Source organism: Trichoplax adhaerens, genomic scaffold (genome assembly GCF_000150275.1).
Source record: "Trichoplax adhaerens TRIADscaffold_23 genomic scaffold, whole genome shotgun sequence".
Lineage (NCBI taxonomy): Eukaryota > Metazoa > Placozoa > Uniplacotomia > Trichoplacea > Trichoplacidae > Trichoplax > Trichoplax adhaerens.
Window position 1 is genome coordinate 15,588 of NW_002060964.1, and position 144,179 is coordinate 159,766.

The 144,179-nt window shown below is 33.8% G+C and overlaps 23 protein-coding genes across 23 annotated transcripts; 11 read left to right on the forward strand and 12 right to left on the reverse strand.

Moving 5' to 3' along the window:
- Positions 1–1,142: 1,142 nt before the first annotated feature.
- Positions 1,143–5,625, forward strand: TRIADDRAFT_32472 (uncharacterized protein; the record flags this gene model as incomplete). The annotated part of the gene is made up of 13 exons (XM_002117251.1): positions 1,143–1,179; positions 2,694–2,756; positions 3,146–3,256; positions 3,398–3,482; positions 3,792–3,877; positions 3,960–4,055; positions 4,341–4,423; positions 4,519–4,596; positions 4,784–4,942; positions 5,029–5,094; positions 5,191–5,241; positions 5,352–5,422; positions 5,499–5,625. The coding sequence occupies 13 exons, from the start codon at positions 1,143–1,145 to the stop codon at positions 5,623–5,625; spliced, it is 1,113 nt and encodes a 370-aa protein (XP_002117287.1).
- A 5,630-nt stretch (positions 5,626–11,255) lies between these two features.
- TRIADDRAFT_32385 (uncharacterized protein) lies at positions 11,256–12,593 on the forward strand (the record flags this gene model as incomplete). The annotated part of the gene is made up of 1 exon (XM_002117252.1): positions 11,256–12,593. One exon carries the CDS (start codon positions 11,256–11,258, stop codon positions 12,591–12,593), a length of 1,338 nt encoding a protein of 445 aa, XP_002117288.1.
- Positions 12,594–20,477: 7,884 nt separating this feature from the next.
- On the forward strand, positions 20,478–21,916 carry TRIADDRAFT_36680 (expressed hypothetical protein). The gene has a single exon (XM_002117253.1). It carries the CDS (start codon positions 20,499–20,501, stop codon positions 21,747–21,749), a length of 1,251 nt encoding a protein of 416 aa, XP_002117289.1. The 5' UTR covers positions 20,478–20,498; the 3' UTR covers positions 21,750–21,916.
- A 7,420-nt stretch (positions 21,917–29,336) lies between these two features.
- TRIADDRAFT_61310 (uncharacterized protein) lies at positions 29,337–32,934 on the reverse strand (the record flags this gene model as incomplete). Its single annotated transcript, XM_002117304.1, has 11 exons — positions 29,337–29,571; positions 29,687–29,772; positions 30,041–30,289; positions 30,655–30,733; positions 30,831–30,946; positions 31,097–31,252; positions 31,450–31,593; positions 31,702–31,809; positions 31,927–32,099; positions 32,426–32,543; positions 32,845–32,934. The coding sequence occupies 11 exons, from the start codon at positions 32,932–32,934 to the stop codon at positions 29,337–29,339; spliced, it is 1,554 nt and encodes a 517-aa protein (XP_002117340.1).
- A 699-nt stretch (positions 32,935–33,633) lies between these two features.
- TRIADDRAFT_61311 (uncharacterized protein) lies at positions 33,634–36,413 on the reverse strand (the record flags this gene model as incomplete). Its single annotated transcript, XM_002117305.1, has 12 exons — positions 33,634–33,740; positions 34,135–34,184; positions 34,276–34,370; positions 34,450–34,561; positions 34,667–34,731; positions 34,864–34,970; positions 35,066–35,172; positions 35,287–35,386; positions 35,478–35,589; positions 35,702–35,842; positions 35,933–36,003; positions 36,356–36,413. 12 exons carry the CDS (start codon positions 36,411–36,413, stop codon positions 33,634–33,636), a joined length of 1,125 nt encoding a protein of 374 aa, XP_002117341.1.
- A 1,182-nt stretch (positions 36,414–37,595) lies between these two features.
- On the forward strand, positions 37,596–39,292 carry TRIADDRAFT_61312 (uncharacterized protein; the record flags this gene model as incomplete). The annotated part of the gene is made up of 4 exons (XM_002117254.1): positions 37,596–37,693; positions 38,270–38,399; positions 38,994–39,068; positions 39,227–39,292. The coding sequence occupies 4 exons, from the start codon at positions 37,596–37,598 to the stop codon at positions 39,290–39,292; spliced, it is 369 nt and encodes a 122-aa protein (XP_002117290.1).
- A 228-nt stretch (positions 39,293–39,520) lies between these two features.
- Positions 39,521–40,540, reverse strand: TRIADDRAFT_61313 (uncharacterized protein; the record flags this gene model as incomplete). The annotated part of the gene is made up of 1 exon (XM_002117306.1): positions 39,521–40,540. The coding sequence occupies one exon, from the start codon at positions 40,538–40,540 to the stop codon at positions 39,521–39,523; it is 1,020 nt and encodes a 339-aa protein (XP_002117342.1).
- A 725-nt stretch (positions 40,541–41,265) lies between these two features.
- TRIADDRAFT_61314 (uncharacterized protein) lies at positions 41,266–42,692 on the forward strand (the record flags this gene model as incomplete). The annotated part of the gene is made up of 3 exons (XM_002117255.1): positions 41,266–41,407; positions 42,299–42,380; positions 42,593–42,692. The coding sequence occupies 3 exons, from the start codon at positions 41,266–41,268 to the stop codon at positions 42,690–42,692; spliced, it is 324 nt and encodes a 107-aa protein (XP_002117291.1).
- Positions 42,693–43,264: 572 nt separating this feature from the next.
- TRIADDRAFT_61315 (uncharacterized protein) lies at positions 43,265–44,149 on the reverse strand (the record flags this gene model as incomplete). Its single annotated transcript, XM_002117307.1, has 2 exons — positions 43,265–43,427; positions 43,944–44,149. 2 exons carry the CDS (start codon positions 44,147–44,149, stop codon positions 43,265–43,267), a joined length of 369 nt encoding a protein of 122 aa, XP_002117343.1.
- An 850-nt stretch (positions 44,150–44,999) lies between these two features.
- Positions 45,000–49,019, forward strand: TRIADDRAFT_61316 (uncharacterized protein; the record flags this gene model as incomplete). The annotated part of the gene is made up of 21 exons (XM_002117256.1): positions 45,000–45,070; positions 45,284–45,393; positions 45,549–45,607; positions 45,725–45,807; positions 45,923–45,989; positions 46,208–46,305; positions 46,393–46,524; positions 46,608–46,650; positions 46,721–46,808; positions 46,888–46,970; positions 47,113–47,172; positions 47,270–47,312; positions 47,395–47,457; positions 47,553–47,620; positions 47,734–47,803; positions 47,906–48,013; positions 48,262–48,395; positions 48,489–48,571; positions 48,664–48,723; positions 48,840–48,877; positions 48,955–49,019. The coding sequence occupies 21 exons, from the start codon at positions 45,000–45,002 to the stop codon at positions 49,017–49,019; spliced, it is 1,626 nt and encodes a 541-aa protein (XP_002117292.1).
- A 1,016-nt stretch (positions 49,020–50,035) lies between these two features.
- Positions 50,036–51,829, reverse strand: TRIADDRAFT_61317 (uncharacterized protein; the record flags this gene model as incomplete). Its single annotated transcript, XM_002117308.1, has 5 exons — positions 50,036–50,260; positions 50,380–50,532; positions 50,653–50,843; positions 51,089–51,140; positions 51,698–51,829. 5 exons carry the CDS (start codon positions 51,827–51,829, stop codon positions 50,036–50,038), a joined length of 753 nt encoding a protein of 250 aa, XP_002117344.1.
- Positions 51,830–53,261: 1,432 nt separating this feature from the next.
- On the reverse strand, positions 53,262–59,748 carry TRIADDRAFT_61318 (uncharacterized protein; the record flags this gene model as incomplete). Its single annotated transcript, XM_002117309.1, has 22 exons — positions 53,262–54,689; positions 54,774–54,916; positions 55,001–55,045; positions 55,158–55,204; positions 55,282–55,385; positions 55,612–55,707; positions 55,822–55,876; positions 55,954–56,041; positions 56,126–56,216; positions 56,289–56,382; positions 56,472–56,558; positions 56,625–56,710; positions 56,812–56,881; positions 56,955–57,067; positions 57,172–57,282; positions 57,576–57,736; positions 57,858–57,912; positions 58,009–58,156; positions 58,403–58,483; positions 58,737–58,819; positions 59,447–59,543; positions 59,726–59,748. The coding sequence occupies 22 exons, from the start codon at positions 59,746–59,748 to the stop codon at positions 53,262–53,264; spliced, it is 3,306 nt and encodes a 1,101-aa protein (XP_002117345.1).
- Positions 59,749–61,150: 1,402 nt separating this feature from the next.
- TRIADDRAFT_64341 (expressed hypothetical protein) lies at positions 61,151–66,458 on the forward strand (the record flags this gene model as incomplete). The annotated part of the gene is made up of 14 exons (XM_002117257.1): positions 61,151–61,183; positions 62,303–62,329; positions 63,086–63,118; positions 63,567–63,629; positions 63,934–64,038; positions 64,164–64,206; positions 64,313–64,395; positions 64,499–64,588; positions 64,671–64,904; positions 65,004–65,114; positions 65,195–65,266; positions 65,357–65,473; positions 65,567–65,689; positions 65,805–66,458. The coding sequence occupies 14 exons, from the start codon at positions 61,151–61,153 to the stop codon at positions 65,880–65,882; spliced, it is 1,212 nt and encodes a 403-aa protein (XP_002117293.1). The 3' UTR covers positions 65,883–66,458.
- A 1,048-nt stretch (positions 66,459–67,506) lies between these two features.
- Positions 67,507–70,401, reverse strand: TRIADDRAFT_61320 (uncharacterized protein; the record flags this gene model as incomplete). Its single annotated transcript, XM_002117310.1, has 12 exons — positions 67,507–67,626; positions 67,740–67,808; positions 68,097–68,190; positions 68,309–68,353; positions 68,437–68,519; positions 68,614–68,677; positions 68,884–68,985; positions 69,162–69,207; positions 69,288–69,352; positions 69,664–69,736; positions 70,002–70,077; positions 70,273–70,401. The coding sequence occupies 12 exons, from the start codon at positions 70,399–70,401 to the stop codon at positions 67,507–67,509; spliced, it is 966 nt and encodes a 321-aa protein (XP_002117346.1).
- Positions 70,402–71,572: 1,171 nt separating this feature from the next.
- Positions 71,573–73,724, forward strand: TRIADDRAFT_32398 (uncharacterized protein; the record flags this gene model as incomplete). The annotated part of the gene is made up of 4 exons (XM_002117258.1): positions 71,573–71,679; positions 72,735–72,933; positions 73,072–73,167; positions 73,290–73,724. 4 exons carry the CDS (start codon positions 71,573–71,575, stop codon positions 73,722–73,724), a joined length of 837 nt encoding a protein of 278 aa, XP_002117294.1.
- A 59-nt stretch (positions 73,725–73,783) lies between these two features.
- On the reverse strand, positions 73,784–76,387 carry TRIADDRAFT_4592 (uncharacterized protein; the record flags this gene model as incomplete). The annotated part of the gene is made up of 4 exons (XM_002117311.2): positions 73,784–74,025; positions 74,104–74,161; positions 74,283–74,462; positions 76,121–76,387. Coding segments are annotated over 4 exons (747 nt in total), but the record flags the coding sequence as incomplete, so codon positions are not given.
- A 1,222-nt stretch (positions 76,388–77,609) lies between these two features.
- Positions 77,610–82,143, forward strand: TRIADDRAFT_38421 (uncharacterized protein; the record flags this gene model as incomplete). Its single annotated transcript, XM_002117259.1, has 18 exons — positions 77,610–77,746; positions 79,035–79,098; positions 79,190–79,240; positions 79,360–79,422; positions 79,497–79,691; positions 79,880–79,983; positions 80,094–80,204; positions 80,270–80,384; positions 80,465–80,509; positions 80,645–80,727; positions 80,816–80,912; positions 80,998–81,064; positions 81,165–81,245; positions 81,362–81,462; positions 81,545–81,631; positions 81,709–81,757; positions 81,837–81,909; positions 82,010–82,143. 18 exons carry the CDS (start codon positions 77,610–77,612, stop codon positions 82,080–82,082), a joined length of 1,596 nt encoding a protein of 531 aa, XP_002117295.1. The 3' UTR covers positions 82,083–82,143.
- A 21,108-nt stretch (positions 82,144–103,251) lies between these two features.
- On the reverse strand, positions 103,252–105,390 carry TRIADDRAFT_61323 (uncharacterized protein; the record flags this gene model as incomplete). The annotated part of the gene is made up of 6 exons (XM_002117312.1): positions 103,252–103,358; positions 103,474–103,549; positions 104,177–104,277; positions 104,537–104,641; positions 105,138–105,225; positions 105,349–105,390. 6 exons carry the CDS (start codon positions 105,388–105,390, stop codon positions 103,252–103,254), a joined length of 519 nt encoding a protein of 172 aa, XP_002117348.1.
- A 688-nt stretch (positions 105,391–106,078) lies between these two features.
- On the forward strand, positions 106,079–108,190 carry TRIADDRAFT_32318 (uncharacterized protein; the record flags this gene model as incomplete). The annotated part of the gene is made up of 8 exons (XM_002117260.1): positions 106,079–106,109; positions 106,428–106,521; positions 106,707–106,764; positions 107,004–107,076; positions 107,277–107,374; positions 107,500–107,564; positions 107,740–107,799; positions 108,103–108,190. 8 exons carry the CDS (start codon positions 106,079–106,081, stop codon positions 108,188–108,190), a joined length of 567 nt encoding a protein of 188 aa, XP_002117296.1.
- A 1,271-nt stretch (positions 108,191–109,461) lies between these two features.
- Positions 109,462–117,675, reverse strand: TRIADDRAFT_51044 (uncharacterized protein; the record flags this gene model as incomplete). The annotated part of the gene is made up of 21 exons (XM_002117313.1): positions 109,462–109,592; positions 109,629–109,658; positions 109,749–109,827; positions 109,915–110,136; positions 110,230–112,038; positions 112,130–112,507; positions 112,594–112,719; positions 112,826–112,918; positions 113,029–113,099; positions 113,195–113,678; positions 113,745–113,927; positions 114,045–114,137; positions 114,216–114,416; positions 114,560–114,757; positions 114,875–115,048; positions 115,235–115,348; positions 115,493–115,660; positions 115,745–115,863; positions 116,231–116,380; positions 117,106–117,313; positions 117,634–117,675. 21 exons carry the CDS (start codon positions 117,673–117,675, stop codon positions 109,462–109,464), a joined length of 5,073 nt encoding a protein of 1,690 aa, XP_002117349.1.
- Positions 117,676–127,500: 9,825 nt separating this feature from the next.
- On the forward strand, positions 127,501–128,448 carry TRIADDRAFT_32357 (uncharacterized protein; the record flags this gene model as incomplete). Its single annotated transcript, XM_002117261.1, has 4 exons — positions 127,501–127,608; positions 127,716–127,829; positions 127,925–128,182; positions 128,275–128,448. Coding segments are annotated over 4 exons (654 nt in total), but the record flags the coding sequence as incomplete, so codon positions are not given.
- Positions 128,449–129,124: 676 nt separating this feature from the next.
- TRIADDRAFT_32405 (uncharacterized protein) lies at positions 129,125–135,040 on the reverse strand (the record flags this gene model as incomplete). The annotated part of the gene is made up of 15 exons (XM_002117314.1): positions 129,125–129,212; positions 129,399–129,565; positions 129,740–129,790; positions 129,902–129,994; positions 130,145–130,204; positions 130,304–130,373; positions 130,481–130,551; positions 130,661–130,738; positions 130,975–131,097; positions 131,221–131,295; positions 131,397–131,535; positions 131,795–131,929; positions 132,099–132,219; positions 134,135–134,216; positions 134,894–135,040. The coding sequence occupies 15 exons, from the start codon at positions 135,038–135,040 to the stop codon at positions 129,125–129,127; spliced, it is 1,500 nt and encodes a 499-aa protein (XP_002117350.1).
- A 4,215-nt stretch (positions 135,041–139,255) lies between these two features.
- Positions 139,256–140,386, reverse strand: TRIADDRAFT_61329 (uncharacterized protein; the record flags this gene model as incomplete). The annotated part of the gene is made up of 1 exon (XM_002117315.1): positions 139,256–140,386. One exon carries the CDS (start codon positions 140,384–140,386, stop codon positions 139,256–139,258), a length of 1,131 nt encoding a protein of 376 aa, XP_002117351.1.
- Positions 140,387–144,179: the final 3,793 nt, after the last annotated feature.

The window sequence follows — 144,179 nt, forward strand, 5'->3', positions numbered from 1 at the left end:
GCATTTCATTCTCATCCTACTGAAGGTACAGCGACTGTCTTCGTCAGTATCTACCTTTGCCTTCGTATCCATTGCATGAATATCGGTCATGATTACTCATGATAGTATACTATTTGTTTCTGCACTCTGCTCGATTCGTAAACTACTGTACACTACTGTACTCCACTATATGCGGATATATTTCCACCTCAAACCAACCAATCCATTGGTGCATCGCTATTGCACTTTCCATCGAGAGACTGCTAAGCAAGTCCTGGTCTCTGCCCACTATCCATTCTTGATTCGGTCATTCGAGTTTGAGATAGTATCAAGGAGCTCGTTGCGCTCATGCTATGCGAGTAGTAGTCTGCTAAAAGCAAATTACTATACGGTCTACACGAATGGCTCGTTGATCGATTACTTACTTTATCGCTTTTCTTATATTCTAATTATATATGACCGTCAAAATGGCTCTGTTGCCAGTAGTGATTGCACCGGCTAACAAAAGGTTTACCCGAAATGGAATCCCTCCTTGCGAGTAATGTCTTTTCACTCGCACATCCAAATTGGACAACAGACTGTAGAATCGACAATGCTCATGACCAATGTGAAAGAAAAGCCTGGGATCAACTTGGAAAAATAGTGAGAATCTACTCGGTCTCTGTCCTAGTAGAAATTATTACTTCAACTTTCTTTTACCTCTATGCTCCCTCCATTGCGCTCGAGCTCGGACTGAGTCCACTCAGTATCACCGTCGATTCAAGTGGTATTGTAGGATCAACGCGCGCCAAGTTGACTATTTTCCAGCTTACTGTACAATACATGCGATAGTGTCCTATACGATGGTATGACAACATCAACATCGCTGCAAGTCAATAACCGAATAATATGACAACATCAGCGGACGCCGTATGTCTCCACGATGTCAAGTGCTACCGTGTTATGACTGTCCAACCGTCCGTCTGCACACTCATCTTACTGAAGCGTACCTTCAATACGCGTAAAAGGTACAGTACGCCGTCGTCCATGTCTTTGTGCTGACGTTGAGTGGATCCATTTCCTTGACCAGCTTATTCTGTAGTGGAAGTTCTCTCCTTCTCTTTACCTTGGCTAATGTTAACATCATTTGCCAGAGCAATTATCCACACGTCCATACACTTGAAATGAAGCTAGTCAAGCCAGATTGGATCGAACATGAAGGTAGCTATGGTGTATTCAATCATGACCGGTAGAGATGAATGTTTTCCATCGACAGGCATTTTTGCATGTTGACCTTGATATTAATTATAATTATTGGCCAAGAAATGGCATCATTTTGAATCATCATCTTTATGCATTCACCAACCTCAAAGAGGGTTCCGTTATCCTATCGGACTAACGGATAGGGAAGAGATAGCGATCATGTCCACAGTGTTAGCAGGAGTGGACAGTTTAATAATTGTAATCATCATGGACGGTGTCCAAACAACAAATTGAATTACATGTCCTACTGCCATACTGTATTTGGCACGCTATCCGCTACAGGACCACATACTCTCCTTGACAGTGGAGTCAATCCAAACAAGTCTAGTGTTAGCTGTTGCAGCAAGCCTTTAGTTCTGATGCTACATCATTTTTTCCATAGGGAATAGGAGTAATCCATAACCCTTGCTTGCTCGATTTCTTATTATCGGCCATTTTTACCTTTAGCTTATACAAGTCCTCAATTGGTATTGTTTGCAGTTTCCATTCTTGTTACGATGCAAATGATGACAAGATTATTCTTGTGTATATGTATTATACATGATTATACTCTGCCGATACAACATTTCTTATCCTAATTACTCTATGATAATACTAGTACACACACATAGTGATTAGTGGAAATAATCATCATATTGACAAGTTTTCTTACCTTTCTACTACATAGTCAATGCAACGGACACACTTATTTGCACATCATGTATCTCACTCACAACGACTGGAATATGAACAATGCAGCGTACGCATTCAAGTTAGAATGCTTTATTTCTACTGTTACAATTGCGCTTTAGTTATTTTTTTTTCTTAGTACTTCATCTTTGCCTACATAAAAGACAAGCTTTAAAATAATGTTAGCATGCACGCGTACAATTGTACACTTGTACATGCAAATTACAAACGCTAACATAACATAAGCAGCCACTCTCCTTTTCCGACTTATGGTTATGACGAATTATCTGCATTAGATGAGTATTGCATCAGCAGCTTGTCTCAAATTAATTACCATAAGCAGAACGGGTAGAAATAAGAGTATCAATGCTACTCCGCTATTCAGTTGAATTTCTTGACGGCACAATTTGGTATACTTTATGCTCCAACATAAACAAACGCCAATCGTTTTGAAGTGACGCTATGGCTGGCTGCAGTGAATTTGGCGTACAGCATCTCATCGACTATAATCAGCTAACCCTTGAGCAAAAGGAATGAAATGAAACATAGTTCTGTATTATCATCTCATTGAAATCGTCTCAGTCAATTGTAATCATTGTTATTACTTTGTTGAGCAAGTCGTATAGAAGCAAAATTATACTATTGCTACGCAAGTGGTAAAGTTTCAAATATTGAAAGCACTGAAATGCTCTGTTGATGCTGAAATTGTTGATTTATTCCAAAGTGGAGCGTAGTAGATGCAGTAGTTTACCTCGTATAACGACATTGCTTTCACCTAAACTGTTGAATTAAATGATTACTAGGCGGTGCTATCTACTCACTTGATATTCATCCAGATGGTTCGCGCCTTGCTACTGGAGGTGCAGGTTGGTGGATTATTAATATAATAATCATATCATAATCATAATATATGTGCTGTAGTCCTTGTATTAACTGCAAACGGAACCATTATTCTATGAAGCTTATCTATTCAACATAAGGTGTAGTGAATGATCGCAATTTAGTAATCGAACTTCATATTTTACCCTCACACCCTATACAACAGTAATTGCCTTAACTACGGCATAAACTCTGCAATTGGCAATAGCTAAAAGCTTTTATTATGTCTATTAGAGGCTATCTGTATTAAGAAGTCTATGAGAACTTTATTTGCTTGCGAATATTGTACTAATAATTATGGAAATACAATGAAAATAACGGATTGATTAGAAATAGTTAGCTTGAACTTTGGATAATTTTTTTAAAATATGACTAGGTAAAGGCTGCGGAGAGATTTGCATTTGGAATATGACCCCACTAAGAATGGAAGAGGAGGAGAAGAATGAAGCGTGCGATAGATTGTTGTGTAAGATGACAAATCACTCAGGTATTGGCGGTAATTGTGGAATTAATGGATGAGCTTGAGTTCACAAGTTTTTATCGAAATTAGAATGTCTTTGTACTCAATAATCCTATTATTGTAAGGCTATACCTATAATAATGATCGTTAATTGATTCTTTGTAATAGATAGTGTAAATTGCGTTCGATGGTCAGCTAGTGGTAACTATCTAGCGTCCTGTAGCCTTGGTATTGTGATAATTTGGCATAAAAGGTAATCAAGACTGAATAGTGCTCGTCAAGCAACTCGTATTTAGTTGATAATTAATCAGTAGCTGACGTGGCTAAAATGGGACATTCGTTCAATTATAGCAGAGTTAAAGGATTCTTTAAGAAATATTTTCTATTAAATGTTATAATGTCATACATGCGATATAGAACATGGGTTTTATTGAAGATATACGTTTTAAATATATGCCACCTTCTTAATTTTACTGTAACTAAGATAAATACCTTGCATAATTGCTCTTTGTAAAATTGACTACTGATAGCACTATCTCGATATTTGCTGATTTACTTCAAGCAGTGTTGAATCTAGTACTATATTTGGTGGAGGCAGGAATATTGAGAATTGGACGTGCTCTCATATGTTGCATTCACATAAAGAAGGTGAAGGGGTTTATAAAAATTGTTGAAAGTTTCAATCTGATGTAATTTAATCGAGGCTTACGTCTTCAATACCGAAGTATAGATGTTCTTGACTTAGCTTGGAATACAGACGATTCTATGCTTGCAACTGCAGGAATTGATGGGGTGATTCTTGTTTGGAATGCTAAGTGCTTCCCAGGTATAGTATTTATTGGATGCTATCTGTTAGCCGTACAGAACATCAGGCTTAACTATTTTAAAATTGGCCTATGAAAAATATACTATATTAGACCGTAGAAATGAAATCTGTCAACACAAAAGCAATAATTTTAGACAAACTGCGTATATACCTCGATACTATAATGTTTAAATAAAAACCTGAATTAGATACATATTACAAAAGATTTCTATCGCTCTTTTGAATCTATTCTTCAACACAAAAAAATAAATTACAGTTAATCTTAAATTTTAATGTTATATTTAGAAATTATATCAACTATTACGGATCATCAAGGCAGTGTAAAAGGCCTTACTTGGGATCCTATAGGAAAATATTTAGCATCTCAGGTTGTGTAGTAATCTCTGTCATTTATGTTATTTGATCCAATAATAGCTCGCTACAAAATGTAACAGATGGAATATTTTCTAATTAATAAATGTAGTCGATTGATAAATCCTTACGTGTATGGAGGACAATAGACTGGAAACAGGAGGTCGCTATTACTAAACCATACTTGAAGGTGCTGTAGATTTTACTCAAATGAACATAAGTACATGCTGTCGAATTTATCTCACTGAATCTAAATGACTATTTGATGATTTTATCAACAGACTGGTGAAACATCTTTTTTCCTCAGAATAAGGTACTTGCCGTTCATTAATGTCTGCAGCTTAAGATACAATATAATGAGACTATGCCATAACCAGTGTAACTTTGTTCTACGTTGTAGCTGGTCACCAGACGGCCAATGCTTGGTATCGTCTCATGCCGATAATAACGCTGCTCCGGTAGCTAAGATTATCGAGCGACGCGGTTGGAAAGTTGATAAAGATTTTGTGGGTCATGAAAAAGCAGTTTGTGCTGTGGTAAATTCAAGTAGCTATATTTCAGATAGCATTTTATATAATAGTAACAGCCATCACTAATATTAATACCGTTAAATACCGTTCAGAAATTTAATCCGACCTTATTTCATGAAAATGTTCCTACAGCAAGTAAATTTGATGTAAGCTTTGCTGTTAAGTATAGTTACGGTTATTCTACTTTTCATTATAAATCTATTGATGTGAACATTACAAATGGTTAAAAAATTTTTCATAAAAATCTTTTATAGATTTGTTGTTACTGCGCTCTTGGAAGCCGTGATTGCTCGATTTCTGTTTGGGTAAAATCTTGATATCATAGCAGGAATTAATTAACCAATATCATAGACCCTAAAGTTGTATGTTCATTATTTAAATAATGAGATGCGTTTGTTACAATTTTTCAATTTAGTCGACTGCTCTACAGCGACCGGTGGTTGTAGTTAATAATCTCTTCGATAGTACCGTAGCGGATTTAACCTGGTATAAAGTGCTTGATTATACAGATGTAACGTGCAATTGTACCTATCGTGACTTAAATTGTTTAATACTTGACTAGGAATTCATCCGGTAACGAGTTATTAGCCTGTTCTTTGGATGGCTCAGTAGCTTACTTTAGTTTCTCTGAAACGGAATTGGGAAAATCTCTAACAGAAAATGAAAGGGTGATAAAATTAATTGATTGATAAATTTTTTTTGTCATTTTTAGTTATAACCTGTTAATACTGTGTTTCATATTAATTTGTTATTAGCTAATCTATTTTTTCCTGGTTCTTACAATGTAATAATAACTCTTCTATCACTCTTCCTAATACAGGCAAAATTCTTTCATAAACATTACGGAATTAATCCTAAAGTTGATGAGAATGGAATGAATGTCGGAAATGCCTTTGTTGTTGAAAATCCTGACGTATTTCGAAATCAAGTAGAACAGAAAAAATTACAACAAGCGTTGTCGCATAGAACAGAGTCAGATACTACTTCCAACAGTAAGTCACTGCAGCTTTATCTACCTTCCTTCTTATTTGAAATTATACTATATTTTAAATCATGAAATATTATGAAATAGTAACGAAAAGGTTTTACTAACAATCAATAGCTGCAATTGATCTCATTGATAATTTATTTGATAGCTTTCTCTCCGCCAATTCTTAATAAGCCTACTGTAGCCAGAAGTATTCCTGTATGTACTTGCAATATGTATCCGCATCAATATTGGATACACTTCATGTTATAGTCATTTTATCAAATATTAATCTAATTATAGAGCAATGTAAAAGATCGTCAAATCGAAAGAAAAACTGGTGATGGCCGACGGAGGATAACACCTTTTACGATTGCTACATCAAATACAAGTGGGTTAGTCCAATAAATATTTATTCGGAGATTACATATACGAATGATGTCGCTATATACAATACGATATCTGTAAATCTTTAAACCTTGCTCCTTCTAGTATCGTAGATAATGAATACTCCGCCAATATACTGGATAAACCAAATTCCGTAAGATAATATATCCGATAGATATCATTTAACCTGGCAAGTTTTAGTTACCATACATTTACGTATTTTAATAGATTGAAAACATGGAACCTGATCGGTCGATTGTACCGTTAATAATGCTGTAAGCATAGCATCAGATAATACTATATTAACGAAAGAATCTGATTTCTTGCTAGAAATTTACCGTCTATTACTTACCGAAAATAACATCTTATCGTATTCCTACTTTATAGTAAAAGAAATGCTGATACTAGCATAGACCGTGACGCTCGGAAAAAGTTAAAGTTTAAAGGTCTGGATTATAGTATACTTTTTAACTTATTTTGATATATTCTAATGGAAATATTACTTTTTGTAACTATTTACCTACATACTCGTATACACATAAAATTAAGGTGTGCATGAGTTGATGTCGAGCACATCCAAAAGCGATGCTCACAAAGAGATGTACTGTCATTGCGATAGTCATAGTAGAAAAGTAGTAGCTACACGCTTTGAACCATCAACTGCAGGATCCTATTTTTAATGTTAGATATTCTATATCTAGATATGGATGGAGTAGGATCAGAAAGTGGAGACGCCGCTAATAAGGTAGTTAGGAAGTGGTATAATTCATCGACATGATGTTTAATTTAGCGTTTCCTGTTAAGCCTATAATTATATATCACATGGAATACTGGTAACTGCTCATATGATTGACCTTTAATGTTGATATATATCGGGATTGGATTTTCTAGATGTCAGAATCTGAAACTGAATGGATAAAGTCTGTTGCACTCAAGGGAATACATTCAAAAGCTGTGCTACCTATACCCGAAATAATACAAAAATTAACTCTACAGGTTGATACTTTTGTATTAATTTACTGTTGAAGAACTATTTGTTAATATTGCCACCTCATATGCTTATTTTTAGATTAATTGTGCAAGATTAAGCGGAAGTATAAATTCTGTGACTGTTGAAGTGATAAATGGCGAATCGTCAGGTATTAACCATGACTACATTATCATCTGATAAGAATGAATATTACTATGAATGGGTTAATAATGAATATCGGTAAGTTTTAATTTACATTACTTTAATTATCTCTATGTTCATTATAATCGTAGACCCGCGAAGCAAAATAAAGTGTACATCCAATGGCAAAATTTTGTGGGATGGTGCTTTAAATGGCAAGGTCTTATCTATTGCTGGTAAAAGGTTAGTGTTTTGACTTGCATTTCAATACGAATTTTAGTTCGCATTTAAGGAGAAAATAACTTTTTTATTAATACTAATGTGATTTTGGAAATCTAGCAACTTTATCTGTGTAGCCTGCAGCAATAGAACTATAGTTGTCTTTACAATAAATGGTCGGCGGTAAGAGGATAAAGAATATAAATTTATTATTTATTCTTTTCTATAATTAATAATCTAGGATCGTTCAATGAAGATTATAACCGCTCTAGTATTACAGTATTTTAGTATCAACTTTCGTACATTATTATTTTTTTAACTTTTTTAAAAGTATTTAAAATTATGTAGTCCTTAGTCTTAACTGCTCAATTACGAAATTTTTGATGTTCATTCCAGGCTTTTTCCAGTTTTACAACTTGACGAAGCTGTCGCTTTATTACATTGCAATGATCACCATGTCCTCGCTATAACCAGAACTGGCGATTTATATATCTGGTACGATGCTAGAAAATACTATACTTAATAATGGTAATTGTAGCACGTAATTATTACATGCAGTAGCATTTAACTCTAACTATCTTTTCTTAGGAACTGTATTCTAAAGACAAACGTTGTAAGTAGACAAACTATTTGTCCGGTTTTGGGAGGTAAATACGTGCTGACAATGATAATTAAAATTAAAATAATTCTGTAACTGATTTTTCATCGGACTATATTTTTGTAGATTCAAACCTAAAAATTATAGAAATTGAGGTTTCTCTGGAAGGTTTGCCAATATTATGCATGTCTGATGGCAGCGCATACTTATTCAGCAAGGATTTACGAACATGGTGATTATACCATTTATACCGGGTCAGCAAATTTGCAAAAATTTTCAAAATTCATTTTACATCAATCTTTAGGGTATTACTTTTCGACGGATCGGATGTGTCTGTCCGTAATATCTTCTCAGCTAGTTCGACCACATGTCATGGACGAAGTTTACCACCTAGAGGCCAATTATGGTCTTTGCAGGAGCGTTCGCGCTCACAAACGAAGTCCATCAGGTAAGTTGTTTAAATCTGTTGATTACAATTATTCGTAAGATACGTTGAAAACAAAATAGCGGTTAATTTTATGGAGCTATCCATATTAGTTAATCACTACACTATACGAGTATTTTTAAATATTTGTCCGCAGTAGTGTTAAAAACTCGAAGGCTAGAAGTTTTGATAGTAAATCCGATGATTTATTGTACATGCGGTACTTGGAGGTTAGTGCTGTTGTAGAATTTTTGTGACTTACTTATCGTTTATGTAGTATGGAATTCTTACACTAGATCTCTACATTTTCAGAATCAAATAAATGCAACTTTAGCTATAAATTCAGCTGAGGAATATGAATATTGGCTGTTATTATATGTTCAGTTGTTGACGAAGCGAGGTAGGAATTATAAGACTCAAAATCTATTTCATCAATTCGATACCTCTGCAATAATTTCAGCGACTGATATAGACCGATTTCGATTGGTCGATTCCATTTTTATAGAATATGAAAACAAAATTGAAGAGATTTTTCAAACGGTTACGTCTGAATATCAAAGGTTTTATTCTAAAAATTTGCCTTAAATTATTTTTGTTGACATTTGTTAGAGTTCTCATAATAGTTCTATAATTTTAACTAGATTATTCCGAAGTGATCTTAATCCTAAAAAAAGCAAAGATGTAAGTAGCCAAGCAATTTATTAAAAATCGTTGAAATTTATCGGCCTTTCATATAATTAAGAAAACAGTTCTAATCTCCGGAAATTTTGTGTTTTGCAACGATATGTAGGGGCCTCGAAAGCTACGGGAAGAAATTGTAAAAATAGTCGGTAAGCGAAATGCAAATCTTACACGCTTCCTAATGTGCAAACGTGTTACGAAAGTATCTGCTATTCGGTAGTTTTGATTAGTACAAAAGTGTAAATACACATTGTTCTATCTCTGTAATTATATCAATCTTGATTGCACTCAAATCAAATAACGTTTAATTTAAATGTTACTATATGAACTTCGTGTCAAATCAAATTGAGTTGTTTATTCAATTCGTATTAGGTAACTGTCCTCGACTAGAAAGACTCTTTTCTCGACTAAATGATCAACTTAATGATATAGTGGATTAACTAAACTGGCTACAGTAATGAAACTTCAGTGAAATCTTTTTTTGTAACGGAACTAAAACCAAATTATCATTAGATGATCTTTGAGATATACAAGTATTTTGTATGAATTTAATTATTATTGTAACATTTAGACTCCACTGAGGAGTGAGTTACGATTCATCTGTGCATACTACATTACTGTACTTACCATTAAATAGATACGATAAACTACCCATATTATGTTATAGTTCTCTTGTCGGTACTCAAATCGTAACTGGAAACTGTTGCATACCATTGTTGTAAAGCTCTTAGTCGCAAAATTATTTCATGCTATAATATCTTTTGTGACAGATGCGTCAGGTTATTAACTCAATCTAGTAATCCTATGATAAGGATTATAAAGATTGTACATGATATTGCTGAAACTAAATTTTGCCTAACTCTGATACTGTAATATACAACGTTAGAATATCACTTTGCTGTTGATCTAATCTATAGTGCCTGACACATCTAATATCGGTTACCATAAAGGTTATATGAGAGTGCAGGTAATTGCCGTTTTGTATTTTAATTATATTGTACTGTTAAAATATTTCTTTTATATAATATTTCGAGCTTCTACTGTCCTATATTATTATCCTATATGACGACAACATTGTTTATCTGCGTGTCATTTCACCAATCTAAAGTCAATAAAATTTTGTGGTACCTTAATGCCTAGTATCAAAATACATTCTCCTAGTATATTTGAACTTGCAGTTCGATGTGAATAGTATTTTTTACTAGTCTACGCTATATTTGTTACTTAACCCAATGGTTCATGAACTTCTATATTCTGTAATATGCCAGCAGATGCTGGAATCCCGCCTAAAATTAATCAATACGTGTAACTCCAAGACTTACAGCGTACATTATAATACTAGCTTTAGATGACACTGTGATGGATTATATGTCACTTGTAAGAGTTTATACAATTCGGATTTTAACGTGTCATTTCGACGCAGTCATGATGTTGTTGCTGCAATTTACGTTGTTAAATAAAGTACTTTTATTGTTGTTTCCTTTCGTAATTACTTTAATTGTTGCACGTGTAAATGGCCCTAAATTTATAATAAATAGAGACCACTATGCGAATTGAAAGATTCATTTGCATTGGCTATGGGCAATTATCCAATAAAAGAAAAATCTTTTTATTGAGTAGGCGCAGTATGTAGCCTAAACAGTTCTTAGCGCCGAGTCCAAATCATTTAATTTATGCATACCTACTATTAATAGATTAATAGATATCATCATATGTACTGTACCTGAGATTAGATTATTTATTGTTTTGTTTTAGTAGTCAAGTACAATAGTACGTACACGGCAGTAGCGGATGCATAGTGTAAGTCCTATAACTCTGATAGTATTCAGGAACCCGCGCAAAATCAAGCTGAAAATAGATCACAGTTAATAACTGGCAGTATTGTATCGATATTTGATAACTGCAAGCTTAATTACTTGGTAACAACTCAAAATGGCTCGCGCTGTCGTTTTACTCATTGCTGCTTTGTGCATCACCAACAGCTTTGCTGCTGTTAATTTTACCTATCATCATTATCCTGAAATGATAGCATTTATGCGGCAAACTCAAGCAAAGTATCCCAGTATTACGTATTTATACAATTTAGGCAAAAGCGTACAAAATCGCGATTTGCTAGTAATTGCTATTGGCGAGCAACCGAATGTACACACGCCTGGACGACCAGAATTCAAATATGTTGGAAATATGCATGGGAATGAAGTTGTTGGACGTGAAATGCTCATCCATCTAATCGACCTTCTAGTAGAAGGATACACCAATAACGACGCAGAAATACGAAATCTGCTTAAAACGACAAGAATTCATATTTTACCTTCGATGAATCCTGATGGTTTTGAAGCATCCTATGAAGGTAATTGTACTGGTGTTATTGGTCGCCGAAATGCCAATAACGTCGATTTAAATCGAAATTTTCCTGATCGTTTCGTTGCAATAAATACACCAATTCAACCTGAAACACAAGCAATCATCACTTGGTTGAAACAGGAACATTTTGTTTTGTCGGCTAATTTACATGGAGGTACTGTCGTTGCCAATTATCCCTACGATAGTTTGGCACCTTCCGTTACACCCAGAAATACATACAGTATGGCACCTGATGATGATATTCTTATCCAAATTTCTAAAGCTTATTCGGATAATCATGGCTATATGCATATCGGCCGACCAAATTGTTCTAGCAGTCCTAATGAATACTTCGCTGATGGAATCACTAACGGTGCAGCCTGGTATTCTATTGATGGTGGAATGCAAGACTATAACTATGTTGATTCGGAATGTTTCGAAGTGACTCTTGAAATTAGTTGCTGTAAATATCCAACAGCAGATCAACTACCCTTTTTTTGGCAAGCTAATAAAAATGCTTTAATGGCGTATATGAAATCAGTTCATATGGGCGTTAAAGGATTTATCTTCGATCAAAATCGAGTTGGCATTTCCAACGCTACGATCAATGTCGTTGGTCGAAACTATAGCGTCTCTTCTAGTGTTGCTGGAGACTATTGGCGTCTACTAATCCAAGGTACCTATTCGCTAACTGTTTCTGCTCCGGGTTACAGAACAGCAACCAAAACTATTACTATTCCAACCAATACTCAAGCAGTTCAAGTGAATTTTACGTTACAGAGTGCCGCAACAAGCACCATGAATACTATGGGAACGGCTACAACAAAGGCTTCTACCGTGGGAACAATTAACTCTGCTCTTAATTTACAAGCAAATTCAGTTTTATCGATGTTCATTATAGCAATAACCGTTTTGATGGCATGGTAAAATATCATATTGTAGTGAGTCCATTTTTTAGTGTAGAAAATTGTATCGTATCTGAGATAGATTTGTTATGTATGTAAGAATACAGTAACTTGTTGTACTGCACCTAACGTGTTAGCATAAGATAAGGTAATAAATTACTAAGATATAGGTATAATACGCCATTACGACTATACTATTTAAATGCAGTAAATCCTAAATAAAGGAGACTTTTAGTAAGCTTACTAGGAGGAGTGTATCAAGTCACTCGTGCTAACGTTAACGACTAAGAGTGGAAACACAACGGATTATTTCTCATGTAATGGACCATCAGTACTTCCAAAACCATGCTACAATTGAAGTTTTTTTAGGGTTTAAAAGTAAAAGTTATTTACAGCACCGGGTGAAATAGATGACGGGATACTCCCAAGAGTGATTTGTACTCTATCGTGATATCTCTAATAGTATTTGTATGAGTATTAGTTCAATTCTGTACCCGATCATCCAGCACAAGTTGATTGTTATTGATCTTGTATGTCATTAGCCTAGTTATTACCCGCATCAAGTACAATAAAATCTGCAAAATAATTGACTTGCTTTATTGTTGAATTTCTGGTCTGGAATGATACAATTTAAAATTCACTTATTCTATTTGGGGCTCTCATCGGTATCCTATGCTAATTTATTTGTGAAAAATCCTTCTTAATAGACTCTATAATCAAAGCAATATGAGACTAGTATCATGTTATTATTTCAGAAAAATTGTAAAACTTTACTGATCACACGAATTTATACGTTAGAAAGGTGATGTTATTGCCTTTTAACTGTCTATTCTACTTTCGCCTAAATTAATAGAAAGGTTGTGAGTAGTCGATTCGTTAATGTATCCGATTCAGTAGACTCGGAGCATCATCCGATCGAATCAATCCACACGATTAAATGGATCGAATTTCATCTACCCTAAAATTGGCTTGTTTGGCTGACCGCATTTTTTAGTTGATAACAGTTGGTACAGGATATCAGTCACATCATGCTTACCCGCCACCAAGTTCTTTGATGTTGTCAAAACAATAATAGATAAACATTGTGCGCTACAATATAGCTATTAATGAACGGGTACTATATTAAAAAGATGAGTTAATTATAGTTCTGTTGTAATTATTCTGCGGCGATAGTATACTGTAGCTCTATTGTCGCTATTGTAATCTATTGTAATGCCAGCCACAGAAAATTGCGTCATAAAGGTGGGCAATACACCCATGAAAGAAGGAACAATAAAGGTTATTAGCCTATCGCCAAAATGCTTGTCAAGTTTATCATAGCTCATACCAACATTTTTTTTCGATTAACATTAACCCAAGATTAACTCATGTGTTGATAGTGATTAAATTACTTTGAATCCGACAACATTGCTATTTTGTCGAATTAACATTACTTTATCGTCATCCTACCCGCTCTTGCTTTTGTGACTTTACCTTATCTAGTTAAAGCTCCGGTATCTTTGGAAATTGAAGGAATCCAAAGAAAACTCTTTGTACATGTATTATTGATTGATAGTTTTATCGTTTGTAGAAATTAAACATTAAACTACTTCCATTTTTATATTGATGCTATTTTGTTACATCCTAATACTAATACCTTATATGTTATTAGTAACCCAAGTCGCAATGAAATTCCTACCTTAACAAGCCCAGTTCTCGTACCCTTAGAAATTAGGTGACCTTGTAGTAAGCACTTAAATATCGCTGATACGTATGTGCTCTATCGAAATGTATAGTTTTGCTTGATAACGTTCTTATTTCTGCTAGATAAGCACATTTCTAGAGGAACAGCTCAATACTTTGAGAGTTTCTTATTCTATCAAGTAGTTTTTGGTAATTTAACTATATTTAGTAGTTTGTAATCTGGCTATTTTTCCACTCTAAATGTTCTATGATAATTAATTATGTACATTAAACACTAGTTCGAAGGCTTCTAATATGCATCCATACTATTCATACTATATGTTCAAAATGTTTAGAGCAGATATTAACTCGTAACTCTTAGCATTCAATATGTCCAGAAGGGCTATTTGGTTCATATAATTTCTTGAAACATCTATGGTCTCACCGCCAGAAAGTGAGAGCTGTATTTCTGCACTGACATTAGAAAATAACTACTATGACGAGACCATCTTCTATCAACTTTGTAATACACTATAATAGTAGCAATAGCGAAGCAAATTATGAATTAAAAACATCCATTAATATTCATTTAGCAGTGATAGATACGGATAGCCAACAAAATAAAATTTACATCATATTCCGTGTTTTAACAATACCTACTACCACATCTTCCATTAACGTTATCGTGGGTTGTAATAGAAAAAAAATTATAATTATGGCGATGATAAAAATAACATTCGAGTATAACCGTAGCCACCACTGCTTAATCAACACTAATACATGTTGGAATTATGATCAATAACATCTATTAGTGTTAGTTAAGTAGTGGTGGCTACAATAATACTCGAATATCATTTTTCTCATCACCATAACATCTGTGCTATTCTATTTGTTCAAACTTAGTGTTTTAAAATACTACCATATAGCTATCGGTAAATAAAATCAACGTAATGCATGAAATTTGTATCTGATTGGTTGTAGATATCTAGAAATTTTTCGGAAGAATGTAGAAATACCATCGAGATATTGCATAGAATTTTAGAGTTGAACTCGCTAGTTTGTAACTTACAACTAGCCACAACGTCTCTCTTGCAGTATACTTCACATGGATAATAAATATTTACGCCTATCACTAAGATATTGAGATAATTTTATGGCCAAAAGATTTTGTTTTTAGTAGCAATGCATTACGATACATTGATGCAACGCAGATATAGTTACTCCTTTATGTCATCGCATTCGGTTGCCGTTTATTAGAACGGGTAAAATATGATAAAATCGAAACTAAATATAGACTTGAAAATTACTCATGAATCAATGCTCTAATATTGATGATATTGTCATTTGTTTGAAAGGATAAAATACGAAGTAATCAAAAATAAAGATAGGCTTGAAAATCACTCATTAATTAGTGTCCTTGTATGCAATCAAGTATCTATTCGACAGCACAATATATTATATTTTATCCGAACGTGAATAATGCCATGGATTTAACTATGATTGAGATGGAAATAATCTTTAAAACCGCTCATCAATTAATATTTTTTATACGTAAAAGGAATCTATGTCATCGTATTTGGTTGCTCAAAAAGGTAAAATACGATTGCAACCGAGAAGATAGACTTGAAAATCACTCTTTAATCCACGTCCTTTCAAGTAAAATTTTATACGTACGAGTTTTAATACCATCATATTCGGCTGTCGCCTATCGAAAAGGGTAAAATGCAATGCAATTAAAAATAGAGATTGCCTTGATATTACTCTTTAATGAGTCTTTTTCCATTTTTACGCATATCTATAAATTGATTAACATCATACATATATATATGAAGCCGTGCTGCAGGTGAAGATGCAATCAATTCTAGCCTCATTATTCTATAGTATGATATCCAAAGCCTCTGTTCTTCTACTCGGGTAGAGAATTCAAGTAGGATATCCTACTTGAATGCACAAGATTAAACCTGTTACTCGCTTTTATCATTTCTTCAATACTTCCATGGAGATCGATAGGCTCATAATCACATGGATTGGTCCAAACGAAAGAAACAAAAGCTACTAATCCTAAAAAGTTCCATTGCCGGCAGCAAATGTTAACATCATCCAACAAGAGTGTTACCTTATTCAATCCTCACGACGAGATAAAACCTATTTAAGTGATCAAAATTGTGCGAATCTCACGCCCATAAGCGGTTAAATCATTGTTCTAATGCATTACTACACTTTGGAGTAGTTACTAGCTGAAGCTGGAGATGATATCGTAGATGGATTAATCTTTCCGTTAAGGAAAGATTGATAATATTCTCGAGTTTATTGTGAGCTGCAGGCACCGGTACGGAGTAATCCAATCGAAATATTGATAAGAATGATGCAAATAGATTTGGACCATGTACATCATTGAGTCGGAATAGAGATAAAATAATCGATGTAAAAATGACAAGACTTTACAAACGGCAATGATATCAATTCTCTTCGATTCTAATGGTCTTAGCATGATTGAATCTGCACAAGTAGAACAGAGCTTGTACAATTTAACTGATGCATTTTGCTAACATCGTACCGTCGGAATGTTGCCAATAAATTGCGACTATCTTATAACCCAGTTGGATTAAAGCCAAAATAGTCGGTGCAAAAGTAAGCCAAATTTTACAAAAAACAATACTGTCAATTCCTTTCGATTCCAGCCTATGTGTTTGCTGATTGTATTAGTAAGAATGATGCAAATAGACTGTGATCATGTTATAACCAAGTTGGAATAGAGGTAAACTCATAAATTAAATTTGAACCTGGCAAAAAGGAAGAAGCTTTGACGCAAATTTCTATCGATTTTGATTTGGCTGATGCACGTTGTAACTTACGGTGGTCAGTATGTGCATAACTAAGATGAAATAGCGCTTAAAGCAGTAGACGTAAAAGTGGCAATATTATAAAGTAAGCAGTAATGTCAATTCCCCTCGATTCTAATTTAGCTTACGCATAGAACTTGATTGAAACTGCAAAGATTAGAGTAGATTATAATTTAGCGGATGCATTTTTTGACTAATTAAGACCGTGAGAATGTTGTAAAGAAACTGCGACCAGATTATAGCCAAGTTGAATTACCCGCAGCTTTTAAAATAGTGAATGGAAAGTAGAAAAACTTTATAGTAAACGATGATGTTAATTCCTTCGATTCTAATTTAGTGGATGTATACTGTAGAATATGATTAAAATTGAATGTTACAGTTAATCATAATTGAACTGATGCATTTTCTGACGTAGTACCGTGAGACTATGATAAAAAGATTGCGACGAAGTTATAACTGAGTTGGTATAGCTGTTAAAGTAATCGATGCAAAATAGTAAAATTTTACTGAAAACAATGACCTTAATTCCTTTGATTCTAACTTAATTGATACATAGAATAGAGTATGATTAAAACTGTATGGTTAGAGTAAACTATTGTAATTAAACTGCTGGATTATCGAATTACTGTAAGAAGCGAATTGGAATACCTGTTAAAATAGTAGATGTAAAAATAGCAAAATCTCACTGAAAACAATAACATCGATTTTCCTCAATGCTGTATTGATTTAATTGATATTTAGAACATGATTGAAACTGCACGACTAGAGTAGAATATAATTGAACTACTGATTTATCGACTTACTGTAATAAGCGAACTGGAATAGTTGTTAAAGTAGTAAATGTCAAAATAGCAAAATTTTACTTAAAACAATAATATTGATTTTCCTCTACACTGATTTATTTGATATATAGAACATGATTAAAATTGCTCGATTAGAGTAGATTATAATCAAACTGCTATTTATAATTATAATTTACCGACTAAATGCAACAACCGAGTAGGAATAGCTGTTAAAGTATGCTTAGAAGATGTAAAAAAAGCGAAACATTATAGTAAACAATCATGTCAAATTCCATCGATTCGAATTTAATTGATGTAGAGATATAATTAATTGAAAGTGTACTATTACAGTTTATTACAATTGAATTGATGACTTGCCGACTTACTATAATAACCGAATTGGAATATCTGTTAAAGTGGTAGATGTCAATATTGCAAAATTTCACTGAAAACAATGATGTCAATTTCCCTCGATACAGATTTAGTTGATATATATAGAACGTATTTAAAACCTCGCGATTATAGTAGATTGTAATAGAAATGATACATTTTACCCACGTAGTACCGTGAGAAGATTGCAAATAGATTGCGACCTGGTTATAACCGAGTTGGAATAGAGATAAAATAATCGATGTAAAATATCGTGATAACAATTGCCTTCGATTCTAGTTTAATCGACGCATTTGTCGACTTTGTCAAACGATTGTAAGTAGATTGCTACCATATGTATCACCGAGTTGGAATAGGGGCAACATGGCTGATGTAAAATAGCAAAACTTTACTCCGTAAACAATAATTTCAATTTCTTTCCATTCTAATTTAACGGATACATTTTGCCGACTTGTTAAATTCGTATCGGTCGATGATGGCCTGATTAAAAGTTATAACCCAGTTAGGATAGACTAGTTAAGTAGCACTTGTGGTATTATATGGCCATGAATAAGATTGAAGCTTAATTGATAATCATTCCGACTCCGATTACCACTCTTGTTGTTATACGTATGTAAATAAACAATTTAAGACATGTAGAAAAAGGTCTCCTCTTCATGACATCATTCTTGCCAAGTCGAAAGTACTGGTTTCCTTCCATCGCTAGTTAAAGCATGGATTGTATCGACATGATCAGCAGCTGTCAAGAAATACATTTTTCCGAACCAAGTCTATTTTGCATGATAATAATGAGAATGAAAGATCAAAATTTAAGGCGCAACAAAAGCATTCATATCAATGGGCCCGTTATTGCATTTCTTATTTCCTATTGATTCCTTCCTACTTTTCAAATGGTTATTGTCCATGATTGAAAAAAGATTTGTCTACATTAGGACGCATCTGTTGGTTGGGTGTGATTTTAGCCGAATGGGTGACTGATGGAAGGCATCCTTTGCTTCGAAGATAAATCAATTTATACTATGGGTATTTCAATAAGACAAGAAAGCGGTTGGATTCAATCGCCACCAAATTCAATTATCTTTGTAGGTGTAATTAGATAGATTGTTGCTTGTTTAGGACAACCAGACAAAGAAATGAATTACTGATGTGAGGAAAGCATAACTACTGATACCCCTAGAGTGAAAAATTGCTTTTTGAGAATAGAATTGTATTGATCCTTGATTGTCAATTAAATTGGACCAAAAGTGAACAAAAAAGTGTTGAAATGGAAGAAGAATAGCCGATAGTCTATCAACAGAAAATCAGCGTATGGAGCGTATATAGGATAATCCATTAACGCCAAAATTGATCGCAATCATCATGATTCATTTTCTAAACATGACGACAGCTAATAGCGTTGAACATCGGCCATCATATCGCCTTGAAATTCAACGATAATCAACCTGTCCAATCGGTCATAATCAATTGCATTAGGGTGGCTCTAAACATAATATGTTATCCATTAAAAAAGGCAATCACTCCGATTAGGCATCATCAGATTTATTCTCAAAGAATCGATCAATCATGTCTATGACGTCAGTTCGCAATCAATACAAAAGCTTTCATTTTAAAGTAAAACCGGCAACCAATGGATAATGATGAAAGGGGATGTAAATAAAACAGATAGATAATTAGTTTGCGTTCAAGTTATTCGCAATCTTGGATAGATTATCGAGTGAGAAAACTTCCTGGTTATTGTTTCAAGCAATCAAATCGATTGTTGATTAAATAGACAAGAACAAATACTCCTTCATTATCATCTGATCATATTAGAACAGTTCAAAGTTGAAAGAAAGAAAGAGCATTGGAAAAGAGACAAAAAAAGAAAACAAAACCCGTGTGCGCGTTGCGGCATTGGCCTGGGGTTACGTAATTTCATTGAAGGAATGGAGATACTAGTTATTATCACTAAGTGAAAAGAGAGATTTTTAATTTATTTCGTCATATTGCAAGTACTCAAAAGGTTAGAATAAATAATTTATACCATCATATTGTTCAGCATCATTTGAAAAGGTGAGAGAAAGAGACGGTAAGTGAACAAAAAAAAATTTTCAATTCCGTCCAAATTACAATTCTGCGTATTTTTCACTCATTTATCCTTCTTTGCCAAAGTAGGACGACATCATGGCTCAATCAGTTCATTTCTGCTTGATGGTAGCAATAGGCTTATTGATGGCAACATCTAGTAGCGCTATTAACTCCACTTATTTCATGTATCATAATTATACAAGTATGACAGCTTTGCTGCAAGATCTCAACCAGAAATATTCTCATTTAACCAAATTGTACAGCATTGGTAAATCGGTCGATGGACGCGATCTTAACGTCTTGGCCATTAGTGCTAATCCTGATCGACATGTACCGGGCCAGCCTGAATTTAAATATGTCGGCAATATGCATGGCAATGAAGTGATTGGTCGTGAACTGTTATTATATTTGTCTGTCCATTTATTGGAAAGTTATGGTACCGATAATGAAATTACTTGGTTGTTAGATAATACTCGAATTCACATTTTGCCTTCTATGAATCCTGACGGTTTCGAAATGTCCTATGAAGGCAATTGTACTGGTGTTCTTGGACGATATAATCGCAATGGTGTAGATCTCAATCGTAATTTCCCCGATCAGTATATTCCAGTGAAAAATCTATCCCATCCATTACAGCCAGAAACAATTGCTGTCATGCAATGGATACAAAGTTTACCATTTGTTTTATCAGCTAATCTTCACGGTGGAACGGTTGTTACTGTCTATCCTTATGATAATCTACCATCCAATTATACCGATCGAACCACGTATAATCGATGTCCTGATGATGAACTCTATCGTACCATTAGCAAAATTTATTCCTATGCGCATCCTACCATGCATATCGGCATGCCCAACTGCACTGTGAATGATACCGAGTATTTCAAAGACGGCATTATTAATGGCGCCGCATGGTATGCTATTCAAGGAAGCATGCAAGATTATAATTACTTGCAATCCAATTGCTTTGAAACCACGATCGAAGTATCGTGTTGCAAATATCCAACTAGTGACCAATTACCTCAATTTTGGCAGCGTAATCAAAAATCATTGATTCAATATATTAAAGCAGTTCATATGGGAGTCAAAGGCTTTGTCCTTGATTCTCAAGGCAAGCCAATTTCCAATGCTACCATTACCGTCCGTGGCAACTCTCATACAGTCATCTCGGCTAAAGATGGCGATTATTGGAGGCTGTTAGTGCAAGGAAAGCATACTATCGATGTGACTGCTTCTGGCTATGTTAAAACTACTCAATTAATTGAACTTTCCAGTAATAGCGAGGTGACAGTCGTCAATTTTACTCTACAAGCCGTCACAGCAACACAAGCAACTGTTCCAGTGACTGCTTCAACTGGACAGGGTTTTACCATCCAGTCCAATCTCTATCTTATAGCTTTACTTTTGACCTCTTTAGTCGGTTTTATTTTCTAGTTTAGTGCCATTGCTTCCGAGTAGCCTGCTAGTAGAATGACTCACTTTGCATTGTAGTTAATCTCTTGCTATTTTCCTTCTCTTGATTTTCAGTCATTGGTTAAGTAAAAATGGAATGTATAAATTGCGTTGAAAAAATGTTTGTCTTAATTGTACTGTAGTTGGATTCAATTCCGTGCTAATTTCTCATCTCTATGAGTTTTCTTAGTGTATCCTTCTACACAGGTTCATTTTATTTAATTAAGTTGTTATTCTTGCTGGTGTCAAGAACTACTGATGACTGTTGATCTTCTACTTAAATATAATGAAATTGATCCCATTTCTTCTTATTGCCTTCGCTTTTAATTTATCATGTTAAACTTCTTGACCTAATGGCGTCAATCATCTGACGGCAATGAGTCAGCTCTACTCAGGCACTTTAGGTGATGCACTTTTTCATCGATTGTTCGTTATCCTTATGGTTTTAAGCGTAGTTTAACTCTTTATGTAGGAAATTCTACTTCTCTACTTGATAAGCGTAGATAGATTAGTTATGTCGTATTTAATTGAACTACAAAACCTCCTTTAGTGATAGCTTTAGGCATTTTCTTGCTTCTGGCGATTACACTGTCATGATGTCCTTCTGCGAGTATCATAGTGCTGTTTCTGCTCATTTGTCATCATCCATGATCGGTTGTATACTTCTACCAGACGATTTTTTAAGCTAATAAAATTCGATAGCTATGACTTTATGCAAGTGGGAAATGTTTGTGAGAATTTTTGTGATTGATGGGGTAGTTTTCAAGCCTAGATAAACGACGCTGTCAGGGCTAGTAACGCAACTTATGAAGTAATCATTTATAGATAGATACTTCCGTATATTGGAGAATTTTTGAACTGAAAAAAAAATCGCTAGCTACGACGCAATGGATAGGGAAGTATCGAAGGAAAGTTTATCGGACGGCTAGTTTGAAAGACTAATTAAACTACTCGTAAGCTATCGCGATTAGCCAGTAATTAATTAAGGAGATGTGTAAAGAAATCTTTGATACTGGAGGATTTTTGAAGCTATGGTAACAAGAAACGATGGCAATAAACTCACTAGGAAAGAAAGGAAAAACCTGCCCAAAATCAGTATATGAGACGGCCAGTTTTGAAGCCTAAGAAAACTATTGCTATCATGATTGGCCAGTAGAGTGATCAGCTGAAGAAGATGGATTGATTATGACATACCAAGACTGCCATTTATGAAGAAGATTACTAGAACGGCAGACTAAATTGCTATCGGGTTTTTCTTTGCCTAGGTAGACTGACTTTAACAGATTTTGCTGAAATTTGATTTATTAATTATTTATACTTAAATTTTACCTTATACTGTCAATGAATAATCGAGGAGAATCGTTTATTTTAAATACTTTACGGAAATGAGCCACCCTAAGTATGTAAACTAGGATTAATCCAAGTTGAAAGCCATCCTTGAGAGAAAATATTTGTATTCATGCTTTTCTGTAGTAAAGGAAGTTTCTGCTTTAACTGCAAGTAGATTAAATATCCCAGTCTGGAAAGTCGTGCAAGAGATCAGCACAAGTAATGGATCCCCTCCCCTCCACTCGTGATACTTGCTTACTTGTGATATGTACTGTAGACTATTTCACTATGTTGTGCTACATTAATTACCTTCATTCGAAAAGAAGAGGAACGATTTTGGCAGACTAAAGGATTGATCAAAATTTTGAATGCCTTCATAGGAAGAACATTCTGAACACATGACCTACAGTAAAGCAAGTTACATTATGAACTAGACTAAATAGCCAGCTTTAAAAAGCTAATAAGACGTCCATACAATTTACAAATCCTGTATTGCCATTTGAAAAGAAAGAGAAATTAACTATTTAAGCAGTCGAACAAATTGATTAATTAATTGGGCCGCTTTCAACAGAAAAACATTTTATACTTTTGACGAACATCGGGTTTTCTTTTGCGTATGTAGAGTGCGATTGATTATAAACTAACTACTAAAAAAAATACCATGGATTAATCCAAACTTAAATTAAATGTAATCATTGGAAGAACATTTTGTATTTATGACCTCTTACTGTGAAGTATGTTATTTCTAGGGATTAACATTTTTAATAGCTACATTGCAGTTGACTAGATAGTCAGTCTGTAAAATCCATGCAAGGCAACTTCTTGAGTTACATTGCAATCACGATCAATACTACCCTTCAAAATGAAAACAAATCGCAACGGCAAATAAATAGATTATGGCTATCGAGTGCTTCCACTACGATCAAGCGCGCCTTTGATGCTATCATTGCAAGAATATCTTCATGAAATTAGTATTCATGACCCTGTACAGTTCAACACGTTTATTCTTTTATTTACAAGACAATAGTCTTTCGCTTTGCCCTTCCTTCCAGAAGTGCTATGATTAATGTTAATATTTGATCTGTGTATTTTTCTATCTAATTAATAACGAGATCATCATTCAATTGCTTTATGAAAATGATGGCGCTACCATCCCTGCTGCGCTCAATGAATAACTCATTGATGGTTAGCAATCACTTAAGTTACAATGAGAGGAGTGATTGAATTAAGTGAAAATAAATGCCAATTGAATACTCTACTTTTTCTTGACAGCCAAATCACTATTGTCTCTAGCTGAAAAAAATAAAAACTGCAACAAGACTGGTTTTGATTAAGATCTTCTCTACGAGTAGACGCAATCCTATGGCGCTCAAAAGGAACGATTTTATGGCCATTTCCCAAGCAAACGATTGATATACAGCTCTACATAAAATTATATACAAATAATGCATGATAATCATGAATTGTTCATCACTTTTTAAATATCTCCACTCCTTCATCAAGACATCAACATTAGGTAAACAGCTGATAATTTGGACTTTATTCGAACGGACTATCCATCGAGCTAATAAGCTACACATGATGAAAACGTTTTCTCCTTCAATAACGCATGATTAGCTCATTAGTGAACACAATCAGTAAAATTGATCTTATTATGAAAATTATTCCATGCGTTATTCTACTCAAGTATTTGGCTAGGCATGATGATGACTCAATGTGATAATTGGTATCCAAAATAAACAATTTCAATTGCTAGAGTAGGGTAAATAACAACAGAAAGAAAACATCGGCGAGATGGATTACTTTCAGCGATGACTCGTGGCCATGTTGATTCAATATGAAATAAGTCCATTTTTTTCCCTACTATTCGTTAAATTAATTGTAGAATAGCGCCTTGGTTTGCATTAATAATGAGTCGGTAGACTAGGCCAATGTCTTTCAGATCATGTTTATATTGCCTATGGATGAATACCGCTAATTAGGCTTAGTATTTTTTAATATTTGGATTGATCCCACTATTAAAATAAAAGAGGACTGAGAAAAAAACGTACAAAAATTGCTGCATTAAGGAAACTATAATGATATGATATGTTCAGTATTGTAGAAGTAAGTAATCATAATTTAACAATTGTAGGTACACGTAAATTAGATGACTTTATAATATTTAATATTAATATATAGTGGTCTGTAACACGTAATATTTCAAGCTAAGAAGGTTTCGTCATTCGCTCTGGCCTTGACTAGAAGCTGTAAATGAATGAGTAAAGTCGAACATAGTGATTATGAAATCAATGCGGTTTTTAAAAGCAGCGATATATCATTAAATTACTACGACAGGGATTAAGAAATTCAAAAACTGCTTACATATACTCGTATAAAGAAAAAGAGAATGCAAGCAAATAAGTTTTGGCACAGATACTAGCCCTCTTTTTCAAGTTTAATAGGGGTTCGCCAACTGCTATAGCTAGGATTAGAAACTGTGAATTGAGGAGCAGTTGAGAATAATAATTAGGAAATCAACATGAGTTACTAAATGTGACATTAGATCAGTAAATTTAAAACAGGAATTGAGTGTTGCAATAATTGCTCAGACGGAGGAAATAATAATTAATAAGAGAATGCTAGTAAATCAGTTTGCGTGAATATAAACCACAAGGTGTTTGTTTCAAATTTAAATTTTCATAACCTGCTATGACTCGGGTTAGAAAATGTAGCGATATGAGCAAAATAGGGGATAATAATTGAGAAATCATCACAGTTTTTGAAAGTTGCACCAGATCAGTAAAATCGCTACATCAGCGACTAATTAATATAAAAATTACTTAGATGAAGAAGATGACAATCAACGAATAGAAGGGCATAAATTTTGGCATGGATACCAGCTCTCTATAGCAGGTTTAAATCAAAAAGGCTTCGCTATCTACCATAGCTAGGATTAGAAACTATGAATAAATAAGCAAAGTTAAGGGTAACTCTTAGAAAAATCAGTGCGGCTTTTTTATATTTCACTAGACCAGAAAAATTACTGCCATAGAAAGGAGTGACGCAAAAATTAATTAGATGAAGGAATTAGTGATCAGAGGATGGAATCAAACAGATTTTAGTATAAACGTTAACTCTCTATTTCAAGTTTTATATGGGTTTCGTCGTCATCTGCAGTCGGTTTGGATTAGAAATGAGAAATCAGTGAGCTACGTCGAGGGTAATAATGACGAAATTAGTGTGGCTTGAGTGTAGAAAAGGCTAACTTTTCAATTTCATTCATAGTGTAGTAATTGGTAATTTAATATCGTCTAATAATGATGCTAAATATTTTAAATCTATTTAACTAGCTTAATCTATTAGCATTATGCTATAACATAATTTGTAGACAAAACAGTCATTTTTCCAATCACATAAGAAATGGCAATTTTTTTGACTCCATTTAGCACTAAATCCGCAAATTTACTGCAGTTGATGAGAGTACAAACGGAGCCTATTTTGACTAATGTTTGAAATATTGCCACTAGTAATAGACTCCGAAAAAGACCAAATTGGAAGTTTTTCCCGTCATGGTTCACTAAATGTGAACAATAAAAATAGTTTAAAATATACATACATTAGGTATTGAAAGGTTTATAACAGAATTTCGCCCTGTAGCAATATTCCATCAATTATAATAGATTACTGATCGTTTAAAAAATCAAGTAAAATTGGCAGTGGTAGCTCTGAATTTTATTCAGTATAATATATTGTGCAGTATATGTTCTCGTTCATTTGAACGAGAACTCAACTAGTAATAATAATGCACCTTTAGTATAAATTATCACTTTTAATAATCTTACTCTATATTCCAAATATTACATGATGAAAAGTAGCCATTGCAATAAGCTTATTATTATCGATATCAAGAGTGATCAATATCATCTTAATAATGCTAGCTGACTATCCATCTTAAACGTTTCTTGAGGAAAGATAACTATTGCATTGCTTTGGTTGATATTGATAAAAGAAATGGCCAGCATTACTTATATCTTAATCACGTAGATTTACCATAAAATTTCAACGTGACTTAATAAAGGTAGCCATTGCATAAAATACTTCTACACTAGATGGGACTTGAAATTGATTCTAATTAGTTTTAAAGAAAACTATCTAGCATCTAATATAGGTGCAGAGTGCTTCTCTAATAATTTTTCCTAACATGCTGAGATTTTTTACTTTTACTACCGTGGTATCACATTCTCTCCATTGATTTAGTTATTCTTTCGGTAATTTTCACTTTTGACATACAACAGTTTAGATACAATTTTGAAATAAACCCGGCATTACGATCAAAAGTTACGAAACGAGAAGTTATACAATATTTAACAAGTAAGAGAAGTATTTGGATCGCTTGATTTTGGATCCATTTTGTCTTTATAGAATATACGTATGCTGTAGCATAACGTATAAAATGAGTTATTAATCAATCTCACTTTAACGTGTGCGTATTTTACAACTAAATCTCATCGAAAATAAATAAATAGGCTTAAAGTTATCCAATATTTTAATAAAGTACGAAAAACATTGCGACCGATTTGATTTCAGATATGTTTTATCTTATTGCAATATATGAAACATAAGGTGTAAGTTGCTTGGGATTCGGATGATTCTAGACTTAACCGTCCAGTTACTAGATGTAGATTACTAAATAGACTGGTATTGAAAACAAATGGATGCTCGAAATTATCCAATATTTTAACAAAGTACGAACAGTATTACTACCGATCTGATTTTGGATATGCTTTGTCTTGTTATAACGTAGGTAACTAATATAAGGCGCATTGAGTTAGAATAATTCTAGACTTAATAGTCCGGTCACTAGAGGTAGATCATTGAAATATACTGGTATTAAAACAAAAAGTTGTTGTACGGCACTACATGAAATAGAAGTAATTTCTCAATTTTGACTTCAATTACTATCATTTAAAGATTCCACTGTATAATGCTCTCAGATGAAATCATAAATGACCATCTGGCAATGGTAGTTAGCTGGAAGAGAAACCACCTCGAAAATACCGCGGTATCTTTAAAACTGTCATACTGCTTTTAAGTTAGTATCTTGTCTACGCTGCATAAGATTGCAAGTACGATCTATGAACTAGCAAATCTCTTGAGAGGGTTGAGCAAATGAGTAACTTCTAATCCTATTAGCTAATATGTATACATGACAGACAATAATCATTATTTTAATTAATCTGTATTGATCTGCAATAGGTTCCAATACGACACCATATACGAATATCTTGGAACTAGTTAAGATTGCGTAAAAATATCTAATATTGAAGCGTTTCCAGGATTTAGGTTAGCATTAAATTATCGCGTCTGATCGTTGTAAATTATCTTCAGGTTAAGTGAAGGCTTAGTGTATTTTTTCCTTCCTACTGCTCAAAATAAACTCTATATGCTATAACAGAATTAACATTACGAAAATCTATATTTCACTTATTATTTAAATTAATCAAGCTTCTCAATCCACATATACCACGAAAGAATTCGTGATAATTAGACTGCCTTACTCATTGAAAAACTGCAAGTATCTAACAAATTGTACAAGTCTATTCGTCGACTTTATAGGAGATTGATCTTTAAATTAATGCGTGACTGAGTTGAATAGTTACAATAACCTAATTAAGAATATGACGTTAATAAATCTATTATACGTTCGTAAGATGGTTATGAATGACAGAACTTATAATAGAATTGAAATCCTAATTAAAATTAATAAAAGTTCTCTTATCATCTATGGGCGGCTATGATTAAATTATACAAAAATATATAAGAAACGAAGGCAATAAAATTTGTCGTATACATTATAAGATACAATAATCCTTTATTGATCTAGAAGAGCCACTCTACGCGTATATCTATCGCAGAAACTGATTTCCGATTCAATTTAGAATAGATAGGAAATAAGATCACGTCTCGTATTATTTAAGTTGATAATATTGTACATTATTAAAAATATTTTTAATTATTAATAAATATCATTCAATTTCTTTATTATAATTCTTTTATAGATTATCCTATTACAGGTTAATTTTTACTTTATAGGATTGACAGAACTCGATAATAAACGCGTTTTGACAATCAAGCATTTAGTAGGATGATGGAGGATCATTGAAGATTGAACGCAATGATACAATATTAATGGATATTAAATAGAATATTAATCATTCTAGATGGTTACTAAATTTTGTAGATATTCGCAGTAGAAATTTAAGAATTGGATGTAGGCGAAGGCGATCGTATGGCTGGTGAACGAGAACGAGAGCGAGAACGAGAATGCGATGATAATCGTTTAGAAACTGAACCTGACCTATCACTACGACCTCGATCTGGAGGCGATAGGATATTTCTAATTTTATCTTCTTGTACCTTTTGCTTTAAATTTTCTGCCTTTTGTTGAAAGCGATCTCCTTCCTTTGCAGTATTTGCTCCCAGTACTAATTCACTGTAATATACATTCATTGGTGCAAAGTGAATCAATATTAAAATTTTATCTGAATCAAATTTTATGATATAAATCCATATCAATTTTAAAGTATTCTATAGTGTTTCCTTCGTACCTAAAGTTAATTTCTCCATCACCATCCTTATCCAATTCATCTAATAATTGCTCAAGTTCTTCTTCTCGTAATGGCACATTTGTTCTCTATTAATAATATTTTAATATTATTTCATTATATTATGCTATTTGACAAAGTGAAGAAAAAGGAATGACTACCAAGCTTGAACAAGTCCATGTATGGCACAAGTATTTCAGCTAATGTTAAAATTTTACTGCCATAAATTAGCAACTATTCCGTTATACTGTACATATACAATTGTGAAGAGTGCTAAACTATATCAGCAGTATAAGGTACATGATCCTATATCATAACTAGTGAATAAAGAATGCACATGTTGGATTACAGCCTTACCCTAATTCCAGTTCTAAATTCGTCTCTTGTAATACTCATACTTTTATCTTTATCGAGTGCAAAAAAGAAATCGATTAATCTCATCTTCTGATCTGTAATATATTCACGAAGTATTTGCATAGGGCGTCGTTTAGGTTGGCCTTTTCTTCCTAACTGCGCACCACCACCGCCATAGATAAATTTAAGATCTGGATGAGTTTCTTTCATGCTTTTCATTACTTCTTCGCAGTGCTCATCGACTTGAACATTCTATGGGATAACAAAATACATATGCTAAGAATAGACGTAAAAGATATATCGATAAATTCTATAAATAATTAATTTGTCTATTTAGGGTCAAAGTTGAAGCAATGCTATTCTATAGGTTATACTAACAAATAATTGGATTTCTCGCAGAGCTGAGCCGAGGTTCATCTTTATAAAAGTTAATACTGGAAAACATTCAATTGGATTGTAACTGATCTGTAGATAGAGCATAAAATGAAATTTATCGAGTGAGCAATTCAGTAATTTTTCGTGTCATTCTATCTTACGATGACCGTAGAGATGCTATTGCATATTCACATTTAATTTACGGATCGTTTACTATCATTAGAAAAATATCAAGGACTAACTTTTAGTATTTCTAAAGTCTCATTTACGGCTAATCCTTCTGCAAGTCCTACTATACCCGGTGTGAAGATTCGATTATTGCTATAATTATGATAATAAAAGAAATTTTCAACCCATTTATGACATTCTAAAGAATAGACAGTATACTATAGAATAGAACATAAAATTGTATCTTTACCTTAGATCGAGTTCTAGCAACACGTTATTGTGTTTCAAGGCATCACCCATAGCAATTGCACCTTCGTCTGCAAATCCATTCCACGATAAATCCAACTTCTTCAGTGATACATTATTCTAAAAATAACGAAACCGTCGAACAAAATAAGCGAAATCAATTTTCGTACACTAAAGTATTAATTAAAGCATACTACGAAAAAATATTAATAAAATTAGAGTTATCTAGTTTTCAAAATTAATGAAATTGCAAAGAACCTTTAAACTGACTGCAATAGCAATAGCGCCCGTTCTACGAAATGCGTTCCAACTTAGATCAAGATTTTCAATTGAAGAATTAAAACCAATAGCAGGCCCTAAAGTTGTTCCAGCCTTTTCATCAAATTTGTTTTTACTTAGATTGAATGTGATTAATCTTGTATTCGCCTTAAAAGTTCACAAAGATGATAGCTATTAAAATGCTGTTAAATTTAGTATCCAACATACACTATATTCACTCTAATATTCGTAATCGATATTACTGGCAATGTATTATTGATACTACTAAGTAGCAGTAAAGCTTTAAGAATAATAAGGTAATAAGTCAATGACGTGAAATAATAAAATCTAAAAGTATAAATTACCCTGAATGCATCAGCAAACTCTGAAGCAAGTTGCAGATCGAATTCGTTGTTGCTTATGTTAAGGTCTAATAAAGTCGCATTTTGTTGTAACATTTCTGCTATAGCTAATCCACTTTTATAACTTAAACGGTTACCAGCCATATTCTAGTTAAGCAAAAATAATTACTCCGTTAAGCCTATCACGATGCTATTAGTGAAGCAGTATGAAAATTGCATGTGAATTAGCTAAAGGCTTACTTATTCTATACTTACTAAATGTGTTAAGTAGCAGTTTTCTTTCATCATCTCAGCAATTGCACAACCACCTTCATCTCCAATCCAATTGTCGGCGAGATTAACTTTAAGTATACTAGTGTTAGACTATAGAATAGGGATCAAAGTAGTAATTTATTAGCTCGAATAAAAAAAGTAATCGAAACTTCATTTATAACTCTTGATTTATGATTCTATATTAATTGCGTATATCTGATGACAAACCACTAGAGTTATGGCTATCGCCTTTGCTCCTGCAGCACCTAAGCCATGATGCTTTAGATCAACTTCTGTCAAGTGTAAATTTCTACTAAAGAAGGAGACTGGCGTCACTTTCATTAGACGGCATGCTTCAATATAAGTTTTTCTCCCTGTATCATCATAATTGCCTTTCGATTCTAGGTTTAAGGAAATAAAAAACTTATTGGTGACTTAGCCAGTCAATATGATGGTAAACAAAATGTTAAGTAATTTTATCCTTGGACAGGAAATCCCCAAATTTAGATACTGTATTGATCGTATTCATAGTGAAAAAAGGATCAGTGGCCGTGTTAATAAAGTTTTAGATTAATTGTTATGATTATGCTTCGACTTTTAAGCCCATAAAGACATACATTCGATTAAACCCGACATGTTACTAAAATTTGCTTCCTTACATAGGGCAAGTCTCATATTAATAATACCTTATACGAATATGCGCGATCATCTTTATCAATAGACGTACCTTCTACTTCTAAATCAGTTTCCCATCCAGAATCATCGATATCAAGTGAATCGTCATCATCTTCTACAGCAAGATGGGCTTCAACATCGTGTTCGTCATCCGTGGATTCATTAAAATTCTGTTTCATTGAAAATACATCAAATACGTCAATAACACCACTTGTGTTTAATTACATTGAATGCCAATGACAATTTATATTTTGAAGTACAGTACTAGTATCTTGAAAATATTCACTAACAACACTAATCATCGCTTTTTGCAGCATATTATAATAAGCGCAGTCAAAGTTACCAGCTAATTCAATAGCCTTTCGTTTTTCATGACTGAAAATGAGTTCAACGAATAATATTCCGAAAGACACGATAGGAAAATAATCAAACTATATCGTCAAGTTTCACTTTTTAAAAGTACACGCTCACTTTTGATTGCCGACCAGACGGGCTATCTTCTTCATTTGATATTTGTAAATGTGTAGTGCGAAAGCTATGTAGTGAAGATTTCGCCGACATCTTGACACCAAGTAATTAATTATAACTGCTGTTGTTGTCATGGCAACAAAGGTCATTCGCATATGCACTGTTTATCAGGTTATTGGATTTATATGAAAGCGCAAGACTGGTTTAAATTAATTATCTTTTAATTCAACTTAAGTACGGAGGCGGTATGACTTATTATATTCCTGTCGATGCTAAAAACATGATAACGAAGACAGTTTTCACAAGAATACACGTACTGTATAATGCAACCATTATATCGTGTTGAGTAATTCAAGAAAGATATAATTAAATATTATTTTTATTGATTTAACAATGGTACCGCTACATAAATGGTCGATAGAACTGAAGACATCTTGTCTTGTACTAGTTTATTTGATCATTTGATCGTGTAATATTATAATACAATAATACGATTATAGCAATTATTAATATCATTACTACGCCATAACAACTTTATACAAATGCAATATATCTCATGTAAAAAATGAAATAGATAAATAAAAGTCTTACATTCATATTTCTATAGCTACTAGTAGTATTCACATATTAGATAAGATTATCTAGCGTGGACAAAACAAGAGTAGCAAATTTCGTACTCGCTATGACTTTATCTCTTCGATAGAGAAATGTGGTATAACTCTGCATAGTAGAACTATAAGAATCCTAAGAATAAAACTAAATAAAAATCAGTTCTATACATTTTATTCAACGTTATCCTCGACGATCATGAAGATACTGGGATCCACAAAAAATCCACGAAAGAAAGTCTATTACACGTCTTCCTCGGAATCTGTATCCATTACTAAAATATCGCCGACCTATAAAATTCATTATAAAGTGGCTTTATTATCAATCATTTGACAGTAACTACTTTAAGAATTCAGAACGCGTAAACATATCATGCCTTATCGGTAGGATTCGGAATAGAGGTAACTGATCCAGCGTAGAATACAGATTTTATCTACAAAGTTAAAGACGATATGCAATATAGCAATACAATTATATTGTTATCAATTTACAACATTTTGCAATAAATGAGGTTCAGGCAATGTTCAGTTTACAACCTTTTTATGAGGTGGTGTTCCAGGGATAAATGCATCACCATCGGAATCTACATCTTTTCATGGTCATAAGCACATTGCAAAAAATGTAAACGTAAAGATGTGGTAATAGTTTTGTCAGTTATAGATTACATCATTAAGACTGGCTCACCTTCTTCTTCATTGCTTTTCTGAGTTATCTGAGCTAAGTGTGCAGATGAACTGATAAAGAATTAAGACATGAGTATTTTTCTAGTTTTTGAATTGTAAGGGTCTAGTGGAAAATTTAGTAGCCGGGTACGTCTCTTTTTACCGTTTATCCTGCGTCGCTGAATCATCTTCAAGATTTGATTTTTCTAAGATAGAGTCTTCGATAATGTGACAATGGGAATCGTCTAGGTTGGTTGTCTATGATTTAAGATTAATAGTCCAAGCAATATAAATAATGTGTCGTTCATTGCCGTACAAAATCTGTACTGCTACCTACATTTTGATGAAAAGCATTGCTCCTTTGCGATGGGGTATCGGTATCAACTAAGCTAGCCAATACGAAATCAGCTGTAAATGTATTCTCTTTCGCGATATGAAACATGATTGGCCTACCGTGTATTACAAATCATTAGCTATAGCCTCTATTTACATCATTATCAGCATAGTAAGAACAAGAATTATCGCTATCTATTGCCTAGAAAAGTAACTCATACTTTCCAGCCGATTCAAAGTGCATGGAAATAGGCTGGCCGGTATATTCGCCAAAACTAACAATGGCCTTTTGGAATATTAAAATACATCGGTACGATTACGATAGTTATATTCGATATTAAAGATAACATTTATTTTAATTCATTGTAATATATATGGAGATAATATCTCATCTAATACATCTCTTGCAAGATCTTACACGGAATTCTTTTAGGCAGAAAGTAATGTCACCTTCCGTCTTGACATCGTAAGATAAGAATTCATGGGTAGCCAGATTCATTTCTGTATATAGCATTTTAATTAATTCTACGCAGGGAAATAATTAGTAACAAAAATTTCACTGCTTGGAACATACTTTCATAGCTCATTACTAATAACCAATGTAAAGGAATATAAAGTACCTGCTTGATCTTCAACATAGTTCTTAATGATAATATTTTCTTTCGTAGCAACAAGTGTAATTTCTTCTTGCGAAGCGTGGAAGTTACATATAGTATTGCTGAATATCCTTTTGTGATTAAGTCATAGTTAATCCGTTATTGAACTGAAATACTCGCTAAAAATTTGTTGGATTTAACTATCAACTGGATTATCAATTCTTATATTTATGAATAGGTCATACTTGGGCAGCGAAACGATTGCATTCGGGCAGTCGTCTTTTGTAAACATTGCTTCCAAGCTTTCGCAATCTTGTAAAAGGAGATCGAAAGCTTTTCTTATTCCTAGGTACAGGTTAATAAAAGTTATGAAATAATATCAATCGTAGTGTTTAGTAATAAAAGTATTACACCGCAGTCCTATCTTGTAACTAACCGAAACGACATTCTAGTAAAAATTTTAGACGATTTTCATTTCCATCTAGAGTAATCGAGCAGCTGTTTACATTTTTATCCGTACTTGATGATCTGAAGATATTCAGGCAAGGCTATTTTCGTTGTACGGTCAACAAAGAAATCAACATGTCAGTTTTTATTACCGAATTGTCTTGTGTGCAGTGCTTCAGCATGACTAACGATATATTAATTTAGTGCATTTACCTTCATATTGATTTTGCACTTTAAAATGCTGTCACTGCCACCAGAGTCTGATTCTCGAACGCGAAAAGTTGAAAAGAAGCGCGATTTGAATTCCATTCGGGAATAAGCGGAACGGGATGAGTTTACTGTTCGTAAATCGATCTGCAAGAGATCATTGTTTGGTTTTACTCATTTTGCCACGGTACCACTATTATTGTCAAAGTATTTTTATAAATAAATAAATTTACATACGCCATTTTCATTAATCTGGACATAGAGTTCGTCTCCAACTTTAGATAGACATTGAATAGCTTTACCAAAAACTACATGATAAGAATTGCTCTTTAGATTACAGAACATTGTTAAAATCTGAGTATTGTACGTATGATTTATCTATCTTGCATACTGCGCGGGCTTTACTGCTCGCTCGCACACGTATTGAAGTCACTGATTGATCATTTGCATAATGACCGTAAAAATATTCCTGTGTAAGAAATGGGGTAACAGCTAACACTAATCTATGATAACTTACATATCAGTAATACCGTATATAACAGAACTGTTGCTGCTGTTGTGCATCTAATTCATTCAATACCGTACTGTGCAAGTTGATTGATTATATATTGGACTAAGGCAGCACAATTTCGTGTTTGGGGGAAAGATAATATTTCTCACCCTTAACTGATTTTCCAGGGATAACCGCAATAGCGGAGAATGCCATAGTATTCGACATTGTGCCTGCAGTTGGAGATATGAATGGGACAGCGATCAGTTTACTCAGATATCAATTACTGTACTTATCAGTGAAATAAAGTTCATTTTCACACACCTCTACACAAATATCAACACAAGTAGTTGCTTCTTGGCCTTTTAATCCGTCTATTAAGAACGTCTCTACAAATTTACTCCACCATCATGGTCGCCATATACGCCGAAAAACTTGCCAATCACTGTGGATTATATCTTTCAAGCCAGCCAATGTTAGAAGTGGCTAGAATACAATTCGAGTCAGTGACTGAATTTGGTAGGCAATGGCAGAATTTCAAGGGCAATCATTCACAGTGAAATGACCTAGAATAGAGTGGCAGTCTAAGCTTAACTATTGCTATAAAATATGCTAGAACTGAATGATATCCTAAAGTAAGCTTGAATTGGTTATGAAATAAACTGGAATTGAATGAAGGTCTAACCTTGAATTTGTTACGAAATGAGCTGAATTGACTGGCAGTCTATGCTTGAATTTGCGATGAAATGGGCACAGTGAAATGGCCGAGAATAAAATGATAGTCTGAAATTGAATTTTGCTATAAAATACGCTAGAATTGAATGACAACCCAAGGTGAGTTTGAATTAGCTATGAAATTGACTGGAATTGAATGATAGTCTAACCTTGAATTGGCTACGAAATAGGCTGGATTGATTGGCAGTCTATGCTTGAACTTGTAGTGAAATGGACTGGAATGGAATGGCAATGAACTAGGCTGGAATTGAATGGCAGTCAGTACTTGAAATTGCAGTGAAATGGGCTGGATTGGAATAGCGGTCGATGCTTGAATTGGCTATGAAATGGACTGGAGTGGAATAGCAGTCTAAGCTTGAATTTGCGGCCAATGGCGATCACTGCCGGTCAAGCTGAAATGGAAAGTAAGAAGTTTGTGGTTACTATGGATATGAAATGACCGATCATGTTCGTTCTTGCATACCGCAACCTGAGGCTGCAAGGCAAACGAAATACAGTACAGTATAGTACCGGTACTGGTCTACTGTCTAGTGGTAGTTAATACCGTACAGTACAGCACTGTCATGGAGCTGCAGATATCGTACTGTACTGTACACTGTACACTGTACAGTTCGTGGTTGGAGTACTGTACTGTACCAGTACTTCAGCATTCAACGGATTGCTTTGACGTTCAAAATGGCTGGAAGCGATATTCAAGTTGGTGAGGAGAAGCACAATCATGCTGTCAGAGGAAGACGGAAATCGGGACGCGTTTGGAAAGAGCAACATGCCAGGTAGAATACTTCGTTAATCTTGATGTGAATTTGAACTTTATTGGGAAAGGAGACGGTACATTAGGTAGCATAGCACTTGAGCAGCTCAAGCTTGTAAGATGCACTTTACTACTGGAAGTGTGCAGCGGATTTTTACCTGGACGATATGGGGATTACATGTAATAGAATCCGATGTTGGTATAGGGATGGAAAGAAGATTGCATGACGGTCAATTTCTAAATAATTTGTGGCAATGTAGAGATAGAATTTAGTATTGTACTCGTAGACTTGATGCAAAGTGATATTATAACAGGTAGTGCACAGATACTAGTACGAAAGCGATGCATTTTTCATCTGTGTGATAGTAGTATAAAGATGGAGACAACATTTCCTCTCGATCTGTTCCTAAAGAATAGGTCGTAGTGTAGAGATAGGGTTTAGTCTCGTGTAGATTTGATGTAAAGTGGCCTACTGTACGTGATAGCTTCGTTGCTCGCCATACCTTTAAAATGGATAGCTTAGAGTAAGAGGGATGGAAGGGAGTACTGGATAACTCAAATTTGAGCGCATACTCATTATACGATAAAATCTCAACAGGAGCAACGCAAAAATGAATGTCAAGCCCTTGCGTTCATCCTGGAAGGCGAAAATGAATAAGAAATTAACTAACCAATCCATTAAAGATTTTGAGAGAGAGCTTAAAGATACCGACCGAAAAGCAAAGGAAGTAAGTTCATGAACTAGTAACTGACATTTAAATCATTCCAATGTAACAGCTATATGATTGATAAAGCTCGTTAGCGTCATAAGCTAATTAAATCAATCGTTCCTCTGGCAAAATTTTCTGATTGATTATATTTGTCATCCAATATCTGGATTTCAAATCAATTCCCTCCAGCATTGAACTGAAACCATTCAACAGGAATCCTAGCTATTCTCTCAGTTTATCTTGCGTAGTGATCAGAATTTTAGTGTGGCAGCTAGCTGCTCTTTACAAGTAATCGCTATCATAAGCTACATACGTATATGTTATCAGTTACTATCGTTTGCGGATGCATATAAGAAACTGGGAACCAATCTTTTGAATATATAGTATGGAAATATATATATATATATACTGTGCGTGTATATAGCTACTAGTGGTCTATTTCTGGTACAGCGTATCAGTTCATATCAGTACAGACTCCTCAAACCTTAGCTATTTAATACATTCCAAATATAACAGAGGCAGTCATTTTGCTGTCCAGTTGGTCGAGATGAATACTACGTTGAATAGACAGTAGTCACGACTATGATAACTACGGAACATATTCTAATCTAGGAGAAAAGACTAATCATGGAGGCCAGGAAAAAGCTCAAGGAAGAAAATGCTAGAAAGGCAGAAATCGTGCAAGTGGTAAATAGACTATATTTTGTAAAATTTACAGCAACTATATCCATCGTTTTGCAATACTGTAGATAATTCATTATCACAGAAATACTATAAATTATGTCATTGCTTGAAAGAATGTGATATGTATCTTATAAAGTAACCTTTATTTCATTGAATAATAGATTACTAAATCCAGCACACTGAAGAAAATGAAGAAAAAACATTTAAAAACTATCAGAATGGGATAAATAGATATTTTACTATTAGAATAACATACGATTTACTTAATCAGTGCAATGTACATAACAGTGTAAAGCACCCTGATTATCCGTTATTGTTACGATTGGGCAACAATGTCTTTGGATATTTATATAAAGTATGTGAAAATTGATGAGGATTTTTTAGATATTATATACAATTGTAAAAGATAATAGTATGACAATCATGGCAGTCAATATAATACGTTTTTATAAGACTCATTCCTTATCATGGCTGTCGTAATGCTCCACTAACTTTGAATAAACCACATGTGATACACCTGTAATTAGTGTTTGATTTAAAAATTCTAATACTAATTGCACGATAGGCCATTTTGCATCGCTGATATCATGATTACCGTTGGCCATCCATGTTTGCAACAATACAATCATTTCTATCGGGAAAATTTTGATGATATCTCTCGCTGGAGGGAGATCATCGATGCAATGAATATGCCTAGATTTAAAACTATCAACAACGCCATTTACATCTGGTTGCATAGTATGAAATACTTTGCCTATCCATTCACAATAGGACTGTAGAGCTGACTTTTGGTCATTTTTGTTCACAATATTGTTAGCATAATCAATCATTACCTTCCAAGGAATTTCTTCCCACTTTTGCTGATAGAATAATACTAAGGTAGCAACGAGAACTTTCTCTAGTGTATTCATTGCTATGCTAGGGATAGAGAGGTTTAACTTAGAGCATATATCTTTAACGATAGCGTCAATAAATGATGTTATATTATCAGGACGTGTATAACTTGCTTCAACATTACTATTCCGAATTGGACTGGAGCCAATCTGATCAGCTGGTATGAGTTGGACATGTAGATCTTGAGTCAGAGATAGATCATGCTCTCTAGCCAGCCATGTATCCTGTAAACTTATTAATATAGATTTTTGACAACTTCTGGACAAGAGTTCGAAGGCTGCTTTAAAGACACCTTGAATACTATAAAACCATACACCATTGGAGGTCCCACGGATGCCTTTGATGCTTATATTATCCATGGTTAACTTAGTTGCTAGACCCTCTTTTGCATAATTTGAATGAACTCGAGGTAAATTCTCTGTTCTGATGCTGGATGATTTTAATACATCAGCACCCAAGTATAATGGAATACATTGGCTGTCTTCTATCAACATCGTACTTACATATTGATATTTTATCAAGTAGATTACGCGAAGCTGCAGAGTACCTACATCGATTGTTGCTAAACTAATTCTATTCATAGCAGAGCGTTCAATGTCTGCTAGGGAATGAGTAAAAATTTGTAACTCTTTCTCTTCCAGATGTGCCACTATTGGTCAGTCGGTCTCGCCTTGAATCTTCAATATACAGTACACTATGCAGCACGGGCGTGGGTATACATAACTTACTCTCGAATTAATTCTTACAAGGCTTGTAGGGCCTTGTAGATATTATTAAGTGCAACAACTTTCAACTATGCTTATCATTATTCCATCCAGTTAGCAATAGCCTCGCTCTCTAGCAATCTACAACCTGTATTTTCTATAGAATTTGGACTTCTAAACTACAGCACAGTAGTGTTTTGAATTAACCTATCGTCGATGTTGATTGATTCAAAGCTCACTGTATAGTCGTCGAGAATCCAAAGTCAGTAAAAGAACAAGCAGCAATTGTCAATTTGTCACTGCAGTTATTAACAATTATCTAACATGCAGTACTCGATTTACTGCAGAAGTCCATCCTTCTGGACTGCTGTACACAGGGACTAGTCTGGAGAACGGTTCGGTTCGGTTCAATACCTTTACGATCTACTATATATCAGGGACTAAAAGGAGAGACGGCGTAATACCGTACTGTACTGTACTGTACGCTAATGCCACAAGCACTTGCGCAGTTGGAGGTCCCTAACTGATTAGAGTCTCTGTCTGTTTACTGTGTTCAGGGCCCCCACTTTACCTTTCTAATACGCTCGGTTTCCTAGACAATCATGGCGAGACTAGCGGTCGTAGGCCTTAAGGAGCTTTTACAAGTTATTGCAGAGAACAAGAGCCGTTACACGACAATTTTTGTCAAATATTACGGAGATTATGATGATCATGGCCTTAGTTGGTGTCCAGATTGTGTAAAAGGTAAGTTACATGCTAATACTGGAGGATCGAAGCTTTTGCAGGCATGTTACAGTGAATGACAGTATTCTTAACATGTTCTAGTCAAATAGATCGTGGCTTGGTTGAAATATTGCTCTCCACTCAAATTGAACTCTGTGTACGATAATTAGATTAAACTATTAGTCACATTGCTATAGGAAGTCGTTGCTATTCTATCGCTCCACAGTAAGCTTTACTTTAAGTATATAAATGATATTTTACAGAACTAATTAGCTAATTATCTTACTCGAAATACTGCACTCTCTTACTATTCTTCTCCATCCAAAGTCATACTAATAACTCACTAATAGCACTCATTTTTGAGTAGGACAGAGATTTAGTAGTCCTTGACTGTACGTATCATAGTGCAAACGCATTCAGTAGCTTTATCTTATTGATGAATTGAACTTCATTACATGATCAGTTAAAAACGTATTTCGACAAAGTAACCTTGTCTATCAATGCCATCATAAATTTGTATGTTGATTTCGTACTATAGAGCTTCGTCATTTGTTAAAGGGTATCGAAATTAAGCTGTATCTGTAAATAGTATGACGCTAATTTTGTCATCAGTTAAAGGATATCAAAATTAAGCTGTATCTGTAAATAGTATTATACCGAACAGGTGCTTTACTTGTAAGCATGATCTGTTCTACTGACCAGAGGACAAAGTAGAGTACATTGCTCTTCTGAGTTCTTCTAGCAGCTGCCACTCTAGTGGCGGCCTAGAAATACACTTCTATGCTAATTTAACTTAGGATCGCGACTACTACTACGAAAAATGATTGACAATAATTAATTACAATATTAGACGTTGTACAAATCGAAATAAATGATACTAATGACTATGTTTGGTAAATACATTCCATTTAGCTGAACCCATTATCGACAAAATTTTCAGTGAACTGAAGGATAACGTGCTGTTAGTTTCCTGTGCTGTTGGAGACCGACCAAAGTACAGTATTAAACTTTCAATTTTTATAATGGCTTTTAACTTAATCCATAGATATGTAGTCACATACACGAGACATTTAAAAGTTTTTAATCAATGATTCTTTCAACGTTAATTGAAGAGGGTAATGTAACACAGAATTCGACGTCAATGTGTATCATGCGTCAGCGTTAACATCAATTTATATATGAACATTAATTGTTATCATGATTAAGGTGGAAAGATCAAGAGAATGAATTTAGAAAACATGAAATCATTCAGCTGAAGTCTATTCCAACCTTAATCGAATGGGGAACTGTAAGATATTTTACTTGAATTAATAAAATAAAATACATGGAGATGAACTAACAAACAACGCCGTGATTGCACAGTTATATTACATTATGACAATAGTAAGTAACAGTCCGTCGATTTTAAGCGTTAATTCCTTCACTTAATTCTGCACATGAAAAGTATGGTAAAAAATTAACGATAGATGAATAATTTCGTTCAGTGTTACAGACAATTTGTAATTGCTATAGCATATCCATAGAATGTATGACATTAATGCCGCATAAAATAAGACAGTAATTACAAATGCATAGGTATTTTGTTTACATGAAGTCGTTATGAGGTCAATATAAAATGAAGGGATTAGAAAGATCCCGTATAACCTAAAGTAGTTTAATTTCAAGTTTTCATTTATTTTACAGGATCGTACGGTAATTGAAGAAGATTGTCGAGATGAAAGCCTAGTTAAACAGTTTTTTCGATTAAAGTAGTTTCTTGCAAGGTCCTGGTTATGGCGATTTAAAAATTCAACTAGTCGTCTTATTTGGAACATAGTTAATTACATAGTTATTGCATAGCGTTATCATGAGTTGGCAATATCTTGTGCTTGTTCACGATTAATCTTCCTTACTGATATCTCCATGTTTCATTCTTGCGATGCTTTGCAAAACATCGTCAAATCTTGTCATTTTATCACGTTTACTTCTGTTAGTCATGGAAGTTATTTTAACAGGCCGTAGTAAGTCCTCTTCCGCATCGATATCATCGAATATATCAAAGCTACAATAACAAATACGGAGAGATCACGATTGCAATTTGGTATATCTGTTTATGTGACTAATATACTGCGCAAATACGTAAAGTACTATAATCGTTAATAAATGCGAGGCTACAAATCTACTGTATATTGATTGGACTGAGTATTAAAACAATCAATCACCGATATTGCTTATAATTTTCAATTTTATTGGCATAAAGTGCGTAACAGATACTGTCGCACCGTGGCCATTATTCAATCATAGCAATTTGTCGTACTGTTCGTTGTCTAGCATCTTCTGGTTTACTTTCAAGTACTGTATACCGTATAGTGATGACGTTTAGAAGTCAATCAGTAAAGTTTGATCCGAATAATACCTCAATAAACGTACAGTATTGTGATCGATAAGAGTTAAGACCAACGAATCTGTATTACTAGCATTGTTCTGTTAAGCCCAATTCATAGCAAATCTTACTGAGATAAAGAATCTCAATCTTACAAATAGAATCTTTCAAGCATGCTATACGAACATATCCTACCTACTGCTTTCTTGAATAGTTTGACTTTGGTGCCTGGCCTCTGTTATTAGCTTATTTTGGCCATGACTCTGATCAGGCTTAGGCTGCTTAGCATTTTGTTTAGGGCTCGGGTATCTACGGGTTAATTCTAATGTACCTTCCTTGTGTATTTTTTCGTATAAAGAGGCTATTTCGGTATCGTCCAAACCTTTCAAAGTTTCAGTCATTTTGATTAATTAACTGGTGGAGTACATTTTATCAAATCAATGCTTGCAAATATCCTAGAGTCAGCATTCCATGCAGTAGACAATCGTTGATGCTGTTCTATTTCAATGAGTTTAATTTATCTGCTTGCACTTTATTTCTCTTAATTACTTCAATGGCAGGTTCGCTATGGGGGCCAATAAAAAGGGTACCAAGTAGATCGGAATATTTGCTGGAGATTGTTGTATAAGCACTTGCATATAGTCTGTATGGCTATGTGTTGTACACTTGTAGTCTGTAGATTAATTAACGTACTGTACGCCGCGTCATTAATATTATCGAGCTTCGTGCAGTCCACTTGCCAGCTCTCGATCAGTTGCTCCTTCCGCCTTGAACTACAGAACTTCAATTCACAGAACACCTTGACAAAGATACCATAAAATCTTTAGGGTAACCTGAACATTTTAAATTATAAGTTGAAAGCTTACTTCATTATCCGCTAGAGCGTGAAGGTAGAATATTGGACTTACTCAAGATTGGATCATTTCATTAAGAGTCGACTGCCCCACTTGCAACCACAGCCATCTTGACCATCTCTTTCAAGGTAAAACCGTCCATCTGGTGTTTACGTTTTGAAGCGGCGCGGCACTATTACAGTACAGTACAGTACTGTACACTGTACGCTACTGTACTGTACTGTAGTTCCCGCGCAAACTCGGTCCGTACTGTACAGTACAGTACAGTACAGTACAGTACAGTAAGGTACTGTAGAAGTCCACAATGCCATGGAAACTAGTCAGTGAAATCCGATCAGATTACTCATTGCACTACGGACTTGCGGACTGTCTGCTATGAACTAACAAATTCCAAAATATGGAGAACCTACAACGAAATATAGCGTCCTATTATCGATCGAAAGATCCTATTAGAAATTTAAAAATTAGGTGAACACTCTATCCTACATGTAGAATAGAATTCGTCCTTTGTATAGCTCAAATGTGATAATAAACTTATCAAATATAATATCATTGATGATAACTTGGATCCGTTTCCCGAATCATGAATGGGTGGCGCTTAGCATACTGGATCGACATAATTGAAATTTAGCAGATAGAGAGTTAATGTTTTAACTCTTTATTTTTATGTATTCTATTTAGAGTCACATTGAAGAAGGTTACAGCGGCCAGCGTAGTGCCGACCTTCGCCCATGAAAACAAAAAGCCAAGTGATCAGATTGAAATGCAAACAATAAAGAAGGAAGATGAAAGTATGGAATTGACGCAGATATCGATTACGTATTAAACTTTGCTTTCACTGTTTTTGAATACATAAAATAAGACAGCAATATTTCCACGATATGGCATTTGTTTAAGAACTCTTATAAAATATAATGATTATATCGTATTTCAATTTCTGTTATAGAAACTGAGAATAAAGCCGAGGAATGTGTTATTGGATGGCAAGAGAAACTGTATTGTAAGGTAAACTGAACGCAACATCATATAACTTTTTAATAAGATAAAAATATCGAACGGATAATGTTAATGGTTTATGGTATCGCTGAAATAAGTTATCAGCTAATGTCAAATCTCATTTAGAGGGAAACAGATTATTATGCTGATTCGGAAAACTGTAATAGCGTCCTGGATCACCTTTATCATAAGGAAGTTCTGTCCGTTAGGTAAGATACAACAGATTTTTCTCCATAAATTGATTAATCATTATTACTGAGCGTTAAATTGTTAAAATGAGTTCTAATCCACTCTAAAGTAACGCTTTAAATTGATCAACGTTAGAAATAGCAGGACAAACAAAAGGTTGTTTAGTTATGTGGATCATGATAATTTTGCCGATGATGAGAATGTAAGTCAACTGATTCGATATAGGATAGAAATTTAATAGTAGAGCTCTTTAACTCTTACTAATGGAGTAATGGAATCATATGATATAAGCATGAGTTATGCTTCTAACTTGCAATGCACCTTTTACTTGAATTGAACTCAAGTTTACAGACGGTACTTCGATAGCTTGGATTACTAATAATAGCAATTGCTGAATATTTATTACTATATTTTTTGTAGAACGACGATGATGAAACAATCTATGTCACTCCTGTTGCGAAACGCATTTCTAATTTAAGAAGAAGACGCTTAGCTAATAAATCAATGGGAGATAGAGCGTAAGAGATGACTATAAATACGAAAACCAAATTTTTTTAATTAAAAAAACTCTATCTAATGCAGTAATTCCTACGAATAAATATTAGAGACAAAGACGGCAACAAAGTGGCATTGCAGTTCAAGAACCCTATAAGCGACGATTCCTCTCGCACCTTATCTAAATTAATTGTTCCAGAGCAAAGCATGTTCATAATGGCAGATTTAAGCAATGACGATAGGTTGCAAAGATAATTTATTATTGCCGTATACACATAACCTTTGATTTACTGAGCATAATATTTTTTATTTATAAATAAATCAGAGAGCCAACTAAAGAGGACGAATACGTGCTATGTTCTGTTACGGTAATGAGTTGGTAACTCTCTTTCTTCAAATACTTGTTTCACTATTAACGTTATTATTTGCCGCATATAGATTAATAGTAATGGATTAATTTCAATTAAACCGGATTTTAATACGTCAAATTCCTCATATCGTATAGTTACTAAATCAGAATATCAAGGTATTGCTGATGAAACATTATGTTTAATAATACTAACCGATTGAAAAATTCTCAAGCATGTGATTGTCATTTTCCGCAGAGGTTTATGAATATCGTTTAGAACATTGTAGCAAACCAATGTCTAAAGTAGAAGAAGATAGGGAAAAGAAGGCACTTAAAGAGGTTGTTAGCTCTCCACATATTAAACCAGATATGATATTGTATTCCTCATATATCAATGCCTACATTATACCAATCTCATTCGTAGCTTGAATTTTAATCTGATATATCAGATTTTAAATACTAAGACCTTGCACCTATTTAGTTATATCAAAGGCACGGTGCTTACCAAGCAAGTCTAATCGGTACAGAATTTGCAACACCGGTTAGTTACAAAATATTACTTACAATGCTTTTTTCTTCTAACAATTTGTCAATTTTAAGCAAATGTTAACATTTGATCGATATTAACTAATAATTAGCCACCCTCTGGAACTTTAAGAGTAAACATCTTTGGAGAAATTAGTACGTTAATCAATTTACATGCATCTAAAGAATGATATTTTTCCGCGATTATTAAATATGAATTATCACAACTTTTCTGTAGATATGGCAAAGAATTTTGAATACAATGATATTTATATCCACTACTGTTTATATCTTACAACTGGTATGATCACTGGAGCTATTTCACGCTACATACATACAGACGGCTGCGGTTTAGCTAATTACTTACCTGCTGCTGTTGCTGTTGTTATAATTTAGAATGGAAAACAAGAGACTCGGACGTAATTGCTGGCTTTACCCAAATTTCTAAGTGCAAAGGCGATAAAGTATGATAATTGCCCAGTAACCTTAATTTTATGTAATTTTATCGGCTACTTTAATGCTAAAAATCAAGTAATTTTATACTTACAACATATGTCTATGACTTGTGGTAATTAAGGAAAAAACTGCTCATTTTGGGCATCCTTTCGAGTTTGAAATTACGTATGAGAAAGCAAATTTTAACCAAGGTATGTTCGGAATGTCTAGATGTATACATGCGCTTTCAAATGTATGTTCCATTCAATTTTTTAAGCATTCGTATTTTTTAAACACTATTAAACATCATATAGTTGGTGTATCAGAGTGGCCACAGTTATTCATAGAAGTAGTATCTTGCGATAGTTGGCAAAGATATCGTATAGAGGGATACGGTTATACCTTAATACCGCAAGCTCCAGGTATGATTAACTGTGATAAGTTGTAGTATAATACATTTGATAGTAGTAAGCTTATAATATGTTAATACAAACGTAAATTTACGCTTTAAGCGACAAGTAGACATGACAAACTGTGAGAAATCGTAGTACTATATGCATTATGCTGTAGTTATAAACTTAAAACTGTGTTAATATAACGATACAGGTAATTTAAGTGTTTAAAAACTAGCAAAAATCATCTTACCAATACATTATTATTATTATAACAGGTATGCATAAAATCGAGATTCAGACGTGGAGACCGGTGGCCCCCGATTTAGTTTCCGAAATGAGAAGATTTTTTATTGGTGGTGCACCTGAACTTAACGATATAACTTATGTTTCACATCCTGCAGGAAGTGATGTAATTATAGCAGCGTATTTTAATGATATAAAATATTAGATTTAATGCTTGAAAGGTATTAAAAGACCAAAATTGTATTGTTGAACGATCTAGGGGCCATGTCTTAGCAAATATGGTTTAAAAACTGCTAGTTCGGGTAGTGTTACGGTTAAAATGAATGTACTGCAGCAATCGCAGTAAGAAAGCATGATTTTTATCTCAACAACCGTCTTGATAACAACAAAATTGGAATTCCTACTTTTCAATAATGTATCGATCCTTATTTTAGATTCTTTGTGGATAAAACAAAGTCTCGTAAGAAGGTTGGAACGTTGCTTGATAAACTCGGGTTAGTTTTTTCGCTAAGTTACATTGTGATTATGCATTCAATAATGCCAGTAAAATCTGATAAAAATTTACTTAAGTAAACAAAGTTAATTCTGCTACATTTATTATTTCCTTTAGTGGCGAGGAGACGCAAGCAGCTTTGGCTAAAGTAATCGGTAATAACTATGAAAGCACTATAGTTCAGTGAAGATAATATTTACTTTTTATTTTTAATAATATTTATGTCCATTAGATGCCTTTCAAAAAGCGCGAAATCGTTTAAAGGCAGCACGAGGAGAATTAGATGGAATCTATTAGTGATAATTAAGTACGGCCAATACCTCGTGTGTATTTTATCGGCAGTTTCCAGTTTTGGAGATTAAAATTTTTGAAGTCAAGATCTTGACATCCACTGAAGCCAAAGAAACGATAGCTGATATTGAAAATAGTAATGTACAGTTTCGTATATATATAGCTATAAATATTTACTAACTTATTTCATCTGTAAACTAGTTTGTTACTAGTGCTGCTTGGGATTACAAATTTTGAAACATTCTAATAGGCAGGTTGTAATTTCTAGAAAGAATAACAATTTTATTTGTAACGTAATACCGTCTTTCGCTACAAATTCCTTTAACTGTAAATAAAACCTACGAACTGCAACTTATATTCATTTAGATATCATCCATTTCGCATGCAAATAAAGGCGAAGCTGATATACGTATCTCATTGGGTTTATATACAATTTATATCCATAGTAGTTAGTAAACTATTACGTAAATTTATTTTAGTATCCTTTCATTTTATTTCTTGAATGAAATTTTGACCTCAATTACAAAATTTGCTATTTAAAATATTCTCGGTTTCACTTGCAACAGAGGTGAGGCAGTGCTGATGTACACAATAGCCTCATATTCGATTTCCGTCGTAGTTAGCAAGCTATCAGATAATTTTTTTAATATCCTTTAAAATTACTTCTAGGGTGTAATCTTACACTTACACATGTTATATTTCATCATTTTAATAGATTAATTATTAAAAGTTCTTGTATGGCGTATACAATTATTCACCGCTACAATCAAAGAAACTATAAAATTTTTCCTCTTAACTTTCAGCTAGAATAGGGGTTTGTACGGTTGCGTCATAAAGTCGTTTTTGCAACGATATTGAAGAGATCACTGATGTAGTCATTAGATATTAATTTAAGCCCTGGTTAAGGTGAATAATAAATATTCACATTATATGCTCTCGCTAATGTTCACCCCTTAACTTATCAGAGGTAAAATAGCATTGATCATATTAAAAACAATCGTAAATCTAGTATTTTAATTCAATTACCATGGGATATTGCTACCGTCATAACCTAACAGTTTTCCGCTGTCACTTAAATTAAGATTTTCGATAACATTCATCATCCCTTTTATTGACTCTTCGACAAAGAGAGGTGCTTTTGGACCACCTAGATCAGTACGAACCCAGCCTGGATGCATTGTGATAGCGATAATATTTCTTGGAGCAAATTCAATAGCCATACTTTTTGTAGCCATGTTAAGTGCAGCCTGATGTAGAATGGATATAAAAATACAACCGAATTTAGAGTTATGATTACGTGGACCTACAGGTGAAATGCTTCATGTAAAAATTGTTAGTGTAGTAAAGCCAATGAAGGTATGCTTACTTTACTACATCTGTAAGGGTATAAGACTCCAGATTCAGCATTATTTGATTCGATAGAACCAAGGATACTAGACATATTCACAACAACTGCAGGTAGAAAGATATCACGAGTACTTGATGGGTTTGATGCAGCTCTTAGTAATCTATAAAACGCCTGGAGAATAAAGGTTATAATCTATTAGCAGATTTTAAGTTAAATACCTCACTAAATAGTTATGAATGGTCAATCGAGGTGATTCCAATTGTATTGATGAATAACGCCGCCTACTTATACCTTAGTTAACATGATAGGTGATGAAACATTAACATCCATAACTTTCATGAAATCGCTTCTGTTCACCGTTGGAATTGGTCCGCCATTTATTGATATTCCAGCGTTATTAATAAGTAAATTTAGGCCATTACCGCCGACTTTTTTGTTAACAACCTCAACAGCAGAATGGATATCTTGATCATTTTGAACATCTATGAAATAGTGGCGTAGCCAATAATTTAAGCTAGTAATCTCTTTGGCAAGTAGTATAGGTGGATGGATGTTTTATAACACTAATATGAAGTTATTCACTAGAATAATGGAGTTGTTTTTCATTAATGTATAGTAATTCTAATTATCAGGTCAACAATCACGCACTCATTACTAGTCGTTACTAAGAGGTAGCTTATGGACGAATTTTGTAGAGTAATAATATATCATCAGCATAAGATCATACCTAGTTGTACAATTTGAACTTTAGAATTTTCTTTAGCAATGGAGAGCAATTCCTACGACAGAGAAATCAATAATACATCTTATGTACAGCTTGTAACCATTGCTGGGCATTTTATACAGTAGTATGAGACTACCCATAGTCGACCTCGGTTGAAGTGACAAGATATTTAATCTATTTCCTAATTCATGCAATGTTTACAAACAACCAAGTTAAATGACAGATTGCAGCAATCTGCTACAGAGATTATAATAATCATTAATTCCTTGCAGTTTAATGCCTCTAATTTGCTTATCGAGCCGCTATACATTCATTGCAGGTATTACAACGGTTCCGTAAGCATATCCTCAACCATTGCTAAAAACCTGTACAGCGCCATGGTTACACAATACAGTACAACTTTATTCCTCAGGCATTCTATCCGAGCGACAAGTTCATGTACAATATATTGCTGTACTACGAGTTTATTACTGTAATATGCAGATTTCTACTTTCTATCCACATTCGTATACTGCATTATGTCACATCTTGACATTATCATTATTAAAGAGAACAAATCAATTCTCGATACATAGTCCTAGTTTACTACTGCCATTTCAATTAACAACTCACTTGAGCATCGTTTGGCTTGCGGCAAGCAGCAAAAACATGTCGATAGTTTTCATTTTTAGCCAACTCTTTGGCAAACTGCAAGCCAAGACCTCGGTTCGATCCAGTTATAAAGACTGCTCTATTGTACGCCATATCCTGCACATTCACAAATTAGAGCTGCAAGTATTAAATTCAAGTTTTAGCACGGATTACTCTTAGCCTTGATGACTTCTAGCTCATCTCATTTCAGCTCGATAGGGTAATGTTATCACGTCCCAGTCTCAAACTGGTGTCCAGTAGGCAATAAGTTTAATGTAGGCCCCCATACAGTCCATTTGCGTATGCTGGTAATCTCAACGATCCTTGATCCTGCGGCTTGCTCTTTTCACCATAGTAACTGACCCTTGACCACAAGGGTCAAGGAAGCCACAAAACTGTGTTACTACGTATCTTGTCTTGACAGGACTACATGTATTAGTTACTATCGCAGTCCACGACTGTATGGAGTACTATATAGTCTTTCCGGACTTGGGCATCAATTGCAGAACACTACTATACTATTCCAAAAGCACCCCATATGCTCCATGGAATGAATTAACTGGAACTACTTAACAGTCTACTGTTTCGTGATTGTTTATAAGAGCATCGGAAATCGGGAAACAAATGCTAAGAAATTAGGCCAGATATCCGCCTGATTTATCGTACTTTAATCAGTAAATATAAAAATAATAGCAGTCTAGCACTGTACAGGATTAGGGATAAAAGACAAATGAGGATACTAAAAAGAGTCTAGAATCTATACTAGCCAGACTACATTACTGCAAGACAGTGGCTAATAGCTGCTTTTATGCATATACCCGTTTATTGATCAAGATTTTATGGAGGAAGAAATGAAATCTTCTATTCCTTCCAACGTACAGTATGACAAGAGTAGTGTAGGACCTGCCACTAATGTACTACTCTGAATGTGATGCCTTCATAAAACAGCAAATAATAACAATTCTCACGCTCATGGACCAACAGGAATGGTGTATTATTTACTACTACTGTAAAAGAGAAAAGATGCAATCGTATACGTAATTTAAAAAAGTGTATAGATTAGTTTAAATAATTCTTGCTGCCTACATCACGTTCTTAAGGAAGTTCATCACAGATGAAAGTAAACGAATTTCATACATTATGATACAGATCACAAAGACAGTAAAATTTTTGTAAACGAATAAAACGCAGAAGCAGTTAAAAAGTCGAGAAATTTAAGATACTCGTAACATTCTGTGTGGGAGTATACAAGACATACAATTTACAATAAAATTTTAATAACTCTTTTTCGTATTTACAGTGAAGGATACGGTACACAAGTATTTCGCCAAATTTATAGCATGGCAAAATTATTTAAATTTACACAAAGTAGCAATAGCTTCAATTAACTTAGGATTACGATTTACTGTAAAAGTTAATTAAAGATATGCCAATACCAACGCCAAATTTAGCGACCGGTCCAACGTTTATAGCTTTGATGTAATAAATCTTAATCTAGCGAGTTGTCAATGTAGATGTGTCTACGTAGTAAAGGGATGGTAACTTACTAGCTGTCATTATCACTAGCCTTATTAGGTGAATCGACAGCTTTATTCGAGATTACGTCTTGTGGTACGTTTGTGCTTTCAGTTATTTCACTCTTACTAGGGCACGAAGCAGTTTCGTTAAAACTAGCCGAACTTAATTCAGTTAGTTTTTGAGTTGATATAGGAAACGTTAGGGCTGAATAACGATAAGGTGAGTGAGAAGCTATATCTTCACTATTACTTAAGCCCCCTGCATTAAGCGGTATGACCGAAGTTGGCATAGTATTTGGAGGTGGGGATATTGGTTCCGTAGCTAACGGAGAATCTTCATCGGATGTGATATCTTCTATACCGTCACCAGTCAATTTTGCCGCTTTAACTACATTTCTGCTATCGCTGCTAACTATGTCCATTTGTTCTACTTCTACTGAACTGTCAGATGATTGATCCTCTTCCGGTAAATTTTTCTCCTCTACCACGTCATCCTCGTTGTCTGAATTACATTTAGCTTCTATGACGTCTTTGCTGCACGAATCTTCAGTAGCATCCTCTTGTGGATAGCTTGGCTCTACTGATTCTTCTTCTGCAGGGTCATCAACTACACACGCATTATTCGCAGATTCGTTACAGGGACGCTCTGAATCTTCACTAGTCCGCGATTCATAATAATATCTAGAAGTATTAGCATCAGTTCCGTCTAGACCGAGACTCATAAGTGCAGCTATCGCAACATTTTCTTTCGAGTCATTTTGGTTACATGCATTGGAATGACTAGCGAAAGGCGCTAATTCAGATTGGACAGTCTCGGAAGCTTGACTCTCATCTCCTTTTACGGGATCGTAGTCTTCCTGCTTTGAATCAGAACTAGCTACAGTTATGATTTCGCTTTGTTCCATAACATCGTCAGAGCTCCTTTGCACTTCATCAGTTTCCATCGTTGACATACTATTATCCACTTCAACTTCATCCATTTTAGTCTCTTTGGTATCCGATACGGAAACCTGTGACGCCAGCTGAGTCTCGCTTGGCACTTCAACGGGTTCAGTCGCTGTTGTCGGAGCATCTAAATTCTCTTCCTTACCTTGGACTAACGATTCCATCTCAGAATTGGATGCGGTAACGCTAACATCTTCTGATTCATTTTCTTGATCGGCTGCTTCTAGTTTTGATGAAATCGTAGTTGTTGGAATATCTTCAGTTTTATCCAATGGATTGGTGTCTACTTGAATATCATGCTGGTCTTCCGGGTTGCTTACGACTGGAGCGTTCAAATTTGAATTATCTTTATTATTAGAATTAGCACTCTTTGCTTTATTTGTTACATTAGAGGTCTTATTGGATTTAGCATCACTTTGGCCACTTGTACGAGAAGATGTACGATGAGATCGATTGCTTTGACTGCCAGATTCATTTTTTGATTGCTTAGAACTACCAGAAGAAGCGCCCTGCTGAAAATGATATTATAAAAAGCAACTAACGTTAGAGAGGTACGAAAACGTAATTTATTTCAATAATTATAATCGCTTACGAACCTTATCCATTTTACTTTGCAACACCAACGCTTCCAAATTATGCTTTTTCTTATAATTAAAATAGTAATTTTTACACTGGGCTTCTGTTTTTGTTATTACCATGCGAGAAATTTCAGACCACAGGCGACCATGAAGTTGTAGGCCTAAAGCGTAGCGCAGGTAAACAAAACAAGCTATAGCATATCAATTGTATTAATAAAGAATAATTGTAACCTTAGTTTGCTAACCTTGCTTTGCGATTTCAATTTCAGCCTCGGTCCAACGTGGAGTTTCTAAATTCAAGACGTAGTAGGCAAGGAAAGATTGGATACCAAAATTAATGTTGAAGTAGTGAATGATTGAAAAGTTATTTATAAATTCAAACAGTTGCACACGAAATCTTACCGACTCCTCGGTGGTGTTGCCCATCGGTACTCTTTTTGTCAGGATTACTATAGCAGAGCATGATCGCACAACCTGTTATCCATAAAATCATCTTAATTGTGATATTACAGTACTTGTTAAATACCTTGATGAAGAGGATTCATCAATCTTCATAGTTTTGGCACTTTTCGGTAGATCTGTATCACCCCTTATTTGTATATCAGGATTCATAGGACTGTTGTCATTCATCTAAAAATTAATCGGTCAAACTATTACACAAGCATTGTGGCAAAAAAACGCAAGCTACACAAATGTTTCGAAAGATAAGATATCCTCGAAACGCTTATGATACTGATGTTATTTAACTGCCTGTGCTATCTGGCTAAAATAATATTAATATGACGCATTGAATTACATCTTTCAATTCTCTCTAAGTGAACTCAATAGATAGATTCTTATTCGCACTAATACTTACTGTTACTCTTCTTTTTCGTTTTCCAGTTCTATAATATTGCTTATAATTTACTTTTTTCTTTGTCATATAGTAAAAGTGAACACAGTCTTGGACTGACTATAGTTCAAATGGAGATATGATTGCAGTTATGAACCGATTTTTGATTCAATCATACGAAACATATAAATGGGCATTTGGAATCAAACGATAAGTTATTAAATACAATTATACCTTGTTATAAAAAAATGAAGCGATGGTGAAAAAATCCTTTGGATATAAAGCAAATCTATGAAAATGTTGTAAAAATTAAACACTCAGTTCGAATAATGCTTTAAACTAAACTTCAAAATACTGTAAGCTTACTTCTCAACGAAGAGTTTCTTTTCTTCTTCAGTCCATATACTTTGAATTTTTCGTTGTAACTCAAAGGCTTTGATGTCAGTAATAAGGCCTTTTTCAAGGGTAAAGTAAATATATTATTTTCTTTAATCAAAGGATAACTTACTTTTTTGTTAAGCACTAATGCATTACTAACCATTATTATTTACGAATTTAACCATTTTATCATCGTCATCTATCATCTGTGGAGGGTAAATGGCTAGATCTTTGACCTCATCGTGCTTTCGCTGTAACAAAAAAATGTATATTTATTACAACAGCAGTACAATGAAATCTGATGAACTCATTTCAACCAGCACCTCACAATATTCTGATGCTGTATCACCCCCATATTCCGGTTCGCCTCTGGCTGTATCCGAACGAGTGGCTGCGCCATAACTTCTGGTTCCAGCTCTGATAAGAAATTATTTAATTTATGCAAATGTTTAGACTAATCCTATAAACCTAAGGGTTATAATTTAATAATTATTATATAGATGAACCTTGCAATTCTTTCTTGATACTCTCGATTTTTTTTAATATCTGGAAAAAATCGTTCATACAATTCCCTAGCTTTCGCCTCTCTATTCCTATGGTAACATGTTAATAAATCAGCGGTGTTGAGAATTTAGAGCATAGTCACAAACGCAACCTACTTCCGCTTTGGGTTATTTTCTGTTCGGCTAAGTTTTTTATCCCATAACGATTTCATTTTCTCAAAGTCCTTCCTTAACTGGATCATCTATGTAGACATCATATTTCTTGAGTTTACTTATCTCAAATAATACAAAGGTATCGCGCATAGGCATCACGTATTATAAAATTATCCTATTAGTGTTTTACCCTATCAAATTTGGTAGCTCTCCTTTCACTAATAAACCTCACCAGTTTAAAGTAGGTTTCTTCACGAAATCTTTAAAACGAAATTAAAAATGTGTAATTAATTTGTATATTTATTTATCGTTGTGCATTAATTTGCAAAGCACCTTTCTAGATTTTCATGAAAAATAGGCAAGTCCGAAGGTTCTCGATATAATGGTTCTGTCTTTGTGTACGTGTTATAATCTTTCAAGTCGTTATACGATTTTTGCGCTTTCGTCTACAAGAATTTCCGAATAATAGATGACAATCTGTTATGACATACAGACTGAAATTTTAATTCGCATTGCAAAGCATTTAAAAGGCTATGTATGAACAATTTACCCTATTATCAGAGTAGATAAGCTCAATAAGACTATTAGGCTTTTTTTCCTTTATTTTCTCAACCTTTTGTACGCTTTCAACAGTTACACTAGATTCAGCTTCTAATCTTTCCTACATTGGAAACGTATTAACGGATAGATATTAGAACAAGTTTAATTTAAACGATGAACTTTCAAGTCATATCTAAACCAATTACTCAACAGGATAAATTAATACGATTTGAAATGTAAAACAGCATGGCTGACTTTCATTTTACGCAATATTTTACGTAGTAATGTAATGTATTATAAGTATTACTTAAATTCTTCTATATCTACTGAGATGAAAGTATACTCTTACAAGTATGCACGTATAATTTTCTTAAAGCTATCAGTTTCGAGTTTAATAGATCCTTTATGTAATACCTGTTTTTTCAGAAGATCTCCTATTTCTTGCTCAATCTTAGTTATTTCCATATCAATACTATCTAGTGATTGCAATAAATCTTCCTTCATAGTTGAAGTTGGTCGCTGTTGGCTTTCTTGAACATCGGCTTTAACTTCATCTTTGTTTTCATCGTCAGAATCTGTTAAAGCAGATATACATCGCAGTATTAGTCGTCATCATAGCTCATCGGTTCTTTTCGTAGCGTTTTTATAGCGATTTTATATGATAAAAATTTTTCAAAATTAAACACAGAACTTTACCTGATGATGAAGACGGAGAAATCGCTTCGAACTCAGTATCTAAAGGGCGTTCATTCTAAATTTACAAATTACACACTTAAATATAAGCAACTTACAGCGTTTGATCATAAAGTTTTAGTTTATGTTGTAACATTTTATCATTGAAAGTTACCTCTGATTTTATTTTTACTGTAGGAGTAGGCAATTGATCATGTGGGATTGCGGATGATGTATGATGAAGATTGAAACGTTTGGCAGGAGATGGAAACTTTGATGTTCTCGGAGAATGACTTTTGTTGGAATGATGATAGGTGGAAGACCTGCATTGTAGATTAAGATAATTATAATATATATGGTAATGATGATACATGTTAGGAGTATCTTAAAAGAAATTAAGGGATTAAATTAATATCTACAATGATTTGCAAGATAGATCGAATTATCCACCGCTTTAATGCAAAGGACAGATCAGGTGGTCATTAGAGCAGAATGTCTACCGCTAGTTCAACACACTAAGTTCGAAATATATGCTGTACTACCAGTTACATAGGCTCTCTTTGATTTACCTTTCTTTTCCGCTATTGTGACTATGAAACTCAGATAACAGGGACAATCTCTTAACTGTCTTGCCATTGTAAATTCGATCACTGGTATATAATGATAATAATGCAGCGAATAAAGAAGTTAATAAAAAAATAATTTAAACATGATATAATAACGGTAAAACAAATCGCTCCCGAGTATACATGACTATGATAATGTTTCACATCTGTTGTACTTCTACGAATAACTATGTTTTACTTTAAATTGTAGCTGATACTTGAGATAGGTGTATTGCCTAAGCAAGTTACCTCATAAGAAAAGTAAATAAGTAGGGTAACATTTTATTTGACGACATACTTGTAGTTAGAAGAGTCATGGCTGTCTCTGTTATTTTCCTTGGAGTACTGCCACTTAGGCGGTATACTGTTTCCTTCGCTTACCTAAAGATTGCATTTATTTAATACTGTAGGCTGAAGTATAATTTCATCATGAAAATGGTTAAGCATATATTATATCCATTGATCGCTAAATACAAGTCAAACAACACTACAGTACTAGACATATGAGTCTTGCATGCACGATTAAAGGACAGAAATAATCTCTGGACAATGGCATCAATACGAGCTAATAGCTTACGAAACTCAGGCTAATACATCTATATCCCTACATAACACGGTCTATGAGTACAACAAGTAGCAATGACAGCATGGTAGTGGATGGTAAGTTGTGCAGGTAATTGATATTTTTTGTAGGTAGGTCAGGTATTCTGAAACCTTACAAGATATAATTTTAGATGACATTGTCACTATAATCACTCCAGTACGTCCAAAATATGGTATTAACGCCATCTTTAATTGCCTATGTTAGCTATTACGTTGCATCCAAAGGCTAGTACCTTTGCAAGAATAAGTTGTAACTGAAGACTATGTAAAATATCCTTTAACGATCGCTATGAAACATAACAAAACGGTCGTTACCTTCCAACATCGAGCGCAATCATTGACGATAAAAGCACTCATGCTAAATAGATTAATCGCCATTTTTAAACCCTTGAAACTATGACTAACCTGTTTAATGTCTGAACTTTGTTCATCCATGCTGCCTATAGGCGTTTCATTTTGAAATTTTGGATTCATATCGCATGAACTCGGTGGTTCACTATTACTGATCCACGGATGACAAGTGTATTTCATGAAGCAAAAATAATATTGCAAGCATATTGATTTTAAAATAGATAATTGACTTTCAATCTAACAAGAGCATTATCAATACTCTTTCTTTGAATTTAAATGATAATAAACAGCATTTAAGACTTTCCATCTTGTCAAGAAGGATCAGTAGCTTACCTTTTGATCAGGTTTTCAGCCATTTTAATCCGATACGACAATCATCATTTGCAGAATTATTACAGTTACTAGGAGATTGACAGGTGTACTACTGTAATGAAGGTACAAGACCGGACAGACGGCAGCCGCCTTGAGCAAGGAGTGCATAATGTTCATCATTTAGTGTCCAGTACACTTGTTACCGTAATACAGTTTACTATGACATCGCGCGCAATGTTGTTGTTGTTACCATCACATCCTGACCGTGTTACCCTTGAACTGTATGCCGGCGATGCCGCTATGGCCTAGACTTGAGTTCGGTTCGGTTCGGTTCGAACCGTTACGCTCTAGATCTTTTTGAGCATGGCCACGGGTGTAAATGGGCACGATTATTGCGCCAGTCTGAGACAGTGTCCAATGCTGACTGCGCATGTCAAAGAGCTATCCGGTACGGTACATGGTACAGTACTAAAACATCCTGTATCTTTGTTCTCAACAGTACTGCTGTACTGTACACTGTATGCCAGTGGCCTGCATTTGAAGAAATATTTTTGTACGTTTCAAAATTTCTAGTGTACAGCAGGTAGAGAAGTGAACTTTTCGTATGTGTAGATAGATGTGAGATATTCACTTCACGGACACATTCACTCAACTTTGCTCCAACTATCGATGGAAGAATTTTCAAGGCACATAGCAATACTTTGCTATTTAAAAATGGAAGGTGCTGTAGTGCTGTACTGTATCGAGATATCGTGATAGCGTTGCATGGTACCAAAAATGCAGTGGAAAGAATGCCGTGATAGTAGTAGTGTTATATACTGTACAGTTCTATTGTTGATTGGATAGTAGAGAGTGCTGCATCATCTGATGGACGGACATATCGTATTAAGGTAGAGATGAAAATGTCGAAAATTGCAAAACAGACTATACAGTACAGTCGTTACGGTACTTGCACTATGGTTCTTGTGTGTCTCTTTTCTAAATTGCTCTTACTAATTCAAAAACATGCATGACATCAAATAACTTTGAACAAGTAGAAGTTAGACTTCATGATGTATTATACGCGATATAGCGTCAATGGAATAGTGCTGCATCGACTGATGGACGGACATATCGTATTAGATAGAGATGAAAATGTCGAATATTGCAATACAGTACAGTGGTTACGGTACTTGCACTATGGTTCTTGTGTGTCTCTTTTCTAAATTGCTCTTACTAATTCAAAAACATGCATGACATCAAATAACTTTGAACAAGTAGAAGTTAGACTTCATGATGTATTATACGCGATATAGCGTCAATGGAATACATTCATAGTACTGGATGAATATTAGGAAAATACTGCCAAGTCGATCAACAGTAGCTAGCCTGTACGAATCGTCTTTTGATCCGAGCTTTATAAAAGAGAAGTCAATGTAATATTACTTGATTTATAAATCTACTATAATGTATAGCGTATCGTATCATGGACTACGAGATGTAAGTCAGTAGTCCATGACTGTATTTACACAACCAAACATCTCCACTCCATTCTCCTCACAGTGGAACAGTAGTGTAGTTTGACGACACAGTACTTGCAATAATCGTGCATCTAGTCGAAAATGTCCGTCTATCCAATAAGGTTTCCTGATCAGGCAAACGCTTTTTTCGAGCATAGCATCGAGTAGGTCCTCCGATCGATAAGATACATAATATGACTAAAAATGTCTTCATGTCGTGCTAAAGTATTTGATCCTATATACAGTACTTCAGGTCAGATTTGTGTTCACTTCCAAGACGAAAAGTAGCGCTCTTCTTTATTGTAGTCATTGAACTAGGCTAGAACATTTGCAATTTCATTATAAGCCTGTTGCAAGTGTATTGCAAAATGTTGCAATGTTTACATTGTATAAGATTATGATGATGACGATTAGTTACTCAGTTTAGCTGCATGAGTAGACAGCAGTACAGTACAATAATAAATAGTCTGACAGGCAGAGGTCGAACGGTCTCTGGACCCATTCTTCCTCCACCTCCAGTCCCTCTTTTTTCTGATATACACTTGTGCAGTCCTATCCTGTAAATCAACAAAAAAAGTTGGAGAAGATTTTCCCCCTGCAAAAACTCGAGCCCTGAGTTCACCGCGCTAAAAGAATGGACCGCTCCTACTCCACCTCCCACAGCCCCTTTTCTGTTGACACAGTACAGTACTGTACTGTATAGGATTGTATGGAGCACTATCACGGATACCATGACGGTGCTTTATTCTATACTGTAGCAAGGTCTTCTCCTTGCAATCGTTGACAGCACCGTTATTAAGGCTCCACACTTAGCCATTTTAGTTAGTTGTTCGTCCTAACTACAGTACAGTACTGTACTCTACTGTACTTCTACGGACTGTACTGTACACTGTACAGTATGACTCGTGGCGACATCAGGTGACACGTATCACTGGTTGACAGACGTGACCGATCACTCCACGCTTGAACGCTTGAAATTGCTTCTTTTTGCTTTGATCGAAATCGTTATGGCTGTAAGTAACGTTCTTTTTCTGCCCACACTGATTCTTTTAGCTCATTTCTACGCCATGTAGGTTGATTTTTTTTCTTGTTTATTTAGAAACGGTATACTGACAAGGGAGAAAAGGTAAAAATAACAGCAATATTGTCCTCCTTGATGGATTGAGTGTGTACTGTACTGGCAAAATAACTCGATGCTACAACATGGACCAGCGAACTTTGCATCATTTTACAGCGTTTAACTGTTACGATTTTGTAGACAAGTTTTGACCAGATAAAGTTGTACTCCTGTTATTATGCAATATGATCCATAAAAGATGAGTAACTTGCAATCGCATGGTTTTAAATGGCCACTCTAAAGTACTAGCGTAGGGTAGAATGTCTGCTTGATCCCGAGCACCAATCATTGACAGCCAGATAAGTGTATTATTAGTTAGTTAATAAATAACTGCACTTAACAGGCGCTTGACGCTAAACTAGCCATCAGTCGATATTAATGCCATATTCCACATTCCACAAAGCAAAAATATGCAACTTTACTAGTTGCTGTTTTATCCCCTAAATGATCACAGCCTTCGATCAATGTTTTTCTTTTGCGTACACGTACGTCAATGGGAGAATGAGCAGTTAGCCAGTGGAAATACGTAATTAGAATTGCAACGCAAAGTTTGATTGGCGAAAATTGGGGGTTTGGCATGAATCAAAATTGGAATTGGACTAAATTTGACTCAGGAAATAGGCCCTGTAATGTAACGTACACATTACACTATACTGCCAAATCAACTGTTTTTGAGTCATATGGTGTTGCAGGAGTGGCTGTTAAGCTTGACCATAGCAATGTTTACAGTATTGATTATTCGTATTTTAATATCACTTGCTACAGTTACTAGAAGGCTTGATCATGACGGTCAGACCAGTAAGTCATTAATTAATTAATAAACACATTGCAGCATTCGACCTGATACTCTTTATTCGTATGTTGGATGACCATTTACACGTACAATATGCGATCATTATGTTACAACAAAATTTTTTTAATTTGAAGGATCACAATACCAATGATGTGTGTTCGTTCAGGTAATGTCCATGTGAACGTGTTGAAAACGGAAAGCATACGCAATGACGCATACTTATATTATGTATAAAATTCTATATTTGATGATAATGATATAGTGGACTTTTGTCTCTATCAAGGAGATAACAATGAGGTGGTGTTCTCGTTAATTTTCACCTAATTTGACCAAGAGCGAATTTGAAGCATGTGAAATTTTGTAAAACTTCTATAGAGGATGTTGTAACAGGGCTAAGCTCGACTATTAGATATTTTGATGCATATCGTCTAATTAAGAATTTCTATTTTGCAGCCGGAAGTCGGAAAATTTCTTTCTTTCGATCATCTAACATTTTGGGTCGGTAATGCTAAGCAGGTGAGTACCTAAGACAGCTGTAGAGCTCGCTGTAAAGTTGTTGGGCTGTACTCTACTGCAAGCTAGTGAACTGGATATGCATGTTACATTATACATTATATGATGGCCATTTTTGGCAGTATGAAGACATGCCTGTAGTTCCATAAAATAGCCTAGGTAGTAGGTCACAGTATATATCAGAACTAGTCAATGAACTAGACTAGTACATTTGCATTAACCAACGTGAATTATGTTTATCTCGTGGCAGACGCATTCGCCTTGCAATGGAACCCATACTAATTAAATCTCTATGATTGAACTATAGGCTGCTTCTTATTACTGTACATGCTTCGGATTTGAACCATTTGCGTACAGCGGGCTAGAAACAGGTGAAAGAAATGTCGTTTCGCATGCAGTGAAACACGATAAGGTAAAATTGGATCTACGCTATATGTAATGTAAGTGATACCCGATATACTGTAATTACTATGCGGACATGCTGTAATTTTAACTGTTCATGGATGCTAAAATTAAATTAATTTATGTTTAATATAGATCATCTTTGTCTTTCAATCTGCTCTAAACCCTGGTAGTGATGGTATGCAAAGCGTAATGTTATAAAGACCGTATAGGACAAAGATGTTTTGATAGTTTGTAACATGCAATTTCAATTTTGATTACCTTACCATGCGCCTTTCTTACAGAAATGGGCAAACACTTGGTTATTCATGGAGATGGTGTTAAGGACATTGCTTTTTCGGTTGAAGATTGTCGTGGCATTGTAGAGGTAAGAATTTGGCGTACTGTTGCTCGACAGAAATTGTGATGTAAGGTACTGTAATATGTCTCGAAATTTATCCCATCGCGCTTATTACTTATCCCATCATCAGAAAGCAAGGCAGAAAGGTGCTAAAATTGTTCGTGAACCTTGGGAGAAAAGCGATGAATTTGGATCCGTGACATACGCTATTGTACAAACGGTAATCAATGGACTGTGAGCATATTTTTCGATGCGAAATTATCTTACTAAGTTGAATATTGCGTCGATATGTTATGATGTAGTATGGCGACACAACTCATACATTCGTTGAGAGAACTAACTATAAGGGACCATTCTTGCCGGGATATACGACCGACGTTTTCAGAAACCCACTTCTTGACACACTTCCAAAGCCTGGACTTCGATTCATTGATCACGTAGTGGGTAACCAGCCTGATGATGAAATGGTAACCATTGCTGACTGGTATGAAAAGAACTTGTTATTTCATCGTTTCTGGTCCGTTGATGACAGCGTTGTAAGTTCTAGATAATGTTTCTATTTCTTATGGAAGACTTTACCAATCGATCTGTTTTTATGAATTAAAATGTCGCATCAATTTTGGATTCCTCATTAGTTACACACTGATTATAGCTCCTTACGATCGATTGTGGTTACAAACTACGATGAAACCATAAAAATGCCGATTAATGAGCCCGCATCGGGCAAAAGGAAGAGCCAGATTGCTGTAACGATAAGCATACCTTGAAATTTCGAATGTACTGGGCACTTCCTAATATTAATATCTCCTTTTACATCGACATCTAGGAATACGTAGATTATTATGGTGGAGCAGGTGTACAACATATTGCTCTCAACACCAGTGATATCATAAGCGCGGTACTAATACAATATGAAAATTTTAATTTTTATAATAGTTACTAATGAATGCTACAAAGCACAACGTTGATTTTATAATCTCTTCATTAGATTACAACTTTAAAGAGCCGCGGGGTAGAATTCTTAGAAGTACCTGATAGCTACTTTAATATGCTGAGAGAAAGATTGAAAACATCTCCCGTGAAGATTGAAGAATCTATGGATAAGGTAAAATAATTCTGTATAATTAGTATAGGAGTGCACCCTGTATTGCTTAAACTTCTCCTGATTGGTTGGTTGTTGATTTATTTCTATTGACAGCTACAACAACTGAAAATCTTGATTGATTACGACGATAATGGCTACCTCTTGCAGATATTTTCGAAGCCAGTTCAAGATCGCCCGACTTTGTTCATTGAAATTATACAACGTCATAATCATACTGTAAGTACCAAAGGTCATTCAAAATTACCGTATACAGTATTGCGCATTTACTGTTTTGGTGTATCCTATAGTTAGTAAATATTTAATTCAGTTAATTTATTGGACTTTGACATAGGGTTTTGGTGCCGGTAATTTTAAAGCTTTATTTGAAGCTATTGAACGGGAACAAGACAAAAGAGGCAACTTGGTTTAACTTGATTATGCTTAAATATGATAGATTTATCTGCTGCAATCTAAAACATTGGTTAATCGTGTAAAAAAAGCGATTCGTTAGTAAAATGCAGCGTCAGATAGTAATATATAATTATTGCTACTAAAACTTAAGGATAACTAAAGATCTTAGACTAGCTGTCACTTGATGGATTATTTTCGATTGCAAATTATATCTTTGTTTACAAATGATAATAAAATCTGTCTGGGCCGCTAGAATATTCTGTAGTTTCTAGTAAAAGTAAATGTTTTGTAAAACAAAATTTTTAATGACATGACAAGTTTCATTGCGGCTTATGTGGTTAGTAAGATAGTGTAGTAGGTGGTTATGATAACGTTTTATTCTTTTACTGTACTTTTTAGTTTTGGATAGCATTACATGAATGGAACATATGCAGTAAGAATATTCATGTTATGATAATCGTAAAGGTTAAGTACGGCATTGCTGACCGGACGAATGTGCAATGGCTCATGTCAGTCTAAATAAGCTGGAAAACGTACCGTAAACTATTGACTTTTAGGGAAATTTAAAGGGTAGAGATAATCGAATAAAATTTCCAACGTTTTAAATAAATGATACATCGTTTTATGCAAGAATGGCAATCCTTACCCATCTTAGCCGCATATCACTTGTCTCAGAAATTTACAAGAAATTACATTTATCGTTCCAAAGATTTTAAGAATATTGCAACATTATAACATTTTTACGACATAGTCTGAATTTGAGATCTAGAATTGCAGAAGTAAATGCATCGTACATCTACTATTGGCTACAGCAGTGTATCAACGAGTGCTACCTGTGCTTAGATTGCTTCTATGCTGCAAGCCCAGAATTAAAAGATACATCCAGCAACTATATATTGCATCCGTAATCAAACCAGAAAAATAGTACGGTAACTTATGTGCTTGATGCGTACTAACATACTGTAGTTCAGTGATATAAGCCAAAGAAGAGTTACAAACAGTACGTTGTATCATTTCTTAATTTTTCCGCCAATCACTTATAATCTTACAAGCAGAAATGTAGCATTCGCTTTGCAATGTTAACTGGTTGAAAGTTTACTTTAACTGAAAATGAATCTTTGATCTGCCGAATTCGTTTACTACATAAACGTTTAAAATTAGGCCAATACATTTACTTATCAAGTATGCATATCTTACAAGCGACTAAAATATTATAAACAATCAGTAAATAAAATTCTCTAAATATTCCTAGTGAATGGTACTAAAAGTATGTGCAATCATACTATTATTAGGCCATTCACCGTTTCCTTATTAAACTAGGATATATTATACAACAGATAGAAAGTACACCATTACAATTCGTAATGTTACAAGCATATCAAGGATTGTTAACTAGTACTGAACTTACGTATTTGACGCTCAGCTTTGGAAGCAAAATACAGCGTACTAACGTAATTTTACATAAATTGAACCTGATCGAAATACTGAGACATAAGTACTATTTTGCTAAGGATATAAGTTTAAAATAAAATAAATACAAATTATCTAACGATTGGATAACGTATCGTAATCCTTTTCGAAAAACTCTGTTTGCCAATAAAAGGAAAGTTAACATTTCTATAAGAGTTAATAGACAATCATCGCTACTTCTTGCGTTGATGAGCTTTTGTTGTAAATATGTAACGCTGTGGAACTGGAAGCGGGGGAGAATAACCGTGCTCATAACTTGGATCTTCGAACGACACAAGATACTCCTCATCAATCTGTATTGTTACAGAAATGAAAGTACAAATATAACAGTAAAAATGAATAATAAGTTTGTGTCTAATTCATTATACTCCAATAGAATGGAGGACAACAAAAAATTTCGTCTTACTGTGGAAGGCCGACTGTGTACCACACCAAAGTAGAAGCAAGTTGTTTGAGGATATAAGGCGTATACTTGCTAAAATTTACACACCAATAAAACTGTCACATTAACGTATTAACATGCATTACGATAAAATTAAAAAACATAACATGAGGTTGAGAATTGGAAATGAAAAGTGTAAAAAAGCTATCTTGAATTGTATATATATATTAATTAAAGTCAAAACTCTCTGTCTGATATTACGGAGATTACAATATCAATATAATTTATTCTATAGTAACATTTACAAATCTGTACTATGTGATGCATACTAGGTGATATCAGTTTATGTTAGTGGGTAATAAACAGGGCTGAATAATTTACCTGATGTTTTTGATACAATGCCTGAGGATGGGTGCTAGGATTTGCTTTATACTTAGGCAACGGGGTCGTACGACGACATGGAAGCTGATATCGCCTAAAAATTAGTGATGTAATTAACGATAGGCATCTTTTTAGTAACGATGTTTATACATAAATCGACAGGAGTCCCTTCTAATTACGAGTATAATCAACAAGCACAGAGTGCTACTGACTCTTTTCCATGCTTTCCTTCTCCATCAATGTCTTCGATTTCGTACCTAATTAGAGTTAATAAAATGACGAGTGAATGATATGAGACTTTTTGAATGTAAATAGACAAGAATAATAAGATGCGCTATACTTATTAGAAAATGTGCTATGAGAAGCCACTTCTCCAAGAATCCACTGATCTTCATCAGCATCAACTTTCACTTTTGCTGCAACCTAGTGGTGATAGAAGTAGAAATTGCCCATGCTACTGATTCACGATTATAAGATAGCAAATTGATAAGATGACTGGAATTGTTTACCGACATACCTTATCACCAGGCTTTGCTACATATCCACTTTCAGCAGGAATACAACCGCAGAGTGGAGGAGGGCTACAGATTATAATTACGAGCATTTACTAGAAATTGTAATGTAGTATGCGAACTACGAACACAGTTGTAGACTAATAAAAGTAAGATAGTATAGTCGTTAAGTATAATTTAAAACCATAGGAGCTAACTTTGAGATCACAGAAACAGTATCATTACTTCAAATACACAAGTCATGTTTTAAATACGGCTTATTTATGGTGAGCAACCTCTCAGATAACTTGCCATTCCAAATCGGTAGATCAGCTGCTTCTTGTTGGAGAATAGACATCAGTACACTCTTACGAACAGGAGCCGGCTTTCTGCTAATACTGTAATTGATTGATATATATAAGGAAGTAAGCTAAGGAAATCCGATAAGTATGATAACCAAATACAGACTGTTAGTACCAATATTCTAATTGCAAGCACATTTAAACTTTGGAGATTTTACATAATTAAGTTTTTGTTAATAACAGTCAATAAACTGCACAAATCCACAAGTGACCTGCTTTCTTCATTATGACCAGATTGATTGGTTGGCGTTCGACCACCTATAATATTTATTGATACGCTCTTATTAGGCGATTTAGAACTATAACAGTTCAAGAGCATAACTGGAGAAAGAACAAACCTTGTTTCTTGTCACTCTTTAATGCATTTATCAAGGCTATTTTATCCAGAGCTTTCCTAATTAAACTATTTCATTGAGTCGATATTGAAAGAAGTAAATTGAAATTAATAATTTGCATCATTGTTAACTAATTCGAATACAGGACAACTGCGCCATTTTTAATTCAATAGTATTGATTTTGGAGGTATGATCCATCAACATTGTCAACTTACGAAACTATGCGGCAATTAAAAATTTACCGTATAAATATTAATCGTGTTTACAGTTATTAGTCGATGCGGTAAGCCTCCTACCAGTGTCCTTATACTAATCCATTGCATGATCCATTTATTTACTATTTTCATCATTTTACCGTCGTTATTGCCTACTAACTTACTCTGCTTCAATCTTAGCATCAGCTTGAGCGGATGTATACAATCCACGCAGTTTTTGCTTGAAATACATGGACACTATGAAGAAAGGCAATTGATAGTCCATTATTCATAATAGCGTATAAACATTGTTACGCGTAATCGATTTGTAGTACTGCATAAAATGCTACTATGTAAAGTGCCTTTAAATACTTTATGGCGTATAACTTTGAAGTACGCCCAATAGAAGTAGAACTATGTTGATGGAATGCAACGATGGGAAGTAATTCTAATGATTACGATACTCGTATACATATTATAAACAATTTAGCTGCACGTTATCAATGTTAGCTAAGGCAATTACCTCTTTGTTCGCTTTTCATCCGGTCATGGGTTTTTCTAATATTAAGTAAACTATTTGCACCACGAGTGCGTTCATCCTAAATCAAGATCGTTATTTATACTTGCGTTTAATTTAATCATTTGTATTATTATTATCCAGGTGCAATATCATGATCCTACCACCATAGGCAAGCTGATCAAGGATAGGAATGATTGATGTTTGTTGTGTGTACAACTGGACAATCAGTTAAAATCATGATTAACGGGTAACACTATTTCTGTATCGACCATACCTGTAACTGATGAATTAGGCTGTGTAATTCTCGCAAAAGAGTAGGGATACTATAATTTCCACTTGGTGGAATGATAGCGTTAGGAACCGAGGTGGCAGAAACAGTCTGAGATTGGCGTTTACGAGGCATGATATTACTAATTTTGCTGGATTTGAAATGCTCTTCAGCCTTTTCAAATGTTTGGGCTTTAAAGCATTTTGCGGTTCTCTCTACGCTCAGTACACCATTGAATAGCGACGATGCTCATCGCTGTGTACAGTGTATCGTCTACAGTATACAGTACTTTTCGGTACTGTACACTGTACTGTAAGTTGAACTTGGATGCACTGTACTACTGAGCACTGCATGGTCAAAGGAGTGTCTATTGTTTCATGGTACAGTACTGTACTAGAGACCCTCTATGGACATAGAGGGTCTCTAGTGTACATTATACAATCAAAGTTGGATCATCGCACGTGACCAGAAATCCCCAATGACAGCGTTAATAATAATCATTCATTATAATGGATTATTTATTAATAATTACATTAGACTGATACTTTAGAAGACAAGATTACATTATAGAATAATAAAATTAAAATCAGTTATGTATGACTACCTAGAGAGAAGATTGTAGGAGATAGCAAGGAGTAAAATTGACAAGGTACTGTCTATTTTGATATCGAGGTCATCATGATATTTATTTACTGTGAATACGATACAATATAACGCTGATAGAGAGTAATTCAAAATAGAAATAAACAGTACTTTAGTCTACGGTAAATTGGAAAATTGGATTGATTCCAAGCACGTACAGTACTATAGTATGGCCGGCAATGACGATGAATTGCATCTAGGTTCGAAGTTGATGCTTTTATCGGTGGGATGTGTTTACTTCCCATGTCTTTATTATTTTGTCGATTCACTGCTAAGGAGAACTTGTCAAACTCTTGATGAAAGCCAATATAGAAAGATCAACGTTAGGTAATTGATGTATGCTTATTGTATATTATAGAAAGGATAAAATATGACGCTATAATCAGAGTTACTACCTCAATACTGTACGCATACATCAATGATCAAATTTGAATCAACGAGTGAAATGAACTTATAATGCAGTTATAATTAAAATGTCAATTTTGAAGAGAGCACTTTCCTTACAGTGCATGATCCTAACGTCTTAACTTTATATGCTTTCTTATCTAATGCGCGTAGATTGATTTTCTACGCAATCTGTTTAGGCTAAAGCTGTGAGGCATCATTGATAGAGATTGATCAATATTTCTTTAACCGCTGTACGAGTGTTATCTTGATATACAGTATGATTAATCTCTTTCTTTTTAGGATCGTATCATCGTTTCAAGCTTTGATGGCGTGTACTGTTGGCGTTACTACCGTATTCTCCGTACATGATATCATTCATGATAGGTAAGACCTTCATAGGTATACGTATTTAATCGTTTGTTTACAAAAAGGACTAGAAATCGTTGATCATTTTGCTAGTTCTACAACATGCGAGTAGTACTGTACTGTACTTCCTATACGCATATAGTTTTTAATTACGTTACTATAACATATAATGCCATCATGCACACCTTACAGATTCTGTAAGCTGTAGAAATTCAAAATTATAGCTTCAATTCTTACATTGAAGCAAGATCAGAAACCGGGCCCTATTGCGGAAGTAATTTATCAATATATCGTGCGTGTGGTCAATTGGATACCTATTTACAGTATAAATTAAATTAAAGCTATAGATATTGTAATTAAATCGAAATATTTCCTTGGTATTATTATCTGTCTTGTTGCATTATTTAATAAAGTACCGAATGTTTCCTTCCACTGCCATAACACTACAGCACCAATCACCAATGCACTGTACAGTACGCGTACAGAATATAAAGTTAAATGGTCGATATTGCATGTAGCTTATTCATGCTGCCTTTCATACGATAGGCGATTACTAATTAAAATAATTGTTGCCTTAACTCATCTGCCTTTTCTATAAGAGTACTTTTTAACTGTCCAGTAATACTCTAATAGTTAATCTTGGAGTGATTTTATGAGTTGCACGATTACAGGACATTGTTAATACTGTATATTTGGATTTATGGTAAGATTAACCAACTTATTAATAGTCAAGCTTGTAGTTGTAAACAAGATCTATCGGTAACACCTTAATTAAACCATCTTGCTCGATTCTTAATAGATTATAACTGCTATAGATTATGGATTATCACACACTAATGCAATAAACATTTTCCGTAAAGGTATAAATTTACGCATATATCGCATAGTCAGATTTCAAGTTTAGGACGATGATACAGCATGTCGCTTGATATGTGTATGTACGATATACATAATCTCGTAAAGTAAACCTTACAGAGATTTTGAAACTATTCAATAGTCTTTTTCGTTAGCAATCAGTGCGACCATATAAGCGGTTTATGTTACAAATTAAGATGTCATGTTTACCTTTGCAGATTTTGGTTAATCGAATATTACTGCTGGTTTGGGCTAGCTTATTTCTTTTACGATATATGGGCAATGTATCGAAGTTATCGGTACGAACATAAACAATTACAAGATGAAGTCTCACTTCTGCGAATGTTTCTACACTCGAAAACATCAGTGGTAATTCACCATATTGCCATTCCGTGTATTGGCTTCCCAATAGTCGTGGTAAGAAAAGCTTACTAGCATGTGTCGACTGCTATTCTATTGAATTACTTACTGTATATTCTCGTTTAGAGTGGTAAAACGTTATATAAATAAATACTGCCGTAGTTTCATGACTTTCATAACGCTTTTTCTTTAAAGTACATCCGTCGTGGTTTAGGTGACTACTTTTTAGCTCTTTTCTTCCTATTCGAACTAAGTACTCCATTTCTCTCTTCAGTTTCGGTACTACAAATTGTAAGTATCACCCAAGTTACTAGCTTAAGTTGCCTAAGTATAAATAACAACAGTAACTGTTGTTATCATTCTGTTTAATTTTTAATTTCAATATTCGAACTATAACATTTTATCGCAAACAGCTGAAAATGCAAACTTCCAAACTCTACACCGTAAATGGTATACTGTTGTTGGTGACATTTTTTTGTTGTCGTGTCCTGATGATTCCTATTATGTATTGGTCTTATGCACGATATAAAAATATTTCCTGGCTATGGCAAGTACCGTTGTCTATTCCCATGAAATGTAACATAGGATGCACGGTTATATTACTATTTCAATTATTTTGGCTGAATCAAATTTTAAGAACAATCACGTCCAATATACCCGTCAAATCTATCGGCGAATACCTAGTAGGACGAGGTAATTATAACTTTATCGTAAGAATACTTTTGTCTATCGTTGTAGATACTACTATAAATTCTGGTTCGTTGTGTATGCTGCACCAGTCGCTAACCAACTACCAATTTTCTCACTGTAGGCGTAATAAGCTAGCAAGTATGGCCTATGCAGAATAGACATTTATAAAATTTGTTTATTGAAATGTACAGAACGAATGATCACATTGTGTTAAATTTTATAAACGACATAAGAAAAATACGGTAGGGATGAATACACCAACAGCAACTGCAATTGGTACAACATAGCTACTACCATCATCAACTGCATATGGATTGACAACAGGCGGCCCTGATAATTTCCTGCTATGCGGTGTTTGAGTATTGTCTGTGTTACTGTTTGTATCGCTTGTATCGTCATCGTCATCAAAGTCTTTATCCGCTTCCTCTGCTCCAGCTAGTGGGGCTAGCTTGGGTACATCTGTGGACATTAAAGTTAATTAAAATGAGCATTGTTAAGGAGATGATTACACCGCAAGGTCATTAATATTGCAATTACCTGATACTTGTCCTTTCATCACCACTATGGCATTAACTTTTGGATTATCTAAATGTCCCTAATTCGATGTAGAAGACCGATTACTTACATTTAATGATATTCTCTCGTACATATCTGATGTATTAATGAACCTATAACGCATTTATGAAGTACTTTGAGTACTAAATTACAAATATTACCTTGATAAACTCTACTGTTAAAACTCCTTTGAAAGGAGATGACTCATCGTTGATCAATAAAGATTTATGAGATATTTTAAAGGGTATGTATTCATCGTGTGCTGTTCCCTTGCCAACTTTATGATAAATATCTAGCCCTTTAATAACCTCATGTTTTGAATTCAAACGGACATCAAATACCTGTATTGGTACGATAAAAAAGTAGTATTAACATTAAATGCAATAAAAGCTGGTATAATACACGTATACATAAATACAGTATGTATTCTCTTCTATCAGCAACTAGGCGATTTATACAATACTTTGTATACCAACTTACACACTGTATATATTTGTATAGTGTAAGTTGAAGTCATGTTACCGTAATAAACGCATTTGATATCGGCTCCATTCATCTACAGTATAGTGCTCAGTTCTAAGGACACGCTTGAGCATTGACTATCTAAGCACGAATCTAAGAATCATAATTGGTATTTTTATCACACTATCACATAATAGAATCAGTCGTGTTTAACATTGTCATAGTGTGCTTAATGGAAAAAATACGCTCACAATCCCAACCATGCTATGTCATTAGAGTATCTTAGGAATCACAATAAATCCTAATGACAATACTATGTAAGGCTAATTATAATTAAGGGTCACCATCATTGTACAGCAATTGTAAAAACCATTATCACAGCATTACCCTGAATCAGTCATGTTCAATATTGTTGCCATGTGCTTACTGAAAGATAGGCTAATGATTACAGCTGTACTGTGTAGTGAGAATATCGCAGTAACTACCGTCAGCATTAGTGTAAAGCTTCATTGCATCCATATACGAGTATGTAATTGTTTCAAAACGGGATTAACTTTGACCTTGTGTGTATAGTACACCCAGTTTCATAGAAATACACATTTAAATCTCCAAAAACTTTCCATACACGCTGTACAATGGAAATCAGCTATATAACGGATAGAATTTTTAGAGTGTATCCATGCAGATGTGTACGGAATTTTGAAATTCTCAATGTCTTGATTTGACTCGCATCCATTACAGTATCCTTAACTATGCAAGTATTTAACATCTACAGTAATATACAGTCCTATTATAGCTAAAGTACAGTAATCATGCACTTGATAAGAGGTTATAAAAGGAGACAAAAGAGCAGCTTACCTTACATCGTTACACTAGTAGTATTCAGGCAAGTACAATGGTATCTAGTTGATGCTGATAGCTAATGAAGGTACTTTGTACTAAAGGAACTGGAAGGAAATTTTCATCACGAAATAGTCCTAATTGAGCGCTATCATTTTTTATCTGACTAGTCATCTGCAAGATATATTGTATTGAAACTTTCTATATCTCGTATAATCGTATTGAATAGTGGGACCTGCTTAACGTTAACCGGCAGCTACTGATAGTTATAAATCTGCTATTATTTCATTTTAGTAACTGACCGGCGACACTATCGTTAGCGATGATAATTATAATTAGATGCGCGTACATACTCTATACTAAAACAATTGGGGTATAAGATTACGGAAAGATTTGGCCTATTGATAAAATGTTGATAACATCTAATTCATAACGTCTTTGTATCCTTGCAGGCATAGTAAATTGTTCTATAGCATTGAAATCAGTGAAGATATACTGTATAACAGTTTGGTATCGATATACCGTACACCTTGGAAAGCAATAACAGTCTTGAGCTACTACTCAACTAAAGTGAAGGTATTTTAATTCTAGTTGTCCTTCTAGTCAAAACAGAAAGCGTAAACTAAAGTCAGCAAGATAACGGATGATTACATAACATCGTTATCGGAGTACAGCACCATAGCTTCCTATCACTAACCTTCATATTAGATCCAGTGAAATAGACTTCACTAAATTTCAGAATGAGAACATAGTCGTCATCCTCTTTAATAGGAATATCATAACTAAATGTTTCTGAATGATATCGTTCTGTCTGATAGAGAATCTGATCTGGTGTAGGCACGCGGTTTATAGACAATTGAAGGCCATGATCGGAATTGATCCCAACTGTATTGTAATCAGCTTGGTAATGGACACCATTTAAATCAGTATGTGCCGAGCCACCGCAATTGACAGCAAATATAACTTCACCGATTCCATGAACCGGTTGTATAGCCACCAAAGTTAACAAACAGATTAACTGAATTAATCTCTCATCAGCCATAGCTAAAGAAGAGAGAATTGGGGAGTTCCTTCAACTTACCGATCGAATCTTCTCGACTACAGTAAAGTTCGATGCGAATGCCCTTGTCGGCTAAGCGCTTCACCATGGCCTCTACCGCTTACAGTACACTGTACTGTACACTACCGTAGCGATAGAAATTGACCTTTGTGTACAGTACAGTACTGTAGATGTCGTCTAGAGCTCAGTAGAAAATGCGTCCTTCTATGAAACTCTATGTACAAAACCTTATGATTACGGATCAGTACTATCACAGTACAGTACAGTACTCTACTTTACAGTACTGTGTACTGTACACTGCCAGTCTGTAAGTGAGACTGTGCCTGACGCCGGCGCAGTGCAGGACATCGACTGACTGGTCTACAGTACAGTACAGTGCAGTACAGTACAGTACAGTACTATACTGTACAGTACTATCTTAATGAAGAGAGAATTGTACTGTAGGCCTTTGCAAAATTATGTCACGCTACTCACTAGAGACCATAGTCAAGTGAATGGCATAGGCTAGCATAGCAACCTTTACACAGAACTTTCGTTTATGTTTCAAATAGTAATGATTTACATTGGAAATTACTACAAAAATAGACCGAATCGATGCTAATGCAGTACTGTACAGTACAGCACTGTCTTAATCAAGAGAGAATTGTACTGTACTGTAGGCCTTTGTAAAATTATGTCACGCTAATCACTACAGACCACCATAGTCAAGTGAATGGCATAGCAACCTTACACAGAACTTTCATTTGTGTTTCATTTCTTTCAAATAGTAATGAATTATATTGGAAACTACTACAAAATTAGACCGAATTGATGCTAATCAATGAACAAGAATTTATCATTAGGTCTACAAAGTACATCACAATCCACTGATAAACGTTAAAATCTTGGCTTGTCCACCACAACAATACAGTACAGTACAGCAACCAGGCATCGAATGAGCGACATCACTTCTGCTCGCGTCGTCGTGAATACAGTACCCAATCATCGTCACTACAGTACTGTACTGCACATTCTACTGGACTGTACTGTACGAATGAAGATCTCTGATCTGTCGTGCACTGTACTGGACTGACTCACATGCAGTCACTGTGGTCTAGCGTGGTATCCGCTCGCAAGCTAATAAAACATGTCGGCTATTAAGGATTTAAATCCCAATGCAGAAATCGCTCGTGCAGCTCAAGCTTTACAACTCAATATTTCTGCTGCAAGAGGTTTACAGGATGTGCTTAAAAGTAACTTAGGCCCTAGAGGAACAATGAAAATGTAAGTACCCATTTTTTCGTAAGAGACTTCTTGTTAACTAAGGCAGTTTGCAACAACTGGTAATTAGCGTAGGGTCGATTTTCTCCATGCGCCTAAAACTGAATCAATGACCAAGTTGACCAGGCTTGCTAATCGAAAAAGAGCTTCTTGATAACTCTTTTATTCCTTGCAATTGACTTTAGAATGAATAAAAGACAATAATTTCACTTCTGATTCAGCCAGATTTAACGCAATTTCGACTTTGTAGAACAGTACTGTACTATTACCGTATGTTATATTACAGTATACTGTGGTACTGGCATGATGCACGTGATAGCAACTGTTGGATTTAGTAACCACTTGAAACGTGGAGTGGATTTGACAACCGCCAAACTCACCTAGAATGGACAATTTCTCACTCTGATACAGGAGTAGTATAGCTGTAATGATGTTAGATGATATGGGATCAAATTTATTATTTTAAATTGAATATCTACAAGAAAAAAATGTCGAATCTCTTTAGTACTGCGTACAAACATCAATCGCTTATCATTATAACTACCGTACGGTACAGTACTGGATAATAATCGATCTGATTCGTGTTTGCTCGCTATTCCATGCTTCTAAATGATACTTTAGCTATTTCCCCTTCATAATAATAAATAATTACGTATTGAAATCGACCGAATTGAAGTGATGCAATAAATGAAATAGTTATGATTGCCGCTAAAAATGAGTATGGCGATTTCACCCGATATCATTTTCAGTAAAACGTCTATTTTTTACAAGTTTTCAATCAAATTTTAAAAGAAGTAGTGGTACATTTACTGGCATTGCAAGAAATGAGAGCCATTGCAGTAATGATATAGTGTGTCGTTAATTGCTTATTTCTTGTCGGTAAAGATCTCGGATAATATCCTAAATAGTAATCTAACCAAGAAAGTTCGTACTTATGAAGAACAATTTGATACATAACTTAGCCATTGTAACATTAGCATATTGCCCTAAAATAGACTATTTATACATGTACTTGAAGTTATCAACATTTTACAATTAATACTATATACGAGTAGAATGCGTACAAGGAGCTAAAAATTGATCTCAATAGAGGCAAAAGCTTTCCTCTCGCTTTTAGACCAAAACTATATTCAATGGCTCCTTCACGTGCCATAGCTATATCTTATTATTATACCTCTCAACTTCATAGTGCAAACCTTTATTCGTAATCGCAAAATCTACACTAATAAGTGCTGTAACGTACAAACTTGCTAAATCAACGTGTCTATTGCTTTTATCTCTTGAACTGTAGGCTTGTTTCTGGTGCAGGTGATATCAAAATTACTAAAGATGGTAACGTCTTATTACATGAAATGGTAAGCAATCATAGGTTTTGAGCGTTAATTACGCTATCCGTCTTACTAACATATATACGAACATATTATCTTGTTAATAACCACGTTTTAGCAAATTCAACATCCTACAGCGTCATTGATTGCTAAAGTTGCCACAGCTCAGGTTAGTTTCCAACTCTCTTGAATGAGTTGGGAAATCCTTATTACAACATACTGCATATTTAGTATGTATCTGTACTCCAAAATATCGAATGCTGTAGTAAGTGTAATCTATCACATTAGGATGATATTACTGGCGATGGAACAACATCAAATGTATTGGTTATAGGTGAATTGCTAAAACAGGTTGGTAGCCAAAGATAAAAAATGCCAAGGTTTGACCCATCATTGTTAAATCATCACTTTAATAAACTTTATAGGCTGATCATTATGTATCCGAGGGACTACATCCTAGAATTATTGCTGAGGGTTTCGATTTAGCAAAGAAAAGAGCTTTAGAAGTTCTTGATGAAGTTAAAGTTCAAAGCGATATGGATCGTGATGCTCTAATAAATGTAGCACGGACAGCTTTGAGAACAAAATTAGCTGTTGAGATTGCTGACAATTTGACGGAGGTAAGAGATTAAACTATACCACAAGTAATGACGATAGCAGTCTCTGTAGACATAAAATGAGATTGACTTGGCAAATCTGCAAATATTGAAACAATTATTTTAGTTACTTTTGATTTATCTGGAATGTTACAATCGTTCCATTTACAGTTTAAAATATTCATTGATGTAATCTTATGATAATTATATAGATTATTGTAGATGCCGTCTTAGCTATACGTAAGCCAGATCAGCCAATCGATCTCCATATGGTAGAAGTTATGTCTATGCAGCATCAAACTGGAATTGACACTAGGTTTGTTTGCTACGTTTTATTATGAATAAAAGTGCGTTAAATGTTATTACTGTATCAATTTACTCCAAACTTACATTCGTTAACCTATTTTTATGTGTTTATTTATATAGATTGGTTCGAGGCTTAGTTTTAGATCATGGTTCTCGTCACCCCGATATGAAAAAGAAAGTTTCTAATGCGTATATCCTTACGTGCAATGTATCATTGGAATACGAAAAAAGGTAAGTAGCACTAACTAGGATTGCTACTGACTCTCTTCCATCATTAACGTTTCTATACTTTACAGTGAAGTCAATTCAGGATTCTTTTATAAGAGTGGTGCTGAACGGGAAAAGTTAGTTGCTGCCGAGCGCAAATTTACTGACGATAAAGTTCAAAAAGTTATTGATTTGAAACGAAAGGTATTTACACACTATTTACTTTACAGTCAGTAATTATAAACGCGTTAACGCCAGGCACAATGTTATCTGCTTTTAATTAGGTATGCGATACACCCGACAAAGAATTTGTGGTTATCAATCAGAAGGTTAGCTGCTTTCTTTTTTTAATAATAATAATCTATTAACGATGCAGCATAAGTCGCAGCAAACAGAATTTACTTCATAAAATTTTTCAACGATGAATTCCTGCATTAAAAATACATTTTATTTATTGCTTGAAGGGGATTGATCCCGTTTCCTTAAATATGCTAGCAAAGGAAGGCATTGTAGCCCTTAGAAGAGCAAAACGTCGCAATATGGAGAGGTAGATATACGTCGAATGAAAAGTTTTGTAGTTATCTTAGTGATCATAATTATTGAGACACTCTTCTACTTATATTCATCATTTAAAGGCTAACATTAGCTTGTGAAGGTACTGCCATGAATTCTGTGGAGGAATTAAGCCCCGATATTCTTGGTCATGCGGGTCTTGTTTATGAGCATGTTCTGGTTAGTTTAGTAACTGTGCTAACCTTTATAAATACTTCAATGATGATTTAATATATTATTCACCGTCTTGACATGACTACTGTAGGGCGAGGAAAAATTTACCTTTGTTGAAGACTGCAAGCAACCTTATTCTGTAACCATTCTAGTTAAAGGTTAAACTAAAATCAATATTTGTGTTATTACAATAACATATAAAATAGTAATTAATTCAACGATTGCTATCTCCATTTAATATTTTACTATATTTATTAGGACCAAATAAACACACTATCACTCAAATAAAAGATGCAATCCATGACGGATTGCGTGCTGTTTTGAATGCAATTGAAGATGGTATTATTAGATTATTTTATATTTCTTTATGACCATTTACGAGAGTTGTACGTCGTAGTCAAACCTTTCGGTATGAATTACAGTATCAATTAGTAATTGCTCTATTTAATTTTTAGGTGCTTTAGTACCTGGCGCTGGTGCTTTCGAAATTGCCGCACATGAAAAGCTTATGAAATATAAAGACACTGTGAAAGGTCGCGCCAGGCTGGGAGTGCAAGTAAGTTGCAACTAGTATAGCGCTAACTCACAAGAAAAATAATTTTTTACTTCACCTTATTGAGTGTACTTTTTACGTTTAGGCTTACGCTGACGCATTGCTTATCATACCTAAAGCGTTGGCTCAAAATTCTGGATTAGATGCACAAGACGCTATCGTTAAATTACAGGTGCGGATCGTATAGAAAATATCTTCCTTTTTAATCTATTAATAAGTGTATTTATTTATTATATTGCCATCCTATAGGAAGAATATCAGACTAATGGAACATGTGTAGGACTTGATTTAGTTTCAGGTTTGACTTATCATGTTGGTCTTAACGTTAATATAGATTTTATTGTCATCTAAGAATATTACAAAACTGTTTACAACAGGTGATGCGATCATTCCAGCTGATTGTGGTATCTGGGATAATTACCGCGTGAAAAGGCAGCTATTGCACTCTTGGTAAGGCTATTACTACGGTAGAATAACAAGATTAGTTAATGATCCTTTATAAACATGTTAATATTAATGTGTTTGCGTTTTCGTGATATAATTCGTGTAGTACCGTCATTGCTAGCAATCTGCTCCTTGTCGACGAAGTCATGCGGGCTGGGATGTCTTCTCTGAAAGGATAATATAGATTTACAATTTTACGATATCCGAGTAGTGGTTTAAACCTTTTCGATATCATTGATAATGAATTAATTATTATTGCTGAAGTGTAAGTTAATATTAGAAATTCTTCTAATATTACGTAATTGTGAACTTTTCAAAACATATAGACTTTTATGATTTTCTTTTCGTTTAATTTATGTATGATAATTTATCTCAGCGCATTTTGATCGTGCTACAGTTATGGTGCACGTTTGTCACTGTGTAGCTCCTTTATAGCAGACAATTTTAATAAATTCGAATTTTTGAAGAGGATTGAATTTCATATCTTGCGTTTTGGCTAACTTTTAAATTGAGTTTGGAACAGCTGAATATTGTTCTTATCCGAATTCGTAATGATTTAGAGAAAACGGTGCTACATGCAGTGTTCATTATTTTATAAGTTAGCCGACTTGTAGTTTTCACCATGGCTGACATACGGTACCGTACTTTTAAATTCTTATACCATATCCTTATGTAATGTTAGTAGGATCTACGCAGTTATATTATTAAAATTGTTAAAAAGACAACAGTAAATATTAATGAACCCGATGTATTTATGTCCGAGGTTTTAGGATCGTAAAAGTACAGAATAAATAAGAAATTTATTTGTAATAGCTAATCAAACCGTAATGTATATGTTACGACCGTTCCTAAAAAGAATGAATTTTGCCCTTAAGAAAGTTACGGTTAATCTTGAGAATCCAATCATTCTTAAGAATGTCCGGCCATTCCTAAGAATTGGCCGATAACATAATTTCACGCATTAAATACGAGAATCAGAATACTATATCCCGCCAATAGTGCACGGACCAGTAATCGCAAATACTACATAAGTATTCTATTCTTACGAGCATATAGCCCTTGATAGTAATTCAATACTTGGTAGGAATTAACCTGAATCCTTAATTCACGGTACCATAACAGGTTATACAGTACGAAAGCATGTAGCGATTATGGTGACACATGTCGTAGTAATTAATTTATCTATTAGCCCCAGGACTAACCATTAGCCGTCAGTATATTTTCACAAATAATTCATCTTACGATAGCTAGAAAGTTTACAAAAGTTGTTAAGGTATCGTGCATTTAGTTGAGTATTGGATATGAATATCGGATTAAATTATTTGCTGTTAGTCATGAATTCGTTAAAGCGCAATCTTGTAGATTACTATTCCATGTACAAACAATAAATTTATCTTGCAATAGACGGCATACGAACTAGACAGGGAAGACTGATCGAAAGTAATTTTAATAGCAACTATTATTTGTTAAGGAGCAATATTGTATTGATCTTATTTTAATATTAAAGTAAGTCACATCTATTAAAATGCTTTACAACAATACTAACATGTGTAATATCATGATTTACTAGCAATCTTAAAGATGCTATACTTATACATAGTAAAACTAGATTTAGTGTTGATAAGATGAACTTATTCAAAGCTAGCTTAAAAATTGCAACAGATGCGTGCATATGAACAACTATAACTAGGCTGTATATCATAGCAAACCATAAATGACCAAGATAAATATGAATGAATTACCCCTATTATTTGTAAGCCACAAATAAACCAGTTTCATGCAGTTAGATTAAATTTTAGCCATAAATAAATCAGTTAAAGAAAGCTTTATTATATAACGTTATCTTAATTAAAAGTATTTTCTATACATATATCTAACGCTTAAAAAATTATTACGAACATTATCAAACTCAAGGGTCAGTATAAATGCTTTAATAATATAATTTAAGTATTATTCTGTTCCCAATTATAATATAATAGGTTCAGTTTAAAGCTAATGTATGATACGCGTATAGACAACAACATTTTATTCCAGGAAAATCTGGCTAATTATTTTAAGTAATATTTAGCGATTCTAAATAAATTGTCATATGCATAATTCTGCATACTTTAATTCAATTACCACCTTATATAATATTGAATGGCATTTTTAAGTGTTTCAACAACAATATTTATATTTGTAACCATCTTTGATTAATGGATGGATAGACAATGCGTTAATACATGAGTTAAAAGGATAGCAGATCAGCATAAGGAGTGAAATTATCGCTATTTCTTGATTTATGTATTAAAAAGCTATCTGTTTCACGATTCTTACAAGCGTTTATGACTATTCTACATTATCCATCGACTTATTTACAAGGAAGTGAGCAATTATAAGCCACCTTAGTGCATGCATAATCATCTTCATCGTAATACTTGCTACCAATTGGTTTATTTTCTATCAAGCAATGCCTACTACAAAATTTAAGTGAAACTTTGCATTCTATGTCATTGGTTGGGACTATCGCTGTACCTAAAAGTAGAAGTTAAAACGAAATAAGATTGCCATTTTAGTCCGTATTCTGGTTATATACAGAACATTCTATTAAAATTTAAGAAGTAATCAGTTCGTTTTTACACGATATTTTATTAACAAATTTACCAGAAGGCAGCGAAGCATTTGTGCTTTCAACGGTAGGCATCAAGGTCATTTTATGGCGTTTGTAAATTTGTGAACTAAAATCAACTTGGCCTATAAAATTTGTTTTGCACATCTCAGATATGTAGGGGTACTTGAGAAGAGATTCGCGGAACATTTCTACCCGAATTTTATTACCATGCTTATATAATAATAGAACGATAACGTTAGCTTTTTTTCGTGTCGATATAACATTTTCCAAACTCTTCTACTTGGTAACAAGATTTACTAGAAATCTCCAAACCAGTCCATTAGAGCTAGAATATTGACTAAACTTTATTATTCTTATTATGTTATTATACAGTTGAATAAAGCTAGCGGTTAACTAACGGTTTACTAACGGCATATTAAAATAGCAACAAATGCAATAACATTCTTACAACTAAGATTACGGTCGATAATTAATTCATAACAAATGATATAATATCAGAAATGCATTCAGGTAACTATTTTATCTATAGTCTCTTCTATGGACTTACATACTGTAAATTTTGGGCTTAAAGGAATATGCTACTACAGTCAATCAGAATAAGTTTGAATCTTAATAAGCTTATAATGTTGAACTGTATCAATATACAGTAACTAAAAAAATCTCATTTCGTAACAGCCGATAAAATATATTTTAATCAATCTTGACTACTTCTGTAATTTAGACTTAATTGAACTATTAAAGCTATTCGAAACAATCAGCAGAATACTGTAAATATTGTATAATATACAAGAAACTCTTTCGAAACTAGTACAGTTTTAATGGTAATTACAGAATTGCACCGTAGCATATTAACAAAGCGTTATACATAATTCTAACGCTGAATTAGAGTGTAGGACCTCCAATTGTTATGATTGACTGTTGCAGAACACTGAACGTACTATATAAAATATAAAAGACTCTTTCTAAACTAAGACAATTCAGTCATAAATAATAGAACAATATCTTCGTATGGCGTGGTAGTATTTGCTATTAAATTGGAGCATAAAATCTTTGATATATAATTACCAGTATTTACAGTTAATAGTTTAGTAATATTGTTATAAAGATATTGCTTCATCCGAGCTCAGCAGTATGTAATTTTTACTCCCTATATATTTGGGCATTATCGTGAGGGCACTCATGTTGGATTCTATTATAATTATTGGCGTTTAATTAAGTTAGCAATATTGTCATGATAGAATGACTTCGCTTATGGGATAGCAGTACTACTCCATGTATCAGTGATAAAAAATATTAGAATAGGGGTTAGAATAGGTTTGGTTGAAAACATTATATTGTCATGATGAAAAGCTTAATTCTTTAGATGAGCAAAATCTATTGCTATATTTATTTTATAGCTAACATTTTGCCTTACAGGACTGTGTCTATGAGTAAAACAAACCTATCCGATAAATTTTCGTTTAGCATGATATTGCATACCTAAACTAGAAATTAACCATAGTTATTAAAAGCTACGAGTATAAAAGACATGCGTGCAGACTTGAGGCATACAGAGATTAGTGCATTCTATCTTCTGGAAAATGCTACAACTAGAGAAATAAAAGCGTAATTGCAAGAAGAGCTGGGATGAAAAGCGATATAGCCAAAACTATGTTTGCTTCTAAATTTAATCTCGTATACTTAGAAAGTCAAGTGGCTACTACCGCAGTATAAGCAATTTTTTTCAGACAGTATAAGGAATTTATTTGATAGGATAAATGTATCGACCACTTGTGCAGCTGGGAAGGTATTGCTAAATGCCAGACTGAACTTCATTTTAAATTGGCAAAAGTGACAGTAGCTAAAGAAAACAGGTTCTTTTGAAATTAATTAAGTAGGCACGGTATATTCCAAGATCTTCAAGTAAAGATTCACGGAGTGTTTAGGTAATTTTTTCGAGTATCAAAAGGATAAGAAATAGGCTCGCGTTACATTTATTTTAAGACTAAATAAAGCTAATGTAAATAAAATTGCGATCCAGAAATTTTTTGTGGACTAAATATTAACTTGGTTAACTTATTTTAAGTTGAAGAGGATTTCATCCATAAGAAGATGCTATGATAATAGTTGCATGAAAGAAAATAAACTGAGAATAATTGTGACTTTATTTTAGGTACTTACTTAGAAAGTAAATTTATCATTATCCATATGCAATCCAAATTAATAAAATTTAAGGAGAATTAATATAGGTCTAGTTTTCCATATCAGTTCAAGAGAGATTACTTATTTATAAAGTCGTTTAGCTTAACAGTAATAAATTTATAGAAATGGGATAAAGCTCGAAGTTTTACTATCGATAATTAAATTGTCACTAATTGTTTCAACTAGCGCATTCTTCCAATATCATTGTCTTATTAAACGATAATTCTAATAATTTAATTTCTGGGAATCAATCTTTAAATGGTAATTCAATTCTTTTTTACCGCCAACAGCGGATAGAAATATTCCAATCTTGCCGGACTAATTGAGATTTAGGAAATATTTTATAATAGAAAATAGTCGATGTAAAACATATCTGTATATAGTTAACAGCTTTTATAACTTAGATGCTTATCGTATTTATTTACCAATACAAATATAAAAGAAATCAGACTACCTATAAACTGATCGTTTGACAGATATGAGATTTCTAGTAATTGCTATTTAAAATCACTGATTGCATTTAACGGTTATCAGGCGTTGATTTAAGGTTCAAAGGTGAAATTGTATGTAATTTGGATCCGCTTTTCTTTTAAATCAAGTAAGCATATCTAGTAATGACTTGGTCAATGGAATACAATAAAAAGATGATAAGCAAACCCAGTATATCCGATTAATTTCCAAACTGGATAAATAGACATTTTTATGGGCTATACAAAATAGCTGTCTATTACCCCTCAAAGTAAACTACTGTATATCCAATAAAACTTAATAAATGACCTTAAATAGTCATAATATCAATATTAATAAACGAGCCGATTCAAATCTATCATTTCAAATATTAATATAAATACTAATAGAAATCGATCACGTATTAACTGACATTTATAATTTTATCACTGGCATGTATAATTCTAGCTGGTTTTTCAGCTGTAAAGGTAAGAATATATTCATCAACCAGTTTATGCTAGACGTATTCAAATTATTGACAATCAACGTAAAGGATATTCATTGTCTTTTATTTCTAGATGTATTATGCCCGTCCAAACTTCTGTTGGTTCATAAACAATATTATAGAAAAAGTCTAATCATGATTTTATTATTGACCACCCCCTTTTTTGCTCCTAAAAATCAGTACAAGTCAACTATCATATCTATTAGAACAAATACGCATTAGTAGCACTTTTAATCCTAATAAATTGATCAATTTTTATTGGATGCTATAAAGCAGTGGAAGAATCAGATAAAACTATTTACATAGAAGAGATTACAAGAGATTCCTTTTATTTTGTATTTGTATAGTTGCAATTTAATATCCTTTAAGTTGATATAGATCTTAAGAAATCCAAGTACAGATAAATTTAATTTAAATAATGATGGGTGTGGTAAAAACAGCATGATAGCGGAAGATTTCTTTATCTGTTTGAATTAACTTAAGTACTGAATGATAGAAAAATTCATCCGAATTCCCCATCAATATCTATGTGCTATCGGCATAAGTTGCTATAATTATATCTGAATCTACGTTCAATATCTAGTACTGATACGACAATGCAACTGGAAATACAATTTATTATTCAATAACGTAAATAAAGTAAATAATGTAGTATCCTATACAGTTATTACAAGATAGTATGAAAATCTTCTACATTTTTATCAATAAACGGTAGCGCTCCAACATGAAGATTGAAATAGATCATATATTCTGAAAGTAATTAACTGGTGCAATTCTACGTCTGTCATATTGAAATGATCGAGCTATCGATAGAAACTTTATCAAATTCTCTTTCTAATTTAGCTAACAATTATTGTCACTTTAACTAATACCTAATAAATCCATAAATAATTGAGTTGCATTTACAAGCTTTATGTTGAGTACTATTTCGTTATATGGGATTAACTATAGGGTAATGTTAATGGTACGAAGTAGACTTTATAACTTTATAACTTTATTGGGTGATCTCTGGATGAAATCAATGCAGGATTAAATGAATAAATTTGCTTTACCTTTTCCCGTCTACAATTCATTCTGGTGATATTATATTTAAAGTAACCAAATGAAATTAACATGTATATTTAAAATTTGATATTTTTGCATAGAATTATAGATAAATTACTTTAGATACTTAAAAAAAACAAAAATAAAAACTTGTCAAATAAAAATTTATCATAGCCCACCCCTATTCCTTGTTCTGATTCTTTTAAAATAACATTAAGTTCGACTTGTTCGACTTGGAATTATTAAATAGATAGTGAAGAACGGATAAAGCGACATCGATAGACATTTAGGCAGATATTGTCTGGAATATTGCGTCAAATATAATTGATAGCTTTAAAACATGAGCTAACTTACCACTATATCAGTTATTAATGCCTTGGATAAAATTCGAGCCACTTTATCCACCTTCCTCATGGTATTGCCTATCATTAATCTTCTGTTAAATGTCGTTAAGAAACAAATACCACCATGACGTAACTTCAAGACAGCCATTTTCTATTTTTGAGAATAAATAGAATGATAGACTGTGTAACGTATTCTATGCTTGCTAATGATATATTTACTTGAAATTAAAAAATAAATTGTCACTACATAATTTCATCGCTACAACCAAGATAGAATAATAAACAAAATCTATTGATGATTATGATCAAGGATTGACGTTATTATTTAAACAAGAGGTAATAAAAGGCCAATCTTATATAATTAGAATATTCACTTAACCAATAATGCTGATATAATGAATATTTAGCTTTATTTATAAGGATATATATGAATATATGCAGTACTACTATATCTACATTACAGGTAGATTGTATTCTCCTGTAATCTACGACATTAAAGGTTAAATATTTAAGAATGTTCAAATAAAACAATACTTAATGGATGTATTTATCAAGTTTTCAATTTAAAGCAGTAACAGAGTATCACTAAGATATGAAACTATGTTGCACTATCCATGGTGATACAATCTGAGATAGTCTATTGCTTAGCACAGAGCAAGTAAAGTAAATTTATTCAATGTTACTGTAAATAAAATTATGTTCTCCAAACCTCTAGTGGATCAACCATGACTGCAAACATTAATCGGTCATTCTGAAATGGAAGATCCGATGTTAGTTTCTTCTTCACGTCGGTACTCACTATTGGTATAGCGTAGGCCATGCAATGGAGCGTAATCCATGAAAGACATAAAAGAATGGCGATGAAAGACAACATTGCAGTTCAAATTAATCTATTGCCGAATGTAATCTTCAATTAAAAGCAAGCCTTTTAACTATCAAGTAATAAATTGATATCGTCGATAAGGATAGGCGATGGCTATAGTATATAGCTTAAAGAAATATCCAATCTCCAATTTTAGGGCAATTTACTTAATGCATAAAACTGCACTTGCATAAATAACTTAAAATCAAGAAAATGTTTTAGAAACTTCCACAACCTCAGGATGTTAAACTTGCTGGCTAATATTGAATCTCAAATTTTCCGACTTGTTTTTATATGCTCCTACATACCAGCAAGCCATTGATGGTATAACAATAAGAGCAAGTTAACACTGTCAATGATTTGTATTTATTAATTGATCATCATTTTTTATTTTATGCCTTTGTTCCATTCTAATGTTATGATACCTTCAACTCATGATGAAGGATATTAGACAATGAGTCGGTATAAGCGAGGATTTAAAGATCAGAATTCCTTCAAGAGCTAAATTGCACAAAATCTATCATTAATACTATCGAGACTTTAATAACGTTATGAAAGGATTCAAAGCTGTTTATCCAGCCCACCCCCTACTTTAGGACTTTGATTATGCTATTTTGTTGGACATTGTTTAATTTAGAATAGATTTAATTTCAACTTTTGTCATTAAACATATCGATATAATATATTTGAAGTAATCTATATTGATGGAACATGGCACAAAAAATAGAGGAAACAAAAAAGTACTTAGCCAACTATGAACCCAATGTTTAATAATAGTTAATATTCAAACAGCACCTTCATTTACAACTATTTTATGTGTCTTATTTTCTTTCAAGCCGTAATAGTATTGCATTATTGACTAGCTTTATTTAATGGTAATGTTAGAAATGAGGTTGAAATAAAATTAATAAATGATCATTTTATTAAGTTGGCTAAAAATAAGGTTGAAATTTACTTGGATAGACATCAAAGTCATTGATAAAATAAGATTAATGAGCTATCATCTTCTTGAGTTGGCCATGGAAAAAGGATTCGATTCACGTACATCTACTTTCAGTCTAGATAGAATTGATTTGACAGCATGATAATGATTTTTTTGTCTATCCTTCATTTTTATAGGAACCTTTAAGTTAGTACTATTGTGTTTTCTAAAACGTCGTTACGAATTTCATTCCTTTTTTTCATTAAAATCCATCCATTGATGTAATAAATGACGACATGCACTCATTTCTGTCTTGGTGTCTACGATTGTGTGTCATACTTGTTTTGTCTTTTTACATATGACGATATCTATTTAATCATGTAGACTGTTCCATGACAGTAATACGTACTTGAGCTTAGCTACGCCAACCTATTTTCAATGAATATTGTATACAGCTGACAAAATAAATGAATAAACATCCTAAGTGATGGGAATTATTTTGATTATCAAGATACCGGATAGGGTGATCGATCAGTTTTGTCGAAAATGATCTGGTATTAATCATGTCTATAAAGCTACTATATAACAACGGTAGACGATCTGTTCCAGTCAAGCTCTATCCATCAAAATATTTCCATTATGACTGCAATGATGTTATTGTAAGGAAAGATATTCACGTCTTGTATTTGTCATTCGACAATAACCAACATTCAGTCTTAGAGTCATGACTAGGGGATTAAGTAAACAGCTGAATAGCAAGTAGAAAATGGATAGAAAGGTATTAATTGATGATAATTAGGCATCCTAGACTGATAGGAAATGGATAGATCATATTTGATCGGGAATAAATCATTATGACCTTATACTTGACGTGAATTTTCAATCATGACCACATCATTTGCTCCTCCTCTTTCCCTTTTTTGAATAATAATTTTACCTCTCCCTTCTGTTCAATCATAAGAGTAATATTGATCATTGATAAAAGTGAATGTCTTATTGCTTACTTCGGGAATGATAACAATGATCAAACTGAAGTAATTAATATATAAGTATAGCTAGATGTTATTGTAAAAGCATAAATAAATTATTTTACGATTTAAACTTGACTCTGTTGATAGCATCTCCTATTCCGATAGAGCTAGACTTAATAAAATAGTCTCAGATCGAGATGACGGATAGAATAATATTAAATAAAAGCAACTCAAGAATGAATATAACTGTTAGATCGAAAAAAATAAGAATGAAAGCCTTGTCGTCTTAAGTCGACTACTAAAGAGTATTGATTTAGTCGAAGTAATGATTAAACTTTTGATTAGTAAGGTGTAAATTAAGATTAACTACTAATATCTACAACATAGGATTGCCTTAGCTTTGAAATCTATCTGTGAGTTATTTTTAGATTATAGTCTAAAATATTCAAAACTAGAGTTTCCATGCAAGTATAGATACTATTTATTTTTGCTGTGGTCATTTACGAAGATCGAATTAAAGTTATAATTAGGATATTCCTTTCATTAAAATTAGTCTATCTATTGAAACCTTTCCTAACTACCTCCACCCCCATCTTCCTGGTCAACTTAATATAATTTCCTAATTATCATCAGAACTAGCAACAGCAATATCAAATATTGATTACCACAAGGAGTTATTTAATGTTGATGCTATTGGAAATGATTTAATTTCTTTGATTGTTCTGCTTTGTGTATTAGACATGTCGCTTACTTTCTTGTGACGTTATGTAACTATCTAAGTGATGTTATAACAGTTGTTTCTTCTTTAATTGGATTATAAACGAGGCAGGACGATTGACATAGATTTTTATTAATTACTGATTATAATGCAGTAAAATAGCTCCAATCTTAAGCTATAATTTTTAAGTTCCAATTTTCTTGTGGTATTCTGCTATACTTCCAAGGTTAAAGATCTTTTTGAGATAATTATGCCAATATTGTATTTATTTACATCAGCTTGATTAAACAATAAACCAAAATTGAAAGTTTATGCGAAGATCCTGTAGACAATTAATTATTTTTATTCTTGATTTATATAGACAAAAATACCCAATCTTGACCAATTTGTGATTTTGCATAAATTGAAAAATAGATCGAATAGAAGAGTATGTTTAAAAATAACCTTAACATAGCTTTGAATCAATACTTAAAGGATTTAAGACTGAAATTACGGTGTCTACCGGTGATTATTATCCAGTTATTCCTTTCTTCTTACGATAGCCTTGCATCAGTAATCAATCATTTATTTAATCAATACTTCAAAATTTATCCGTTACCATTTTCCTTCTCATCATGATAGCTTTGAATCGTTATTGGATAAATGATTTAATAGTTAAACTAACTACCATTAATTATTGTCCAGTTTATCCTTTCTTCTTACAGTAATGTCATATCCAAAATCAATTATATAATTATTTAGTAAGTAGTTCAAATATACATCCATTACTATTTTTAAATTTTTTCTTTCTTCTTATAATAGCTTTGAATCAGTACCAAATAAGTTATTTTAATATTCTAAGTGTCTATAGATTATTATTATCCAAGTTTTCCTTCTTTCTACGATAACTTTGGATCAATATTGAGTAAATTGCTCCACAATTCATTTTACTACCAGTTACTATAATTACAATTATTATCTAGTTTTATCTTTCTTGTTACCATAGCCTTGAATCATTGCTCTATAGTTTTATTCCACGATTTTGAACTCTACCGATTATAATCCGTTATTCCAGCTCTCTTTCTTTTTACGGTAACCTTAAATCAATTTACTATAATTATATTGATTGTTAGAGCAATTGCCGGCTATTATCACGCAATTTTCTTTCCCAATCTTTCATTAGAATCTTATTTATATAAAACTTTTTCACATATGTATATATCTATATAAAGTTATCAATACATAGTAGCTGGCATTCATTATTGCAAAACACTTCTTCCATATCATTGTTGAATTAGTAAATCACCTTGCATCAGCACCTAAAGTAAATTATAAGTAATTATTGGCATTATGAAATAAAGCAATGAAAAAAGATGTTAATTAGGCATGTTAAAATTGAGTGTTTAGTTAAATAATGTCATTGTTGGATGATCTCCACATTTACTTGAAAGTAGAGCGGCTTTTTTGAAGAGAAGTATCCTTGGTTACTGGACTTAATAGTAGACTCTAATCATCAAGTAGGATAACAACTGTAATATTATTCACAAAGTCAACATTTTTTACAACGAATAATCTAAAGTGGAATTGCAATAATATCATAGTGGACATATCACTCAATGTCAAAGAATAATGTAAATTTATTACTGCTTTTAATTACTGTTTCTAGCTTGCTGTTCAATAGGGTATCGTTTTTAAAACAAATTCCACTTAAAATCGTCTCTACATGCCTATTCTTAGATCTTTCTTTCAAATATATGTACTGTATATTCATTATTTGTTATATCGCTGATTGAATAGTATATATGTATATGTTATATACTTAACAAGGTAGAAAAAGATATAAATCGTCTAATTGATTCTTTCGTTCTACTTGTTTAAAGTGCTTTTGAAGTTATCACTCATTTTAGGATATTTTTCAATTCTTTCTGTTGATGATTTATCCATCCGACGATTACAGGTGCAATACTAAAGAATATTGTGTTATTTATGTAGGAAGCTACCATTTGAACTTTTCCCAGGTCCTACATCGAGTATTGATACGTTCCATTGGCCACTTCCTTATTATGCACGATCGGCAATTTCAATTACCAACTATAGACAGTTTACAGTAGATTTCCTTCAATCGAATAGATTACATCAACAGATGCTTTCCAAAAATAAATATTGACTGATATAATCTATTGCAGTGGTTCACGTCTAATTTGTTCAATCCGTCAGTTAAAATATATAAAAGGTTACGTCTATTTTAGCGAAATAGTGTTCATCTTGAATTGGCTGAGGCTTAATTTTACGACTTTCATTTCTAACCAAAAGGCACTATTTATTACCATGTCTACTTTTATCCAGTGCCAATACTACAGTAATAAAGCTATTTTTAAGTGAGTAACCTTAATATCTACTTTACTCAACATGTAAACAAAGTGAGTGAGTCAAGTATAGACTTCCGAGCTACCTGACGCTGAAAGAAAATGGTGGCTTTGGATAAATAAATTCTCATGTATTGACGACACTTTTTATCCAATTTTAGCACCCTACTAATTATGTAATGATATGGATAACGCCAAGATTAAAACAAACCAAGATAACGATAAGAATTTTCAGTATTGCGCCATAGAGGAGCCGTATTTATACTATTACACATCCATGAACGAGATTGAACTCAATACTTGTGCCAATATAGACCATAAATTATTCTATCTTACCTTAGTAGGATGGATTAGTCCATGTAATCGTATATACCAATATTGCCCGGATATATCGCTTTAAAGATATATATGGCTGCCTGTCTATATAGGGAATCCTGTTGTCTTTTCTATAGACGTCCTTAGAATCCCATACTCAATCGATATAACTGCTTATTATGTAAGGATTTAATGCTTCCTATGTCAGGATAATAGGGGTCTGTACGCATCTGTAGAGTTGGTAATTTGTTCAAAATTAGTTTATACTTCATAATTGATTCATTTTCACTACCGGTTAATCAACTTGACGTTCATCTTAGGGTGATTCTAGTTGAAATTTCCAAGATTTTATTTGTCTATGTTAAGGTTAAAATCGATAGCATACGTTGGATATTAATAATATCACAACAGATGCTCATGTTAAATTTCTGCTAGGTTAAGATATTATATATTGCTGTGGTTTTAACTCAAAAATTTATTACAGCAAATAAAGTCTATGATATCCATTACACTAGCCTGAAATAAAGCAACTCTAACGATACAGAAGACGTCATATGAAATTATAGAATACCTTCTACAGCGTAATAAGGAACTTTATGTAAAGACAAAGTAACCTACAAATACTTCTAATTCATAGATAGACTTTGGATAGATCGATATTAGGGTAATAAAATTGTCTACTTATTTCTATAAAGGCGATGTATTTTCTGTCAAAAATCAAGTGATCGTCATGTCTATCAACAGCCTGCAAGGAATGAATGAATGATTTGATATCAATTAATATTATAAATAAGGAATAGGCATTAAGTCAAGATATTGTTGAAAACTAATAAATGAATTAGTCAAGTAGACAATAATGTCCTCATTGTTGGTGAATTGACAAGGCTATAGTGAAATTTAGAACTACTAAAGGACGATATCCTTACAGACGAAATATCCATTAGAAAACAAGAAAGGTATAAATAATTATACCATGATTGTTCCAAAAATATAAGCAAAGATGCTACCACTTAGGCCGATGAATCAATCAGGCCAACAAACTAAACTGCTTATGCTATCATTAAATCATATTACTCCATTTCTGATTATGATTTTGTTGGAATAGATTTCCTCTTATAGTGCCCATGATTTTGTTAATGCCTTTTAAATCGATGTCAACCATTGTTTAAATTAGCATTATTATCAAAACTACGCTAAATGTTTGCTAATCATTTCCAGTTAGCTAATGTACCATAGGCAATAAAAACATGATTGCCATAAATGATTTAATTTGAGCCTAGGTAGAAATAAAATTGAATTTTAAAGGTACTATAGCGTAACCTACCGTCTTATAAAACAAGTATTTAAAATGTGTTTTGTAATGACAAAATATCGAGGAAGAAGTTCCTAGAAATACTGAAGTGATGATGACGAAGGCGTAAAAAAATTGATAAAAATTTCATTATCTTGGGAGAATTGTATGATGATGAAAGAAGATAATTGTAATAGCCAATAGAAAGGGTTTTTATCCGGTTTACACTTGCCTTAACAATACGGTTTAAGATTGCATTTAGGATAATCCACGCGCCCTAAAACATTAAAATTCTACTTTCTTTTTCTCTTTAGTATTTCATTATGCTTATTAAATTAACGAACGATTCGGTCTAAACTTCGATTTCAAGGCTTACTTCCGTAGTAGATTATACAATTTCAATACCTCTATACACTACTAGTTTTTAATAATAGTTACTCATTATTTATTCCAAATTTTGGTAAAATGAGATAATGTATTACCGGAAAAGGATGACTCAGGATGTTAAAGATATTATACGACCAATATGACCCGACGTGCTACCGTAAATCTCCGAAATACTTATTTTACGCTTAAAATGAGTAGTATGTACATTTAATATAGAATATTAATATATTAAAACAGCCTCTTTGGAATTAGTACCTACTGATAGACTATATATATGTTTCATGGAAATTTTTGTAAAGAGAGAGGCTTTATTAGTAGAAAAGCGTAATATTAGATATTCCTGTTATTATTGCATTTTCTATGATAAATTAAAGACGGCAGTGCAATTTCATCCTCAAGTTACATTATAATGTCCGAGCGTAGTTCGATTTCAAAGAATGGTACAGTATAATGATAGATAACACTGTAAAAGTATTTGCCTGTCATTTCTATATGAATAGTTAAGCTTAGAATTTTGGCTGCATATCAGACTGGCTCGGACTTCGTTCTAGCTGCGTTTGGTTTTAGGTTATTAGTGCTCCTAGATAGCTACTAATGGTTTGAATTACTTATTGTAAAAATTTTTATTTTATTATAGAGCCTTAAATAAAAATTGACTTTCACGGATAATGAAATATTTTATTTTCGGAGGAACGATTCTGTACACACAGATAGCATTACACCTCCAGTTGTAGTTTACAATTTGTCCAAATAGCCTGAAGCATATTAAATTTTATTAAGTAATCTAAATTAATTGATAAACTAGATTGAGGAATGATATGGCTGAAAATAACTTTTGACTAATACGATACTTCGTAATCCGTATACAGATGCTAGATAGTAGTAATGAATGAGCTTATGACAAACCTTGTCGACATATTGATTAACAAAATAGATATGAAATGAATAATTACTTAATTAGCTTTAGGAAGCGTATGTATTGGTTGTTTATATCGTTCGATTTGGCATGATAGATAATAATCGTCCGGAAAACAATCATAAAGGGTAATATAATATGATTTCAATTGTATTTATAATTGATATAGAAATAAAATCTACAGTTGCTAGGATAAAATTAAGATGATAAGAATGTTAAAATCGCTTAGTCTTTGTTTATCTACTCCATCTGCTCTGACAAGAGTCCATCGCCGATTATTTAGATATTTTGAATTATTGGAATGTTCCATCCTATTTGGTAATAATTTCTTTATTAAACATGAAGGCATGGATTTGAAGCTTATAAAAAACCTATTGCATGTTTTATCAAAAATGATAATGCTTATAATACCGCATATATTCTCGTATTAATGTATGGTCTAAAGACTGACAATACCGCTTTTAAGATCAGTAGCTTCAAGGATTTTCTAATTAACAGGAATGAATTAATCTTAACCAGATGATGAGGTATATAGGGATTAATTAGACGATTTTTGGACTATTTTGTATATGTTGAATGGAATAGCCGAAAAATAATGCCAGAATTGTATAGAGGCAGTAAAATGGCAATATTTGAAAGCCTTTGTATTTTATTTCGAAGATATCTAGTTATCCAGATACGCATCGTATCATCAGAGATACTCTTAATGATGCTGAATATATTAATTGGCTTTTGAAAGCCGCAATTATTATAGATATTGTAAGAATCGATGTCATTCTTAGCAATAATATTGAAATATCAAAGTCTGCTCATAATATTTTGTTACTGATTCTAATTTCATAACGATAATTTTTTTTTCGAAGACATTGGGTTGTGTGGAGACAAGTTACGATTAAAGCTATCCTTAATAATACAAAAAGTTTTATTAATTTGCTAGCAAAACCTGTTATTGTTGTAGATATTGAAAAATTAAACTCAGCTGTAGCAACAATGTTGCGGTATCATGGCTTGCCCGTGGAACTTTGAGATTAATTCAACACGCATCTTTATGGTTTCACCTACTATATTAATCTTTAAAAGATTTTAGTTATGCAGATTTCCAGTTATAACTTAAGATACTCTCAATTAATAAAATTATTTATTAGTGATTTGTAAAGGTTGTACTTATTGTAGAAACTATAAGATTTGATGCTGGTCTTGATACGAATATTGAATTACTGAGCTAACGGAACTTGCCTGCATAATTATGGCTGTTTTATTAGTGATACGAGTATTATGTTGATGTAGACAACAGGATACATCCAAGAATAATAGAATATATCAATATTAAACTTTGTCAATCGAGGTTTCCCCAAAGCTGTAAATAATTGACTTCTTATTGATCTAAATTTATAATTGTTTATGCACCAATGCATGTAAATACTTGCTATACGCGTATTTGATGAAAATTGATTTAATTTCAGCGCGTTTGAAACCTTTACCTACAGTTAAATCCACATAGACGTGATTAATTTTAAATAGGTACCCAAAAGACTTCTTATACTCCTAGAAGTTGTTATATTCGTAATATTAAACGTATTATATCTTTGTTTTAGCTCTCTTTACTTAATTTATAATTTAACATAACCATTAAGTCTAAAATTAAATTTCCAATCAGTAACGTAGCTAAACATGCCATAACTCCTCATATCTTCTTATTATATAAAAATATTAATTTCATCCTATAAATTACGTTTAATATAGATCTAGCCGTAAACACATTTTATAAATATGTTTAAACCCTTACAATTTGACGTGGTTTGATTATATAAAATATTTGCCTATACGACAAATAAGTCATATTTAATTTTTGTTGAATTTTAGGCCGGCATATTAGCTGCAAACTCCAAAAAGATCTTGATACGAACCCGTATGAACATTTAAGAGCTAGTTCTAGTTGTTTTAATCAACCTCAACTTCGATAATGAACTTGCTTTTATGCTATTAATTTATAGCATAAAATGAAGACAATGATTTTCATCTTATTCATCTACATGGATGTTTTTTTGTGCCTTTCCCCTATATATTAAACATGACAAATTACAACATCAAAATTTATATGGTGACTAAGAGCGATGATCATAAATTTGTTAATATGCCAACACTTGCGAATCTATGAAAGAGTTCCTCATGGCAGATCATCAATGTATTCGGATTTGCATCGCATAAATTCGGCGATATAGGTGATAGATTAATGTAACGCAAAATTAATTGATGACTCTAATCGTTAAGGAATAAATACGATTACATAATCATCAATAGAAAAAAACTTAGTCTATTTATTATAATAGCTACGGCAATAACATTGATTGAATGTATTAATTGAGTTCGGTCCCATACTATTCATTAGCTGCTGATATCCGTAAGCTTTAAGATCCATCCTACTGTTCTTATTGGAAATATCGCTAAAACTTTTCCGTATAATGCGTACTGCTGGTAATACAGTATACTTATTTTTTTCAAATCAGACTACTAAAGATCATTGTTGCCGGTATCAAATGAAATTATTCGCATATTCTTTATGTTAAAGTGAATCTGTAGTTGTAAAATGTTTGTTTGATTATAATTATTATTAAAATTGTCAGAATTTGCATAAGTTTACGATTATAGCTTATTATTAAATTCTTACAGTTGTATACCAGCCTAAAAAATTATATATTTTGAGGCTGGTCTGAAGCAGTAAGAACTTAATAATGATAATCGTTTACACTATTCTTCATTAGATTGATCGTTATCAACCGTTGATATATTGCCATCTTTACGAAATTTTACTGGTGATTATGATAAAATTATTGCTTGACTTTTAATTATTTAGATCGCTGTAGATATTAATTAATTAATAAGATCATTCTTTATGGAAATTTAAATAATAAAGAAAGTTTTTGGATTCCTTTTTAAACAATAATAACCTTCCAGATGTAATCACGTAGATGTGGTTAATTAAACATAAAATTGCAATGATTATTGTGGCATTATCTGCCTCTGATGATGCAGTTTATTTCTCTCACCGATTCCGGTCACCACCGGTTCATTATGATCTTTACTTTATATCACTAACTTCATTAAGATAGTTTTTAGTTTTGGGCTATAGTTCATAAGTCATTTATGTAAACTAAGAAGTTTTCAAATATGAAGAAAGATAATAATCGACTATAATAATTAGGTTAAACTTAGATTGAAAAATTAACTAACAATTATGAAATTTTTATCGTTATTGTTTTCCTAAGAGACTATCCAAGTTTATACGTGTTGGTATTACGATTCCATTACGAGATTCTTTAAGATATTTTGCCTGTATTTACAGAAATTCTTACTGATTTCACTTGGGCAGTTTTTAATGTTGGCTATAGACTTAAATATTAATCGTTTACTGATCTGAATATGCTAATATGTTTACGTAAGATTAGCATAGCATGTAGTGGAGTGCATGGAGACAAAATAGGATACTTGGACTACTCAAGAAGGCGATAAGGCAATGTATGGACTACTTAGATAGTTAAATGTTGTGCCCTTAAATTAGTAGAATCTTTGAAATTACGGAAGCTGATAAACATAGATCTACTAGGACTACTACTGTAGAGTTATGTACGTACTGGTTGGAGACAACTGCTGGTTTCTTCAATCCCTGTGTAGAGCTATGTACTTCTCTAATTTCAATTAGACTCAAAGAAATTTTTTGAAAGAAATTTAAATTATGGATAATACTAGCTCTTGCCTTTGAACGTAGCGGCGACTGCATGAGTGCATATTGATTTAATTGTGTTCAACTTTAATCAACAACACTTTTTGAAAAATAAAAAAACGAATGGTAACTGCGATAGCAGTTTTCTTCGCCGATCTTGATGCGATATTTTTTAATATATAGTTATTGCGATGACAAAAGGACACCTACATTTGATATGGTAAACAGTCATGCTTAGTATATTTCTGTTGGGGTCAGTTTGAATAATTATTTAGCTGGTTTAAATAGTTTTATACAAAATTCGAGAATTTGAATTAATTTAATTACTCTTGTAACAGCGTATGCAGCACCTAAACGCAACGATAACTTCCACATTTGAAGTCTATCTGGTTATTAATTAAATCGTATTATTGGCAATAAGGATTTGCATATATAACTATACGAAGTTGGTATCTTGTAAAAAATAACAGATGCTTCTGTATGGATTTATGCAAACCTTACCGATTATATCATTTCAACTAACTCCGTCATTTCTACATCTTAAAGAGATAACGTTAGTAAATTATCCCGATTAACATTTTAAATTTTAGTACCCTTACTATGCTGATTGACAATATTGTTGTCAGGATAACGGCGTAATTTTATTATTAGCATCAAAACGCTAACTTGACATTGATTTAGCGATTGATTGAAGCAAGATAAATGCAGAAAAATTCGACATTGATTGCTCGGTGGTTTAAAATATTATTCCGTAACATGGCCTTGTTAATGTTAACAATGGCTTACGAAAGAAGTTTCGACATGAAATAAAGACAAAAACATTAATAATAAGTTCAGATATGATATTAATAGTAATTTAAACTAGTGCGATATACTATTTAATTTTAAATACACATGGCATTAATTGAATATAAATTACAAGATCATGGCATCGTTATAATCAATAACTTTCTATTTCAGAAATGTGACTACGTGGCATAAAGTCATTTAAAGTAATCGAAAAAATATAATGGTTATTCATGTTATGATAACGTGTTGTAAACAAGGTATTATGCTAGATTCTTGCTTAAAATACATAGCCATCTACGTTAGATACATTATGTTATTAAAACAAGCATAATTTTATGCTACCATTAAACCATTAAAAAGTATTGACATTATAGGTTTGATTCGAGATATGGTACCTATCGAATGAGGTAGAATTCCAACAACTAAATTTTAAATCAGTTTTACTTGAATCGTTAGAAATAATAACATTAAGGTAGAATAACAAAGTGATTGTTCTAACCAATTATTACAATGTAACATGATTTTTTGCAGAACATGTTGATTTTATTTGTTTCTCTTGACATTATTTAATAATTGACTAATCAATAGTAGTTGTACTGGTATAGTAAATCGGTAAGATTGATTAACTGATTTTGTTATACAATAATAATGATCAGGCAGTTATCGCATCTCATGCTTTGATAACGCGAATAACATAATTAGGATCGGTCTATTCCATAGCTATAGATTACTGTTTTAACCCTACAATTATAGTGATCTCGATTTCGTGTCAAATATTGGTATAACAATCTCCTGACCTTATCGGTATTGACAGCTCAAGAAAATTAGATCGATTATTCTTATATCTCCATAATCTATCAGATGCTACTTAGATAGTGATATTCAAACCCTTTATATACCAAACTTTCGGAAGAATACATATTCAACAAGCTCGAAAGGAGCTGATGAATAATTACATAAATATATACATCTTTTACAGTTATTGACCAATTTCAATCCTTTCGTTACAATTGACACGTTTATCAATTTCGAGTTGTGCTGCTGCTACCTGATTTTTAATCTGTTTGACCTTTAACAGTACACCCTCTGACGGTAATTAGTAAAAGAAATTTAGACAATCAATTGAAACTAATAAATTTTCGGATTTATTTTAAGTAAAAGTTATATCAGTGATAATATATCAGTACTAAAAGAAACCTACCGGCTCTTGTAATAGCTTCTACAAGTTGTTGGCGAGCCTGTGCATTTTCTTCTTGTAATCTTTCGATCGCTTTTTCCTACATAGATAAATCATAACAATGACGCATGAGTAAAGAAAATTAAGAAATGCAGTTTACATTCAGTCAAGTAAGAAAATACATTATCAGTTTTAGAAGAAAAGTTATTATTTTATTCTTTGAAATTATCCATTTTAATTTTAATGATGGTTACTCTCCGTAGTATTTCGGTTACAATGTAGTAGACTACTTGTGCCATTCATTGTGAAAAACCCTAAGCGCTTAGTTCCAATTATTAAATTACGAAATGGATTTTTAAGTTTATAGTCATAATCATTGTCATATTCAACTCTATCTTTGTTTGATATTGGTATCAACTTCTGCTAGCTGACGACAACTTGATTTTAGCAGTGCTTTTGTATATATATATATATATGACGGTTATGATTTGACGCATCAGAGTGTTACAGATGTTTTTACATGGAATTGGATTACATTATGTAACAGTCGATGAAGAGGATATCATTTTCGTTGCTATTCTGGCTCTGTCCTGCTTTATACGTATTTGGTTGAAATTTGTTTAACCATTATTCATTAGTAATAGTGGACGTAGAGTAAATGACGGCTTTAGATGCGGCCTGTCCTGTCTAAATCAGTAACATCAACGAATGCTTGCAATGCAAATACCTGATTTTGTTGCGAGACACGAATATCGGGTAAGGAAGTAATAATGTAGTCGATATCTTGAGCGGTCCGAGTAATCAAGGTAGCAAAAACGTCTAAATTGTCTATCGTTATAGCAAGAAAGAATGTTTTAGTTGAAGGTCAAGTTGAACTTCATATATCTACACTCTTCTAGGTAGATTAAATATACTTTGTGTCATTTCATGACAGGAATTACAGTATTGGCATTAATCATACTGCTTTTAAATGATTCTTTATCATGATACATTACTTCTTTTACTTCGTAATTAATTTTTTATACGCAACTGTGGTACTGTATGGCAGGAATTTTAATAATGAGTGCAGATAGGTAGCACAACTTACTTTCTACATTTTCACCATTCGTAGTCGGATTGTGAACGGCTAGATAGGATACCGTGTTTGAATAGAGAATTTGGTTAGTTTGCATCCATTGAATACTTAATAAGCCTATAAGCATAGTCTAGAAATTCATGAAAGTATTTTATACGCATACAGTCATCGACGATCAAAAAGACAGTTTGTAGAAACAGTTGGGTTAGTCGACGTCTGGTAAATTCTTAATCACTTCATATAGTACTGAAGGCATACAGTAGATATCATATAGGCTGTTGGTCGGATGATTCAACATCCCTGGAAGTATTCTATACTATTCATTATCAAAATCACTTTTGCATTCTAGGGTTATATTAAGTAAGAATCATCATCAATCCATTTTGTATGATACGCAGTATGCACAACTGTCTATTGTATAGCCAACTCAAGTAGTCAGAGTAAGGCTATACTTATTTTATGGTCAGACTAAAAGTAGAAACGCTTCTAGCTTAGCTATGAAATACCAGTCGATAGTTACTATAGGGTTGAATATGATACACGTATACTCTATAGAGCCTACTTATGGATTTATTCGTGGAGATATAGTACTACTCAACTGACTATATCCTACCTCGGTCGTGGCTTTCAAATTCATCAAAATAACTTAACGGCGCCGATTGTTGTAGAACTCCAACGCTGTCGCAAAGATGTTGAGCTAGCTGTTATAATTATGCATAGTATACAGAAATAAAAGGTAGAATTAAAGCTAAAATGATTTACAAGATAACTTGATGAATATTGTTCAATCTACTTGCATGGATCAATCAATCTAATCAACTTACTTGGTTGACAGCGTCTTGTAACTGCGATAATCTGTCCGCCATGTTGGTATGTTACTGTCAATCAATTGTAGTCCAGGCATGCGTGCAAGTGGTCCAGTCTACAGTACTTTATACACTACCAGAGTTATAGTATGGAAACCGGACGCGGAGCCGTACAACACAGTACAGTATGGTACACTGTATACTGATTATGACCATGAGCATTGCGGGTACAGTGTACAGTACGCTGTACTGTAGGTGGAAAGGCGAGCGTGGTTCTGGATAATGCCATTGTTTTACTACAGTAGCAAGTGACAATACTACAGTATCTAAGGGTACTGTACACTGTACAGTTGTTGTACTGTACAGTAGAGTACAGGACACCACTTGATTTAGGCCTTTCAAGGTCAACAACAAAATGGCTCAATTTTTAAAGGTAGTTGCCTTGAGACGTTTACCAGGACTCTATCCTAGCGTTAGGCTAGTACATGCATCCAGGTAGAGTTGTCACTTAGTTTGCATAGTAATGAATAAATTGTAATGGGTTAGCCATAACTATACAATCGATTTAATTTTGATGATGGAATTGTTCAAACATGATTTATTAATCCTTTTGTGCAGAATGATGAGGAAAATGATAGATTGAATGATAATTACAATTCATTGCATAAGTTCTAATTGAATATCGAAAAAAGTTAGCCATACCTTTAAGGTCATATTTTATCATTTCTTTTGTAGTGCCTTAATGAAAATGAAAATTTACACCAAAACTGGCGATAAAGGTATACAGTACTACGCGTATGACATGTAATGTTTGTTGATAGCGATAGACGAATGATGGCGTAATACTAATTGTTGTACAGTACAGTATTGGATTTCGCTTCTTGCAATGACAAAATTTCAACGTATTTTATTGAATTGAATTGAATTAAACTGTTGAGACTGCATCGGTATCACTAGTTGTAGCCAATCAATTTCAAGTGTTGCTTTCAAGAATATTGCTATTGGATGATGCACACCGACATTTGCGTTTGACTAGTATATTGCAATCGTAAGACTATCCTAATTTAAGCAATTGCTATTTCGCATTCGTTGAACAGGCAAATCGAGCTTATTTACTGGTGAAAGGCGACTAAAAGATGATACTATATTTGAAGCTTTGGGAACAAATGATGAGCTGTCATCAGCAATAGGGTAAATCAATCATACTACTGTACTATTCCCAAGATTTGATTCTATCTGCAAAGCTATATCGTTCGTAAAATATGGTCTTAATTTTATGGTTTAATCTTTCAATATCTAAATATACTAAAAGGTGATCGCTAAAGTAGCTTGTTTCATTTTTCTAACTTATTATATTACACTCTAAATTAATGTAGGCTAGCTAGAGAATTTTGCTTGCAGGCTGGACAGAACTTTGTCGACAAGCTAGAACAAGTATTTCATATCTTAATGATGTATATCTAGTAAAATATTGATACAACACGTTACTACTGTTTTCTGACTTGATAAAGTGATTATACTGTATTGGAACTGTGTTTCCGTCTGCTATTTTTATGAGTTATACGTATAATATACTTCGTTACAATTTCTACGTTTAAGATTTTAATATTTACTATACCACTATTTATCCACTTCAAACGGTAAAATTACGCACAATTCGTATTATACTGTAGATTCAATGTCGCTTGCAGGACATCGGATCGAACATTGCTACACCGCGTATTCAAGCTGATGAGGATAAATTAGGTTCTCCTATAGTAATAAATCTATAAAAATGTAGTAAGACATTATTTATTTGCATTGGAACATGCTGTCGTTTCCACTAGGCGTTCAACCTAACATGGCTTAAGGATACGACAATGTTAATGTTTATTATTTTAAACTAATTAATATATACGCGTATCATCCAGGCAGCATTTAACGAAATTAATTTTTTATTTATCTAGTTCGAACAGAATTTAGTTCATCTAATGTCCAACAATTGGAATTATGGATTGATGAAATGGATGAACAATTACCACCATTAAAAAATTTTATCTTACCGGTGCGTATATTCATAAGCAACAAGATATTCAATAGAGTGTTTCAATGCTATCTCGTGAATGCTAGCAATACTGAAATATTTGAAGGTGAATTTTGTTCAAAATTACCAATTCTTTTCGTTCGCAGTCTGGTGGATTATCAAGCAGCTCTTTGCATGTGGCGAGATCAATTTGTCGTCGAGCCGAAAGAAGGTACTGTTATGCTATTACATCTTATGTAATACCTAAATTCAAATCAGGTGCAATTCAATATACAGTATTGTATTAGATACTAATAGAATATCATCATAATATCCTATAACTTGACCAGTATCCCTAGGGGATACAGCTGATCTATTTATTTTCACTGCAACTATCGTCAATGTAGGGTTGTACCACTTGTTCGTGAAAATGCTGTTGACCCTGATGTTGCAAAATACTTAAACAGGTTCACAAATTGCTTCTTGTCGAAAAATGTTCCTTCACGAATATATTACTTGCGTCCTTTATACAACACTCGTTACAGTAGAAATTGATCCGAAATTCTTACACTAATCTAATTGTAACGTATTCGCGCACTCGATAGACTTGGCTATATTCTGATTTCTACTAGAAGTACAGATTAATTAATTTATTTCAATCGCATATGACTACGCTATCTTGCTAATTCTATTGAAAATACCAGTAAATCTAGCGAAACAATTTCGAAGTTGTTAATTGTCATGCTTTCTAATCATTTGAATCCATTAAGGCTCAGCGACTTTCTATTCACTGCTGCCCGCTATTCCGCCATGAAGGAAGGCCGTAGCGAAGTTATCTATAGAAAAAGCGATCAGTAAAAAGGTGTAAAGCTGCCTGTTGTTTTATTAATACTCAAAATAAGTTGTAAATTCTTTACAGTGTTAAAATTTAAATGAAAAAGCGACCAGTAAAGTGGTGCAAAGCTGCCTGTTGTTTTATTAATACTCAAAATAACTTATAAATTCTTTTACAATGCTAAAACTCAAATGCTATCCTATAAAAGTTTTCTTGCTATAATTTCTTGATAAATGAAATGAATATATACGTATACATCTAGTCCAATTTTTGCGTTCCAAGACTTTGCGCTCACATTGTATAGCTTTAGCATTTATATAGTACAGCATTCTGAATTTTGAAATAAAATACCTAACTTTCTCTTGTATCGTGCCAATATATATGAACGTGACCGTAGGCGAAATCGGTCATTTTGCAAATGAGAATACAACTTATATGATAGACAGGCGCTCGCCGCGGAAATTTACTTGTTATATCATGCGCCACTGTTAAAAGGTGCAGGAGAGCTGTTAACGATACTGTTGTGGTACTGTAGCACATCAATTAACGTTCCGTTAGAAGCCTTACGGAAGATTTTGTTGGATATCCGAAATCGCTTTATTAACGAATCTCAACTGCTACGGTAACGGAAGTAGTGTGGTCACTGCCTATAATTATCCATGCTGGGTGTATAACCCTAACCCTAGCGATACTTGTTTATCAATACTGGATGTGTGATAAAGGACAATTTCCGAGGTATTACGATACTACAAAATGCGGTACTGTACAGTATATTCAAATTCAACGATTTAACAATCGCGCAAGTTAATCAGTTCAGACATATGCAAAATACAGCACTATATATTAAAAGCAAATCTATTCATTTATTAATTTTTACCAATGGAAACTAATTTTAATATCACCATTAAAAGGATTTAAACCACAACAACAGACGGGTAATGTATATATGATACTGACTGCATTCCAGTATGAAACGTGTACATATTTGCTTCTGGTATAACAACTGACTACAGTTAACATCAACAGCCAAATTAAAGAATACTAAAAATTTACTAGGTGATTGTCGTACGACAATGGTCTTTACTACAATACAAAAACAAATGTTAGAATTCACAGTAAATTCTCTTCGGCATCAAAGGATGTGCGTAGCAAGCAACGTTATTTAATCTACTAAAAATATTTGATAATTCTATCAGCTTTCGGTAGATGTAAAGACTGCGTACTGTATCTTTTATCATAATTCTAATTACAACTGCTGTATAATACTCTGATAAATTCATTTCTATCAATCGTTCTACATTGAATTGAAGCCTCCACCATATCCTGCTCCGAAAGGTGGCTGAGGCTGTGGTTGCATATTCATCATCATGCCAGGGGCAGAGCCCATTCCACCCATCATTTGCTGCGGTGGTTGAGGTGCAGGTGCTATTCCCATACCAGGTGCAGGTGGCATTCCCATACCAGGTCCAGCAGTAATCATCAATTGTTTATCTACAAGAGTATGCATATTCTTAATTAAAATTTCAAATACTAGCCAGCTAATTTAATAAGATACATAGCATTACATTCAGTATTACTTACCAAACACAATAGGCTGTGTATCGCTAGTGGATTCCTCTACTACTTTACGCTCTTCCTCAGAAAGCGCCAATTTATCAACCTGCGATAGTAGGATATTCAATCATTTATCATCATAGGTATGCGCGCTCCTCGTACACCTATCTATATTCTTAGACTATTGACCTACCTTTGAAATATATTCACGCATTACTTGAATTAAAAATGGCATAGCATAATCAAGTAAATTATGCCTCCAGGATAATTCTAATATAACGTCAGGGCGGAGTAAATCATAGCAAACAAACAAACAAGATGCAAAACATTCCTGATAGTCATTTTCCAAAAACCAAGCGATGAGGCTTTCTGCCAGCTCCTGCTTACGCGAATCTGATGTATATTGCATCGCGTCCTGAAAAATATAATATTTTAACAATTTAGGAGCTAATCGTGCAATTGGTCAAAGCAACAATACATATCCATCCCAAACGACTAATTCACAAACCTTGAACAATTTATCTTTCTTGCACAATTCAACAGACTGACTCCATCTGTTGTTGCCTTTGTAAAGATACGCAGCAATTCTTCGGAACTCAAGAAGTTCATGTTTTTCTAATTGTTGAGCTAAGGCAACATTGTCCAAATTATCGTACGCATCGATAGATGTACGTAAACCGTTATAATCTTCTTCTTCAATTAAAACACTATTCAAAGCTTCGTTAACAGTTTTATTGTTGTTGTTTTGGACTGAGCGCAAATATGGCTTAACAAGATGAAGATGCTTTACTTTCGTAAAATAACTGACCGCTCGAGTGTGGTCCAGTCGTGGAGTCAACACCACAAGTAAATCATTCAATAACATAGGTCTAAAATCTAGGTAGAATTGCAAAGCCTTGTAATACAATTCTATGTTAGCGACTTTAGTAATAATATCTTTAAACATGCTTTCGCGCCATGATTCTGTCGGATGGGCCATCATAGTTAAGATTGCATTGTCAAATTCTTCGTATTTATCGTACAGGAAGACCAATTCTGGCCACAAGTGGGCTTGTTCAGCAGCACGAAGTACTTTCGGAATATTAACGCGAGACCAGAAGAGTTCTAGATGTTCACGCATTTTCGATGGCTTGTATTTAGAATACAGAATAGCTAATTCAGTAAACATACCCATATGAGCGCGTTCTAATCCAAGCGCAGCCTCCAAGAGTGCCATTAGTTCCTCAAAGAAGCCACGATCCTGATAATAATGAATTAATTCTTCTAATTCATCAGCGTGCACAACGATATGCAGACCACACATCTGGGCCAATCTAAATTCTTGACCATCGATACAAGCAAAGCAAACTTCTTTCCAGGTTCTCGTGCTATTGGCCTTTCTTGCGCCATCAACAGCGGCCTGATATTCTCCAAGATGAACCAAAGTAGAGGCAAGTCGAGCAAAATTTGAGACATTATTGTATAATAGTTTTGCAGCTTCGAATAATTTGTCGTCATAGCAACGATCGCCAACTTGTTGGATTTGAGCGTGATTTGGACCAGAAATAAATTCTTCCAATTCAGCAAGACGGTTGGTTTTTGCATACGCATAAACAAGCTCCGTTTCGACATACGGATCACGAGCATTCTTTCTAGCCATTTGTAAGTAACGCACCAAATCTTCGTAATTGCCGGATTTACTAGCAGCATCAACAACATCCATGTAAGTTGATGGATCCTCAGCTTTGATATAAGAATCAATAGCTTCCTTGATGAGTGTGGCATCTAATTGCGCTTTTGCTAAGAGACTCCATACAGATGGTTCATTGCAACGTTCAGCGAATTCGTAAGCACGATCAAGATTTTGCACATTTTCAATCAATACTTGAATAGCCGACGTATTAACTTCAAACTTCTTAAAGATTGCAAATGCTTCTTCGTACAGCTCATTCGTGATTGCAATATTGGCAATATCAGGAGCATCGTAGTTGTCTAGCCTATTGATATATTCCATAACTCTTGAACGATCTGCTTTGATAGCTGTTAAAATCAATAGATTTTGGAGGTTTCTATGATCGCTGAAAACAGAATTATCTAATACAATCTTCTCAAGCAATTCAATCAATTCGTTGGGGAGATTAGCTGTCATAAACGCTTTAACAGTAACGGAAACATCATCAGCATCTTGAGTTTCCGAAAGAGCGGTTTGGACAACTTGATCAATGAGTTGGCGTCTATATTCATTCTCTTCCACAAGGACTTTCGCCCAAAGTTCTGATTCGCGACGTTTTACAAGATAGCGTGCTTCGCTTTTGAACAGCGAATTTTCGTTACAAACCTGGAACGGTAAGTAATATTATTAAGTAACAAAGTCTTACATTATCGTTTATTATATAACTTTCACTAAGGGCAGTTCATGAATTTAATACCTTGATAAGTTCATCATCACAAAGGCCACGTTCGTATGATACACATGCCAGATGAGGATCTCGCTTTTCGCAATATTTTCCTACAACAAGACTTTCATAGTATTGATTTTCTCTCAAGAAACGTTCTGGATTGTTGTTGCTATCAATATAGATCTTTGCTAGAGCATTATGAGTGGCAGGTTCTGTCGATCCGTCATGAATACGTGCTTCTAACCAAGGAAGTAATAGTTTCAATCTATTGCGTTTTTCAACTTCAGCAACCAATTCATTGGTGTCAAATTGCCCTCTAACACTCATTATAAGACTTTTGATGATATCTTCGCCACAGTCAACATCTAGTAAACCACCAACAACCACAGGAAGGCGACCTGGATTAACCTATCGTAAAAATAATATTAGATTAGAAATCGAGCGTATAACCTTTATAGATTTACAATCAAGAGAGAGCCATAATCGTTTATCACCTTTTGAACATAGATTTCAATATATTTTTGCAAGTTATTTCGATACAAGTAGAGCACCAAGTCATGGACAAAGTCAAAACGATCACAGACAATTATTAATGGCAGTTGATCGGTTAGCTTAGCATCCTAAAGATTGAAGAAAACTTAAATTTTAGTAGCTGATAGCACGTCCTAATTATACGTGTGTATAATAAAAAGAAAACATTGATCGCATTAAGTAACTTCAATTTACCTTTAAGAAATTTTTTACGGTTTCGGGATCATAACAACTACTCTCTCGACAAATTCGTTCCACCTCTTTAATTTGACCAGTCTTACATGCAGCCTAAGTTTTTTAAATTTTATCGTAAAATTTTACAATTAACAATCATATAAATTATTGTCAACATCCGTTATGATTTTTGTATACATATTACTGGATTACTCTACAAGTACCTGAATATATTTAAAATGCACATCTGCTTCCTGACTAAAGTTAACAATAGAGGCCAAGAAATAAAAGAGACCTGAATAGTAAATAACACCACCTCAGTATGATGTAACAATATATAAACGGTAAAATTTTGATCAAATTAAGTAAAGGTATCGTAATTAATCTAACCTTCGTAACATTTAAAGCCTTCAAAGAGATCGATTAAAGCATCAGTTGATAATTGCTCGTGGTATTTCGTAGCTATTTGAACACAGACTTGTAGATTCTGCCGTAAATTAACTACTAACATAGATTTTAAGCATTCCATGGAATCTTCAACAGAGAGTGAACCAAAATATGTTACCAACCATTCTGGATTTAACATGTGAGTGTGCACAACGGCTCTTTTGATGTCATATATATCGGTGTACAATTCTAAAGCACGCTGAAGTAATCCAGCATTTTCGCATAGTTGTGCTACGTGAGCTTGATCAAAGTGTGTAAACATGTGCTTGCCCAAAATGGCATCAGCAACTTGTGGAGCGGACATTAAGTTCATTTCTAGCAAACGTGTTTGTAAGGGACCTTCCTCTTCACGGTTATTTTTTAATGCGTCCAAAAGGAAAGACGTACACTGCTGGACCATATTTGTTTCCATGAAGACATCTACGACCTACCGGAGAAGTAGAACTTTAGTAATACATAATCAAAACCAGATACTTGTGATAAGATAACAAACCAGATTTAAGTCTGCTAGCGGTTCGTCATCTTCGACGAGTAATTTAGCAAATTGTGCGCCTTGTTCAGGATTCATTCTCATAATACCGCGCAACAAGAAGATATAGTCAGGTTGGTAATTGACTTTTTTCGAGTACAGCACGATCTTTTGGTACTGACCAGTTTCAGCGAAGCATTGAACCACCTAAATTGAATGGAAGTAGAAATTTTATAGTTTGTGTTAGTTGTTCAAACAAGATACGTTCATGTCGATGATTATAATAGCACACTATGTTATACATAAGCATTCCTAGCATAATACCTTATGAGGAACGTTAGCTCTCAGATATACTGATAGAGCCATTGTTGGGTCTACTTGTTTCACTAAATCGCCTAATTCTTCACTGCATTCAAGCTGTAATACACGACACAAACATAAGAAAGTGAATATCTATCGCGCGGTATTATATAATTATATGTCAATAAACTATACCTTTTCTTCTTTTAACCACTTTTCGAGTAACTGTTTTCTGCCTTGTTGAAGAACTGGTCTGCATAGCTCAAGAGATTCAAATTTATTCAATTGTCCTTGTTCTAGTAAAATTCCAAAGTATTGTAATAGTGGTGGTGTGGACCCTGGTTGAGTAGGTGTTTGTTGGAATTTTTGTATTGTTTGTGGAGTTCGTAAAATACCCTGTCGCAAAGAAATTTATTTTGGTCAAGTTTACCATATCTGTTAATGAATACATTTAAGCTACAGAATTCTTATTTAAGAATGGGCAAGAAAATGTATTGGCATGCTATCAAGAAATACACTTATTGATTACGTGCAATAACCTTAGGGGCATTTGCTGCCACTTTGGCAGCTTCTGGGAAATTTCCTCGGTTATACAAATTATCAAATTTTTTGACAAAGAGATCTTCTGCTCCACCTAAGTTGCAGCGTACTGAAATCGTTAATGCCAGATCAGGGTTTTGTAAGACATTTGTTATATACGGAATAATTTTGTCTGCATCCATGCTAACTGTGAGAACCTACAATGAAGTCAATATGCATGAATGATTTAAGAACGATACTGTAACAGAAGGTCTTTTGGGTAATTCATTGTCCATGTCTTAAAAGTTTTTATAATATCTCTATGTAGCACTTACTTGTCCCTTTCGATTAACACCAATGATACCCCCACTACCCTCATGTGGAGCTGTTACAAATATAGTATCGCTACTAATTCTGTTCATGTAGATACAAACTCCTGTTTCCGCGTCATACATGTGAACATAACCATACTTTGTGATGACGAAAATTAATCCGTGCTTTTCACTTATCTAATAATAAAAAAATTGAATATCAGCTTAATTCATTAACGACAAACGCTGATAGCCTCCGAAGTCATCGAATTTACACGCAATTCATGAGATACCTTACTGTATTTGTACTATAGGATAACACTAGTAAAATAGGACGGCTAACAAAATAAATGCCACAATTGCTTAGAGAGCATTGACACATACTTGCATGGCAACAGGGAAATCGTTCACAGCTTCAGGTGGGAAATAGATGTCAACAGCTTTCTTAGTGAATGGTTGATTACCTTGGGGTGCAGAGCCAACTTCAATAATATGAAGCTAAACAAGTATGAATAAAACAATAATGGAGTGATTGTAGCAGTATTCAAAACTACGTATTCTATGAAATTACGCAATGTAACGTTGTAGTGGAATGCCTAGCATTTTCCTGATGTTTTATTAATAACATCTTGAAACACTTACCTTTCCAGTATGTATATTTGGGTTACGGGTAGCAAATGAGAAAAGGGTTGATGGATTTGGATTTTCACCGACTTTCATACTAGTAAAGGCAGCAGCATGTCCTTCAATAGGTTGACTAACTTTTCTTTCAGTAGAGTATAACTGCATGGCTCCAGCTACACGATTTTGCTAGACATCAATGAATTCATCAATTAGCTATTCAAAATTGAATGTAGATAGTCTCCATTTTTTAGGAATATTTCAACGGTTTACCTGCGCTGCAATTCCAACTAAAAGTAACCACTGCATCGTCGGATCAACGCGGTAATTGATAATCTGGTAACCGCTTAAACTAGCGTGTCGATCAAACATCTTCTCGGGTAAGGAATCGCCTGTGATAATACCAACCAATAATAATTAAAATTTATCAACTGGTATATTATGGCGCATCAAATACAGGCGATAATATTCAAGTGAGTTCTAGAAGATTTGGTCATGAAGTAAGTTGCTGTTGACGATTGCAAACAACTAAGATTATTATCATACAGTAGTTGTAGTAAAGCAGTATCAGTATAAATCCACTGTGTCGTGCTAATCACATCCTCATTCGATGTCGAGGAGTTTGGGTTAGCAAAATAAGCAAACAAAATTCATAAGAGTACTGTACACTCTAATTGAAGTCTCATTCCGGCTAGCTCGATGGTTTTGACTAGAATAAAGGAATATGCATATTAGCGTCCGTCTTGCTTGCGCTCTTACCTTCCATAGACCAATGATAGACTGAAGTTTGGGTTACCAATGCTACAGTATTCACAGAGATCCAATTCCAAAAGATGACATCTTCATTCATGGTATGAGCTTTCATACGACTTTTCATATCGAAATTGAAAATCTGTAAAGTTTTGCCAGCTATTTGCGATTATTTTCACACCCATCATTCGATCCAGATAATATGAAAAACAAGAGTATTGATTCAATTAAGTATAATTTAATCTAAACAGGAGAAAATGACATTAACCAGAAGGAAAAAACGGAACGAGTACAGTACTAAGTCATTTTTGTTAACCAATGTTTAAAATTTGGAGAGAGAACTGTCAGTTATCTGCGTTATTTGGAGCAGGGCGGATTTAGGTACCGTCCACATCGACAATATATTTAACGATGGAAAAGTACAAGTACTGTAAACTAATCAAAACGGAAAGGCTTGATTAGCCAAAAAACCGCTCCTAAGCAAGATTGAATTGACTTGACTTTTGGCTTCTTGGGCACAGACTAGTCGGACTACTGATGGAAACTCCATTTCTCCTTGACTAGCACAAGTCGTGGCTACTATAGCAGACTTTCTCCAATGCCAAAGCGAAGAATGTCATGTAGGCTGTAAAACATGGTACAACTAACAATCCTACTATAGGGCAGTTTGGCAAGTAGGGGCAACCTGCGGTTTTTCCCCCTACCGTATACTATTAAGTGACTGGAAAGAAGCGTAATCGTTTCATTGTAGACAGTATTGGACGGTCAGTGAGGGTCAAAAAAGCAATTGACCGTCATTCAATGCTATTGCGGTTAGGTGTATTAATCGCAGCAAAAAGACTTGAAATATGGCAGACAAGACTGTCCATTTTTTTTTCATTTACCTCTTAAAGCAATAACCTTTGAAGCGGGATTCATAATAGCCGATTCGGCAGAAATGGGTCGACGAATTGGACTATTTGGATTTGCCATATCGATGATGACCACTTGGGAGGTGTCGCCAACTTTCTCTCGGACACAGATGAATTTATCCGACTGCATTGATAACGTGGCGAAACCGATATTGGCGGCATTGATGCCAACATTTGTGAGCTACATCATTGAAAGAAATAGACATATTAATTCACCATCCTTTGCATTCAATTCGTTCCTTACTAGGTTGAAAAAAACACCGTTATTACGGGTAGAAAGAAAAATGGACGCCATTTTTTTTTTTCCATAATTGCCTGATACACAATACTCCATGATCGAGCGTCACTATAGTAAATGGTAGCAACTGGCGATAAGAGTGAAACAGCCACATGGTAGCTGAGCGAAAGTAGACTTTTTTCGACGGCTTATTCGCTAACCCCTATCTGTTGGCAAAGATGCCACTACACCTGTACAATCTTTTTTTTTTTTTTTTCACTCACCACAACATGCTCTTGGAACTTGATCGGAATTTGCTTGGACATGACTCGTTACTTCTATGAGGAAAGGGAAAAAAACACCCAACTGTCAGTCAAGTCGTGGTTGATTTGCAAAAGCTTCTTCCTTTCCCTCTGGCTTACCTCTTTCGCGGTGCGCCACCCACAATTCCGCCGAGTTAGCAAGGGGTAAATGATGGTTGAAAAAACCCCTTATGTACAAGCATGGCCGATGACGTTTCTTTTTCTTGGCCAATAGGCGGGCCTTTAGCGTGGTGACGTCATAGCGTGAGCAAGGATTGAGCGCGTGAGAAAGTGGAGGAAGAGAGATGACCGGTGGTGGGACAGACTTTTGTGCGGCTCGAGCTAGCAAATCAGAGTGGCAGGTGGGATTTTATCATTCAATTGCTGTACAGTACAGTACCGAGTCCATGTACTGGTACTGTACCAGGCGAATACGGTACGGAACTTCACCCGTCATGACGACTCATCACGACGATGGAGAACCGCCACACGTGACCCACTGTACTCAAGAGAGTGTCCATACTGTACACTGTCGTGAAGAAGAGGTCGGTGAAACACGCCCAAATTGAACACGGCACAGTCGAGAGCATCAAGTGCCAGTCTGTGTTCGTGGTTCATGCACATGATCCATGCAGGGACAAAAGGGATGAGCGTTTTCACTGGGTGGGATTGATTGGACGATACTGTACTAGACTCTACACTCAGTGACGGTGTACAATCGAGTACAAGAGTATTGTTCCTGCATCCAATTGTTTGTCTACAGTATGGTGGAGTTTTATCGTGCGCCTGCGGTCTCTCTTTTTTCGCGTTGACATTTTTTCCTTTGAATGCTGCAGTTTCTTCTACGTGTATGCGATGATTGATTTGTATTTTCATTTTTACCTCTGCAATATGAAGATATTGAAATGCAGATAGTTTACTATGAGAGCGGATGTCTACGGCATGCCTACAATGCATTTGGATAGTTTACTATGAGAGCGGATGTCTGCGGCATACTTACAATGCATTTTGATTGACTGGCTATACATACATACAGTAAATGCAGACCAATCGTCCAGTTTTGGCGATGGTGTGGAGAGAATGGACGCCGATCGTTGAGTACCGTACACTGTAGGCAGTGTAGTGAATGGTAGTAGAGTTTAAGCAACCTGTAATCACTCGGTTGGAACCGAACCTTGGACAGGTCTATCTACACTACAGTAACTCAGATGAATGGAGAATCCACATTTCAACACACGTTGATCAACTATCGAATTAATTCATAAACAATTCGCACAGTAAACTATTCACTACCAGGGGTAGCAAACAAACATTTTTTTGTCCCGTTTCCTCTTTTGTCAATATGATTTTATTTCACAAGTCCCAGCAACTGTAAACGCTAACCCGTGCCGCTGTCGAACTACTGTAATGACTGCTAGCAAACTACTGGACTATAAATCATACTCAATTACTCATACAGTACAGTCTGCATACAGGATATACAGTACATTACTGCACACAGGTGTGCAGTATTGTACTCGCACTGAGAATTCGTCTACGCGCACTTGTCCGGTTGTCTCGACTTCCGATCCTACTGCTCGATCCGACAGTTTACAGTACTGTATGTACAGTATAACATACTGTATGCATTGTACTGTACACTGTACACGTATTGAGAATTAGTCAGCGGGCACTTGTCCGGTTGTCTTGACTTCCGATCCTACTGCTCGATCTGAATGTACAGTTTACAGTACTGTATGTACTGTACAGTATAACATACTGTATGCATTGTACTGTACACTGTACACTGAGTACACGTATTGAGAAATGAGAATTAGTCAGCGCGCACTTGTCCGGTTGTCTCGACTTCCGATACTATGGCTCGATCTGAATGTACATTGTACAGTTACAGTGCAGCAGTCAAAGCGCACTTGTCCGGTTGTCCCGACTTCCGATACTACGGCTAGATCTGAATGGACTGTACTGTACTGTACTGTACAGTGTACAGTAGACTTACTGAGAACCAGTCAACGCGCAATTGTCCGGTTGTCCCGACTTCCGATGCTACGACTAGATCTGAATGTTGTAGTGTAGAGTAGAGACCCTCTAGTGTAGTGTACAGTACAGTGTACTGTATAGTAGAGATGAACACCGTATCAAATTGTTACTTCACTTTACAGTACACCTGTCGATGGTTTGCTTATGGTACTTCAATACCATCGGAGTTGATACACAGCCAACTGTGTAACAGCAACTTGCGAAAATTCTCTTTAAAGCCGTGGAATGGACGTAGCTGTAGTTATTTCTTATGAGAGATGGGTTTTTTCTTACAGTGCAGTACACTGTACAGTACAGTACAGTACTGTATAATACCGTTGAGTACTGCTCTCTCTTTTACTGGACAGTATTGGATGAATGCTCGACGTCACGACGAGTGGACGATTGCGCGCCAGAACTTTCCGTACTATTCACTGTGGGCAGGATACAATGTACTGTAGTCGGGCTCCTACAGTACTGTAGGCGGCCAGGCTAGCCGTTACAGTCAAGTGTTTTTTTCCAAACTGGATGGGCTAGCCATACGTATTGTTTTGTAGAGGAGTGTCGCTGCCGTGTATGACCAACACTATGGTCGGAGTACTGCAGGCATTGCACAGTCAATGTGCTATACGCCAGTTTGACCTGTCATGATCGTCAATTGGGGGGGGGGATAGAGAGGGAGATTCCAATCATTGAGCCATCCATTGGAGAAGCTTGAAATGTTCTGCAGCTGCAAGCCTTGAAGTTTCAACATCTATTTATTAGCAATCGACATGGTAGAAGTTCATTGTAATATCCAATAGATTGAAAGAGTTGGCCAGATGTCGTATAATGCTGGTGATAGCGCTTCCAAACGGCATTTACAGCAGGGACGTTCAGGTTGGAAATTGTTGGTGAAGGGATTTTTGACTAGGCTTGATCATGACAGTAGTAATAGTAGTCAACGCTGGACTATCTCATCCTGCAAACTACCAGCTACATTATCCATCGTGTCTTTCAATACCGGCCTATCGCTTGGTTGAAAAACACTTTGGCCTAAACTATTTCAGTCTTTTAGCCTATTTTTCCTCTTTCAAAATCCTTCTTACCATCTTATTAGTCTTGTAGACAGGCATTACTAGACAGTACAGGAGTTTGCAGCGTATTTTCATCATCATCGCCTTTTAACTACGGCTATACCAACTCCTATTGTTGAATGCATTGTCTACGGTAATATCCATCCACCGTAGTAGATTCAATCCGTTCTTGTAATATGCAGAGTATAGGCCAAAATAGTCCTGTTGGTCAACTTGAAAGGCTTCAATAACATGTCATGATGTGAAAGATCAACGACTAATAGCGTCTCTTTCTTGTTTTTTTTTCATGACTTGATTTTCACTATGGTCTTTCGCACTTTTTCCATTCCATCGCTGTCAATGGCAACAATCATGGTGGAACGTCTTCATGGTATGGATAGCATCATCTTGCCACAAGCAACAAAATCAAAGCAAAAGTAGCAGCAATCATCATCGTCATCGCCACGATTATAAGTTATTAATTGATCCGGCATTGAATTCCACGCAATCCAAGAAAGTCTATCGCTACAACGGATGCGTTAACGAGGTACTATCTTATACTGTACAGTAGTCAACTAAGATTAAACTCAGTGACGGATCGATAGGTAAAATGTACTGCAGCTCTTGAACGACTAGTCCCTAAAACTATTGAATAGATAGATGTGTATTTCTGTAAATGACTTATCAACATATCACTATAACTTTCAATTCCACCATGGATTGATGCTTATTGATACAGTAAATGGTACAACATGCGTTGTCTTCATTGCAGTACAACTGTGTATCAAATGACGGCAAAGATTAACCCCGTTGTTATTGTGATTGGAAAGGGTACACTAAAAATGAGCTAGCCCATGAACTTGACTACAGTCTTGAATACATTCCATTCTCGTCTGCTAAAGAAACATCAATAGCCCATCTTATTAACTCTAGTCAACACACATAGAATCCAAATTCTAGTTAGGATATTGATGAGGAAAATTTTTTATCAATTTATTTTTAATTTGGATTCATAGCCAAATAATCCGACTCTGTTTTGACCATGTGATCTTGTATAGGATGAGCCCTCCATTCAAGTGCAAGATCCACGCTTACACAAGGAATACTTATCCAAAAGTAGGCCCCAAATTGAACTTTTAACGACGCGATTTAAGGTAAGTTAGGACTTGAATGATAATTGAATAGCAAGAGACGGCCAAATGATATTGTATTGCTATGCTATCGGCCCTATGATTGGATATAGAACGTGTGCCAAGAGAGCCATAAAGTACAACGTACTCTGTCGTCTTATGCGTACTATCGCCTTAATGTAAACATGATGATTACTTTCGTTTTTCCAACAGCATGTTTTAATACAGTATACAATCAATATGCTTTATGCTGTAAACTTCAATAAAGTAGACATGTCAATTATAAATAGAGGTAGCATGCTACTGATAGATTCAACAAAAACTTATTTCCGGATCGATATTTCGCCTTACTTGATTCATCTCTTTTTTATAACTATATCCTATGATGAATGTCATTGATGCCACCGGTATACTTGCACAATCGCCTTCCTTAACAATGATCGACATGAACTATAGTATGATGAGGCTTCGGTTGGTGATCCGCCGGCCAATTCTATCTTCATCGCTAATTTGAGTAGTACAATTGATCAACGTGATTTACAAAGCTACTGCAAAGTTTATGGTAAGATTGATACACTGAAACTTTATCGCCATCCAAACAATCGATCTCCATTGGCTGCTCGTGTAACCTACGTCCATTGTAAAGATGCCAGTAAAGCGGTTCGCGGTTTAAATAATAAGATAATTAAAGAACAAGCTATGCGCGTAAGCATCGATCCTAAAGGTTGGTTGAAGAGAAAATTGACCAATTTTTTTTTTGTAAAGTTGACAAGTATAATGTGGATTACAATTTTCTTTTACTGACCATAGCGTTTTAAGTCGTACACATTGACGCGCTACGTAATGACATCGTGAGTAATGAACTACTCAATTAAACCCCAACATTGTCATTAGTAATGGCTACTTGCACTTTTCACAAAGTAAACGTATCATTTTCCATGACGATGATCACGTTGACATTTGGTCATAGTACAGAAGAATCGAATGCCACTAATTGTAGTAGTGATTCTAATCACTCAAAATCACTAAAATATAGCTTTTCAAGCAACATAATTATCACATACACACCGAAGCTTCCGTAATCTATTTTCATATTCTGAGCTGTTGTCTGCATAAGGAGATTGATATGGTAAACGTGAACTTTGCTTATTTTTAATCTTGCCTTTTACTTTACTATAGCAATTCTTCAGATACCAAAATAACGTTATTTCATAATAATTAGGATCTTTTGAAGCCTTGGTCATGCTAACAAGGTTTTAATTAAAATGCATTATAAATTAAATTAAAGTAGAGGAACTGTAGTGTAGTTTTGACCAAAACAGTGACCAACCCTTTAATAATAATATGAGTGGAAAATAATTAATCAAATTGTTACCGTAAGCATAATAGATGGTCAAGTGTATAGGATTGGATTGCTCATTATACGCGGACTGTTGTAGAATTTATTACCGACACAGTTATCTACACTCTAAATTGTAGATAGCATCATGTCTTCTTGTCAAACTTGGAACTGATAAATGTCATGAGATTATGATAGAATTACTGTGTAGTTTTATTTATTTAAGTAGTACAATTCTCTAATCATACAGTATTATTATCAGTTACTCAAGATGGCAAACGAAACATGAAATGGCAATTACCTGGACATAATTATTTTCTAAATAATTTTGGATTAATGATCTTGAAAGTATCGTACAGTGATTGATTGTTTAAGCATGATGAAAGTGAAATCTTTCGTTTCATTCATTCAGTAATATAGTGAAAAAACCGTTGTACATATATGATACACTTGCGTTTAAAGCATTAAAATAAGTTAAAAATAATAATTAGCGCGATTACTAGTGACTGATGAGATGGGTATTGAGATATTTCATACTTACAGATCTGTAAACTTTGACGATAGCTGAATATTTTCAGTCATTAAACTACGATAACAATAGTGAATATTTACAAACGCTACGTACCGATGAAGATACGGGTATGTAAACAGTAAATGCTAGTAGTTCTACAACTGTGAAATCGAATAATTTCCGTGCCTTTCGATATCACATAATAGGTTAGGAAATCAACACAGGATTATGAAATGTAACTTTGAAGTACATGTTTGGCAATTTCTGATTATAGCGGTCTTAGCTTTAACTTTAAAATTACACACCTTGAATGATACTGATAGTGTACCGATTGTTATGTTTTTAGTTGTCATAATGGATACATTATGCATACTGTAGCAGTCCACGAGCAGACATGTAATTGTTATTAATAATATTGACAATTACTGATTGTACGATATGAGAGCCCCAATGGTTCTTGCAAAATAATAATCACATAATTAGTTGTAAACATTTTCTTCTCTTAATTAAGGGACAGTAGTCAAAAGGGACGTTTGATTGGATACCTTTTCTGATCAAATAGCTTAATCAAATTCGAGCTTAAATAATGTGTATACTCGTATTTGCACTTTAATTACCGGAATTAGTAAATATGATCGTTTATCTGAATAAATGTTCAAAATTAACTTCATATAATTACACTTTTAATGAAATCTTTTGAATGGAGCTAATCGCTTTGGATTAATTTTCGTAAACTTATTTTTTTAATCTGATAACAAGCTTGAGTGTAATCGTAGCTGTTGATCAGAATTGAGTAGGTATTGTCGTACAGAACATGTTTATCATACTTTTGAAATTATGGTTCGATTTAATTTAAATGATTATCAATATTTTAACATATTCTAAATACTATATGTCTAAATTCATCCATACGTTTTCGTTTCAAACATGGACTACTAGTTACGTATGATGGCAGCTAATGTTGTACTAGTACAATAGTAACTACATTACTGACATATCGGTTAATGAATTCAAATTCAACTAATAGGTGAATTATTGCAAGAAGCTTTAATTCCAGTATTACCAAACCATGAAACACAGCAACAACGATGGAAAAAAATTCGACCTGCAAATGTACACGAACAAATTGAAAAATTACGCAAATATTACGAAAGACACAAAACATCGAATCCTTCTGATAACTATTACGCTACAAATAATCATCATGCTAATGATAAAAAGGAAAGTAAGCAATCGTCATCCAAGTTAGATAGTAGATTAGAACAGTTACTAAAAAATCAAAGCGCATGTGAACTATTAATGAGCAAAGGCTTTAATGCACGAAGTATACCGCCGCCGTTGCCAATCATCTCACCTCCGACAGTAGCACCACCGCTACCGTCGTCACCTGTTCCACCGCCTGCGCCTCCTCTACCAGTTGAAAATTACCCCGCTGCTCCGCCACCACCTGACATCAACGAAGTAGCAATGGATGAAACTAATTCAGATGATGATGCTATGTCATTATCGCCAATCAGTTCCAACGATGAATTTGAAGTTGCCACCACTAAGCCTGTACCAATAATATCACCTTCATTCGGTTACAGCGTTCCTAAATTAATAGCAAGTAAACCACCGCCTCCAGTGGATGTATTGCCAAAAAATGTACATTTGTCTAAAATTGTTAGTCCTAATACGTCCTCAATATCAATGACGCCTCCTTATAGTAATACTATAAAACCGTTAATGTCAACACCGCCGAAACGATCTACTGTTTTAAATATAACTAATGCGATACCGAAAAATGCCGTACCCATAAAGACCCCAACGTATCCTGTCTCGCCGTCGGTACCTGATACGCGCTTAAATTACACCATCGGCGACGTTAAACCAAATTATCATACAGGTGATGTTAAGCCAAAATACCATGCCGCTGATGTTAAGCCAAATTATCTTGCTAGTGATGCTAAACTAAATTATCATGCTAGTGATGTTAATCCAAATTATCATGGCAGTGATGTCAAACCAAATTACTATGCCAGTGATATTAAACCAAATTATCATGCCAGTGATATTAAACCAAATTATCATGCCAGTGATGCCAAACCAAATTATCATGCCAGTGATGTCAAACCAAATTATCATGCCAGTGATATTAAACCAAATTATCATACCGGTGATGTTAAACCGAATTATCATGCCGGTGATGCTAAACCAGGACGCCATACAGCACCAGAGCCTGCACCTCACAAGATTCAAGGGTTGAAACTAAATAATATACCTACTCAGGTGTCAAGTTGCATAGATGAACGCTTAAATTTTCGCTTCATTGTGGATGATGTAGTTGCCAAAGTGGCTACGGAACTTAAAAGTATTGTCAAGCGGGATATTTGTAAGAAGCTAGTAGAAACGGTTGCGTTTAAAGAGTTAGATGACTGGTGGGATAAACAGTCCGCTAAAAATGTAAGATTCTGTATCTTTAAAGTTTACTAAATTATACGGTGATGCAATAAGCATGATTTCGAGTGATAACTGTACTGCATTCTCTGATTTACATTGTTTTATTTATCAGTCGTCCGGGCGGATCGCCCAGCCTTTCGTTGCAAAGACCGAAAGTTCGAATGTTGCCGCTGCTTCAACAATGCTTAGGTGGTCATCGTTTGGTGATAAGGGTTTAAAGGCTACTTTGCCCAAAATGCCATCTTTCAAACGACCCAGTCAAATCCAACAGGAACGCGAATATGAAACAAAATCTTCAATGAAAAGGGAACGTAGTGATAGTAGTGTTGCACCATCGAAAAGGGTTAAAGTAGAAAGTGATATTGAAAGAATAGATGTAACACCAAGTTTAACTGATTCCGAATCAGAAAGTGATAATATATCAATTACATCGGAATCTGATCGAGTATCGTTGTCAGAATCCAGTATTACTATTACGCCTGTTACTTCCGATGGTGAAGAAGGTACCGGCATCAGATATCTTGTATTTGCTTTATGTCTTTTATTGCAAAAAGACCCTATGTGTTTATTTTTTCGTTACTGATTAATTTATATTTCGATTTCTACACACAGATGATTACAAAGAGAACTCGCAGTCCTTATATCATAGATTATACTCTAGTAGCAATGAGGAGGAGGATGCCACACTTAATGATGCAACAAATGAAGCTGTTATTGATGTATGCCCTCAGGAAACCAAAGATGCCGGTAGTTTAAACTTACTCAAAATTATCATATGATCTAGGACATTTAGAGACTAAACAAGATGTAATTGATAGGAGGCACTAAACAATCATGTAATTGTGTAGGTGAAAATATGGAGATTGCTGTTGAAAATGGTGTTGCTGATATTGAAAATAATATTAGCGTTGAACCGAAAAAAGAAGAATTAGAAGTTGAGGTAGCCGTAGAAATGCCGGTTACTGGCAAAGTAGACGACCGTAAAGAAGTTCCTTTGCCGACATCTAAATTCAGGGTTAGGTCGAAAAATGAAGAGGAAGAAATATTTTGGTCATTCTTTCGTAAAGGATACGATCTGGAAGATTATCGTTACATCAGGAACTCTTTCTTTGACTTACATGAAAACGATTCAGAATTTGCTAAAGAAATATTATGGGCTTCTTGTCCGAATATCCTTTTATACTATATATACTTATTGAAATTACGTAAAAGTGTTATAGCTAGTAAATCAGTAAAACTTAATGAAACAGGATACTAGTAATCTACGCTTTTAACGCTTTGCATTTCTCAAATCATGTTATTATATTCATTAACGAATTGGTACATCAGCTACCGACGGTCGTTTCGGAGAAATTGGCTCATAAGACCGGTTGCGCAAGATGCGAAGGATACTATCGAATTGATAAAGCTGACAAGGCACGCCATGTGCAAGATGCTGCTACTGCTGCCGCAGCTGCTGAATCTAACGTAATTATTTGTACTTATGTTTTGCATTAATTGTTTAGTTATCATGTCACTGAGCTAATAATTGCGCAGTATCAGTACTAAGAAGTAATCCATGACGTTTGTATTAGGAACCTTCAAAGGGACGACAAGTTTCTCGAGAGAATCGCGCTAGCAATCGACGCATTATCTCATTCTTTCAGGCTTCGGATGCTGGAGATTTATTAAAACTCAATCAATTAAAGGTAAGATCTAGCTGTACTAATATTATTACGTGAGAAAATCAATTTCTGCTACGTTGTAGTGATATTTGACTTACTTAATGTTATATATTGTACAGACTCGGAAGAAGCAGCTGCGATTTGGAAGATCACAAATTCACGAGTGGGGATTATTTGCTAGAGAGCCTATCGCGGCTGATGAAATGGTTATTGAATATGTCGGTCAAACGATTAGACAGACTGTCGCTGATGAACGTGAACATCGATACGAAAAAATTGGGATTGGTAGCAGTTATTTATTCCGTATCGACGATAATTACATTATTGATGCTACCAAATGTGGAAATTTAGCTAGATTTATTAATCATTCGTGCTCGGTACGCTAGTATTCATTTTTTTATTTCTTTATATTGAGGTTAAAACATTTTTAAACAATATCTATATCTTTTCAATCTGCTTTTCTTTGCAGCCAAACTGCTACGCTAAGATTATTTCACTCGAATCCCAGAAGAAAATCGTTATTTACTCTAAATACGATATCCAAGTGAATGAAGAAATAACCTACGATTATAAATTTCCTATCGAAGATGTCAAGATACCATGTCATTGCGGAGCGTTACAATGTCGTGGGGCTCTCAATTAGTGAAGCCGTCTTTAAGTATACAGTATGTATGTTGTGTAGCATATTGTATGATTCAGATACATTTTTTGTACTATTGCTTTGTTTTTGACGTTGCATAGCATCGCACGGTAGTATCGAAAAGATTTTTGAAGCCCACGGATATTTGTAAATATGGCAGCTACCAACTAAGATGCTACGAAATTAGTAAATGTGTATTTTATGTAACGTTTAATCATTTTATTCTATTGACATATGTAGCGTTAAAATAATACTGTATGTAAATAGCATATACTTTCGAATGTTTCAGCAATACGAGTACAGTTTTTATGCAAGATTTATTTACGTTAGAATATCGTGAACGAAACTATGAAAGAGTTTCACAAGATACTAAAACTGAATATTTGCTACTCTATGACATAAGTAATGATATGATAATAGATTATAATATCATATGTTTTCATATGTTTAAGCTAATGTATAACTCTTATGATTTATATCTTGCCTGATAAAATTAGTTATCAAAATGACAACTGGCAGCATGTACGTATCTACAGAACATTACAAAAATGAATGTTTGATCTAAAATTGATGATTTTGATACACCAAATATCAACAATTGCTTGCACAGATGTAAATGTTATGCCCGTGACTGTCCATACGCATCAGCAGTGAATTAATAAATAAAATCCTACATTGTTCATACTATATGTTTCACAGCTTGTGTCGCGTCAATGGTTGTTATAGTTGGTTTTGCAACACGGGAATCCATAACTGGTACAGACATCCTGGAAAATGATAAATTAGCAAACGGTGATATTAGAGTTCATTTCTTTACGGTTTAACTCACGGAAATCATTGTTAAAATTATTTTAACAAGTTTAATCGGTTGAGCAATAGCTTTTGTTGAACAAATTAAAGTTTCACTAATAAAGCGAATTAAAAAAGGAGATAGTACTAAATCCTGTACTTACGGAATGTTGGAGTGGCTATTGACGACAAATAATGGATTGGCTTTACTTAAAATTTCGTCGTTTACTGATACACCATCTAAGTATTGCTTTAGAATAGCTTTTAACCGCTGATTTTCAGCCACCAATTTGCCTTTTTCCTTATCAATTGCTAATTTCTCTAATAGTACCTACAAGTAATAAAAGTGTTAAATATCTGGTATAGAAGGATGACGTAAAATATTGAACTGGGATATCTGGAAAGTACAGCACTTGTACTTACAGTAATAATGTAAAATATGAAATATTTATTTTGGAGTATGGATCTAATATACCAAACATGATATCAAGATGTGATACACTACCTTATTATAACGTTTCCAAAAGTTATCTAAGCTGGTATAATCGTGAAGCATCTAAGTGAAAAAGATTCGATTAGTTGGTGCTGGTAATTATCGTACTGGATTAGTCAACTCAGTTATACTGTGAAGTATAGTATATACTATTTAGCAAATAAGAAGCATTACATCTGCAAGTTTTTCAACTGAAGGTTCCGCCATAGCTGCTTCGATATCATCTTCTTCTTCCTTTGTCAGAGTAGACGGATAAAATGGTAAAACCTATAAAATCAATGATGAGTTTTGATTAGATTTAAAAATTTTCATGATAGTCCATTCTGTTAAATGTGAAGAAGATCTTTCATTACGATAATTTAATGTAGACCGTAATACTACGCTTAGGATTCTTCCTATCACAATTTAACAAGTTACCTTTTCTTCTTCAGCTTCCAGTTTTCTACACATTTCAGCAATTTTTAAAATATGCTGACCCTTTATATTCAATGTAATAATATCAAAAAACATAAACAAGAGTAATAGCTAAAATCAGCTTTAGTGTTCGGGTGCAATTCAACATCTCAACCGGTCTACCTTAGTTTTAATCCTATCTAATTCCTTCAGAGTGTTATTGCTTTGAACTGTTAAAGTTGTTAACCTAGCTCTAAATAAAGATTGATATCCAAATTGGCGAAATTTTATAGTAGATGCTCAAAATAACATTGCAATTAAAAATGACCTATACTGTAAATAAGATGAAAACCCTAGTACCTATCAGCATCGCGAAGTCTACCCATTTGAGTTTTAAGCTCTTGAAAATGCACGAGAATAGATTCTCTTTCCTGTAAAGAGAATTACAGTTAAAATATAGATTTAATCATCCTTACATACAGTAGATATCCAAAATTGTGGTTATCTAACGAATAACATGAATCTCAGACTGGTATGTACTTCTTTCAAAGTTTTATTGCGTTCATCACTTTCTTTAGCGGTGCTGGCCATTTTAGCTTTCAAAAATGATATTTGATCCTGCCACAATAGTTTTTACGTAAATATGATCATTACTTTCAGTTAATTTTATTAATATTTTATTTTATTAGCATTAAATGCACGATGACTGGATATATAAAAACTTAAATAAGTATTGTTATCTTTATAGTTTGATCATGTCTACATGCGATTCATGCTTAACTCCTGAGATTTAGCATCATTAAACTTATATCAGAATCAAACTATAATAGTATGATGTTCTCTTCTATTCTTACAGTTAAGCGTTGTAGCTTTCTCATTTGTTGTTCAATTTCTTCAGCACTTTTTTCATCTTTTGCTTTTAGATTCTCGAACGCTGTTTTTCTGTCTGCCGTAGCTTGCGTATAATTAGTACGCGCCTAGCAAAGCAATTGGATACAAATGAAACGCTTTATTGTTATTTCATGAAAACAACGCTGTAAAAGTAAATTCAACACAAAAATATAACTCAAATTATTTTAAAATTCTCGTTGTCCACTTACTTCTTCAAATTGCTTCCACAGATCTTCAACAGTGCCTTCCAGCTGTATGCGTAGGGCATGCTTTTCCTCTAAATTCTACATATTGATTAAAATAAGAGGTGTTTATTCATATCACGACTGCTGTTACCGTACATTATAGAAATGGGTCGAATACATCAGTTATAACAAATCCTCACCCTATTTTTGATTTCATCTCGTACACTTTGAAACTCATGGCGAACATCGCTTTCTCTTTCATTAAATTCTTGCTCCATTGCGAACATTATATCTGTCAATTCATCACATTCTTTCTTATTTTGATTGATCATAGAGGACCTGTACAGGTATATTTAAAACGGTTACTGCTATATCAGGCATAATTAATTAATAGCAATACTGATAAATAGATAAGTTAGTATAGCATAGCAAACTCTCTTATAGTTATTCTAGCAATGATATGCAAAGAAAATGGCATATTACAGTAATTGTTTTATATAATTTTAATGCTAGTAAATCATTTATTTCAGCAAAATAATGGAAATAATTGCTTTGCACAATGTACTATCATGCACTACATGTATTGCATTTAGCTCACCTTTCGGAATCGAATTCCTGCTTTAGAATTTCTAGCTGTTTGTCATATTCCGACTTTACTGACGTTAATCGGCTATGTTGTAAAGCGATTAATTCATCCATATTTTGTAGATGACTCCTTAAAGCCATTTGATATCTGAGATACTTCAGTTAATGATATTCAACTTTAAGAAGTAGAAAATAATTGTATACAACTATCACTTTATTAGGCACTTTTATACTATCTAGGATCAATTTAAAAAAATATTAGAAAAAAATAGCTATCAAAGCACTATTATTATCATACGAATATAATGTTAAGATACTGTTCTTCAGCTTCTTCTAAATCCTTTCCTAGAGACTTGACAATTGCATCTTTACGATCCACAACACGTTCAAATGTTTGCTGTAGGACTTCAATATCTTTAACTAAATCCTTCGCTTTGGCTATGGAAACCAAAACGTGTATATGTTTAGCCGGTATCGATCACAGTTAGCTGAATCATGTTATTCAAGGTGTACACGGCAAAACCGAGAGTAAAGTAAATGCAAGTGTGACCGATTTTCATTTCATCTTACACCTTCTCGTAACGTAGTAATCTTGCGTATCGATTGTATTCACCTCAGGCAAATACAATATGCAGTAGCAGTCGATGGGAAATGGGCATTTTTGGCAGCATATACTCATTATTTATATTGGTATACTAGCAGTATTGCCATTCATTTATTTATGGATTGATCAAGGATATTACCGGATATTGGGATCCATCACTATGCCTCGAGACAACTAATCGTGTACCACTGTACTTCGATTTACTGTTTTCTATTTGATGGTATCGAAGAAAAGGCTAACGGGAGTTAGATGAGTAATTAATTCTCACGATAATGGACTGTACAGTACAGTACTAAACAAACATCCTCGATAGACTATGGCATTCATTTCCATTTTATTACTGTCTTTTTTAGAATAGTAGAAGCTCTGTGAAGAGCCTTCAAAAATTGCAACGCCGACTGTCGTTTAGACGAGTCGTCGTGCGGGATATTGGGAAAAGTTTTCAACTAGCAATAACCGCGCCTCGGTAAAACCTCACTGGCTACGGTACTGCCACTGCGCAAAGTTATCGCTTCAAACTTTTCGAGGGTATATATATTATATTCCGATTACTTTAATTATGGGATTAAAATTATGCAAATTAGTTCGATAGCTGTTTCTGCACGAAGGACTTCTGTACAGTACAGTACAGTACCATGGACTAAAGTACTAGAAATAATACCTGCTGTAGTAGTAGTCTATGACTGTACTGTACTGTACATACTGTGGTTGTCCATATGGTGCATGATGCAGTACTGTACAGTACAGTACTGTGGAGTTTATTTACTGTAATTAATCAATGTACTGTACTGTAGGCTTTACCATAAATGCAGATAACTGAATGGGAAACTATCCTAAAGGTTGTATCAATTTGTATGCCATACTGTACTGTACGATGCTGTGCTGTAATTGTACACTCTTATGATCCATTTGGTTTTAGTTAACATTTGAAAATTAATTTAGGAAAAATAATGTAGATATACGATATATTTAACGCAAATTATCATTATAGTTACGCTACAATATTTTACATCAATAATAATCAATTGCATTAATTCGATAACGTTTCATATTGCCTTAATTTCTTGCCCTATTTCAACAAAATTTGTCAATACGAGATACGTATCCTGATAAATTGAATTGAAGCTTGATTCGAGTGAAATTCCTTTACAACTACATGTTTATAATGTCTACTCTTTTGGATTGACTTTATCATTCATAATTGACTTTCAGATGAGCCGCTATTCTAGATTATCATCCAACTTTTATCGTAAACGAATTTCAATTATATGCAGTAAGCAGAGTACAGGATCGTGTTAGCTAATTTATGCGTACGTGAATCTAAATATATTTTATGCTGTATCCACATCCAAGTCTGACTGAATCAATCATAACAGGATCTTCTCTCGAGCAAGAGACTTCAGATTAAAGTAATAATATCATAAAATGCACGTAGCTCTTTAATATATACTATTCATTACAACTCTAACTGAAGGCAATTACTGTATATTGCTTAGGGAGGATAATTCTAACACCCAATGAAGTCAAATCTACATCGCCACATTTTTTATCCTACATTAATGTCATGAATATTTCTAAGCATGGAAATTTAAAATGACTTCTAAAAAGTTTAAAATACAGCTAGACTAATTTTATGATAGCTCCAAACTGAAAATACATAAACATGTAACGGTAATGAGAGCTTCTTTATCAGTCGATGTACAATCTTAATTACTTTATAGATCTTATGAAACTCTTATTTTACTATACCTTCTCGCATGATTGCTCGCCATTGATAATTTAACTTATTAATGTTAAATTTGGAATACTTTTCCTCTTTGCCAAGCTTTTCCTATTGGAAATCATCAATGATTGCAACTTATAAGTACTCAGAAGTGCAAATATAATTTAATGATATTGCACAATTACATTTTTAAGCGTCTTTCTTATGAAAAATGTAATAGAATATGGTATATTGGGGGGAGAGGATAGAAGTTGATACGTTTGTATTTCTAACTTCAAAGACTAATATCATTTATTGTGAAAGTCATCCTTTATCATGTGCTGTTCATATGATTAATTCTTGCGATTAGAAAAACGAACGTGTTAATGCATTAATTTAATATAATAAATCTTTCAGATTACTCATTCCATTACTAATACGATATTTAATTACAGTCTGATGTTAGATATTAGTTTATTAACGACTGAGACTACTTCACGGTAAGGTGGCACTATGAACAGCTAAAACAAGGTATTCCTTCAATTTTTAATGGTGAAATTAAGTTTTATCCATAGCCGCACTAGTATCATCGTGATTGAATATGCGGTGTTATTTAGGAAAGCGATTGACGATGTTTTCGCTTGTCTACGTTATATGAAGCGTATCATAGGTAATCGATAGGCTAATAATATCCTACCGTACTATAGTTCGACTAACCTACTAGCTAGGATAACTCTGTATGATATAACGAATAACTCGTGTAATAATCGAAGAAAAATATATTTCCTTTTAAAAACCTAATTTACCTTTAGAAATTGCGTCAGTAAATCTTCTTTATTTTTTCGCATTTCCTCTTCTGCCAACTGCTTCTGCTCGAGATAAAGCAGTCTTTCCTCTTCAGTCATGTTGGCAAGCTTTTTCTTTTTAGCACTTCCCTTCTTTCTAGGCGGCATTTTGGCTCAATATGATTTAGGCGTAGTTACTGAAATAGATTCAGTCAGGAATTTACAACTTGCTTGTTTTTATAGGCTACTAATATAGCACTAACTCAGTATTTTCTTACTGATTATTGCGAAAGCTAATATCTGATTTATGTGAAAGTTCAATGTACTTAAATGTTACTCTGCCAATTGTTGAGAGATATACGTATGTAAATTTTTAATACTAAAATCTATGAAATGTTTAACAATTGTTGATCAAATCTAGTAACTCTCTTGCCTGATATGGAATTATAAATCTATTGGGATGTTAAAGGCGAAATAGTTAAGGAAAAACGTATTCTGGACAGCTGCTGATACCTTGTACGTGTATTACTCGCAATACGATGTAATGTTAAAATAGACTATGCGACCAATCACTAATACGTTAACAGTTACGGTGCGAAAATATACTTACTTTCTTATACTTTTTCCTTTATCAGAACCCCTGAAACAGTATGCTAGTTATGATCTAAATGTAAATACCATTATAAGAATCCATTACTAAGAGTACAGCCAGTTACAACTTTTTTTTTGAAAGCTTGTAATGGTTGCCATAGCAACCATTACACTTCCTTATATGCTGTACGTCATATGCGCTATACTGTATAGTACTCTATATGGACCAGACCAGCCGAGTGTATATATATAAACTGGTAGAAAGACAACATCTGTGTAGATTATATGTAAATATAATTAGTAATAGTACACTATGGACAGCTTGATAATATAATCCATACCTTCTGGCTAGTTCATAACTCATACAGCTCTGAATAAGTTTTATTTTGTGCTAATAATTGCATATGAAGTTATGGGTACATTTGGCAAGTACTAGTAATAGTTCCATTGCCAGCTGAGATACAAAATTTAATATAGTAAGTTTTGTCGTGTTGCTGGGTGGAAGGGGATAATCAATTATAGTTTTAGTATAAGATAAGTACTACTATAAAATTAATTTATCGTACTCGTATAGGTAGATTATGATAGCGTTTGATCAGTGAATAACTCAGTAGATATAAAAGATTATCAGTAGACGTCTTCTTGCTTCCAATCTGCTGTATAGTTGATGTTTGATGCTAGTTAGAATTTCTCAATTATGTTGAGGTAAACAATTTCATTTCATTGCATATCCATGATATTCTTGCATATAATATCGCCATATCTATTTTTCGATCTATAGTGCGATTACTGCTGTAAATTCCTATTGCCACAATTACTGTTTTAGCTAAGCTGTATTATAAATAAATTGCAATTGTGCATAATGACCATATTTGGGCTTTAATTACATGATACGCGTTTTTATATTAAACATAATAGTACTTTTAATACCTTGGTATTTCTGGTTAAAGACTAAATTTAATTATTTTCAAAGGAATACTTAATGGAATTTAACTTTAGAATGATGTTTAATTTTTGATAGCATCCAGAAACATTTTTAATTACATGCTACGGAACCATAGCTCTTACTGGATGATAATTTTAATTTTATCATTAAAAATGAAAATTATCATTCAGGTAGTGGTAGGATAATAATTTCGAATCAGACATTGAAACTACCAAATTAAGCTTATCATCTACTGTAATTTAATATGATTTTCCTACACTTTGGATACATATTATTATTCTTCATTAATCTCTGTTTGTTATTTTCGCAATTAAATTTCATTATATTAATAAATGCAACTGACAGCAAAATAATATGAATGTAATATGAGGTTACTTCACAATGAATGATTGCCAGGCCCAGTTGTATCAATCGTAATACTTATTTAATATTGATAAATTCTATTACCACTTACTACTCAAAACTATAAATATGATTGAACATGGTATGGTCCCAGAGTTTTAGTATTATCTTAGCATGATTTGATATACGGTACTTTAATGCAGGTACAAAATTAGTGTAATGATCATAACGTTATCTAAGAATAATGTCATCATGACTTGAGTATAAAGGGCAATAAAAGCTAGTGAGCACAACAGTTTATCGCAATCTATGAAGCAAGCAATACTTTGAGATCATAGAATTAAATTAGTGTGTGAAGTTTATTTCATACCTTTTGAATCAATGACGTCTTTAACAATCATCTCTAACCGTACCTTGAAATTGGCCTCTAGCTTTTTTACCTGGAACGATTTATATATTTGAATAGCGCAATGTAAAACTATCAGACTGGACAATACTGACTGTGCCGTTCAAAAGGGCTAATTAAATCGCGACTCAATTGATCTTAATATAGATTATTAGATGAATAATAAGCAATAAACAGCATATAATATAAATTCTGCAAAACTTCTTCATTTGCTAGTAGCTCATCATAGCGGCTAGGATCTTCAAATACATCTTATTTCATACACTAATTATTGGCAATGCAATCATTATCAAGAGCCAATAGTAATGGTATAGCTTTCTTAAGCTAAATTGCAGAACTTGAATTTGATTCCGTTTGCAATCAACCTATCAGAATAACCCTATAAGCATCAATGCAGAAAAATTTCTCTAGTATTAAGAAATAATTGCCATCTACAGTCACTGTACACAAGATAATATATCTTAGCATAAAATAAAGTAAGGAGTATTTTTGCGTTCGAACTTTCTAGATTTTGTTCTGTAAGGAAAAATAACACAAAAATTTCTCCATAATGAGAGTCATAATTGATATTTACAATATATTAAGAATATGCAGTTCTTATATATAGTATGTCTGTATATTGACTATATTGATATACTGTAGATTAAGGCACCTATCAGATTTATGAGCTTCTTATAATTAATTAAATCAAGATATTTTAGGTAGTTTATTGTGTCTCTTAATTTCATCTTTGCTATTATCGCTTGATCGGTCGGGGTATAAAATCTGTTTTCTTTTTAAAAGTATTTCAGTAAACTATCATACAGTTATTATACTTCTTATATATTCAACTATAAGTTTGTATTAATTAGATAAAAATTAAAAGAAAATAGTACTTTCCCTTAAAGATACTTTGGATCAAAATGATATTGGTGTTATTGTAAATTTAAAATCTTTTCTTCTAATATTCTGGTACTTAAGAACGAAATAAATATTAAGGAATCAACTGTGCATAGCTGTTACCATCACAGGATGTGAGTATAAGAAAAAGCTACCAGTAATCATGAAATTTATTTAATAGTTGTCATTACATAACAACTTGTTGCTCAGACAGAAATATACAGCTATTAGAGGAGATTTACAGGGTGAATTTACATTACAATATGACCTAAGAGTCAGTAGTTTCTTTCAAATTTACGCAGATAGATTCATGCAGTTTTGTTAATAGATTACACTTTTTTCATGCCTTAGTTTTTACCAAGAAATTACCTTCACGGTATGTGAGATAGACAATCATACTATGATCGATTTAGATTAACTTATAGAAAAAATAAATTCCGCTACACAGATGTTGTAATGAAGGTTAATTATTGAAAGATTTTCCTGTGATATTTCGGAAGATTGTGTGTTAGTCGTAATTATAAGAATTTAAGACAATAACTTGGTAAAATAGTAATCTTTATTGCAGCTAGTTTGAGGAAAAAAGTGTAAAATTATAACGTGAACAGTGACATGAAATGACCGAAGAGCTACAGTAAATTAGAATATAGGGAGATTTCTCTTACCTCTATGGTATAATTAGAATTTTACAGTACAGTATAAATATTAAAAATCAAAAGGTCATGCAAATACGGAGTTATACTACAGCGTAAAGAAAATTAACTTTTACCAAGAATTGGCTATACCGTATACAGAAGCATACACTACATTTCATTTAATAATTTGGTATAAGTTTACGAGATCAAATGATGTACGTAGAAATAGTAATTTGCAAAATGTTTGTAGCTAACACTGATTTTAGTTTGCGATTGTCATCTACATCATCTCTATCAGTGTACGATCAACTAAATGAACATTATTCAAGTAGGATACTTTACGATCGCAAGTAAATCCGTATTTATTAATTAGTTCTTTTATTGATTCAGATAGCTTGAGGTACATTCTGTTTAATACTAAAGCAGTATTAATCTGTTACTTTTTATGCGACCATGATAACATTTTTCATGGTATTTTATACGTCTGTAGTTCAAAATTGAATAGTGAGTTATTTTTCCCGTAAAAATCATATCTGATCAAGTGTATTTGTAGCTGAAGTAAATTAAAAATTTTCTTTCTATTACTACAACCAAATATTTTCTGGATTCATTGGATAAAATTGATTCCGGCATTCTTCTACAACCTTTTCTACTTTCTGCCGCATTTCCGAACTTGCTTTTTTACTTAGTATTATTTGCATACATGAATATATTTTAAGGCTACCTTCTTCATCTAACTTTTCCACTAAGATATCGAGTAAATTTTGTAATCCTCGTGGACTTCGATCCATAAAGAGATCGTTTGGCGATCGATGACCCAGAAATAAGATCATTTGCAAATCTTGTAGAGCTTCAGTATTATCGTGTAATTCGTGATAACGACTAGGATTCCTGAATATATCCACGTACATCTTAAAGTTGTTTGAAAATCGAATAGCAGAAGTGTACGGTATGTCATAACAGTTTATTCCTAGCCTATGACATGAATATCTAATCAGACTATCAGCAGATAACATTCGATATTCTTCGTCATTTGCAATAAAATTTTTGATGTGATTTCTAATAAAATAGCTTAATGCCATATTGCCATTTTCTTTAACAGCACTATGAAATAGTAGTGCGATACCGTCGTCGGTTAATAGATCTGTCACGATACTATCTAAAAGATTAGTGACTCCAGATCGACTATTTTTATCTGGAAGAGAAAGATAGTATATACCATGGATAAGATAGACAAGACGAAATCGATTCATCGATTGTGTAATCTCTTCCTTCGTATACAACAGCTGTGCCACATCAGATTTTAATAAATCGCCGAACGTAATTTGAAAATTTTTCAACGGGATAGTTTGATCACGATAAGCATTTGAAAGATTATGATAAATTGGTGGTACTTTCTCGTCATGTAGAATATTTTGGTTTAAAGAGACTCCGCTACCAATAAAATTGAAATTGTTGTCCAATCCTCTAATATCTAAACCTGACTTAAATTTAATTCCTTTTAAGTATCTTATAATAGTATCTCCTTCACCACACGCGATATCAGCCACTAAAGTGACTCGTTTATCGTCGTTTAGTAAACCTTGGTTTTGTAATTTATTTAAGAAAGTATGATTGACTATCGATCCATTTCTTTTTTCGTTACTTAAGTTCTTGTAGGCTCTGAAAGCTTTATCATATTCATAGACATCGGTTTTAATTGCAAATGGATGCATTATTATACTAATAGTTTCTTTTGTTAGCTTTTATTCCAATGTTGAGGGTAGACAGGAGATATCCTCATTAATTTTATGATTTTATTTCTTTTCTTTGCATATGTAGTTCACTACCGTACTTATGATTAAATACATTAGACTATATTATCAATAGATGCAGCAGGGGGTAGGGCATGAGTATAAAATAACTGACTTTTGGAATCAAACTAGGAACTGCCTGAATAATTAATACAAAGCGAACCGGTCGTTGATCCCATCTGCTTATCCTCTTTAGTAGAATATTAATACAGCATTTCCATCGCAATCCAAAGGGTTACCTTTCACGATTGTAATTATTACTAAGATTTTATTTTTGTCTAACCAATATGGTACGTTAATCAAGCACTGTATGATGGCTGGTCTGGCATAAAATTGATATCCTATCGCTACGCATAGTATAAAGCATGCAAATAGCATAGTCAAATTATTAGGATATTGTTGATTAAACATGTCATACTGCTACAACGTACAGTATATCATATTTTTGAGTATGCTTGATCTGTTAGTACCCATTTTGCAATCAATATCCAGGGATAAATCTAGCAAAATATGCACTGTACTCTTTCAAATATGTACAGTATTGGACAAAGTATATTACTAAATTATGATATGCAAACGGAATATAGGGTACCAATTAATACCATCATTATTGCTATTCGAAATGATAAAAAATAACAACAATAAATGAGCTTTTATTTCAACTCATGGTGTCTAAAAAATGGTTAGCATCGGCCTGTAAATGAGGAATTCTGTGTATTGATGTAAGCACTATTCCTATTTGGTTATTAGCTTAAAAATCATTATAATCTACTATGATGCTATGCGATAGTAATGAAGTCTTACGGCAAATTATTCTAATGAGCAATGTAACCCGCCTCGTTGCAAGCGGTCTCCATAGGGTTTCATAGTACTGTACGCTTAAAATTCAAGATGTGCGCTCAAAATATAGTACCACAGTAGCGGTAAAGTACTCAATAAGGATTTCTATGCACAATGAACAGTACTGGATAACTTTAGATTCCTGTGCCAGAGACTACCAAAACTGTCTCCTTACATCATTGAGTGGAGCCCATCTTTATTATTTAGCTGAAAGTCAATTCATCAACTTTAACTGCTATTAAAACCTTTCTGCTGACTGTGCAACTTTTATTAAACCAATTAGGCTAATACTGTATTAACTCAAGTTGCACATGCTAATTATCAACTTTATTGCATAAATTCGATCCAGCCATGGCAAAAATACGATAACAGAATTACTATAGCATTGACCGATGATGAGGATGCGAGCTTTGTTTAGACCTCGCTATCAAACGCCTAAATGTAGCTTTAATAAAACAGCTAATAACTCTGAAATAAGATTAAACTAAGATTTACAGGCTTTAATTAGATTAAAATGAATAAGTACAATTGTCACCTAATTATTAATCATGTAATATACCGAAAATATACATTAAAAGTATGAAAATTACATAAATTTTTTATCTTGTAAACTGAAAATTAAGTTGATTGAAGAACATTATGGATCTTTTTTATAATTCTATAAAAGCCGGTATCAATCCAAATGGCTTCCTTACTAGACTCATAGAGTAATTTATTTAATCCATTTAGAAATGCGTAACGTTGCCTGAAATTAAAGTACTTTTGTTAGATTCATAAAAGCCGACTTTCGTAATGTAAACATAGTTACGGCTATAACAAAGATCTTAAAAATGTCCATTGGCAAAATGCAAAAGTTGATCACCCAATCTTCTCGTAATCTAAACCCAATATATTTTATTCTAAGTGAAGCCAATTTGATTGCTAAAATGAATACACTAAACTGAATTTTTCACTTTTCAATTTATTTGAAATATCAAAGCTAGTACCGCTTACAAGAAAGATACACTTGATTTAGTAGTATATTTATACATTAATACGCAAGTTTTACGACTATTAACAGGTCTAACTAATTATTGGTGAAATTTGCCTGTTGTTGACATACCATAAACCTAAGATGATATCGTAATTCCGCTTTCCAACGAAGTGAATCATGGCTAATTCAAAATAAAAGTTATAAAAAGGAGCTACAATTAATTGATACACTTACGATTCATAGATTAACTATTATTCGACCGAAGATGGTGTTGCAGCAATTTATTATCAGAGAAGCTGACTGTATTAAAATGCACAGCGCACACACCTACTATTATTAGGCGGTTCTATTCAACAGTGAATAAACGACAAAAGCTTTATTACCTTTTTATTACCGATTATTTGTAATTACTCGTTCGCTGCTTTTACGGCATAGTCATCACTCATTAGAAGCCATTATTGTCCATTTGGGGTACCATAAATCATGACATTAAAATAGATGTGTGTATATGCAATATCTCTCTGCAAATTTTGTTCTGTGATGCGTAGTAATCACTTAATACTTTCAGGATTATTTTTTATTTTTCGTTTAAGGCCTATTAGGTGAAAATAATTAAATTAATTAAGCATTGTTCAAAGTTTTATTTATGATTTATCGGGACATGCATACCCGCTCTTAATGCCTGTAGGCACAAATTGGTACATATTGGTAGAGAGGCCAAGGATTGAATAAATAGCAAAGAACTAGCTGCTATCATTATAACAAATTGAATAATAAAGCAAAATTATGAAAGGAATACAGCCAAATAAGAGCTAACTCCATGACGACTGAAATTATTTTCTATGTTGAATGTCAATGTTATAGTGATAATCAACTTTTAAAATTTGAATTCGTGTTCAATTCTCTATGAGAATTGACCCGTCCATTTTGATTGGAAGAGGGTGCAAACTTTTAAGACATCTCTTATAATGCATTCCTAGGAGAATTTTAATTTCCTATAGGTTGAGTGTGATGGACGATTCGATGAGTCGGACCTATTTGTTATGCAGAGAATTGCATAAAGATTTGAGTTGAAAATAGATACTTTATTGTAAATTTTAATTCGCGTACAATGTAGTAGTTAGTGTACTGCAACACTAGCAGAGTAGCATATAAGCTGCCACGAAACAACATTCTGAGGCAAAAGTAACGCATAATGAAAGCCATGAATAAGCAACAAAAGAACCATGATTTCTTTTATATCCTAATATAGTATTTACAAAATGATTTGTTTGTTTTAGTCACGCTTCACAGAATGTTGGTGATATAGTCCATATCATATCATATAGGATATGATTATAATAGTTATTTGTATTGGCTTAATTCTGTAGAGCCAATACAAGCTGAATAGAAGCAACCTGCACCAAGTTGTGCTTCCATACAGAAATAACTACCTCAGGACATTTGGTGGTTTAGTTATTGCAGTATTTGTTACGGCTTCGTAATTATTGCTTATTGCTGGTACAAATCAGTAAACAGCCAAATCTATTAATCTATTTATTATTTACTATTGGCAAGAGTCACTCCACCTAAAGTCGGAACTACATTGATTTCGTTTCAATTTCTCTATCAATTAATAGTAGTATTGGTGGTCAAAAAAATAAAATTTTAGTAAATTAAGTTAAACTACCAACAATTGAAGTCTAAACAAAATAAATTACCGAAAAAAAATAGTTTATTATAACTTTAACGACAATCTTAGCAAAAATTCTCAAATGAATAAAAAAATAAGGGCAGAACGATTGCCCCAACCAACCAAACTATCAATTAATGAGATAACTCACAATTATCATAGACTTTTCTTGTCTTCTCTAACTTCAACTGCATTAAACTATCGAACTACGCCATCTTTTATATGATATA

Coding starts and splice junctions, on each gene's coding strand:
- TRIADDRAFT_36680 (XM_002117253.1), top strand. CDS start 20,499: ATGTATCATAATTATACAAGTATGACAGCTTTGCTGCAAGATCTCAAC.